General features: G+C 40.1%; 4 protein-coding genes and 1 pseudogene across 4 annotated transcripts; 2 read left to right on the forward strand and 3 right to left on the reverse strand.

Annotated features, from left to right (window-relative positions):
- The first annotated feature begins 13,417 nt into the window (after positions 1-13,417).
- LOC137284964 (high-affinity choline transporter 1-like) lies at positions 13,418-19,933 on the forward strand. The gene is made up of 8 exons (XM_067817049.1): positions 13,418-13,583; positions 14,448-14,555; positions 15,117-15,272; positions 15,708-15,856; positions 17,255-17,401; positions 18,083-18,212; positions 18,688-18,905; positions 19,400-19,933. Exons 1-8 carry the CDS (start codon positions 13,418-13,420, stop codon positions 19,931-19,933), a joined length of 1,608 nt encoding a protein of 535 aa, XP_067673150.1.
- A 9,186-nt stretch (positions 19,934-29,119) lies between these two features.
- LOC137284691 (high affinity choline transporter 1-like) lies at positions 29,120-55,519 on the forward strand. Its single transcript, XM_067816604.1, has 8 exons — positions 29,120-29,352; positions 44,941-45,048; positions 45,725-45,880; positions 46,743-46,891; positions 48,513-48,659; positions 50,990-51,119; positions 51,718-51,935; positions 52,737-55,519. The coding sequence occupies exons 1-8, from the start codon at positions 29,187-29,189 to the stop codon at positions 53,490-53,492; spliced, it is 1,830 nt and encodes a 609-aa protein (XP_067672705.1). The 5' UTR covers positions 29,120-29,186; the 3' UTR covers positions 53,493-55,519.
- A 1,587-nt stretch (positions 55,520-57,106) lies between these two features.
- LOC137284405 (cadherin-related family member 1-like) lies at positions 57,107-87,650 on the reverse strand. The gene is made up of 25 exons (XM_067816198.1): positions 87,533-87,650; positions 86,623-86,700; positions 78,323-78,391; positions 77,636-77,799; positions 74,675-74,725; positions 73,583-73,678; positions 73,309-73,395; positions 72,957-73,076; positions 70,488-70,607; positions 69,898-69,976; positions 69,675-69,796; positions 69,119-69,313; positions 68,458-68,613; positions 66,582-66,746; positions 65,893-65,957; positions 64,958-65,003; positions 64,529-64,721; positions 63,656-63,879; positions 61,875-61,902; positions 61,019-61,138; positions 60,103-60,213; positions 58,773-58,883; positions 57,871-57,987; positions 57,502-57,612; positions 57,107-57,285 (listed from the first exon to the last, which is right to left on the reverse strand). Exons 2-25 carry the CDS (start codon positions 86,675-86,677, stop codon positions 57,107-57,109), a joined length of 2,784 nt encoding a protein of 927 aa, XP_067672299.1. The 5' UTR covers positions 86,678-86,700; positions 87,533-87,650.
- LOC137285052 (uncharacterized) lies at positions 79,828-81,858 on the reverse strand. Its single transcript, XM_067817242.1, has 4 exons — positions 81,655-81,858; positions 80,726-80,794; positions 80,457-80,558; positions 79,828-79,870 (listed from the first exon to the last, which is right to left on the reverse strand). Exons 1-4 carry the CDS (start codon positions 81,759-81,761, stop codon positions 79,846-79,848), a joined length of 303 nt encoding a protein of 100 aa, XP_067673343.1. The 5' UTR covers positions 81,762-81,858; the 3' UTR covers positions 79,828-79,845.
- A 1,488-nt stretch (positions 87,651-89,138) lies between the features above and the next one.
- Positions 89,139-110,161, reverse strand: LOC137283418 (cadherin-related family member 1-like; annotated as a pseudogene).
- Between the last annotated feature and the right edge of the window lie 34,018 nt (positions 110,162-144,179).

The following is a 144,179-nucleotide window of genomic DNA, read 5'->3' on the forward strand; positions in this document are numbered from 1 at the left end:
GCTATTTTTTGCCACGATACTCTTCCCCTGAATATACTAAGCGTATTGAGCCATTGTAAGCAATGATTAGATGCTGGATGTTGGAAAATTTCCGAAAATGCTACGCAGTGTAAAATTGGAATTTTTCTTTGTTTACATTTCAGTCAAGCGCTGTCTTTCGAGCACAGCGTTCGTTTTCATACAAAGTATATTTCGTTTCGTTTTGTCTAGACAGTTGGTATTGGTGACAAAGACCATTTGTAATTTGATTCTAAGATGCTTGGGGAATTCAATGATGCATTTGTCGCAGCTAACTATGAAGTATACATGATGCAATAGGCTTCTCAATACCGGCCTTCTCGAAACGTGATTTTGTAAACACTATCCAATATGGCGGAAAGCGCACTTCGGCGTTCGTGTAAGTGTATTTTCGAAAACATCCCAACCGATTCTGGGTACATCGGTGACGTTTCAGAGTTATCATTCCTGGTTACATGAAAACTCGATATCAGTGATCATTAATATGCTATTTTCGAAATTCATTACTCCCAGTAATTATCCGATTTTCACATTTCAAAACATACTGCAAATAACGCTGTGAATCTCGATTTTGTACAGTTCGAAAAATGGCGACATTTACGATGAAGCCTATTTTGAAAGGCGATTTTAAGCACTTTAGCTTGGTCTGAGATAATAGTGGATGGTATCAAGAAACTGGGAATTTTCCGCAGAATTCAAAACTGTGAAGTATTTATGTATGCGTGGTATATTTAGAATTTTATTGGACTTCCAAGTGAGGTATGTAGAGGAAGGAGATATATGTCCCTGTGGCATCCAGGGGGTTAAGCGGTCACATCGACAAGTGAGCAACAGTAAAGGAAATAAAGTTTAAAATATTCCCTTTTCACAGGATGAACACTGCTGATGCCATGCTGCGTAAAGCTAAAGAAAACGTTTTCATTGAAGAATTCTGTCCATCATTAAATCAGTAACACAATGTATTGGAATTATACTTGTTTTTCTTATGCTTCTACTGTATTACTGTCAGTGTTAAAGCTGCCAATGTGACGTCATGGCAACGCCACGTCACAACATTTGTATACAGTTGTATTAGGACGTCGAGACAAAAGTGACGTCATAATCTGTTTAACTGAAATCACTTCTCCCTGAAGATACACAATTGTTGAAAAATGTCTATAGAAGATCCGAGTTGTGTTATTATTTCGGAAACTACTTCTTATTCTCAATTTATCATTGAACACTCAAAAAGAACTATCCTAGTTATCGGTTACCCTTAACACATAGAGGTAACTCATAGTGGTATATCTACGGTAACGAATAAAAGTTGTTTAATCCGGATTTTGTTTTTAATCCGAATAGATGTGTTGGTTCCAGGTCAGTCCATAACAGACAGATTCCACTGTATTTCCTATGGAAACGAATATCAACTAAGTTGAGACGCAGATCATTAAAACTAACAGGCAGAATGTAAAATCTACAGCTTACCATACAGTTTAATTCTCTTCAAATATCACAAAATTAACGGATTAGAAACGGTATTGTAAAGTTCAGAAGTAGTTTGAACAGTTCAAATTGTTTGCGAAAAGGCGAAGAATTCGCACAGTTTACTCCATCATCTAGATTACTGACTGAACCCCGGTAAAATTGTTCTCAATTTATCATTAAACACACAAAAAGAACTATTCAAGTTATAGGTTGCCCTTAACAAATTTTGACTGAACGAAAACGGCTTGACAGTGCTTGTTTGTGGCACGGAATACACTGGGGAATAAATAGGAATAAAAAGGAATGAATATTATAAGCATTTGGATCAGAAAGGACATGATACTCTAGCAAGGGGTGTGTGGTTTGACATGAGGCATACCAGATCCTTGCCGGTTTCATTTTTGCTGCTACACGGTATTGACGTATTGCAGACTTTGGGTCAGAATCTGGAAAGTGTTGCTTGACATCGAGAGTCTATTTAGAATCTGCCCTACAGAGCGCACAGCTGTAACACTGCTCTGAAACAAACATACTCGTGGAAACAAATACGAGAACATATAAAGTAAATTTCCTTTATTCTTTTCCAGGTTTCTTCACAAGGTATGTATAGCACTGTAGGTGAAACTTGGGACATAAATAAAGAAACCCTTGCACGTTCATGTGTACCAATATTTGTTTCCATGAGCATATGTACTCACAATGTAGTCATGATTGTACAGTCGACTCTTATGGAGATTTCTTATGGACATGGATTTGTCGCTTCTACTGGAAGTTAACCAAGTACCATCGTGACTCGGCATCCAACAAAACCAGGTGTCAGTTTTAGCCATGACAAATCAAGTGGCATTTGTCTTTGGTGGCAATTGTCCGGTTGAAACTGTACGGGTGGCAATTGTTCTAGACCCAAGGGAGGCTACTCCCAAAACAAGTTGGGGATCTGGCCAAGGCCTGGTCGACAAAGACGCACGAGAGAACAATGTTAACATTCTAACGTGGAACACTGAAGGTTTGTGGAAACACGGCAGTTTTATATGAAATGTTTATTTAGTCTTATACTTTATGAATAGTTATGACATTGTCGGGTTCAGTGGACGTTTTATTCGTTCTGATCACTAATTCAGTAATTTTCTAACAGGCCACCGTATTTTTGATAGTGTACGTCAAAACGTTTGCAACGTTATAATGCAAGTATGACTGTGTTTGTAAAGGGTTTGTTCATGGTGTCGTTAACGTTCTTTAGAACGTGGAACAAGTATGCATGGATGACATCTTCTTCAGTTCAAGAGCACAGCGTTTCGACAGAGGTTCTTATATCGTTTTCACAATGTGAATTGACTACGATACAAAAATTTACGAAAATACGAAACGTCCTGCTCTTGAATTAAATAAGTGGCCATCCATATATAGTTGTTCTGTCTTACTTCCAACTTCTAGATATGCCTCTGAAACACGTATGTCAGAACATTTTCAGAACTGTGTTTTAAGTTTTCATGAAATACGTTTTATGTACGACAGGGACATATTGCTACTATAGCCATACATATCACCAGTCGTATTAAGACAGTGGCAGTGATGGTATGTTTACACAGTAGGATTAGTTTAACAGAATGAAATCAGACTTTGGTTTGCCACCATCTTGAATGTTGCTTATGGTATAAGCATTAATTAATTATTATTAATTGCAAGGAGTATTGTAACTATATTTGAAACAATGTTTGAGCGCCAGAGCACACCCACGGTTTTGACGCACTGCTGTCACAGCAGGATATGCACCTGAAATTGCTGACGTAAAATTGACATAACCCTGGTAGCTTCTACTTTCGTGTATGTATTCAAATTCGAGTATTGCCAAAGAGCAAAAAATAGTAAATGTTAGAAAAATCTAGTCAGTCGTTAACCGTGGGATATAAGTCAAATAGTAACTCATCCCAAGAACATGAGGGTGGTGGCAAAAATGAGACGACTCGGTGATATCTGCGTATTGTTTGCCGACTGAATACCCAGTCTTCACGGAGTGATCCACTATGGCATGATATCGATATGCTGTCTTGATAAAGCGCCATTTCTTGTGTCACTGTGCTCCGACGCACGTTGATAAAGCCTCGGTTACTTGCAGAAGATTCCATATGTTTGGAATACGACGTCCAGCATAATACCGTAAACAAGTAAGTCTTAATTTCGGGCTCAAAGCTTATACTGGCGTTGATGTTTAGTAAACTACCTTTATAACGAACTCACATAATTTCGTTATAACCGCGAAGCATTTCCACAAGACAATAGCTAAGGGAATGGACAAATATGTGCATTTTATGCGTCAGTTCTTTGTAAGTATGCTGGTCGTAAGTCCTACGTTCCGGGGGCGGTAGTGTAGCCTAGTGGTTAAGGCGTTCGCTCGTCACGCCGAAGACCCGGCTTCGATTTCCCAGATGGGTACAATGTGTATAACCCATGTCGGGCGTACCCCGCCGTAATATTTTTGGCATATTGCATATAACCAAACCCAGTCACTCCTACGTTTAGGCTTAAATAAGGCTACGCTGATATGAACCTTGGTGTGTGATAAAATCGAGGGAGAAACTAATTTGAACTAATTTCCTTCTACACTTCGACTGAAAAAATAACCAATGGACTGTAAAAATGAACATTTTATCCGTTAGTTCGTTGTAAGCGTTTTCAAAATAAACGTAGTGTATTTTATTTGAAAGGATATTAAACCTTATGGTAAAAATAAATGTGGACAAAAGAAAAAACAACAACCCAGAAACATAAGATATCCCAGTAAACTTTATGATTAAGGTGTTATCGGTAGCATGGTGTCATTGAACCTAACGTCGTGCAAAGGTGAGTCTGCGTTTGTACTAACCCACAGATGACACATTTGTAAACTACGATAAAGACTCAGTGGCATTATGCTGCGAGACAAGTTGATAACATGCAGAATACATGCACATTTACTGACAAACAAGGATAAGTTGACCCGTATTAGCATGTATGAGTGCCCTCCCCTGACGCTAGCCTTGGCTATCTTATGTCTATGGGAGTGGAGTCAGACGACGACGTCTCAGCCCATGCAAAGTGTTCTTTTGTTCTTTACCAAGGTATTCCTGCGTTTCACCAGTCTAGCACCGGTCATCTTTTTTCGCGGGAAAAGGGGAAACCAGAATCATATTTCTCGTACGAGGACTTCGGCCACTTCTGGAGAGAATGTCCCTTCAATTCGGGTGTGTCAGCCGGGACATCAACTTCCAAACCCCAAAGATACCACTAGTGTTGGTGAAGACTTGTTAGTTGAGTATTTTACTCATGATGGTATTGTTGACGTATGTTCCCAAAAGCTCACTGGGGACAACTATGAACATGAACAGGGCACGTCTGGGTTGTTTTTGACACGACCCCTCATAGCAATGTTAAATTTTGGCTCCACAACGGTATTGCTGATCGCCGCTGTCGATCGTCTACTACCGGTAGTACATCATTGCTGTCATAGTTTGGAGCCTCGGTTGAAGTTGGGGCAAACGGCGTGGCATGGTCACTACAGGGCGGCGTGCTGACAGCAACAGACGGTGGAACACGCCTTCGGGTTGACCGCAGCTGGACAGGTGGAGGCTCGTAGCTGGAACGTGGTGCCTGTGCTTGCGAGGACTGCACGTCTTTATTTTAGTCCTGACACGCCTGTGTATAAGCCTTGTAGAGCTGCAGCCACCGCTTCCTACCCCACGACTGTGAAAGCTGAGCTCCCACGGCTGGCAATCATTGCCGAAGGGTATCTGTTGTAAGATATGGAAACCCACTTTTTGGCTTGTCCTTGTTGTGCGGTGGGGGTGCTTCTCTGTTAGTCTTCATCGTCTTTGGCGAGTCCAGCATACGAGCGAGAAGCCATGATGATCTTGGTAGTGGTAATGCGTATGAGTAAGACGAATTAGGACTTGGAAACTACAATCAACATGGCGCTAGGGCTGAACACGGTACTAGGTGACGTCATGAACATGGAAAACTAATCATGAGCTATTAAGAACAGTATATGTAGATGATTTTATATATGGATTTGTGGATGGATAAAAGAAAATACAATAGTTATAACGAGCTATATGTAAGTTGCGAAACTGTCTGTAGAAGTGAAGCTAATATTAGCAATAACAGAGCGGAGGCCAATGGATCTACGAAATTCGAGGTGATGTGTGTGGGTAACATACTATGAATCTCAGGTGCATGTTTAATGTTGTGTAATTAATACTTACATGTATATTATTTATACATATTTGACAGCTGTGCAAATGCTCACATCAACTTCGAAACATATTTACTGCTGGACTGCAGCTATGTCCATCAAACTGTGAACCCTCCAGCTGTTGTTGCCACTGCTGCATTCGTTGAAGGAACCCGGTTCCAGGGGCTTCTTCCTCTGTAGGAGTTACCTCTGGTTTACTTGTCAAGCTTCAGCGTGCACTTGCCTTTTACGTATGATGTTGTATGCAAGTTTTGTAATTAAGTAATGTAAATAAAACGGCCGCGGAACGCAGTCTGTTCCTATTGTTCAAGTATGTGTTTGTTGTGTTGTCATATAGACCCGAATGGGGGCGAGTAGGAGAAAGTCAGGTGCTTGCACATGCGGTTAATACTGGAACATGCTATTCTGCAAGGTATGGAATGGATAACACACATTAGTCCTAAAGATTACTGCAGTTTTCTACGTTCTTTGTTGAACATAGTTACCTCCTGGATAGAGCATTCACTCATAACACCGAGGACCTGGGTTCGATTCCCCTATGGGTAATAAATGTGAGAAGTACATTTCAGAACCGGAAGTGATGTTAGACGCGGCGTAAAACCATACTCACACACGCTTCGTAGTCTCCAACAGGGTTATTGTCATCCTTACAAAAATATATAAGATGTATTTTATTTCTTAGACTCCATGCAGCTATAAAAGAGGCTGTTTTAGACTTCGGTCTTTCACAATTGTCACGATAAATCCCTTTGTTATTACCATAGATAAATTGAGAGGTTGTACATTGCATGCATATATATTTATATTCAACACAACACTCTATCATATATCATTTTTAACTGGCTATAACTATTTACTGTCGAATTGTGTTGTCGACGCTATTCTATAAAACTCATATACATGTAAGAAGGAATACTACATGACGATACTTACATATAATGCAGGCTATAGGGAATGTAACGTACAACATCCATATGTGGGTGTGGGTGTGGGTGTTTGGGTGGGGCGGGGTGGTGGTGACAACATAGTGTCTTATCATGATACTGAAAGTCACTGTAATGAAATCACCTCCCTTTTGTGAAACATCCCAGCGGATTTTTTTCACTCTGAACTTTCTAAAGGGTATTACTGACTAAAAGAAATGTTAGAGTTTTTGTTAAACCTCCGCAGTAATCTACATCAGATTTAAACAACAACAACAACAACAAACCGGCTGCACGTGTAACAGGCTACAAAGAATGTATACGTGCATGTAATTCTATATTAGAAAATACGGGTTATGGCATTATTGAAACTGACTATACCTTACTACGGTTTAAGAAATCAAAACAGGCTATAAGTATAGGTTTACAGTTTTAGTCACAGGTTTCTACTTGATCTTCAGGGACGCCAAGGCTGATTTCATTCAATAAGGTCTGTAGAATTATTTATGAAGTACTTACTACTTTTTATATATTGAAAACGAGAAGGATGTTTTGTTAGATGAAAAAAGGAAGTGCGTAACTGATTATGATTTAAAAATCCATTTGGGTTGCACAGACCTGGTTGGGGTAGGGGGATTAGGGGGGTTGAGGGGTGGTCATATAAAACCATATACGCCAAAAACTCAACACACGTAGGCAGTGTATGAATTACTTGTCAAGAGTATCGGTATGGTTAGGTAAACATGTTGCTAACAAATATTATACTGCACTTGTCTTGCAAAATATCAACATCAATATTTATATGGCGATCATCGAGTGACAAGACATAATAAGCATCACGAACCTTTTACGGACAGACATTTAACGTCTTAATCATAGATTGCTACATATGTATAGATCTGCCTTAAATAAAGAGCAAATTATCCGAGATTTTCAGAGCAAGCCATTCGGGATAGCTTTAGCAATATATTACTGGGGCGATTCACAATCAGCTATCATTTGGTCAGTGGGCCTTTGACAGGTTTCAGTTTGAAATCTAGTGTCTAAAATTATCGTAGAATTGTATAACTTGACCAAGTCACAATATAGCTGAAATTCTGCCAACGTGACTTAAATAAAGCTCACTCACTCACTACATGTATTTTTCAAATATTCTCAAAAAGCAAACCGATACCTAGTTTTATATTGTGTAAGTGATCAATGTACATTTTTATGGATAACAGCTTTATTTTTGCTACTAGGGACCTTAAAGATAGTGCATGTAGAATTTAGAGAAGATAAGTAAACAGAACAGAGTGTATTGTCTGGTCATATGACCAGCTAACCAGACAAACATATTCTGATAGACCCTTTCAAGCCCTCTAATTGGTCAACGCATGTAAATCTGCACATTCTTTACAAATTAGCGGAAATTTATTTTCATCGCCTGCTTTGTTCCAAGGCAATCTCATCTGATCTGACATCTATTTTGAAAACATAGCAGCAAAGTTCTTTCGAACGAAGTTTAGAATTATCTTTTCCTTTATTTGAAATGCATCGACCAATCAGATGGCTTGCTTCGACCATACTCTTGTGTGCGGACCTATCGTCATCCATATGTGACTAGCACGTTCAATTGAGGGCTGTCCCTAATGTTATGATCTGCCTTCTGTTGTTGGCGATTTACAACCTGGTTTTACAGCCTGTCATTAGTTGTCATAAAATTAAATTTATGATAGTCCAGTTGTTTTTCTGTCCTTCTATGGCCAGCGTTTATTATTTACTTTTAATTATTATTAATCCACAACTTAGTCACGATATGGCTGAAATATTGCCCATGTGTCCTCACTCATTGAGCTGAGGCTCAAACTCGGCTTTCAATCCACATGCAAGGAATAACATTGGTAGGTCTCATGAGTGGTGATCGAAAGACAAATTAACCATGATGATATTTACATTAAACTATAGTGGATTGCACGCGATATCAGCGTCGCGATCGGCAAAGCAGCCCCCAGCCTTATCACGATTTATGGAACTGTGAAACATTTTTAGTCGGGGATCATCTGATTTTGTTAAAATCGTTAATTCTCGCAAAGACACGATGAATAGTACTTTGGATTACTACGTCATGAATGAACAACTTTTTTATTCAGATGATAGGATGTTTCGATACAGATCGTTGTCAAGCTAGTATCATCTTGTATCAGCTTGACAACGATGCATGAGTCTGTATCGCAACGTCGTATCATCTGAATAAAGAAGTTGTGTTAATCCATAAAGCTTGTCCAAACGTTTCTCTCCAACTTCTAAATAATACCACTTAACAAAACTTCAAGTTGAAGATTTAATTCGGTAACATGTTGGGCATGATATCCATCAAGGGTTGCATGACGTTAAACTCATTAGATCCGTGCTTGTTTTAACGTGTTGCCTACAGCAGTTTTAGATCGGAGTATGAAACTGCACGACATCGACCTTTCGCGAGCAGAATTAGCTACATAGTAACTCGGTATTGAAACAAACCCAGGATGTCAATCCCAACCACGGAAAACCAACCAATCTGAATTTAAAGCGATGACTGTCCGCTGGGGACGTAAGATTATTGCACGATTCTACAAGACCCGATTTTATCAAACAGCGACGTGTGACAAATTACCAAAAATCGCAAACCCGTAGACCGAAGGCGGCACTTTAAGGGCACCGCACGGTGATCATGCGGTAAACCCACGATTTTAGGTGCAAAAAATCATACGGCTACCGCATGATCACCGTGCGGTGCCCGTGCAGTATCTAAGAGGCCGCCTCCAAACCGCACGATCTACGTAAGATCTCCGTCCAGCCTCCATGTAGGTTTGCAGCCTACCTTCAAGGAAAACATACAATGTGAGTGCGAACATCGTAGCCCACTGAAACCCACTATGTCTCAAAATCGTACGGAAAATCGGAGGATGACTTTACCTTACGGCGCCCGTTGCAAATGTGATCGAGATCGTACTGTGCAGTCCATAGCATCAGTCCATCACCAGGACCAGATGGCGCAGCTTCAATGTTCTTGAAGGCTAGCTGACATTTCATTGTTCTTTATCGTTCTCGGGTAATTACTTCTAATTTTACAGCGATAGATTTCCCAACTGATGGGGTGATAGTACTGATAGTGGTAAAAATGATCCAAATAATCATTCAAGCATTTCATGTCAAAACATTGTTTACTCATCTGTCTCGTTTCCTGTTGACTGGTTTCCGTCCTTTTGCGCAACGTACAGCAATAACCAGTCCACACTAATTCATTTAACGGCATACATTAATATTAATCAGTGTGATCTGCCACATCTAAGCACTTGTATATTGCAACACTACGCTCCTTCTCCTTCAGCATGCTCTGAAGAACAGCGAGTTCTAACAAACGGAAATCGTGGAAATCTCAAAATGAGACTCTGTCGCTAGAAACGTTTTGCGACCTGGTATAGATTATATCAGTCTCATTGTGCGTCAAGAACCTACATTGAATAAGCGCGCAAAAAAAACTTATAGGTATATCTAGTGAGCCAGATGCATTGTGAATCATTATACGACCTCATCAAACAGGGACAGCCTGTGACGTCTCAAGTAAGGTCATGCTGCCTACACCTCGCTTTTGAATATAGAACTACAGTGTTATTAAAATTTAAAATTGCAATCCACTTGTACATACCCTGTACTTATGAAACAAGGTATTGGAATTTAGTGTAACAGGAACTGTTTTTGATTTGTGATCTTCCGTGAATCTCAGCCTCTTTTCTGAGCTGATTACTCTACCATTGATTACATATTTCCTTGCAGTCCTTAGTTCAGCAATGCATTAGCAAATGGGATGACATAATCAGTAGATTTCTCTTGGGATTTGATACTATATTTCTGCTCATTTCTGCAGTCAAAATGTTTTTATTGTGGCAAATTCAAATCTCTATCAAATGTTGAAGAATACCCAAAAATGCTCCCTTGTAAATCCACAGGTATTTTCCACTTGATGATGAATAACATGTATTCTATATTTGTGAAACATATTCTATGTAAAAAGGAAATACGTTAGGAAATATTTTAATATTGTTTAGTTTCAATAAAGTATTTTGAAATTTTAACACAAAGAATGGAAAAGACACAGATGGTACTAAAACGCTTCCCCGTATAAGGCACTGTTCCAGTGTTGTTTTTCAGAAAATGTTTACAGGGCGAGGAAATATATTTATAGGTATATCTGTTCAGCACAAATATGAAAATGAAGGTAAATATTTTATTTATATTTTATTTTTATTCGTCCCACAAAAAATAATGATGTAGTGTGTTGCATCTAACTATCAACTGTATATTACACAATACATTTTGCAACTGCATCGAACTATATACAGAGTCTCAGTATGGCGGGTTCACGCTGTGATGCTGTTTCAAAGATGAACCCCAAAATTGCCCTGGACAATATTTCTATGGAGAGTTTTGTTCAAATCAACAGAGACACGTGAAGGTCCGGGCTAGAATATAAGCCTTCGGTATCCCATGTCTGTCTTAAGAGGCAACTAACGGAATCGGGTAGTCAGGCTCGCTGACTTGGTTGACACATGTCATCAGTTAACTAGTTACACAGATCGATGTTCATGCTGTTGATCACTGGATTGTCCGTCCAGACTAGCTAATTTACAGACCGCCGCCATATAGATGGAATATTGCTGAGTGCGGTGTAAAACTAAAAACTTACTCACTCAAATCATCAGAGCAACAAGGAACAGAAAGGCAAGACTGGGCGTTACGAGTTCATGTAGATTCACATGTACAAGCGGGGATCATACCCTCAAAACAAGATGTGACAAAAGTGAGGAAAGAAATATTCTCAAACTTATTGCACTAATTTGTCTGCAGCTTACACAAATTCCCATTTCATGGCTTAAACATCTTAAATAATTTTTGTCTCAATATGAAAAAGGTAAGGGATGCTACGTTTGTTAGCTGACTGAAAACCATAGTGCATTGTAAGCAGATTCTAACAGTGTTTCCTGTTTTGCATTCATGAGACCTTCATGCTACGTCAATGCATCCTGCCGTCATCCCCTCAGGCGTGACTCGACGTTGACGTTGTCCGACATAAACAAACGCGAATGAGACATGACTTACACTAGCGATGATTTGCCACATCCGTCACGAGTTTCTGATTGTTTGATTCAAGTCACGTCTCGGGCACACTCGTTCCCATCAACCAAGACACGTGGGTCCCTTTCCACAAAACGCTCGTACATGTAGGGCTACGCAATTCGCAAGCCTACGATAAACAATAGAGTTACGTCAGGTTACGAACGCTGGTGCTTTCTGGTAAGGATGCAGATTCACGTGGTTCCACCTACACAATCTTTGCAGACATTTCTGTAGACGGATCATATTATTTAACGATATGTTTAGAAATGTTTTTGCATTGTGTTTGTTCATGAATAGTTAAAAAGACAGTGTGTGATTCAGTTAATCATTATTGGATGATGTAAGCATGTAAGGTACTGACGCATAGTTTCATTTTTTGTGTGTACGTCTTGTACCCACAAAAGACAAAAGTCTGAATATCCTTTTCACACTCATAATTTCTTCAATTCGAATTCTTTGGTGCAAGTTTCAGCTGGTGCGCGTCAAGAACTGACAGTTACGTGAATCATAGCAAAAACACTATTCAAAGGTTATTTTATGAAGTTGCTATTCTCATGACGTCGTCCTACCAAGAATTCCATTCAGGGTCATGTTCAATGGGTGTACAAACGTTACAGAGTGGCCCCTTCACTCACTTGAACTCGATGTCACACTCAGTGGAGGTAGAGCTGGAATGAAGCCCAGGCTCTGTAAATGTTGAAAATGGATAAATATGATTATTCAGTTAACTGTGCGAGTTCGGGTTACACGATGGCTAGATGAGATGCTAAGGACCGGTTTCAGTTGCCTCTGGAGATGCTAGTGTGAAGATGTGAGATTTGTTTTGGTACTTAGAACAATATCTGCAGCTAAAGTAATTATCTGTAATTTGAGTTCTAATGATATTTATGGGTACATGGTTTAGCGAGTAAGTCAGCAATATTAGTGAACAGAACGTGTGCAGATGATTTATCTGAAATCGTATGATTATACAGCCCATTTGAGTTCATGACTCATTAAATATTGGCATTTCTATAACTCTCCGGTCTATTGAGAACCTAATCATGCGCCAAGGTCTGTTGTTGGGAAATGTACCACCGCTAGTCTACCAAAGTTGACACTGATAACATACAGAATATTTATTACATAAACATCGAATTACGATCACAACAAGCTTCAAGTGATCTCAAAGGTTAGTTAGTTGTAGCCTTTGTTCATTGTTTCAAAACATTTCGACTAAAGCATTCTGCAAGTAACCCGGACAGCAGTTCGTTATAAGTGTGTTGGATATAAATGTAGCTAATTGAGACTCTAACCGTATGGGGGCAATTAGATAGCCATATAGTTAAACTCGAGTTGGATTCTTCTACCAACATGAATACCTGAAGCCCATTGTCGTGACATAGCTGGAGCATTGCTGAATGTGACACAAAGACGACTCAGTCACTGTTTTTCGTTACATTTTCCAGATGAAACTGATATCTACCTGAAGTAAGCGGCTATATTTACACTAGTCAGTGGATACGTTTGAAAGGAAGTATCTCATTGACATCTGTAATAAACAGCATTTCGGAAAGGTTTCCATGTTGTTCGATGTTTCGTACCATCATCAGTATAACTGCAACTTACCCGTTCACTTTGTTGAAGATTACTTTTCTCCATCATGGCCATCAACGTCCCTGGCATCGTCGTCGTCGTCATCTTCTACATCGTCATCCTCGCCATTGGCGTATATGCTGGAAGGAGAACCAAGCAAACAAAGAGTGCAGATGAAATATTTTTGGCCAATCGACAGATGGGATTCCTTGTATCCTTGTTTTCATTAACCGGTGAGCGGAAGGCCATTTCTAAGTTTGGTCTTCACGAATGCACGATAGACATCACGTTTACAGATCAAAACGAACTGTCCCCTACATTTTGAAGAGGATATATGGTCTAACTTTAAACATTATTACTGCAATAGTGTTTTGTTAATAAATATGCTTTTAGCATTTGTGAAAGATTTTTCATTTCACGACCTTAGCATTTAACATATCCACATAGGCGCTCGACTCTGATATGTTTATAAGTGTGACATAAATATATAAGATTTAAGAAAGGTGTGTCAGTAAATGGAAACAAAATGGCGGCCCGGCTCGCCTCAACTTGATTTGGGTGTGACAAATGCTTCCATCGCTTTGACCGTTGAATAAACGGCACGATTTATACTCAGTTGACCCCTGTGAACTACATTAGGTATCATTACCCTGCTGATGTTAGTCCCATTTAAAGCTTTCGATAACTTTACCGTCCATTCTCAAACGAAGTCAGGACATATGCTCGGAAGTAGGCAAATCTCAAGATACAGACCCTCACCGAATAGTAGAGCCAGTCTCTGATTGGATAGCGTCTTCTGTTATTCCCAACTCTCTTAACGTGCAGCTATATTATCCAATCAGAGACTCTCTGTACTAATCGATGCGGGTAAAGTCGAGCGACTTTGTGTGTCCACAATCTCCTGTGCAGATGTTGAGGATGCTATCTCACCAGCGTCCGAGTGATAACGCCTTCTCCAATCCCTCATAAGGACATCTGCCTCATGCCCCTGATAGTAAATGACTACACAGCCTCTCTTTGGGGGATACATTCACCCCAGAACCCAGAATAGTATCTTACTACATGTTTTATATGAAGAAATGGGTTGCTTTTTTCAGCAACCAACGTGGGCGGAGCTTATGTAAATGGCACGGCTGAAATAGTCGCCTCCAGTGGAATTGTATGGGCTCAAGCACCGATTGGCTACTGCATCGGTCTTTTCATAGGTATTGATAGCTTTCAGTTCCATAAGTGTGACTACTGCAGCAAGGTACTGATGCAATACAATGCTTTGTCTCCACGTGTTTTCCGGACGTATGAACTTTAATTTTTAAAAACAGTTTTTATGAGGGATGATGGAAGTTAGAAGCATCAACGAGAGAATAATGTAATTAGGTCTTGAACATCTGATAATGACGTGATAGTGATATAAATGGATGGATTCCAAAACAGATGACATGTCGACCATGTACTCACAAACAAGTACGGTTCTACAGTTAGATAAAAAATAGAAAATGTAAGTGTTTGTTGCCTTCAGCCGCATCTTCACACACATTATTCTTGTCGTAAAATTGTGGACTCAGATCCTTAACCAGGCAATCAACTGACTGATATTTATGAGACATAACGCTATTTATGTATCACTCAATCTGACCACTCCATCATTGAGTGAGGTGGAGTGGAATACATCAAAATGCAGCTCAAAACACAGAATTGCGTCAGTGCTCAATGCTCTATTCAGCAAATTTGCCACAGTAGAAAGCAATCCCTTATATTTACCGTTATAGGCGGATGGTTCTACGGTCCGAAGATGCGACGAGCTGGGTACGTCACCATGTATGACCCCTTCCAGGAGAAATATGGAGCCAAGACAGGAGCAATCATGTGTATCCCTGAATTCATTGGGGATATATTCTGGACGGCAGCAATTCTGTCGGCTCTGGGTATGGTTTAATGTGTGTTTGTTCACATATGACGATTTCCGTTGAATGAGTTTGTAAATCAGTGATGAATAGTTTACAGCTGTGCATCAGTTATCGGATTTCACCAGCGCGTTGAGTGAGTGAGTGAGTAAGTTTCGTTTTACACCGCACGCGGCAAGTTTCCAGCTATATATGGCAACTATGCTTGTCGGAAAAGGCGACTATCGGGATCGGGTGGTCAGGCTTGGTTGACACATGTCATCGGTTCCCAATGATGATCGATGCTCATGTTGTTGATCACTGGATTGTCTGGTCCAGACTCGAATATTTACAGACCGCCGCCATATAGATGGAATATTGCTGAGTGCGGCGTAAAACTAAACTCACTCACTCAAGATCAGGAGATCAGCGTTTTTCTACTTTGAAAGCTAACTGTTACCATCTGAATATTTCCAGGGTCAACGACGTCCATTATTATGGATCTGGACCAGACCACTTCTATTGTGGTGTCCGCTTGCATTGCGGTCATCTACACCTTCCTGGGTGGCCTTCGGTCAGTCGCATACACCGACGTTGTCCAACTCGCGTTTATTGGGATAGGTCTGGTGAGGATTATTCTGTAAACATCTTCGGTAGTACTTTAAGTATACAGATGATCCGGTGACATTATAAATATTTACTCGTTAGAGAGGAGATTAATACTGGTGAAGCAAGTCAAAAGTTCATTTTGCCGAAAGGCGGTGGAGAGTGAGTGAGTGTACTTCTACGCCTTAATACTCAATACTCCTGCTACAGTAGAACATGGATATAACAAACACGGATATAGCGAACAAATTTAAAAGTCCCGTCAATAGTCTTTTATAACATCATTAAAATTATACGCGAATAGCGAACTCACGAGTAGCGAAATAACGACTGTAGCGAACTGATTTACTACTTAAGGCTTCAAGACCCAATAAACGACATGATCTGCGAAATCACTCATTATCAGCTCAGTGTCATGGTGGCACGGTAAATCATCGAATCTCGATCGGACCATGCAGTGATCAACCATATGAACATTGATCTGCTCATTTGGGATACGATGACATGTGTCAACCAATTTAGCGAGTCTGACCACCTGATTGGGTTAGTCGCCTCTAAATACAGTCGATGATCTACTTTGTGTCAACTTACAGTGCTGAGATTCAGTGTTGTGCCTTTTAGTACGCACTTTCATATTTCTGTACAATGCACTATGATTTCAATTATTTCGGTTATGTAACAAGCGATGTTCTTTTAAACTGTTTTTCCTTCTGGTTTTGAACACTATATTGTTCTGTTGTCTATTGCCATTTGCCAAGGACAGATGATTGACTACAAGCGAAGGGTTCTTCAATATTATACGACGAATCTGTACGAAAGAATCTATATCCTTTAGAATTAAGTTAAAACATAAATGTTTCTTTCTTCATTCTGACGCTCCTTTTCAAAATTTAGAAACTAAATATCTTTACTTATGTAAACATGAAATGATCTACGAAAAGGAGACATGGCCAACGTTGTGCTGAAAGTTAAAACTCTTGTCAAAAATACTGCAAAAGTTTATGTGGCAAAAAACTATTGGAATTTTCCCAATTTATTCTTTGATAGAAAACAGATAGAAATTCTCATATTCTACAATAAACAATCTACAACGTTGATTGGATTTACTATAGATCTATGAAGTGTTATTATCACGTGCTACAAAATGTAATCACAATATTATTTATTAATGTATTTATTACTAATTCGCGATATAAATTACACGCTAAAATAAAAATAAAAAGCTGGTGTCATCACTGATTTTCAGTGATCACTTCATATGATTTTTACAGTAATTTGGACCTTTCTGCCCCAATGGCCGGCTATTCTCTTTTGACGTTTTAGTGTATTTTATATATTGATACAGAATGGAGATGTCTTTCGTAACAATGATAAAAACGACAGTTCTTTATTTATCACCCTTGTGGGGCTTTATACAGGTTATTGCGTTCCCGTTTGCCCTACGTCACAGTGCGGTGGATCTGGATGACCTCGGCAGTAAATGGGTGGGACAGGTGCCCGTCAATAACATTGCCAACTACCTTGACCTTTATGGCCTGCTCATAATGGGAGGGATACCATGGCAGGTGATGGTTGCTTCCCAAACAGTTCGTTAATAAGCTCAACAGATCAGTTCATTTGATCTTAATTTTGTTCAAAATAACACTCCTTGTAGGCAGGTAGTGAATTTACAACTAATTACGTATAATCCGCCGATCGGTGTTCAAAGGAATGTTCATTTCAAAATCCTATTAGAAAAGGTGTACATAGTCCGTAACTGTTCAACTCATCAGTTTATAACTTCATCAGACTAGTAGGTACCAATGTCAGCGAAACGTGTGAGCATACTTTCGTGTATGTAAAGTGACTCCGAAAACTGGTTTAAGCCAGGGCGACATTCTGTGACTCTTCCTATGTGCTTGGTCAGGGTTTTTTCGAAAAAAGGCTTCCAAAAGGTTCGATTGTAGACACGTGGGGGACAGTGTGAAAACATGTCTGATTCAATTCCTGATTTTAATTCAACAATCCTGTGTATTTTCAGTGAGTTGACCTTGTCCTTGGCAGGGTGTCATCAATAGGTCCGGACACACTGTTGGGTCACTATGTTGTATGGCTTTCGGCGATTCTTAACGCATAGTCATGGTATGACAGGAACCGTACTCTGCATTTAGCAGAGGTTATATAAGATAACGAAAAGGGTTTTGTCTCTTGTATTTCACGTCCTGAAGCAGACCTGATTTCAACATGTGTTCCACGTTTTGTTCCAGCCCTTCTATCAACGAGTGTTGGCGTGTAGGACTCCTGAGATCGCACGGAACTCCTTGATGATATCTGCCGTGTTCTGTTTATTGTTCGCAGTTCCCCCCGCCGTCATCGGCGTGGCAGGGGCAGCAGCAGGTCTCCACATTGACATTTATTTGTAAAGGAGCATTTTCATTCATTGTAAATCAGTTACCGCTCAAAAATTACTAGAGTTACACTTCCTTTATATGACAAAGGAGGCACATTCAGCATTAACTTTTGCTGAATACCTATTGATGATAACTTGGCTCCATCCAAGAACATTCATGAAACAAAGTCAATTGACAAAACTATTGCCGTGGTTCATCATGTGCTGCTGTTGTAAAATTGTTTGATGTATATGTGTACTATCTTACTGTATACAAAGCCAAGACGAAATTCTATACTTCAGTTCAATGCACACTAACCTGAATATAGTGGCTTTTTGTGACTTAACTTTTAAAGTATTGGTGAATTGACGTTTCGACACATGTAGTAGTGAAAGAATGATTTAGTACTACAGTTTAAGTTCACCATCACCAATTGTTTTCTCCTCTTTCAAACTTTTACCACAGTCTTTTGGATATTTCAGACTGGAATCAAACCTCTTACCCAAATGAGGTTCCCTTGGCCCAAGATCAGCTGCCGTTTATTCTGCCCCTGGTCCTTCAGTACATGTGCCCCCTCCCAGTGTCCGTCATTGGTCTGGCTGCCATTTCTGCTGCTGCCATGTCGTCTGCTGACTCCACCACTCTCTCAACTGCTTCGATCTTCACCAACAATTGGTACAAAGGACTGTTCAGGACCAAGGTAGGTCCTCACCATACCTAATCCGCATTATTTTCTGCAATGCTAAAAACTACATGAAACAAGTCTAGATTTCCTCAGGTTTTAACTCTTCCATCTCACTTTTCAGTTTGAAGGGAATTATATGTTATCTGGAATTAAATGTCTAGAACATACTCTCCTGAAAACTCTTGAAGTTGCAGGAGCAGTGAAAAGACTGTAAATACTGGAACGACATAGTGTAGCTAAATCCTGTGATGCTGTTTGACAGGCATTTCTAGAAGTTGTAAGGCATGCCAAAGTTTTATGTATGGTCAACTTTTTTATTGTGCAATAGCATTCTAGAAGTAATAAATCAATAGGAACAAGTCTTTATGAATGATCACCTTCTTTAGAGTGCAATATCATTCTAGGAGTTGTCAGTAATAGGAATGACATGTCAAGTATTTGCTATTGCACAATAAAGAAATTGATCATCCATAAAGAGTTGCCATTCCCACTATGGTGCTTTCCTTCAGGCATCTGACACGGAGCTCATCTGGGTTCTACGGGTGACAGTCGTAGTAGCCGGAGCCCTAGGGACGGTTCTTGCCATTACCTCCACCACAGTTTATGGCCCCTATATCATGTCCGGGGACCTCATGTACGTTATTCTCTTCCCCCAACTGACCTGCGTCCTGTTCGTGAAGATCTCCAACGCCTATGGAGGTCTCGTTGGTTTCTTCGTCTCCCTTATTCTTCGTCTCCTCTGTGGCGCATATCTGTTACATGTGCCACCCGTGATTAAGTTACCGCTTTACAGCGAGGAAGAAGGGCAATTGTTTCCTTTCAGAACTTGCATCATGGCTCTTTCCTTCCTGGCAATTGTCCTGGTTTCTTTACTGACCAACACAGCATTCAAGAGAGGATGGGTAGCAGAAAAGTATGATGTATTAAATAGCTTTTCAAGGAGGGATGTCACCACCAGGCTACAAGACCTAAACAGAAAAGATGTCATCCGCCAGAACGCAGCTTTAATAGCCAACAGCAAGTCGGACACGAATGTATTATGAAGAATTTAATATAAATATAACAGTGCTTTTGGCCTGTCACAGAGGATATAGGTAACGTCACTTTTCTAAACCCACATGGATACAATGTGGGAAACCCTTTTCTGGTGTTCCCCGACGTGATGTTGCTGGAATATTGCTGAAAGCGGAGTGAAACGAAACTCAATCAGTCTTTGTCCCTTGACACCCATTCTTAGTTGTCATTTGATAACAACAATTATCAAGGAAACTCTTCAATCATAGAAAGCTGGACCTAGTAGCAGATTTAGTAAAAATGTGACAAAACCTCTTTGTCTTGGTTAAATCGGTTGAGTGCGTATTTGAACTTGTTGTGTTTGTTTTATTTGTTTGTTTAACGCTTCAATCAGCAATATTCCAGGTGTATATCGATAGTCAGTAATTAATTGAGTCTGGACCACACCATCCACTGATCAACAGCATGAGCATCGATCAACGCAATAGGGGCATGATGACATATGTCAACAAAATCTGCGAGCCTGACCGCCCAAGCCCGTTAGTCGCCTCTAGACAAGCGTGGGACAAGCGTCTCGACCAGACAATCCAGTGAAAAGCATGCATGGGTTGCTGAAGATCAATTCTAACCCTGATCTCTACGAGGGAATATAATATACTGTATGATCGTGCAAGAACAATAAAATAAACTAATGAAATAACAAAGATGGAAAGCTGCAAAAGGTAGGTGAACAATTTATCAGTTCTGATTGGTGGTAGGCATTAGACGACTGGAACATGCGGTCAGGTTCGATCTCATACAAATTTGTATCTGAAATTAAATATGTCATCTTGGAAGACATTTTATGTTTGGTTTTCCAGTTCTAAAAGGTATCGATACGTTTACAGTTTATTCAGCAGTATACTATTTACGTGGACCCGAAATCGCATCACATTTGTCAGAAAGTTTGTTTGCACAATTTTCACGTGCATTTTATTGCACGCATGCAGCATTACCTAATTTCTGTCACATTGTTTTTGCATTAAATTCAGAAAACAAAGAAACACATTGCAGACTAGACGTTCAGTGACGTTCACCAACACATTCACCAAGAACCTGTCCCATGTGCTGCAGGTCCCCTTAAACATTAATCACACCGCCCTTGCAATATGTCTTGCACCTCCATGCGCAGATGAGGCTATAGGATAACTCAGTTTAATTATTTATACCGTGCTTCTGACAAAATCAAATAAAATGTTTTTACAGTAAACAATGCGGACAGAGCTTACGTAAGGGGTAAACACGAAACAGTTCCTCCAGTTTAAATTTATTTCTTCAATCGTTCAATGTACAGGACTAACTGGCATTCCCTGTGGATAATAAGAATAAGTACTTGAAGTGAAATGCATATGACGATGCCATGTGGTCACGCTTTAAATGTATGCTTATACTGACGCCATGCACATCAATGGGGCCCGTAAGTCTTTTAAGGCGCTACTTTCGGTACTAACCTGGTTCCCGGCCCCCAATGCGCGCACCAACTTGCGATATTACGAGACGGGGCCCAGCTTACTTGCGCACCAGGTTTGACACGCACATATTCAAGATCCAGTTCTGTTTCCAAACTTCATGATCATAATTTGGAGACTGAACAGAAATTTGTTATTTCTGCTAGGATTATCGATTCCTTACTGTCAACTGACAACCATTAGAAAGAGTATGAACTGTTGTTTGTCAGCGGGTGTACTAAGGTCTCGCGAAGTGCTGTGATCTACTTATGGTCCCTCTTGACAATGACGATGACGTTTTCTTTACAGAAAATTGTCTTTTATTTCGTTAATCCCGCTTCTGCTAGACGGATGCTTCTCAGGTCCAAGGATACGACAGCCTGTGTACGTTAATATGATCTCTTCTGGGAGAAATACGTCTTCGATCCATCGTACTTACCGATGGTGTCTTGTTCGCTTTTATTTAGATAGGACTGGTGTGAAGAGAATATCAAGTGAAATGCGAGTTTGTGCAAGGTTACAACTGCCACACAACTGCGCAAAATGGATATTGTCATTCATAGTTGCGAAGCCGTTGTGTTGTATGAGTGGCTGTTGAAGGTGTATTACGTTAAAATGTGTGCGTGTATGTTTTGAAGATGGCTAGAATTTATATGAAAAACATGAATTCATACCTACATGTGAAACCTCTGTGATGTACGAATAAATGTTGATGTTGTATTACATTATAATGCGTCTAATATTTCTAAGATGGCTTTTGATTATAGGTAGATCTCATCCATTTTAACCATGGGAGCTGGTACAGTGTAAATCATGATGACTCGACGCCACAGGGTCAAACTAAATGAAGATATGAGTCTTTTGTACGACACCGATCATGCCTTGAGTATGAGTCAGTGAATTCCCTCATTACCTCATTATGTTGAATTGTGTGTTTCCATTTGCCACACGACACAATGCAGTGGATCTGGATGACCTTGAGTCAGGTGCCCGTCAGCAATACAGCCAACGACCTTGACCTTTCTTGCTTGCTCATAATGGGAGGGATACCCTGGCAAGCAATGAAGCCGTTCAATACTTTATATATCACATGACATCTGACCTTCATGCTTGAATACGAAATTGATTTCCGGTCTCATCGTTACACATACAACTCTCCTAGCAGTACACAAACCACTTTCAATTAGCAATCGACAAACATATGACCTGCTTTCTGTAACGCAATGAGGTCCACAACTTTGTCAAAATATGAGTGAGTGAGTGAGTTTAGTTTTACGTCGCACTTAGCAATATTCCAGCTATATGGCGACGGTCTGTAAATAATCGAGTCTGGACCAGACAATCCAGTGATTAACAACATGAGCATCGATCTGCGCAATTGGGAACCGATGACATGTGTCAACCAAGTCAGCGAGCCTGACCACCCGATCCCGTTAGTCGCCTCTTACGACAAGCATAGTCGCCTTTTATGGCAAGCATGGGTTGCTGAAGGCCTGTTCTACCCCGGGACCTTCACGGGTCTGTCAAAATATGTATCTTAGTAAACACATATCCATATCAAAATATATTCGGAAACCTGACTGTTTGTGGGAATGGCGTTGCACAAATGATCGCGGAAAAAGCCTCAGGTCGATATTTCACCCACACCGTGACTAGACAGTTGAAGTCACAGTTGAATTCTGAAAAAAACATGACCACGAAGAACCAGCCAGAACATCAGAGATAGGAATGTTATTATGACAGTACAATATGAAAACAGGTCATAGCCCATTTGGACTTACTGTACATTTGCTTCTGGCATGGACTCCAGCTGGATTTATTCCATCTCTTCAGCTGTTTGCAAGTTTGGACAATCTTGCCATAAATTAAAATAACATAAATATATACAGTTGTACTATGGTTAAAGATGGTGGTATGTTTAAATTTGCTTTGAATGTCTCGGGATTTACGTATCCAATAATTATACAACATTTAACTCCTTTTAAGCATATAATCGCTAACAATCTGAATTTCATAATTTAAACGGATTATTATGTTAAAAAAGCCATCTACCTACAAAACATATGAAACTCATCAATCAGTTCTATTTGTTTTTAGAGTTCGGTAATAAAATGTGAATCAACATTATTAAAAAAGATAAAAGCGATCTTGACGATATCAGGCGTCTTCTGTTTGTTGTTGACATATTCCTCCTGCAATCATCAGGTCAGAGCAAGTCGCACACCGACAAACACAAACAACGGTAACCTTTTGTCAACAATGATCGATAAACAAACAGCTACTTGAATTACACCATTCTTTATTAGATGGATGATCCTTGTATAGGAAAGGCGTGGGACAAACTATTCTAGCATTAGCAAACACGAATACTAACTTTCAGTCAACAATGATCTAAAAACAAAGAGACCCCTGAAGGACAGGGGTAGAATAGGCCTTCAGCAACCCATGCTTGCCACAAAAGGCGACTACGCTTGTTGTAAGAGGCGACTGACGGGATTGGGTGGGCGGGCTCGCTGACGTGGTTGACACATGTCATCGGTTCCCAGTTGCGCAGATCGATGCTCATGTTGTTGATCACTGGATTTTCTGGTCCAGACTCGATTATTTACAGACCGCCGGCATATAGCTGGATTATTGCTGAGTGTGGCGTAAAACTAAACCCACTCACTTCAAACAAAGAATGGATGAGTATGGATTTACGGGGCTTTTAGCAATATTCCAGCAGTATCACAATTGGGCTTCCCTTACTCTACCCACGTGGGGAATCGAACCCGCGTCTTTTGCGTGTCCAGCGGACACTTTAACCGTTAGACAACCCTCACCGGGCGGTAACTCCCCTGTGGCACTTGTCTCTGTCGTTGAGAGGCCACAGAGGGAAACTGAGTAGTGCCACATAAGTACTAAACGCTTGAGACATGGAGCATGGACAGACGACGATGGCCTCTATATCAAGTCCGGCGATCTCATGTACGTTATTCTCTTCCCCCAACTCACCTGCGTCCTCTTCGTGAAGATCTCCAACTTTTATATGGCAGCACTTGCTATAGAAGATTAGACAACCTACGAAATTATCTACGGGGATTCTAATTCTACGTTTTGCCAAATATCTTCCTTTAACTGTACTGTAATGTATTGTAATGTTTGGTGCAATGTATAATACATTTCATACGATATGTTTCATTCTAAGTATGGAGAGACCAAATAAATTAATCTCATGAAATGTTGAACATCTCTTCAGACGTAATACCCTCCAAGCTCTCCCCTGGGGTTTCACAATTTATGGGAACTAACCCTTTAAAAAGAACTTCGTAAAGAAATCATTCAGTTCAAACTTTTAAAACCTTTGAAGCCGCCAAGCATGATCGCTACATAATTCGGAGATTCGCTTCACTCATTTGGCCCAAAGCCAACATTATCTGAGGTTTTCAGAGACCAGGAAGTGCGTGACATATCATAGTATTAGCATTCTTGTCTACGGCTGTAGTGCTCACATGTCCTTGTGTGGATGACATAAAATGGTCAGTTTGACCCTCTTTTACTGTAGCGGGGTCAGAGCAAATTTGGTCCAAAAAGCTTGATAATAGAGGTTGTTGCCGTACCCAGCTGTCTATTGTACTCGCCTCTCCGACTGTCTATAGTACTCACCTCTCCGCCGACTATGGTTTAGGATCAAAGAGAGTCTATGTTAATGCTAATTGCATATCTATAGATATTGCGTTTAATGGTAGGTAGTGACATCATGTTTTGTACAAACACCTGAGGTGATAACAGGAGATTTTAATATATCACTAGATACGACCATGGTCATCACTTAAGGGATTGCACTAGTTTACCTGCCGAATATCCTTATAACATAGGCCATTCTTTTTATTATATAGTTTAAATCTTGTCATTTATTAAAATATCGCGATAAAAAATACAGTATCTTAAAAATCTACTTTATTGAAATCGAGTTTCTATTACGAATATAGCATCGGTGCAAAACAAAATTTTAAGTATTGAAACAAATACATTATTCGAATCAATGTTACCAAGTGAAACTACTGTAAAACCCTATTGGTAAATGAAAACATCTGAAAAATTGATGCCATGTTCTATTTGTGAAGTTGCCTACTTGTGGTGGCAGCCACTTAGGGAGAAAAATCCGATTTTTTACCACCTACTGACAGGAACATTGCTGTAAAATCCGTGAAACAAGTAATGGAAAATGTGACCTTGGGATACTGAAGTCCCCCATCTTTGTGTGCACGTCTGCCTTGTGTTCTATTCCCTAAGATATTGTCTCGAAAGCATTTTTAAGATGTGCTTAACTGTATTTGTGAGAGTGGGTTTTTTACAAGCACACATACGCTGGCTTCAGCGAAGCACATAGTGGTTATGCCCAATATGATTTTTTTGTCATTCGATGTCAGGAATTCCATTGTTAGAATTGGTCGGCTAACTTTCATCTCCGAAAAGACGAGAGATTTGGTTTACACAATCATGTATTCGTATCCCCATTGCTTAGATCGAAGCTTATGCTGTTGATCACCGGATTCTCTGGCCCAGACTCGATTCCTTATAGGCCATATAGCTGGAATATTACTGCGTGTGGCACGAGATGGATAACCTTTACTGCTACGTGATAGAAGCTCTGGTAAAATACCGCCCGTAAAATATCCACGTATGTCACACGGAACAAGGGTGTCCACAATGTTGCATGATACAGAGCCCGCCAGGTGAAATCGTGGTTAAAAAGGTGAGTGACAACATATTTTGTACTTGCGATATGATGTATCATGAACTAATGAACGAATATAAGTCATTTATTACCACATTTAGCCAAATAGCCATAAAAAGTGTGCACACAGAGTTGACATGTTTTTTATGAAATTGACATGTCTATCAAAAATGAAATGCTACAGACTGTGAGTGACGTCAAATGTGATTAAGTTACTGTTAGTATACCATGTACCCTCGAGGTTTGTTTATGTTCCTCGAGCTCGGGGAACATAAACAAACCTCGAGGGTACATGAGCCCATGGACCCCGAGTTACCAGTGAACAACGTATTTATCTTACCGAACACCTGAATTTTAATTTTAAACTGTATGAAGCACTTCTGTTGAATGCGAGTCGAATGGCCATTTTGCAGGCGACACAAGGTAAATAGATTTAGAGTTATCTCCTTTCCATCGATTTTCAGTCTCAAAACATCGGTAATTTCCGTACTTCATGCGTGATTCAATGTTATTCGAGACAAAGAAGTACTACCATGAAGCACCAGAAGAGTTCGGAGTTCCCAGAGGTGTACATTGAGAATAATACATCGCCTGTGAGCGAGATACAAAATAACAGAATAGCGCTTAGCCAGTCAGAAAGCGACATTCATGTGTGAGGTAAGATAAACAAGTTTGTAACCTTTGACAGTTGACCATGACGACTTTTTACACTGTATTGTCTCTATTTTCGGTTGCATCTCATTTACAAAATCTCCTTAGATGTTATTATTAGATACTGTACATGTTGTTGGTGAAATATCAATAATAGATAAGTAATCATTTACTGCCTTAAGATTAAGATCAATAAATTATCAAGATCTAAATAGTGCCACATTGTTGATAAATTAATTTATATTTTCTATATTTTCAGGAACAGGGTTGACCACATGAAGAGAAGAAGAACAAGCCAGGCTACCTATGTTTTGCAAAGTGACACAGATTGGTGGCTAGTATTGTTTCACATTTGCATGGTAAACGTGCACCTTGACTTGTATGCTGTTGTTGGGATTTCTTTGAGACGTTTATACATACCACGGATTGACAGTTTGTGATATAGTTGAAAGAACAAGATACCACCCTTTCAAAGAATACAAATGTTTCCTCATACGATGTACATTAGCCTTGACCAAATGGATACACAAACCCCAGGATCATGAAATAACTTGCAACTGAAACTGTATTTGCTAGAAACTATTTGCTTAAGTATTTGTGATCACATCCAAAACAGACCTGGACCGTGACCTCTAAATATCAGATGTGGCATTTACATAATGATGTTACATTGTCGGTATTTGACGGCACACCATGTTAGCCCTGGGCCGTTACTGGTAGCATGACGCTTGAGTTTAACGCGTGCGGCATTGAAATACAACAATAAAACCACTTCTGAAGAGACGGCGAGGTAAGTGGATGAACTTCTTAATCAATGGGAGCGGTGAATGTTCTAGCACCGTCTTCAAGTAGGTCATGTCCGCATTGTGAAGGGAAGCATGTATTCAAGAAGTAATGTTCACACAGTTGGGTTGATACAACGAGTGGAGAAATCTGTTATATGCGGATCATATAAGTACACTGGAGGATTACGACAAGCTCCAGACAATTGTAATGTATTGTATTGTATTGTATTGCACAACTGTATAAACTGATCATCTGCTCGATCAATCCACATCACCTCTATCAATCCACATCGCCTCCACAAATCCACATCGCCTCTATCAAACCACATCGTATCCACAAATCCAGATCGCCTCCATCAGTCTACATCGCCTCCATCATTCCACATCGCTACCATCAATCCACATTGCCTCCATTAATTCACATCGCCAATATCAATCCACGTTGTCTCCATTAATCCACATCGTCTCTCCTCCTTCAGTCCACATCGTCTCGCATTCTTCAATCCACATCGCCTCCACAAATCCACATCGCCAACATCAATCCACATAACCTCCATCAATCCCCATCGCCAACACGAATACACATCGCCTCTATCAATCCACATCGCTTCCATCAATCCACATCGCCTCCACCAATCAACATCGCCTCAGTCAATTCACATCGCCAACTTCAATCCACATCACCTCCATTAATCCATATCGCAAACACCAACCCACTTTGCTTCAACCAATCCACATCGCCTCCATCAATCCATATCACCTCCACCAATCCACATCGCCTCCATCAATCCACATAACCTCCATCAATCCACATCACCAACACCAATGCACATCACCTCTACCAATCCACATAGCCTCCATCAATCCACATCGCCAACATCAATCCACGTTGCCTCCATCAATCCACATCACCTCCATCAACCCATCGTTAACATCAGTCTATATCGCATCGATCAATCCACATCACCTTCATGAATCTATATTGCCTCCATCAGCCCACTTTGCCTCCACCAATCCACATCTCCGCCATCATTCCACATCGTCTTCATCAATCTACATCGCCTCCATCAATCCAAATCGCCTCCATCAATCCACATCGCCTGCATCGATCAAGTTCGCCTCCACAATCCACATCGTCTCCATCAATCCACCTCGCCAAGAGCTCCAGTTTATGCCCATGATGTTGACTACCCGTTAAGATGCGGGTTACAGTCTGCAGCATCACATAATTGTCATAAGAGGCATGTAACTGATCCGGTGGTCAGGCTCGCTGACATGGTTGACACATGTCAGCGTATCCCAGTCACGTAGCTCGATGCTCATGCTGTTGATCACTGGATACTGTGGTCAAGACCCGATTACTTACACACCGTCGCCATATAGCTGGATCATTGTTGTTGTACTCGTTATAAGAATATGACACGTACTTGTGTCAGAACACCCATCGCACAGCAAACATAAGTAATCCCAGTACAAATATATCCCCATAAAGGATTCACTGCGTGCAACAGATATTGACAGTGTCACTGACACTGTGTTTAACACACCGTTAGGTGCGGTACGACCTCACACACAGTATCTGGGCATCACGGGGGATACATGTGTGACAACCTTCATCCCACAATAAACATTTACAGCGATGGCGATTAATGTTGCTGGTGTCGTGGTGGTCGTCGTTTTCTACATCATCATCCTCGGCGTGGGGATATTTGTTGGTAGAAAAAAGACCAAGACAAAAACAGCCAATGAAATGTTCGTGGCAAACAGACAGATGGGATTTATTGTTTCGTTGTTCTCACTAACAGGTAAGTGTCTAAATGAGATCAGAAAATGTACATACAGATCTGAAATGTCAAAACAGAAGAGATTTTTTTTTTGATGCTCAGGCCGGGATATTGTAAGCATCTATATTTATGAGGTAAAATACACAGAAAGAATACCTAGAACGTGTTATATGTTAGACTGCACAGTTACGTCACGGTATTACAGAATTTGCATATTTTTTTTTAAAACACTAATTTGTTTACAGTTACACAATGTTAACACATTGTATTTTTAACGAAACTTGGGATGTAAGTTTATCGGTGATGTTTGAAGAAATGGCTGAGACAAGTGTAAAGAAATTCATCGCCAATGTTCAACAAGTCGTGAGGTCAAATTCAATTTTAGTTTATATTTATTTAATTTCTCCGACTGATAGACAGGTTTTCGTGAGGTCAAACCAAAGGTCAGTGAGGTCAGTTGGTATTTTTTTCATTTTCTCTGGCTGTTTAGACTCGGGAATAACAGCAATCCAAGCAAATTTCAATATCGTGAATTGAAAGCAAATGATTCTGGTCTTTGAAATGATTATGTCATAAATTACACAAAACTATCAGTTTGCACAACGCTTAGACAGACACAGATGTATTTAATGGAAACCTGTGATTTAACTTTTTGACTGAAACATAAGCGGTGTGTTGATCTTGGAGAGTAAAATATACAATACTATATCACAAAAATAGATTTGATCATTTTTTTTTGTTTGAGTTTCAAATACATGGAACGATGTTCCCTGGTGGCAGTTTAGATGGTCTATATACAGGTATTTTAGTCGTATGTTTCGGGCATGCGGTGTTTGTTACTAGGCAATGTTTGTATTAATATATATAAAGCGTGGTCTATCTTAGATACAACTATGTAAAAAAAGATCAGTATGTTTTAGCCTCCCTCTTTTACTACTAAATGTTACGTCATAGATATTAGAGAGGCACTGCGATAGCCTAGAGGTTAAAGCGTTCTCTCGTCACGCGAAAAGGCCGGTTTCGACTCCCCACATGGGCACAATATATGACGTCCATTTCCCCGCCGTGATTTTGTTGGAATATTGCCAAAAGCGGTGTAATCGTAAAACCCATACTCACTCACTCCTGTGGGTTTAAAATACTGAAAATATATAATTCAATGCTACTACCATTGTTAATACGAGTATTTAAAGTTCCTGAGAAACTTATATTAAGGACACCGAAACAATTTAGATAGCTCGAGTACTCAGAGGGTTTCTGATATACTATCTTGTTTCGTATTTAAGCCACGTGATAGCTTATTACCAAAGCGGCAACTCTATGCAAATATTAGGACAAAATGTCAACACAAGTTGTATTTTTAAGACTCTGGTTTATTTTGGCTGGTGTGGGTATACCCTTCACCCTCTTACATGACCTAGATTCCCCTTGGGGTATCTGTGTGGACATAGACTGAGATATTCTTCTAACAATATGATCTTGGAGTAAAATGTTTGATCATGTCACGCTCCGTCTTCAAGTATTTCAATACAAATGTTAGTAATCTTCTCTTTTGGCAACTTACTACTAATATTTAACTTGTATAAAATCTGTACAATGATGTAGCGCCTTAGATAGCGCCTCAGATGCTGTTAAAAAAAATTAAAAGTTACTAAATATAAAATATAAGCATATGTTTATATGTCCAATCTCCTATGCGTCTTTTTTTGGACAGTATACATATATATACTTTCCCAAAAAAGAGACTCATAGGAGATTTGTATTTTTAAAATCTGTAAATTACTTTTTGTGTTCAAAGAATCGTCAAAATATGTAACAAAAGGTTGGATTACATGATTTCACACTGCGCAAATAAAAAATCGATTCTACCTGAAAATTTGATTTTAATGAGATTTCTTACCAGGATTAGAAAGGCATCGCGACAACGCAACAGAAATCACCTTTCAGCTGAAATTGTGCAGCAAAGAGCATTCACTGTCTGGCAATAAAAATCCAGAGTACTTTCAGAAACTGGCATTCGTTTTAAAGGAGTTTCAAGGTCAAACCACCACGTCATGTCTTGACTCTGCGACACGGAACATCTCCATTGGTGTCATGCATGCTGGAGAGTACCAATCCTCTGTTACCAGGAATCTGAATCTTAGTCTGAGCACGATATCATGGCTTACATCCAAACAGGTGTAACAAATGACCGTCCCCTTACATGCAAACCTCGAGTTACCACTGCAGTCCAAGATTGGTACATCTGGGTACTACAGTTGCGTGATCGTACTGCCACGGGTGAGAGCACAGCAGCCAGGGTACCTGGATTTCGGACGATATCCCGTCAAACTGTACGGGACAGATTAAAAGAGACTGGCCTGAGAGCCAGGAAACCCGACGTTGTGGTCGTGTTACGTCGTCACGATTGGGCTCAACATCTAAAAGTATTCATTTGGTTGCAAACACATTACCTATTTAACACTGGTACAATGTTTCATGGACTCAAGTCAGTTTGTGCACGGTTATACATGTTTCAAAATACAACATTTTTGCAACAGATTTCTCGTCGATCCGTTCCTAGTTTTGGAGAGTATTATTAAACTGTAGTGTAATTTCCCGGTCCTGAAATGCAATAAACATCGACCATTTTGTGCTGGCATCGTTAATCAAGTTATGGGCATAAACATGAAACAGAACTATGGAAACGACATTAAATTTAATTGAAATCATGTATCGTTATGTTTTATTTTAACTGGTTTTAGGCCTACTATACGACCTTAAATACAACTGGACTGCACACTTGTCGTGAATAACGAATTTACGGAACTCTTAAAAGTCAACTCTTAAAAGCTTCTTCAATTCCAACGTTTGCATTTAAATAATCGTGATGCGATGTGTACACTAGTGTGTTGTTTTAAGTACTTCTGAAATTTTATCCCATTTGAACAATACCTAATTTATTTGTTTGAAATGCCAATTAGTGCTAAAATGAAAGTATACATAGTGTTTGACCAAACTATATGAAAAGCGTAAATAAATGATCAACTGTTTAATTTCAACAGAGTATTCAATTCTAGAGCGAATGGACCTCGATAACACTTAAATGAAATATATGCATATAGTAAAAATCTGTCAACGAAGGACAGTAATCTGGCCACTAGAATATCACAACTTGAATTAAAACTAGCATGAAAAGTTAAGACTAATATCACTATTTAGACAGTACAATATAGAAACAGTCTATAGATCGCCAACAACAGAAGGTAGATCACCATACTAGGGACCATGGGGACTTACAGTACCTTTGCTACCTGCATGGATCCTAGCTGGATTTACACCATCCCTTCAGCCGCTGGCGAGTGTACAAAATGCTAGCCAAAGTTAAAACAACAAGAATACTACGATTAGAAACCTGGTAGACTTAAATTTACATCGTATATTTTGGGACTTACATACCCTCTCAGAAGGGCAATAATTTAACAGTACTTCAACCTCCTTTGAGGATACAGCCACTAACAATTCTAATTCCTAAACTACCAGTCATTAAATTCATCTATATACAGAACTCAACCAGGAGATCAATTTCTTTTTTCTTTTTTTTTTAAAAAAAAACAACAACAACAATAATTAAATGAGCACTGGCTGTGTTCAAAAGATCCTTAACGATTTCTACAGTAAAATATTTATCCCTTATGATGGAGAATTCAACACAGTCAAGCAGGATATGCTTGACCGTGACTCTCTCATCACAAGGGCTACAAAATGGAGGATTTTCACCATTTAAAAGGTATGCGTGAGTGTATCTTGTATGGCCAATACGACATCATCGCAAAATGACCTCGTCAAATCTGGACTGACAACCTAAGTGGGTATAACCAATGTAGGGTTTTATTTCATGTAGTTTATTTATACCTACTTGAGTGTCCCACTTCTGCATCAGATCGCGAGTGTAAGTACTAATGCTAGCTTTGTAGTCAGGATAAGGAATAAGAAGTGGTGCCACACATTTGGTGAGTACTGCCTTGGCAGCAGGATCGGCCATTGTATTCCCAGATATGCCAACGTGGCTTGGTAACCAACAAAAGACGATGTCGTATTGGCCAGTAGCAAGATCATTATAGTAATTAAAAGTGGATGTTTGCAAGACAAATCTTTAATAGCCTGAAAGCAAGAAAGAGAGTCGGAATAGATTATATACTGTTTATGTTTAGGGTGTTTTTTTAATATATTTAAGAGCTGCTGATATGGCATTTGCTTCTGCAGTAAACATGGTGCTGTTATCTGGAATTTTAGAAGATATTGTTCTCGATCAAATGACAGTGGCACAAGCTACTGCAGCTTCGTCTTTGGAACCATCTGTACATAAGGGTTTGTAATTGCAATATTTACTTTTTAATTGATTATATTGTTGTTTATAGTGTATTTTATTAGTTTCTGATTTTTTAAATGAAGTTAATGTTAGGTCGACGTGTGGCCTAACCAACTGCCAAAGAGCAGAAGAAAGAAGACGGGAGGGAGCTATGTTTTCCAGCTCAATGCCGGCCGAAGAAAGAAAGGGTTTAGTTTTGTGCCCTAGAAGTGAAACAAGAGAAGACTTCTTGTCGTACAAGTCATCATAAAGTGGCTTGAACACACAGTTGTATGCAGGGTTAGATTCATTAGAGAATAATATTGTGTTATCTACTAATGTACTGTAAGGATAATTTTATACGACGTTGTGTAAGAGATGGTTCATCGGCGTCAACGTAAAGACTGTCAATAGGTTCGGAAAGACCCGACACAAAGTCTTAAACCTTGGTGGCGGACAGAATCAAGGAGTTTAAGGTTGCTTTTGCGGGCTCCACCATATACGATGGAGCCGTAATCAAGTTTGGAACGGACCAATGATCGATAAAGTTGTAGGAGGGTAGCTTGGTCCCCTTCCCCACTTACAATTAGAAATGACTTTCAACAAGTCAAGTGCCTTCAGGCATATAGTTTTAAGGGATTTGATATGGGGGAGAAACGTTAAATGTGAGTCAAAAATCAATCCCAAGAACTTGGCCCCTTTTTACAACTTTAATAGCAGTGCCATTTAGAAACAATTCAGTACTTGACTTGTGTGGTTTATATCATCTACAGAAATGTATACAATTTAGAAAAATTGAAACCGTTCTCAAGACTCCATTTATTAATTTTGTTTAAACACATCTGCAGACGCTTCTCAATATTATGCACATTTTTACCACGACAAGAAATATTAAAATCATCCACAAAAAGTGATCCGTCAATCGAATCATTTAAAACTTTGGATAAACTGTTGATTTTAATGCTAAATAAAGTAACAGACAAATACCCCCTTGTGGAACACCCTGATCCTGATTATAATGATCAGACAGGGTAGAACCCACTCGGACTTGAAACTGCCTGTCATTTAAAAAGTTGGATATAAATTGAGGCGATCGGCCTCGCAATCCAAAGTCATATCAATCTTCTAATATGTCGTATTTCCATGTTTTTTATAAATCAAAAAAAGATAGACACTGCATGTTGTTTATTAATTATAACGTTTTTGACAAGAGCTTCTAACCGCACTAAGTGATCAGTGGTACTTCTGTTTTGAGGAAAGCCACCTTAAATATCTGTTATGAGGCTATTGGTTTCTAAGTACCAAACTAGTCTATTGTTTATCATGCGTTCCATGGTTTTGCAAACGCAGCTTGTGAGAGAAATTGTGCGATTATTTGAAGGATCGGTATGGTCACGTCCAGGTTTAGGTACTGGGACTACTATAGTATCTCGCCATGATGTCGGAAATTTCCCCGAAGTCGAAAGTACGATTTGACGTACAAAGTTGAAAGTACCATTTGATGTACAAAGTCGAAAGTACCATTTGACACTGACAGACACGTGGTATCTTAGCTTCAACATGGCGTTTATGGCTTTTTTTTCGACAGAATGTCATCAAATGTGGAATCAGTAGTGGGTGTGACCACCAATAGCTTCAACACGTCAACACATGTCGACGTTGTGTACTGTAAGATATATTATGTATTATGTTGTGATGTATAGTTTCTTTTGAGCTCTAGTTTATGTCCTGAAAGTTTACTGCCTGAGACGATCCGGGTTATAGTTGATCTTCAGCAACCCATACGTGTCATAAGAAGTAACTAACGGAATCCGGTGGTCAGGCTCGCTGACCTGGTTTGCACATGTCATCGTATTTCAAGTGCGTAGATCGATGTTCACCGGATTTTGTGGTCCAGACTTGATTATTTACACTGGAATATAGCTGGAACACCTCTGAGTGCAGCATTAAACAAAATCCAACCTAGACGCTAACAGCTCCAAAGACGATATAATCTGTGCAATTTTGCTTTAATTTATTGTGCAGCTTTAAATCACCTGGAAAAAAAGATTGAAAGTCAGGGAGTACACTTAACATAAATGCCCTCGGATAACTGTAGCTACTGTTGCAAGTAATAAGGCATAAAATACACAGTTTTTATTACCGTGAACGACGCATGCATACATATAATTACTCAACAGATAAACGTACACATGTACATATGATACATTATGATGAACGGTGTTTGAATGTATGCATGTGTTCATTGTAATTCAGTATGAATACAGTAATGACGCAAGACGGTATTAAACCCCACCCCCTTTCCAACTTACAATAAATGAACACTGTATACTATGTTGTCAAGCATAGGCGGTATTTGTAGGTTCATTTCAGTTCTAAAGCGGTTGATCATTGGACTAAGGCTATGTACTGCATAAAGTCATCACAATGTGAAACAGACTGACTTTCACAGCAGCTTAATAACAAACCGGGACAGCTGTTACAAGCAATAAACATCCATGACACTGTGGGACGTTAAACATGTCCGTAACAACATGCATCTCTGGTAGGTTTGTTGTCTAAACGATGTTCCAGTTATATCGCTGTAAGTAATCAAGTATAGACCAGACAATCCAGTGATCAGCATCATGTGCATTGATCTCTTGACTCAATGTGCGCTTTTGAATGTAAAGACAGAGCCGAGCTCATGCGTTTCCTTGCTGTACCGCCATTGGCAAATGTGTTTAACTGACATTCGGCGACTCTTATTTAGGTTAGAACATGATTGTTCGTTTAAGTCCCATACGAACTGACAGGATTGGAGACAACGGGAAAAACGCAATCCAAAACTTGACACAGTCACTGCATTTCCTGCTTCTGAACACGAGGTAGCGTAAACCCCTGGTAATACAGTGTGATATGAAGTTATGAAAGTCACTTTATATATCAGCCCTTATTTCCAACGTCAGTTCTTCAACTTTCGTTCAAATCTAACAAATTGTTATCATACTACATGTCATTTTATAGATATTCTTAATTTTCAAAAAAAGAAATTGGCAATATATATATACATAATGTATCTATCTATACAACCATTTTATAGTCCGTAAACATTTATACACAGAGGCCAATTAAGCAACCAAACGTGTCTTTTCCCAAAAAATGAAATTGATTCGCTTAATGAAATTATCTCTCTGAACCTTTCTGCGGACTGTTCGTTACATGTAGTAAATTGCTGTGTTTATGCTGCCGTTTGAACATTGGATGAACTTCACACAGTTTCCAAAGACAAAACATCTAATGACAAAAGACAAAAGAAAACACGGTTTCTTGTAAAACCTACTGAAACTAGAAGAAATATTTCCTGGATAGAGCTATGCCTTAAGTTAAGATCACCAGGGAGTCCCATGTCCCATTTGGAGAAAATCGAAATTACAGTATAAGACAACAAAAGAAAATTTAAGGTGCTTCTCCAAATTGATGATTCCCTCAAGGCAAAAATAAAAGTTTGGACAGTAAGAAAGAAATAATGGGTAAAGAAAAACAAATTTATCAAACAAAATAAACTTTTTAGAAGTAATGAAAAACAATTCTATGGGCAACTTAAAACAAGTGGTGACGGTGAGCATGATAAACGGCCTCTCATGGCTGCCAATGAAAGGTTCTGGAAACGGTTGTGGTCTGTACCCGGCAACTGTAACCTGGAGGCACCATGGGTCAGTGATTATTACCATGTAATGCAGGAGAAAGTAACTAGATCGTTTGCCTGTTATATCTCACCAGATTGCCTGTGGACACAGGTGATGTTCCTCTATGGTTCTGCAATGGTCGCACAATACCCCTTCCCAAAAAGGAGACTTGTATCTTATGGAAGATCAGGCATACACCTATCTTGAAATGCAAGTTTGAGACAAGCTCCAGAATGCCCAGATTCAAGATAAACTTCGGGTCGAGTATAAATCTCGTTTGAAGAAAATCTGGAGTTCAGTGCTAAATGTTCGAAATAAGGTCAAAACCACCAACACTTTTGCTGTGCCAGTCCTTTTCCTATTCCTTGTAAAGGTAATTGATTGCACAAAACAAGTCATCCAGAGTCTTGACCGCCTGACCAGAAGGATCATGTCTGATAAATGAGCACACCACCCCCGTTCCTCTCTTAATCGTTTATTTGTGCCCGTCAGTTCAGGAGATCGGGGTTTGATTAATGTGGAGGCTCTTCATGATAGAATCGGATGATTTGTTTATCGGATGATCCTCTGGTGATGCACGTCAAGACTCATGATGAAAGCAAGGAATTCCACAGCTATTTTAAGCGTTCCAAGGTTGTTGGACACAATCTGAAATTTGACGTTGATTTTTTTTATGGCGATGTACTGCTGGACGGTACAGTGATGGGAGTAAACCAGGTGAAGTCCTTTACCAAGTCTGCTCATAGTCGGTCCTTTGTGGAGAAGCTGTCTGAGAAGCCATTGCATCGTGTGTACATGCAGTGTGTGGAACAGGAAAGCAATCCGACCGACTCCTTCTCCTGGATGAAGTCGGCAGGTCTCAAATGTGAAACCGAGGGCTTCCTTTTCGCTGCTCAGAGCAAGTCACTTCCCACTCGCAATCGTCAAAATGTGATTCTTAATCAAAATGTGAATATGAAGTGTCGTCTTTGTGTTGAATTTACATACACTGTCCAACACCTTGTCAGTTTATGCCCTTCCTTGGCACAAACAACATATCTTAAAAGACATGGTGGCATGGCTCACTGCTTTTATTATCGTCTCCGCCATGCATGTTGCTTTGACCCCGAGGTCCATCCATGGTACGACCCTGAACATGTCCAGGCCGTCATGGAAAATGATGCTTTTAAACTTCTCTGGAATAGGCCAATATACAGCCTGAGACGAATTCCAGCCAACAAACCAGATCTTGTCCTTTTTGATAAAGCCAATGAAATTGTTTATGTCATTGAATTTCAGAAGCTCTCTTAGCGCTTAGATAGTCTTAAATTAATGTTAATCTATGTCATTTACGACTATCTTAGCGCTAAGAGCTTCGGAAAGTTTATGCCCAGACCTGTACGATCAGCCGATTCTAAACGACCATCTTTTGTTTTATTATTACAATGTAAGTAATCGTCGTCATCGATGAGATATCTAGGAATCATTGAATGAATATTTCAAGACACAACACGTCATATACCATCGTTTCAGGGAAAGGGATGCTGCCCACTCACTAGTGTGATCGTTATCGACAGAGATGAAGGCCATGCAGGTTAGCTGTCTCCATGCTAAATAATAACATGTACAGGTCGCGTCTTGCTTACAAACATGCGCTGTCAGTTTAAAGGTTGGACTGTTCGGATCAGCGTGCCGAGGCGGCTAATGAAGAGAAGATTGATAAACATTGTACATTCGGCAATAATTATCTACCTGAGTCAGGTTTCTTTTTGAAGCAGTATTACCTATATATCCATATATACCTATGTATCCAAGTATCTTGCCTTAAAACTAACATCGTGTTCATCAAATAAGAACTTGTATTTTACTAGGGTGTTATACCTGACAACATTGTTTCAGTATATATTGGACTGAGTGTCATTTAACGCCTATAGATCCTTTCTATATTTTAATAGTTTTCTGATTTTTGATGGCCATCGACAGCTATGTGAATTATGTATTGCCAGGTAAGATACGTACATTATTCTCTGAATCATCAAACAGGTCGTATGGGAAGATAACAAATAATACTGGACCTAGAAGCGATCCCTGTCGAATACCTGTCATGATTAATTCTATGTATGATTCTTTACTGTTTCAAACCACTGTTTTGTTTGGAGTTTTTTATTAACAAAAAGAGGAAGTGGAAAAACACGACGAGTGGAAGCTAATTCATGTGTTCGTCGTAATGACAAGGTTTTTGCCTTACTTTTTGAGGTATAAATTCCCTACAATATGCTAACAATAATCAATACTGTGTAAAAATGCCCAAGGGTGTAAAAGCAGCTCTTAAACGCATTATACTGTGGAAATGTGGAGGCGACAACTCGATTTACTAATTCAGTCAAGCTAGATACAATTCCACTCATGACATAATTGAGTAACCTGCCACAGATTGGTGAAATAGCTACTGTGATATTAATGTTGAAATGAAACGTATTTGCATTGATATTGATGTGTTTTTTATAAGTGATCCATGGGCATCAATATTTTGAATGGTTATGACGAAAATAGTATAAAAAAAATAATGATTTTTCACTTTCCGCCCAAAACTGTGAGGCCTGTCGATCTTTATTTAATAAGAATGGTATGAGCTACAATCATACCAAATGGCATGCTTGTAACACGAAGTGCACAAATTGATCAGTAATCTGCTGGGCTATAAGGAGTCCTTTATGCCAAGCCTTTATAAATGCGATGTTAATGTCACACATACGCCGCCTTTCTCATTGTCCAGGGACTTTGAAATTTATATCTACACATTTAGTATGTAAAGTGATAACCGTGTAATCATGAGGTACAAAGTCTGACAGGCGATAAGTTAAAAGTCACATGCAACGTAAAACCCAACTTTGCAGATTCTGGTACCTTTCGGTATGCATTTACCGAAACAAGTCATAAAAAAGCCAATTCAACCTATAAAGTTGAAAAAAACGCGATGATAAAAAAGCCCGCGAAATCGGAGTTCAAACGTTTCTCTAAATTCCCCCCAGCGCTGGAGGGAAAACTGGTTTCAACAGCTGTGCTACGCTGCGTCCATAACGCATGCGCAGTGAATAGGTTCGCGGAGCTTGAAATATGCATGCCGAGCGTCTGAGGTCGTGAGCAGTAGTCTAACCTTCTTTGTGTACACAAACAAGACTAGTAAATAATCTACTCGTTACGTAAAAAAACTTGTTGATTGTAGTAAGCAGTCTCTGTCACAGAGAAAGCTCAGTGTCTGGTTTATTCACACCTATATGTCTGTCTGCCTGTCTGCCTGTCTGCCTGTCTGCTATAGACAACATGCAATACACAGCTTCAATCATTGACCACGTGCAATTTGAACTTACATCTATCAGACTATATGACATAAAGAAAATAAGTTGATTTATGACTCGTGCACCCGAGTCCCGTGTCTGCCACATTATGTAATTAGGCACATGTGATACACATGACATGTTTTATGTCTGTGGGTTGCAAACAAACTACATTCATTTTTTTCGGATGACTGGATCTGACGGAAACTGGTGCAAACTCTTGTCAGTTTCAAGTACTGCTTTGTACTTGGACGAACGACAGATTCCATCCACGCAGTAGTTTACCATCTCTACTGACATGAGTTTTGATTGGATCGAGCGCAAATTCAGAGAACATGTATTTTCCAAACCCAACATCTCTATATACATTCTTCTTGGATTACGACTTCTTTTAGTGTATATGATTTTGTTTGACAACAGTATATGAATGCATACTGAAACGACGCATCCAGTACACAAAAAGAAGTTGTTATCCATAAAGAATCTTACTTTCTTGTGACTGGCTATACTTCTAAAATGCCCATCAAACAGATCATCTTTCTGCACACACAATGAACCCTCAGCATATCAGCAAATGAAACAGCCAATCGGAAGCCGTCGTTACACTTGAGTGCATATCCACCCGCTATGTTCGGTCTCGCGAGGGCTTCGTTTCGGGGGAAGTAAGCCCAAGTACAAAATATTGCACTTTTGAATCGCGATTGTACGCTTATAATTTTGTTTATTTGTTTTTTTAAAAGCAGCAATGTATATTATATGTCATGAATAAGTGATAAATGTGTTTTAATTATGTTTGATTTTTTGGTTGCATGTGACCCTTAACATACTTTAGTCATGGTAGTACTTTCCTTTGAACAAGTAACACACATATTTACGGGTACATTTTTCAAATACGTAGTCTGTAGTTACTGCCGTCATATACATTTGCTATGTGTGTAAACTGGTAGTGTGATTGATAATGTCCATATCAATGGACAGACCAAATACTTCATGTAGACGATTAAATACAATGTTGTATGGACCATAGAGCGTATCAGAAGGTATCAATACACGTAGTCAATGCTTTTGTAGCCCATTGTCCACAGAAACAGGCGTTTAAAATAATACTTAAAACATCATCGTCGTCGTCGTCGTTGTCAACATCATCATCATCGCCGTCGTCGTCGTCGTCGTCATCATCATCATCATCATCATCAACATGTCATAACGATAAAATATACGGATTCTTTCGCGGCTCCATTTCTCATCAGTCTATAACGAACCATGAATATGCTAAAGGCAATGAATCTGTTAGTGTAAACACTTAAACTAAAAGTAGATCAGATCTGATATAAGTATTTACATCACAAACATTTGTCTTGTATCAAACACTGTGTCCACAGCTGACCTGATGGCATACAAAGACCGCGAAATCTAAATCGTCAGAGAATATCAAATGAAAGAATGGAAATGAAACGAAATGAAATTAAAAAAATAAGATCTATGATGTTGTTATAGTGTTATATTCTTCTTAAAATGCACCTGTCAGTTGTGTGTATCAAACGGACATAATATTCCATGGCCACATGGTCCTTTCCACGTCTGTGACAATGGCAAGTCAGTTGTTCCTGCAAATAAGCAAGAGAACACATTATAGGAGCCACAATGGATACCATATTGGTCACTGTAGCGACCCATTTACAAAAGTGTACCAAGTGTCTGCCACAAACATTTTAAAAGATGTAATATTGAATTTTATTTTTTAATAGGACACTATCAAAACATAGTGCACATGTGCTGGTCAACGAATATGCGAACTCGTCTACCATTTTATGATTATTAAGTTTTATGCGTTTAAAAGATGGTCGTTTAACTGTTAATGTAGGGCAGCTATGCTTTTTAATGTCGAGCAAATTGTGAATGTGTTTGTTTGTAGTTTACATAGATATATAGACAGACAGACAGACAGATAGATAGATAGATAGATAGATAGATTGATAGATAGACAGACAGACAGACAGACAGACAGACAGACAGATAGATAGATAGATAGATAGATAGATAGATAGATAGATAGATAGGTAGAGACAGACAGACAGACAACAGGCAGGCAGGTAGACAGATAAATAAATTAGATAAGCAGATAAAATGACACATTGATAGGCAGACATAGACAGATAGACAGACAGACGGACAGTCAGACAGATAGATAGATATATATGCAGACAGATAGCCAGATAGATATGAAGATAGATAGGTCTCAGTAACGTAAGTTCACACTTTTTGATGTGTGCTTACCTCATCATTTAATCTGGTTTATACGCACCATTGCGGATTCAGTCATATGTTATACGACCACTTGAAACCAGATGACACACGAATAAGAATATCAAATAAGATATAATTATACATGTAATGTTTCTGTCTCTTGAATTCATGATGACCAGGGAGCGGTGGGGTAGCGAAGTGGTTAAAGCGTTCGCCCGTCTGGTAGACAATCCAGTGATCAACAGTATGAGCACCGATCTGCGCAACTGGGAACCGATGACATGTGTCAACTAAGTCACCCGACCACCCGATTCCGTTAGTTGAGTGTCACAACAAGCATAGTCGTCTTTTAATGGCAAACGTGGGTTGTTGACGGCCTATTCTACCCTTCACGGGTCTTCAAAAACCTTCACGGGGCTTTGGGTCTGACATAAAGGAGAGATTACAGGGATTTCATTTATTTCAAATACCTGAGATGAATTATTCTAGTTCTGTGTAGCTTCCGGATGTACGTAGTGAGTAGAAAGATTATACAAATGGTAACATTATCAGTTGTGATACTGTTGGAAAGAGGAAACAGAAACTGAGATAAATATTTTGAGATGATTTGGGGTGAAATAAAGATGATGGGAAAAAACTAATACGACAAAAATATAGATTGGTCTTCTCAATATTTAGTTTATTTTAGGGTTATCGTCACACAGAGATGTCGTGTCACAGACGATGTCGACGATGAGACACAGACAATGCCATCCTTCCCCACCATGAGCTATTTAATATGTTATGATATTTAATGAAGCTAATAAAAATCATGTCTATGTACATAGCATACAATTCAATATATACATACAGCGCGGTGGTGGCATGAGTGAGTCAGTATGGTTTTATGCCGCTTTAGCAACAATACAGCAACATCATGGTGGTATGACAGTTGAGATATAGGGTATACCATCATACCAGTGAGGGACGTATAGATACAGTTTCTTGGGCATATTTGGAATATTCAATTAAGGTCAATGAATGTTAAGGATCGGAGGGTGTATACTTTCGTAATTTGCGTAAATATTCAGAAATATAGATACACAACAATTGATTTAAATAAATATAAGTGTCGGTGTGAAAAACGTATATTTAATATATATGTCGTTCAAATAATGTTTCATACTATTCTCCCTATCCATATTCAAGTACCACAGGCGTGTGCCATTGGGCTTGTCAGTATTATTTCTCATAGATCATTAGGTGTTTAGTTGAGCGTGGCCATGATCAAGCAGCACACTTTGTTCGGAAACCTGCATGCATACGAACATTCGTTCCTTTTTGTGGAGCATATTTTCTCTGTTTCACAAACTGCACTTCATTAATGCGCTTCTTGCGTGCATTAATTATGGGTGTAAAATGATCTTAATTAATATACATATTACATTACCACATGTTTTACTAGCATCTACCCAAAGCATCAGTAGAAGTAATAACATACACAGATCCGATGATATTGGCTCTGCGATAACAAGGCCGTTCATAGTTTCGTATAATTAAATATGTATTTGAAATTTGAGATAAAATTTAATTTTATTGATGAATTATCATTTAAATTGTATTTCATGTTCTGTTAGCGATTGCTTCATATGTAGAGATTAAGAATGTCGCTTGATAATTGAGCCAGAAGCAAACAAGACGTTTGCCCTTTAGCTGCATGCTTCATATTTCACCCAGACCTAAGTGGTTAAGAAAAAATATGTAAAACGTAATATAAACTTTAACTTTATTTTCGTTGCCATTTACTGAACTTAACCCAGAGACGCGATATAGTGAGTGGTAATGGGTTTCTGTTATACGCTGAAAAACCCCAATAAAACCCAATGTACAATTAAAACTGAAGCCTTGAATAACAGCATGTAATCAAAAGGAGCGAACACACAAATACATGCGTTGTAAACATCATGTGCATTTTTTGTGAAGTAACACCGTCATAAATGGATGGATTTACGTCTTTTTTGTTTTTGTTTTTTGTTTGTTTTGTTTTTGTTTTGTTTTTTCAACTTAGCAACGAATGTTGGTGGAGCATATGTTAACGGCACGGCGGAAATAATCGCCTCCAGGGGACTTATCTGGACACAGGCTCCAATAGGCTACTGCATTGGTCTCTTCATAGGTACGTTATTTGCTCTTACCGTATTGTGCTATGTATCATCAAAGAAAGTCACAGTTGGTTTCTCAAAGCAACATGTGATGGCAGTTTCACGACCTTATTTCTCGAAACAAACTTACGTTTTTACTCAAATTTCAAAGTGAGTTTGACAATTTGAAACAGCCGACTTCCTAACGCAGTCGCAATTCTAAAACAAAAGCAACATAACAAGTTATGTAACCTATCTACCTTACTCAAACTGTCTACAAGGTTGGAGTTTAATATCCTTTCCAGTATTTTCTGGGAAATGCATGTTTCTGCTTTTTCTTAGATTCGTTTAAAATCTGTAACTTAAGTCAGAACTCACACTTTGTTTCGAGAAATCGGGACCAGAAACGTGTGTCATCATATGGAAATATTTCATTTATATTTTTCTGTATTTACGTGATTTCCTCATGGTTACAATGGAGCATTCCAAATGCAAGCGTATGCATTTCTCTTGGCAAGGGTATTCCATATAAACATTCCATATACATATTCCATATGCAAGAGGGGTATTACTCATGCAAGTGTTAAGCATTCCTCACAGTCAGTTTCCGTCTGATCACAGGATTCTCTGGTACATTTGCGATTATTTACGCCATGTTGTAACTGAACTTTTGCTGATTGCAAAATTGGTTAAATTTATTTTTATACGCAGGCGGCTGGTTCTACGGTCCAAAGATGCGTAGGGCCAACTACGTGACAATGTACGATCCGTTCCAGAAGAAATACGGCGCCAGGGTTGGCGCGCTCATGTGTGTGCCAGAGTTTGTAGGAGACCTCTTCTGGACAGCCGCCATCTTGTCAGCACTGGGTAAAACACTACCCCATTAGTTCACTACAGCTCGGTTTGAATCACAAACCTTTACTGGTTACATGAGGCAGTTGAACCATTCACTTCTCAGGCGTGTTTGATTCCGAACGGTTTCTGACATTTCTAATAGTGAGTGAGTGAGGTTTCACGCCGTTACATGCCACTGTGACCATTGCTTACATGCCACTGTAAGGTTGACTTAGAGTCTTCGTGTTCCTAATAACACAAATAAAAGGTTGGCATGGTCTTGGCACTATTGCTACTAGAAGGTTAGAGTTCGACCCCTCGTGTTTCTAACATTTCTAATAACAAGTGAGTTTTACGTCGTTTCATGCCACTGTGACTTAGGGCCTTCGTGTTTCTAATAACACCAATAAGAGGTTGGCATGTTCTTGGCACCATTGCTTACATGCCACTGTAAGGTTGACCTCGAGTCCTTCTATTTCTAATAACACCAATAAGAGGTTGGCAGAGTCTTGGCACTTTTGCTTACATGCCACTGTGACTTCTAGCCTTCGTGTTGCTAATAACACCAATAAGAGGTTGGCATGACTCTGTTGCCTACATACATATGTCACTGTTAGTTGGTATTTTGAACTAAAGCTGTTTTATTCTGTTTAAAAAGGAGGGTTGCATTATAACATACCAAAATCAGATAAACAGAAAGTAAGAATTTTTCAGGTTTGGGAGTCGACTCGAATAAATCTGAATGTTTACTCCATTTTTGAGTCACTGATGTTCAAAAAATATCTATCAGAAGTATCGCGCTACTGAGGACTGACATGTTTCTCATATTAGACTGACATGTTTCACATATTACTTAGACATGTTTTACATATTAGTATTGGCTGACATATTCTAGGATCGACCGTCGCCATCATCCTCGACGTGGACAATACAACATCCATCATCGTATCGGCCGCCATTGCAGTCTTCTATACCCTGCTTGGAGGACTGTGGTCAGTGGCGTACACTGACCTCGTTCAGCTGTTCTTCATTGCTGTTGGGCTGGTAGGTCAGTCATAGGGGACCAACAACCCAAGAACATATGCTTGTAATTGATGTTTGGTTCAATATTTGACATACTGATATTTCATAAGATATGAGGCAAGCATGTTAGCCACTGCACCACTGTGCTCCACGAATAGCTTGAGGATCATCATGCAGCATACTGCTGACAAACACGTGTAAATATCGTGCTGTGTCTTCGTGTAAAATTTTGTAGAATTCGTCACATTTTCACTGATTTTATCATTTGTTAAACTCATGACAAAAATCCTGTCAAAGTTACGAATTTTTTTAAAATACATCAATTCTCGTGTTTCAAGTACATTCAAACTGTATGGAATATTTTCAAAAAATTAGTTTGAAACAGTTGTCTGGAGTGACTATATTTAACACTAACCTTTTGATAGGAAGTATATATCCTTAGTCATCTACTGGACATCTTACAGTGTTATACCAGTACTATGTAAATAATCCATTCAAAAAGTACGGCATGTATATTAGAGGCGATTAAGATTGTTAATTAAATTCCATATTCATGGAATATCACCCTGAAATGCAAGTCCACAGATGACATCGAAAAACTGATTATTTGGCATGAAATCAAACACACGATATGCAAATATGAAATAGATAACATTGCGAACGACTATCGGTATTACCGAGCTAACACATCTGGCTCTCCCTTCGGCAAAACTACATTTTAATAAATGTATCGTATATATCACATTGATATTGAGTTGGATATTTGATATCAAAAGTCACGACATGCTTGTGTATTGTATTAATTTATATAGATATATCCAAGAACCATTTGACAACACGTTTGTTACGTGTTTGTGAGTGAGTCAGTGCTCAATGTGAGGTATTTCAGTTGTATATTTTGTTATTAATATGTTATATGATAGTAGCGCATACATAATACAGTGTGTAATAATCAGCAAACATGTTAACATGTCGATATTTGGAGGTTGCATATTTAGTTAATGTTAATTTCAGTTACATGTATATAGATTATATATACAAGCATGTCAGTTTCACTGGCTGGGGGTGTGGTGGGAGAGGCAGCCCCGGGACCCTATGAGATTTTGACATCAATGTTACCTTTCACCCAGATGTGCTATGTATGGAAGTCTAATGATGCCACTTTTGTAGCATAAAATATTTCTCGTTGCTTCGGATATTTTGTCGTTGGAGTTTATTTCAATTATTTTCTCGTTGTGTATGTTTCTCTCAAGTTGTCTTTTTTTATTAAAAAAGTAACGTGAAAGTAAAATAATAACCAGACATTAATCGAAATTTCACGAAAATATTTGAAACGAAGTGATAATAATTGATATGGAGAGAGTATAACTGAAGTGAAGAGAAACTAATCGAAGCAACTAGAAATTCGCTGAGAAATTATCTTTGGTTCAAAAGTGGCAGGATTAGTCTTTCGTAATAATGTGTAAGCTCCACACTGAAGGGAAGTACACACACAACTGAAATAACGTTACATTTAATCAAAATATATTTCAATACAGCTCAATTATTCTGTCGTAGAGAGTTGATCTGTGTACGCTTTCTTTTATAACTGATAGCCATACTGCTTAATGTCTTTTCTAAGATTTTGTGGCTTGAATTTTAGGTTGTTTCCTTCCCGTTCGCTCTCCATCACCCGTCTGTTGACAAGGAGAAGATGAAAACACTGTGGTCAGGCACTCTACCGACTAACGAGATCGGGTCATTCCTAGACATCTACGGTTTGCTTATTTTTGGCGGGATACCGTGGCAGGTAAAGGAACAGGTTGTCTATTGTAAAGAGATGGTCTTGGTATAATACCTTAAGAAAATCAAAGATTACGGTTAATCAAGAGTTTGATTTTCAGACAAACAAAGCCAAACTCTATTCTGCCTCGTCACCAAGTTGTTCACTTAAACATACCAATAATTGATATTAATGTGTGTTTATGAGATGGCTAATGTCTGAACAGATCTTTATGTATGTTATCTAACACAACTGTAAGTTTAAAGGGTCATTTATGAGTTTTTAGGGTGCATTTCGCCACCCCGTCCCCAGCTGTCATGGAGTGAGTGAGTTTAGTTTTACGCCGCACATAGCAATATTCCAGCTACATGGCGACCATCTGTAAATAATCGAGTCTGGACCAGACAATCCAGTGACCAACGACATGAGCATCGATCTGCGCAAATGGTAACAGATGAGCCAGCTCTGCGAGCCTTACCACCCGTTAGTCGCCTCTTACGACAAGCTGAGTCGCCTTGCTGTCATGGAATAGATGGGACAAAGGTCGGAACATATGACATATGCATTGTTTCCACCTTAACAAATGAACCAAATTCGTTTCAATCCATCCATGGGATAGAGCCTGACAAGATAATACCCTGCGTGAACTGTTGCAATCCTCGAAATTCTCACAAAAATAGATTGCTGCAAAATGCTTCGAAACATTAATCTGTCAGCTTCAGCTAAGGAAATGATGGGTAGTGGATAGAAGTGGGCATATGTAATATTCACAGATATTATTGAGATGGCTGTTTCAGCAAATATCTCATTATACGTCTATATAATCTAAGGAGGTTTTATCTACATGAATATGTTGAGATATGATTCTCTCACAGCCAGAGTCTCTTTTCAGTACTTATGTGACACCACCTTGCCCTGCATATCACGGCTGAATGCGCCTAGGTACACCACCGATCAAAGGTTGTAGGAAGTCATGTGACAGCGTATCCCAATTCTCGACCACCTTTTTCTTCATATCCTCAATATGTCTAAATCCTTCTTGATTTATTCTGTCATTCAATAGTCCCGACACACTCTCAAGAAGGTTAAGATCTGGGCTTTAGCTGGACCAGTCTAAAATATTTTCGTGTGAGAATCACTGTTTTGTATAGTGTGTGCTTGTGGTCGATATCATGCTGGAAAATCCTATTATCATACCGTGTCTGGGCCGTGGGAAGGAGGCGATCATTTAAGATGTCAACAGATTGTTCCGTCCTGAAAATACACCACACCGCCACTACACGTGATGATATACCACCCCACATGTGAAATTTCGGGCTATATTTTGGGCGTTGGGAGAAAGGTTTAACAGTACTGTCGTCCATATTGTCGCACAGTTGATAGGGTCCATGCAGGTAGCAAAGGCAATGTAAGTCCCCATGGTTCCTAATATGGTGATCTACTTCCAATCGTTAGAGATCTATAGTCTGTTTTTATATTGTTTTGTCCAGATAGTGATATTAGTTTTAACTTTCCACACTAGTTTTAAATTGTAACTGTGCTACTCTCGTTGTTTTACTGTCCTTTGACAACAGGTTTATTTATGATATACATATCTTCCATTTCAGTATTAAATGTTCTCGTCACGATATGGCTGAAATATTGCCGATGTGACGTTAAATAATAACTCACTCACTCACTCACTCACTCGCACAGTTGAAAAGCCAAACAGAACTTTCATCTTTGAATCGCACTGCCCATGGCGCTGTCGTTATTAAAAACGTCACATGAGGCAATGGAATTCTGATAGCTACGTTCCTTGTGCTTTCAATATGACGATTTATATTTTTCATGATTTTCTAAACAATGGCTTAATGTCATAACCGATTTGAGATCTAGGGATTATTTTTATCAAAGCACGCGTTCTGATTGGTTTTTCGTATTTTCGCACTTAAGCGTCGAGACGGAGACGAGTCATCTTGGAGGTTACGTAAAGGGCGATTTGTAGGGGAGATAACTCTTTGTGTAGCGAGGTTCATACCTAAGCCAAAAAGAGTTGCCTCCCATATTGAGTGCCTTACTACATATTGTAACACCTATTTTAAAATTCTGTTATCAGTATTAGGAAACAGAGATTTTCTCAATAATTCATGGGGAAACTATACCTTGTTATTTCAATACTAACCATGTTCATTTCATCATAGCTCAAAGCATCACTTCCACATCATAAAAAGACGAAAGGGTATCAGAGTCGAACAAAAAGTAACAAATGCAAGTCACACCAACAGTGCCATGCAGAGAGAATACACTAGAAAAGGTCATCAGACAAATCTTTGGTGCTTTGCGAGTTGATAATGATCTTGTTTTTCTTTCTATAGCCATTCTATCAACGAGTGCTCGCATGTAAGACGCCGAGAAGCGCCCGTATATCTCTCATGTTATCTTCTGTTCTGTGTCTCTTGTTCGCGGTGCCGCCCGCCGTAATGGGAGTTATAGGAGCATCAGCAGGTGAGTGAGCGAGTGAGTTTATACGCCGCTCCTAGCAATATTCCATCATTAGCAAGGCAAGGGACACCAAGACTGGGGTTTACACAATTTATTCATATGAGGAATCGAACCTGGATCCTCGGCGTGACAAGCGAACGCTTTAACCACTAGGCTACCCAACGCCGCGATATCAGCAGGTTATGTTGTAAGCAGTGACGTTTCTGGCCCATATTTTTCGTACTATTTAGATTAGACCTACGAGCAGTGAACTGTAGCGTATTCACAATTTTCCAGTGAGAGCGAGGCGGTTGGGTAGTCCAGTGGTTAAAGCGTTCGCTTGTCACGCCGAGGATCCAGGTTCGATTCCCCATATCGGTACCATGTGTGTCTCCCACCGTGATATTGCTGGAAGTTTGCTAAAAGAGGCGTAAGACCATACTCACTCGCTGAAATAATTCAACCCGAAGAGAAAATCAGTGAGATGATTTTGATCACTTTGACCAAAAGGATGCAACTCTGCAGAATAGATTGAGACGACGGAGGGATCCATATTAACTCCTTGAAAACAGTCATGATTGAATAAATAATTCATTTGACACATTGCGGTATCATTCTGTAGACTGGAATCAAACCTCGTACCCAAATGAGGTTCCTCTGGCTCAAGATCAGCTGCCGTTTATTCTCCCACTGGTTTTGGAATACATGTGTCCACTCCCAGTGTCTGTCATTGGTCTGGCTGCCATTTCTGCTGCCGCCATGTCGTCTGCCGACTCCACCACTCTCTCCACTGCTTCCATCTTCGCCAACAACTGGTATCGAGGTGTTTTCAGAACCAAGGTAAGACTGGTGACCGTGAATCTGGGAACAAACCAGTTGTTCTTGACTCTATGTCATTCTTCACCAGGTGCTTACCATGAGCACACTAGATGTCTACTGTATATGGCCTCTCTGTATCCTTGCAGCACACTATGTGCCTTCTGTACATGGCTTCTCCATAAACCTGCAACACAATAAATGCCTACTGTACATGGTCTCTCTGCAACCCTGCAGCACACTAGATGCCTACTGTATATGGCGTCTCCATAACCCTGCATCACACTAGATGCCTATTGCATATGGCTTCTCTGTAACAGCGCATCGCACTAGATGCCTACTGTATATGGCTTCTCCATAACTCTGCAACGCACTGGATGCCTACTGTATATGGCTTCCGTGCAACCATGCAGCACACTAAATCCCTTTTGTATCCCTTATCACAAAGTCTTACTGCTTTGGGTCCATATGTCCTACTTTACCAAAACACTTACTGCTTATTTCTTAGTGAATCCGACCTGCACCTTAACACTCAGTGTTTGTTTACTGGTGAATTTGTTATACTTAACCGTAGTAGCGTATGTTTACCTTTAGGCCTCTCTCGTTACGTCGCCATCAACTGCACATGTATAAACGAATATGTCCTTGCATGGCTGGGAATCAGTAAATTCCTTGTGTCAATCATCAACATGTTGGCAATATCAAAGATATGGTTGTGTTAGCGTGTGTGTGTGCATAAATGTGGGCGCGCGTGCGTGTGTGTACTGGCGTAAATGTATATGTACATATACGTACCTCTGATTTAGCCTCACAACCTCTTCGCAGGTGTCCGACCGCGAGCTGATATGGGTTGTAAGAATCACTGTCCTGGCAGTTGGATCTGTAGGAGCCGCCATCGCTATCACCTCCAACACCGTTTACGGCCTCTACGTCATGTCCGGTGACCTCATGTACGTCATCCTTTTTCCTCAACTCACCTGCGTCCTCTTTGTCAAAGTTTCAAACGCCTACGGTAGTATATGTGGCTTTTTTCTGTCCGTCATTTTGCGAATGATCAGTGGAGAGCCTCTTATTGGCCTCCCTACGCTGATCACCTATCCTTTCTTCTCTGAGAAGGACGGACAACTCTTCCCGTTCAGGACATTCATCATGCTTCTCGCATTCGTTACAATAATCACAGTGTCTTTTCTTGTCGAGACGCTCTTCACAAGAAACGTCATTCCCATGAAGTATGATTTTCTAAAAAATTTCCATGACAACGCGCATATCGTGGACACTGTTGCACTGGGTGCGTCGACAACTGGGGATCTGGCTGTGCAGGAGGTGCACGAGAAAGAGGTGTTAGATCGTGAGTTTGACGACAACGAGGTCAACGAGGGTGAAAACGATGCAAAGAAGCGAGAGTTTAGCGAGAATGATTTAAATCAGCGAGAGTTGAGCGACAACGAGGTTAACGAGGGTGAAATCGATGCAAAGAAGCGAGAGTTTAGCGAGAATGATTTAAATCAGCGAGAGTTGAGCGACAACGAGGTAAAACAGCGGAAAGCATACAGTCAAGTGACTTACACTTCACCCTTGTAGCTTTATCACTGTTATGAAAAGTTACCATCCATAAATGCAGCTGTACATTTAATGTGTTAAACATGCATCATTCAGTTTGTGGTTCTCAATGTTAAACAACTCTCCGTCTCGGATTTAAAATATAGATGGCTTCGTTTGTCACGACTTGTAGTCGGCTGTAAATGTCAATGACTGGTGACATTTGCATCAGAAACTCCCTTCTGCCATTTACTACAGGAACAAGAGAAGGGAATAAATACATCACTTTCTCTGCATCACCTTCATCACTAGAAGACCACATGAATGCACAAGTGTTCTTTTATGTTTTCCCAGATTTCTTCCCAAGCTTTACATTGTACAGCGTATGATAAAGCCTAGAAAAAGTAAAGTAACACGTATGATTTCGTATGATACCGAAATTTTTTTCCCTCAGTATATTTGTTTCAGGATCTGTATGGCAAATTAGACCGCTTGCTGTCAACAGTGCGACATGCGACAGTGCAGCTGTTAACTAAGCCCTCTGTACCTCCTCTCCCCACTCCCCCGGCATCCCCGAGCACACACGCCCATCCCTCCCCCGCCCCAATGATTGCAGAGTGTGTCATTGGGGAGAGTGATTAAAGGAATCACACATTCCTGTAACACACTAATAATGGCATGTCAGTGGTGGGTGATAAGAATCTTTTCTTCTGAAATTCCCGGCAGTCATACTGCTGCAGATTTGTTTCGTCACTGAACAAGAAGTCTCTTGGCTCCATTTTATCAAACTTTAACCCGTGAAGGTCCTGGATAGAATAGGCCTTCAGCAACCCATGCTTGCCATAAAAGGCCTGTCGTAAGAGGCGACTAAAGGGATCGGGTGGTCAGACTCGTTGACTTGGTTTACACATGTCATTGGTTCCCAGTTGCGCAGATCGATGCTCATTGATCACTGGATTGTTTGGTCCAGACTCGATTATTTAGAGACCGCAGCCACATAGCTGGAATATTGCTGAGTGCGGCGTAAAACTAAACTCACTCACTCACTCATTGGTGAGGGTTTTGTGAAAAAATAAAATATTCTTGTCACACACTCTAACAATGCCACGTCAGTGATGGGTGATAGGAATCTTTACTTGTGTTGTGAAATTCGCGGCAGTTCTAGCGCTGCAGATTTGTCTCTGAACGAGAAGTCTCTGAAGTCCATTTTATATCATTTTATGAATTTAATCTGGGACCCTTTTGTGTTTGTGTGTATTTGCAAGTATGAGATAATAATCACTTATGCAAGTCTGTATGATACAAGTCTGTAATCACAGCCTGAAACTATTATCGAGAGCACAGCAGCGAGTGAGAGAATGGGTTTAGTTTTACGCCGCTCTCAGCAATAAGCCAACTATATGACTGTGGTCTGTCCAGTGATGAGTATCATGACTATCAATAGACGCAAATGGGATACGGTGACATGTGTCAATGGCATGTCTCAAACATGCTCTGGTCGCCTCTCACGACAACCATGGGTTACTAAAAACCAGTTTTAACCCAGATCGTCACGAGTGTGCACAGAAGTGTGATAGAAGTGCACAATGCACGAAAATAATGTCAACTGATATGTATCAGCATTCTGTATTCTTGGTTTGAAAATATCGAAATCAGTTTCTAAAGCTTAATCACAGATGTTAAGTGTTCCTTCACCCCCTAAGGATGCTAGAACAACCAATAACCATCATCGGGCTGGTAGTTTTGCAGAATCCGTATATCTGAGCAAGAGCCCATGTAACTGGTACCAGAGAGACAAGGTATTGGTTAGATAGAACAGCTTCTACGTCAGAAACTGTGCATCTGGCATGCAGAGAGGCCTAAGAGAACTGGACGAGATGCTTTCAGTGACGCCATTTTTCACATGACACCGTCTCTGATAGTGTATGTGTTTTATATATGTTTCACAGAGTGGATGTGTCACGCGTGAATCGAACACTCGCTGTTTTTATTTATTGCTACGTATTACATCCACAACTCCTGTATGTTATAAATATAGACGTTTCCAATGTAATAAAATATTAACAATACGTCATTGTGTACACTTTCTTTTTCTTGTAAATTTGCAAACATAATTAAAGTCTGGTTCTTCAGAAAACAAAACAAAAAAACAACAAAAAACACTGCGGTCATATGAACCGATAACTCCAAAAGAGGTCACTACTGTGGAGGGGTTGAGGTTAGTTTTACACCGCACTCAGCAATATTCCAGCTATATGGCAGCCACTACAGGGGAATAGTATAGGAATAACGTGTACATATTGGAACGTCAATGTTTGGCAAAGCTTCAAAGTCAAACCATGACATCACTTTCCAAGTCCAGTGAAGATCAACAGTCATCAGTTACTTCAAGGACGTTATGATTCCATCAAAATATTGACATATACCCGTGAAAAAAAGAGAAGCAAAATGGAAACCTTTAATGTTTTGAAAATATGAAACAGAAGAATATTCCCTGCAGGAGGGAAACGTAGCAGCTCAATAAATATATTTCAGTATCGGCTGTGTCCACCATGTTTCTTGCAGGTGGCTCAGGGATTACAGTTAATTGAAACGTCGCGGGGTGGGATGTATTATTGCAAATATCAATCACAGACCAAACTGACAATGTTACCGCTTAATTCTGGTTCTGGCGTTGGCATCGTTCCGTCTATTCCCAGACAGATTCGATTGGTAGACATATGATGAAACAGCCGACCATATCAATTCATCATATGTACTTTGCTCCAAAGTCTTTTACTTTACAACTCAACAAAATGTTGGCGGCGTCATACTGCTGCAGCGTGAAGACACGTCCCCGAGTTTCAAATGACGATTACGTACAGCATTTGGGGATTTTACGTTCGCTTTCCGACATCATGCATATTTCACACACAGCCGCCTTTGTACAAAGAGATACCTTTCTCAGTGCTGAGATCGTGGTGTCATCCATTGTATTAAGCTTCCACTCCCAATCTGATCCCAGGTAAACTCTTGCACAATCACATGAGCAGTCAATATGGAACTAGTATACAGTCCAAATGTTGCCAGGTTCATTTGCTGTTGTTTCTGGTTTTCAAAGAACTTGTTTTCTTATTTACGTACTGGGAAACCAGTAGGTTCAAGATATGCTGACCAGTGCAAATGATCATGCTTCATGGCACAGTATAACAAGGGCCTCCAGTGACGTTCTTACGCTCATGTGTAAGTCATGTATGTGACGATGGAAACTGTTGTCCATGTTTGTAGCATTTACCCTTTATATGAAAAGATATTTACTATTGGATATACTATTCCATGTTTTGAGATACAGTACACATGTGTTCCCTCCATGTTATAATGTACGCTCACCATTTCGCGAACACGTGTTCTCGCCAGCATCTAGTTTTGGTTTGTATGGACAGAATTGCATATGCACTCTGCATGTGGTCAGATAATGATCGTCTGTGTGGGAAGGGCTATTTTACTGACGCATACACACGCACATACGCATCCCATACCGGATATCTAAGATGAAACGATAAAAAAGTGAAGAGTACATGCCATTGGGTATTTACTTTGGCTTTATTAGTTTCTGTCACAAGTGTTCACTCAATTTGTAGTAGTAAGTAAAACGTTATATCCTGCTTCAGATAACGTCAGCCAATGATGGGCATGCCTTGGGTGCACGTGTCACACATTTTACAGTACCGAGGGCAGTAGTGACAGGCCGTAGTCGGTTCTGAGCAGACATTGAGCGATGCCTGTAGAGAGGCACAGTCGGCTTTGGGATGATCCGCACACTGACTTGGGGTTGATACTACTCCGGGCACATGATCTGTCGAAAGGCGTTTATATTATGATATCAGCAAAATCAAGGCTAGTTCAAATAGTGTTTGTCTTTGAAAATAAAAGTTTTCGTAATATCAGTAGGTAATATGTTACGCTACCTTTAGCAACATTCAAACAATATGTAGCTATGTGAAGAATCAAACCCAGATCTTCAGCCTGACCACAGAGTGAATAAAGGAACAATGGCAAAAGCTATACATACGACACAATCCTCCTTGTAGATGGTAACCTTGGAAACAGCGTACACAATGTGAAGATGAGGAGGAGGCGTTACACTCTGCTACCTGACATCCCGCATCGGGAAGAGGACAGACTGACAGAGAAGAATACATTTCTGATGAACCCCGGTTTGATTCGTTTCTAAATTCTTATCTTTTTGAAAGACTAACGAGAGTCAAGAACTGAATACCCTGTCGGGTCTTGCTCTTTACTGGACTTCAATAAGGACGTCACTTTGAATTCCGTGTCATTTGTCCCTTAGCAACACACATGAACGCAATGTAAAGCTTAATGTTTTCCTTCATTTGACACACTTATGAGCATCAACCCTAGAGATTGAGAAACAGTTTACCATCACAAGCTGTTCCGCTGATGAAGAAGCCAGGGGCACACTTCCGGCACCAATGTTTGAAGCAGCCGTCTCTGGCAACGTCTACACAGTCAGGGATCAGGATCGTGGACGGACAGGCTGACAGATAAGAAGTACTGTCATGATGAACATCCAAATATTTCAGAACTGAACTGGTTTTATCATGCTGATCGGGGACGGCGGAAACGCTAGTAAACGTTGCAGGATCATATTCACCAATCTTATCTGATACCTATTTCCGAAAATGTTTGTTATATTAAAAAACGGTGTGGGCGAATTTCTCCAAGGAGATATTGCAAAAGAATTTGATTTTCTCAATACATTCAATTCCCTTCACGGCTATTTTCCCATTTGCCTTAAACGGAAAATGTTTCTCAGGAGGGTCAAGACTATTTATTCTTTTGCACTGTCGGTCTGTATCTATATATTCCATTACCACCCTTTACCAAAACCAATAACCCAGCCCATAAACCAATTCAATTTCAAATTGACTGGATCCGAAATCACCTGTTTTATTGTCCCCTTTAAAGACTCAAACTACGAGGTGGTGAGAGAAGACTGTTTAGCATTAGCATTAGCATTAATTGCAATAATTGAAATAATTGTATTGAAGCACGGTCAAACTGCGGGAGTATACTTTGACACTCATAAGGTAGTCAAATGTATCGTCATCTAATTAGTGTACCGCATGAATGGATTAACGAGATTCCCACAGTCCCTGTCTACTGTAATATATATATATATATATATATATATATATATATATATATATATATATATATATATATATATATATATATATATATATATATATATCCCAGTATACTATGGCATAATTTTTCACTCATTAATAATAATATGAACGCAAGAAAAACGTGTCTGACCTGTACATTCGTTGTTAAAGAAGAAGAACCCGTTTTTACATTTCGTGCAGGTCACTTGCTGAGGATCTGTACACTCGAATTGTTGGCAGTCAGGTCCTGTTTGAGGGCATTCTGGAAGATGGACGTAAAATATGTCAAAGGAATTATGCAATGTACTTGTGTTGTTAGTATGGCATGGCACTGGTGGAAACAGGAAGAAACACATATATAGCAAACCTTTATAGCATTATCAATTGTACAAAAAGGTAATGCTCTGAAATGCTCTGGTTTGGTTAGATAGCTCCGACGGAATTCTTATTACTGAACCCTGTTATGCTGCAAATCAAACCTAGCTATTTCGCAAACAGATTTAGTTTTGACCATCGTAATTTCTGTAGTTCCAAATACATGTATCTGTAGTTCCAAATACATGTAGCATCAGCAAAACCATCAGACTGGATGTTTCGGTCCGTTGATGTCTTGATTCTCTGGTTTGAATACAACCGGAAGTATTCATTTCACTTTAACTATGTGATGGAGCGAATCTTCTATCCTTGCTGCCACCTACTGCAAACATGGTGCTTGTTTAATGCCACAAGCAGCAACTCCATTATAAGCGCGGCGGTCTGTAAATAACCAAGTTTGGACCAGACAAACCAGTAGTCAACAACATCATTATCGACCTGCGGAACTGGGATACCATGACAAGTTCAGTTTGCTTAAGACCAATTTCGTCTTCACGGATCTTCACTTCAAATTGATTCAGGTGGTAACAATAAAGCAAGACATGCCTACATTTACCGTGAACACACTGTGTCATCACTGCATTTCAGCAGCCCGTTCACATTTCTTCCACAGCTATTTCACCCTTTTATGCCAGATGGAATAAGTAACTACTGGGTTATCCTTTGCACTGACGTTACAACCAAACACCCTTGTGTCGAAGTGATCTAAGTAAAGTATTCGTGTAATCTCTTTTTCGACACAACAGAAAAGAACGAGGAATAAGGAAAATATTTACTCAGGTAACAAACAATTCCGTCGATTCAACAGAATGTTGGGCTCATGAAAGACGCAATGGGTGTATGACTATACGCATTTACAAGTTGAGGGACGTTGTATGGGTTGTATGTGTGTGTGTGAGAGAGAGAGAGAGAGAGAGAGTGTGTGTGTGTGTGTGTGTGAGAGAGAGAGAGAGAGGGAGAGAACGAGAGTTTTGATATATTGAGAGAAAGAGGTGGAAACTTGTCACACATAAATACCTTCTGTTCATGGTTCATTAACATTCTGATGTGCAAACCCCTGGCGTTTCATTGAACAAAACTATCACTTCATATGACGATGCCCTCACCTGTGCAGGTGTTCCCTGTGAGGTAGAAGCCCGGATAACAGCTGGTGCAGCGCACGTCGTTGAAGGAAGAGCAGATCAGATCACGGCATCCAGCATGGGGGCGCGGGCATACTGTTTCATAATATGAAAGTCCTCAAGAACGGACGGAAATGTATCTCAGATGTTTGATTACATGTCCAATAATATAATGATATGTAAATTCTGTTTTGACCATTCAAACAAGATGGGAAGATTTGCCCTTTACACTCATAAAATGTGAAACAGATACATGCGTCCTGTCAACATTAGCCAACACATCAAACAGAAACCACCTGGGAACCACGAATCAGGGACCCGAACCACCGAACACTTTGTGGATCGAGACCTTGATTCGTATCTTGCACACCGAACGTCTACCACATTCGATGTGTTTACCTACTGCCCGGAAGTGTTCGGTGAATCCAGCAATGCTTCCGTCCAGTTTGTAAATGCACTGTTTCAAACATTCTGCTGTGATGTTATGTGGATCTTATGTACACTGTTCCGCCATTCTGCTGTGGAGGTATCTGATGTTATCTACACTTTTGCAACCAGGCCACTGTGTATTTATTTAGATGTTGTAGTATTTTCTCATGCTACCTACACTGTTTCACCCACTTTAGTGTGGTGTTACCTGATGTTACCTACACAATTGCAACAAGTCTACTGTGGTGTTATCTGATGTTACCTGCGCTGTTATATCCAGTCCACTGTGGTGTTATCTGATGTTAAGTACACTGTTTCAACCAGTCTACTGTGGTGTTATCTGATTTTACTTACGCAAACAAAAATATATAGACGCCTCATTCGTTTGAATTCCATCAACCACTACGACTGATTTATTGATGTTACGGTATCCTGGATCTAATAATAACACATCGGTGTATTCTTAACCTACCCTCACAAGCAGCATCTTCTTGGAAAAATCCCTGCTCGCACCTGACGCATCTCCTGAAGAGGCAGCTGGCTGAGGTATCCTCCTCTTCACAGTGTAGAATAGGAGTGTGTGGTGGACATGCTGAATCAAAAATCTCTTTCAGACACAAATCGAGCGACGGGATAACCTAGTGCTCCAGTTCGATTCTCTACATGGTTACAATACTTCAGGCTATTTCTGATGTCCCCCGCCATCATATTGCTGGAGCATTGGTCAAAGCAGGATAAAACTAAAGTCGCTGACTCATCTATTTTCGTCTACAATGACTTTTATCGAAGCTACAATCTGTTTAAACTGACCCCTGCACTGTCCATGGTCGAGAGTATGGCCTCCCCGACACAGCACGCAGGTAGGGTGAGCAGGATTGTCACATCTGGCCAACTCGCAGTCTGTGATGTTGTGACGGCAATCTGGAAATAGAAAGAAACAAAAAGAATGATATCAAGAAACGGACATATTCTATCAACCCACATACGTTCATCATAGTTTAATGACTTTGTGCTATGTGAAAATAACGTCAATGTCTGAGAATAACCAGTCTCGGTTACACATGCACACCGAGCAGATTCCACTTGACGTGACAGAGCCATATAGAGCTATATATAAAACAACATGAAATCAACAGACATATTCCTTCTTGAAAGGAGAAAGTGGTGCAGCGTCGTGTTTAAGCTGTCGCTCGTTACACCAAAGAACCTAGTTCGAACTCAATCGGAATTAGTTTTTAGCAATATCACATTCAGTTCTATCTATCTACCAGTTGAAATTCTGTCTCTTTACCCAATCCATGACAATTTGCATTTCCAGAATAATTTACCTGTTTCTCTACACGTTCGCCCAGCTGTCTGTAAGAAAAAGACTGCATATTATAATGTGGCAGTGTTGTTTCGTCGGTTTTTATCTGTTTGTTTTGTTTTTTGGGGGTGTTTATATGTTTTGTTTTGTTGTTTTGTTTGTTTTTTTTTGTTTTTTGGTTTTTGTTTGTTTTTTGTTATATTTTTCATTGTTTTGTTTTTTTGCTTGTTTGTTTTTTATTTTTCTTGTCAGGATTTTTAATAGTAGACTTGAACCAGAAGGCTTACATTTATGTGATTTCTTTTTTCCGAAACTTGCGTTTCTTTTACTGTTCAGTATACACCTTTCGTTACAATCCAGGTGTGATCATTCGCTTGTTTTTACTATATTTAGATTGGGAGTCAAAAGTAATATAGAAGTTTCTAGAACCTATGAACTAATACAACATGGAGTTCCTTGACGGCATTTAGACACGCGCATCTACGTCTCATCTCATCTCATCTCATCTCATCTCAAGACCAGTAGTCTGGAAAGACCGTTATTGGTCAGTACGCATACCGCTATTGTTGCCTTGAGCATATTATTGTCACCTATACCATTACAGAAAAAGTAAGTCATATTCCATTCTGAGAGGATACCACTCGCCAATGACAATTCACATGAGAAAAAGTTATGTATTACCATACAGATGAGACATTTCCAAAGGAAGAGAATAAATTGTCACAATTTCCCTTAATTTCTCCTCACCATTTGTTCCCCCGTGGCTTCATCATTTACAAGGTGTTGTAAATTCAGTATTAATTTTCAGTGGTAAACTTCATCACATTCGCCACTGCTATTTTACATCCCATTGCCTTTGTAAATGGCTTTGAATTATGTACAGTCAGTCTGTTGTGTATCGCCATCACCAGTAATCTGTATCAGTATGAATTAATTTGTATACCCAGGTAAGTTTAAAATACGATAGATGATTCATGCACTTTTCTTGATTGTAATTGGTTTGACATCTACTTCTTTTACGTACATATTTCTGGAAAAATGGCATATAAATAATCTATACACATTCTTGAAATCATGTAGGGGAACCTGAACATTCAATGTATATACAAAGTATAAGCTTAAAAAACTTTCAAAGACAGAGATTTTATGAACTCGTCAATATATCAACGCTGTAGCCTAATACACGTGCATGGAGTGTTATTCTTCATTCTAACGGTTTTCAAGAAGGTCGATGAATCACCGTGGACCATTAATTTTGAAAATCATCTTGCATCACACAGCTGCTAGTATTTGTTTCAAGGGCGATTACCGTCCATCAGACTCTCAAAGCATTCATTACCATCATATCAACATTAATTGACGCCGATATAACTCCCATATTTTCATGCAGATATGAAATATGATATACAGGATATTATATGGGTGCCCATGTAATACTATGTTCACGGCACGAGTGCCTAACGGTTGGCATTTCCCGTGCTAGAGTGAGGAATATATCGATAATCAGGCACGAGTGTCGTTTACATGGTATGACATGAGCACGAATATCATGTTCCGTTTATTAGATAAACCGTCAAATCAACCGAAATCTACTTTCAAATATAGGCTGGCTACCCGTCGTTGTCATATGCACAACGTAAGGTCACAATGGAAACGTGGCATTGTACATGACGTCACGTCACCGTGACAAAAGCACAATTGTGTCCTAGGGCATCGTGTGATAACCCGATATCTTCGCCCTCATAGGTAATAAATAAGGATATGACATATGATATATATCCAGATATGACACATGATACCCACCAGGAGACTAATTGTAACGTTAACGTCTGAGTAGAGTGGAGGTGTACCAGCGTCCGTGGCTCGAACCAATACAGCAACCTGGCTAGTGTCGCTGTTCATGAAAGGAGACACCACAGAGAAGACACCGGTCACACCATCCACGGCGAAGTGGTAGTCGAGGCCCATGGGGTATGTCCGGCTGATGTTGTACCTCACCAGGGCATTGACACCTATATCAGCGTCTGGCCTGAAGTGGATAAGGTTAATATGTGTATACTACTAGCATTGGTGTTAGTCTGTTTACATTGTAATTGAAAATGGACATGGTTTTTAAACGTTAACTTTGAGAAAAACATTTTGAATGAAAAACATTTTTTTTCAAATTTGTTATATCATATAGATGGTATTTCTTTGCAGATATATCTTTTTGAATAAGTTTAAATTTTTTTGTTATCGCCGGACAGAAATAGGCTTAGTACCTTACAGAGTACTGCTATACCAGTTTCGTGAAGAAACTAATGTGATAATGTCATCACGCAGGTAATGTCATCATGGTTAAGGTATAAAAACGTAATCAGCGTGAAATTTCTATTGAGAAAAATGTTCCTTTTGCATCCAAGTATTCACGTTTAGTACAGACGTATGTTGGCAGGAACTAAAAAGGTGTCTTGGGTGCCGTTGTTCAGAGCGATTTTAACATTAAGGTGACCGTACCTCCCATACGGTTACATAGGCTTAAGGTAGTCTTAGCGCTAAGGTTGTTTTGTTCACACAGGTTAACGTTACTACAGTCGGTTACTGGAAGATGTATCAACAAGTACATGTGAAAACAAAATAGTGTTTGTTTCAAACTTTTTGAACGAACAGCTAACGTGAGCCTCGCATTTGTTAAACTCACCGACACAGTGATGGGCCTGCTAAAGGAGGTTTCATTTGCTTTCAAATACCCGTCGTAATCTCTTTGAAATACCGGTGCATTGTCGTTGACGTCCGTGATATTGATAGTGAGCTGAGCGGTGTCCTTCAACCCCCCGGAGTCTGTTGCCTCCACGGATATGTAGTACACAGACCTTCTCTCTCTGTCCAGCTGATAAGAGTGAGGGAGTGAGTTAAATTCGCAGTGGCAGTATTCCAGTCATTTCGTGACTTAAATAGTTATAAATTCATAAGAAATGCACAAAATTTAACAACCTGTCAACGGAGAACAGTAAAACGAACCAGTATATCACAGTATCAAGAAAATAGTAGATATATCTACAATAGGATTTCAAATACAAGGACAACATGAAATAAAAAAGAGCTAAATCGCCAACAACTGACCACATGATAAGGGGCCAAAGTCACCACGCCAGAGGAATTTATGGAGAACCTGGAACAGAGATGTCACAGAAACGAACATGTTCAGATGGTATTTGTAGAATACTATGATGCTTATGTGTACTCCAAATAAGAAAAAGAAATGTATGGGCGTTTTCGGCATTTCATTTCGATATATTTTGACAGCAGCCGTCATTCGTCATATGTATGAATCCCCTTGATCATGCATGTCGTGGTTGTTTGTGCACTGCGCGCAAACGCATCTCTAAATGTGTTTCTAAGCGTTTGTCATAGAAAATGAAAACGATATTTGACTAGTGCACGTAGATTTTTTTCCACGTAATACAGGTGAAATGTGTCGTATTTCATTACTCAATTTCCGACGTAAACGAAGTAAAATAAATGGCAAGGTTGAATGCCAATGATCGAAATATCACCATTCGACGTTTAAACATTCCACACATCACAATCCCAGTCTGCCGTTGCAAGACACTTCAACGTCCACCACAGCAGTACCCACGCAAAATCGTCAAGGAAGTAGATCGCTAAGAGTGGCCACTCCTGCTCAGGACCAATTCAACCGGATGTTTTACTCAAGTGACCGATTTGCTACAGCAACTGACACTGCAGGGCACGTGCCTGATCTTCGAAGAATTCGAAGGAGGAACAGCGAAAAATTCCCCGTCCGAATTCTTGTGTAAACCCTTCCATTGTATAACAGTGTACACACCTGAACGTTCCTTCACACATGTGCGTGGACTGAATTAATACTGACAGTGACAACAATACATATGTTCGTCAGTGTGCTGAAGACACAAGAGATCAGGAGACACAAATATCAAGACGAGCAAGAGATTAGGAGACACAACATTTTGGGGAGTAACAATGAAGGTATGTGTTCAACACTCTGTGTTCAAACACACAATTACATGTATACTTACATTCCGCTGGCATCCCGTAGTGCATAAGTTACAGTTCCGAAGTTTGGCAGATCGTTGTCTATAGCCTGCAAAGAGTAACTTTTAAAGAAGCAACTCAGATATTTATCACAGTATTTATATTCTTCAGCGTTTCGCGTTACAGAACATAACCCAGAATCCACAACCTGACAGGTTCCTGGCGGTAGTTTTCGAATTTGCACGTGTCTTTCGTGCACTTAAGAAGTCCGTGGAAAAAAGCGGCATCAAACGAGCCCTTTAGAAAGTATGGGTCTAAAGCGAGAATGATCACCAAAGTCATTGTTTAGACTTCGACGGACCCGAAAAACACAAATTTGGAAGAACGTGCTTGCAGTATGTGCTATACGTCCTGCCAGACGAAAATTCTGACTTTACGTCACCAACATGTTTCATTGTTACAAATACTTTGACGGTGATGACAGATGTGGAGTCGATGCTGCAGGCAGTGTGTCTGAAGTTACATGTAACATGGTTACAAATACCTTGACGGTGATGACAGGTGTGGACGCTGCTATCCTCCCGGACAGATGCTGTAGACAGTGTGTGTGAAGTTAAATGTTACGTTGTTATAAATACTTGACGGTGATGACAGATGTTGAGACGATGCTACCCTCCTGGACAGATGCTGTAGGCAGTGTGTGTGAAGTTAAATGTTACGTTGTTACAAGTACCTTGATGGTGATGATAGGTGTGGCAACGCTGCTATCCTCCCGGACAGAAGCGCTGTATTCCGACATGTTAAACTTGGGACTGTTGTCATTCTGATTTGTTATATCCAGTAGAATGGTGGTTGTGGCACTGTATCTCTCTGGTGTGGAGGTTTCTTTGGCCCAAATCTGGATAATTACAAGGTAAAGATGAAGTGCTCAAAGAATAACGCTATTTTAGAATCATAATATTGTATTGGAGCTTCATAATATCCTGGACGAATGCAACACAGCAATAAACAGATTTTCACCCACTCCACTATCATGTCAAGGAAGCAACGTACATCTCTAAGCGATACTTCTAAATATCAAGTCTATTATATTGTCTAGGAAAGAACGAAGCGCCAGTCAACACTCATCATAATGTTTAATAATGAATAATAATTAAAACCCGTTAGAAACATCAATACGTTATCTCTGTATAAAGTACAATAATCCGAGGCCTATCTATCATGAAGCGGTAGATAATGCATTGTCTTACATGGTTCTCCGCCCTTAACTGTTTCAATGTTTCATCACCATCCCAATGCTGAGCGTGAGAGCTAATTTATTGTTCCTTCACAAGATTTGAATACTAATGTAGTGTGGCCAGGAATAACTGAGAATTTTAGGAATATGTTTAATTGGATTTCTAGTATCAACAGCCTTGACCAGCTATCAAGTGAATGATTTCATTCATGAGAGACAACTCCGTTAATCCGTTTGCATTAGTTTGTGATGAGTTATCCCCCTTTGTTTACTTGCTAGCAGATGACCTTTCCAGTGATCCTCAGTATGGATGATTTAGAGAAGTTTATTTTAGAGCATTATAACAAGGACATCAGATCAGCTAAAGTGATTTCAAGTAGAACAGGCATCCCTTTGTCCACTGTTTATCGTGTTTTGACAAAATATTGCAAATGGATATGACACTGAGCACCAGGGAGGCACAGGCAGACCCAGAAAATTGACTATACGTGCCAGGAGGTGGCTTGGTATTCTTGTTTCTATAAAACAATCAAACTTAAGGCCGGATATGATTGATAGAGGATCTCTGCCTCTGTCACGAGACAAGTAGAACTGAGCTGTGTAAGGCAGAAAAGTCGAGGGATTCCAATCACCGATCATGAAACCTGTACAAGAGGAGAAAAAGTTGAATTGGTGCTTACAGCATAGAAATTTTAACTTGGACAATGTGATTTTCTCAAATGAAAGTTCTGTGTGGCTGTTTCCTAATATACTGAAATTCTGGACTAAACAAATCGAAAAACCTTTGTATCAGCGCCCAAAGTAGAGTCCACAATTTAACATTTGAGGTGGCATATCGGTGTTAGGGACAATGCCCCCTTGTGTATTAGAACGGAATATGAACAATGAACGGTACACATATTCTCGAGGGACATTTACGTCTATCTGCTCAGGTGTTCTATTTTTATTTTTCCAGCAGGATAGCGACCCAAAAACTTGTTCACAGGCCTGGTCTCGGACCCAAAATATGACTTTTTTAAATTGACCAAGCTATAGCCCTGACCTAAATTCAAAAGAAAATGTTTGGGGACTTATGACGGAAAGTGTCAACAAGAAACATCTGACAAATATTGCTGAAATGAAAGAATAAGTGGTCCGATATTGGGACCGCATGGACCAGGATTTTCAATCTTCTTTGATGAGTAGTATGCCCATCCGCATTGAAGCCTGTGCATTGCTGCCCATGGTGACTTAACGAAATACCAACTGTTCACCTGTCTTTGAATCTGGAGTTATGCTCTTAGTGCAAAAGTTACAATCTTTAAATTCTCAATAATTTCTGGTCATACTATAAAGACACCTAAGGTTTATATGACTAGCTGATGTGATTTACCGCCAGTGTAATATTCTGTCTCTGCTCATAATCCAAGGCGGCGTTATCCTTCACTCTGATCAGCAGATTTGCTGACCCCTGGACAGTGGGCGGGACAATCTCAAAGTACATCGATGAATATGAATCCAGTGTCAGCGATAGCTTGGCGTTGTCTCCCTTAACGAAAAGAAATATGCTTGACAATATTAAGATCCAGCAGCGATCATACATTTACGGTCTACTGGTGTGAATTCTCTGCAACTGGAACCTGTTAACTCCAATGTTCTTGATTCATTAATGCAACCATTGTTTATATATAATTAAGAAAAAGAAAACGTCCAGTTTGTGTCAGTTATGGCATTTCATGTTTCTTTGAGTATTGTTTAACGCCGTTGTTTTACACACGGTCACAGGCGGGCTCTATCTCGGCACCTCAGACTCTGTGATCACAACATACCACCGTCCACCATCACCCACAGATTTTCTGCTCTGTGATCATTACAGGGTTTCATACTACTTCGTTCTGAAAGTTTGTCAAGACATTTGTAGCTTACGACTTCACATAATGAAACACTGACACTGATGTGGACGATCGAACGAGCTATTGAGGATGTTTCATGTCCAGTCCAGTTCACTATACGTAGAACACATATAGGCATTGTGACTCATAATGTCTCCAAACCTGGTCCAAATCCTCCACGTGTACAGGTTGTGTCGTGAAGGTGATGGGTATCCCTGCCGGCATGTTTTCCTGGATGGTAGCCTCATAGTAAGTTCTGTTGAACGTAGGAGAGTTGTCGTTCCTGTCCTGGATGGTCACGGTCACCGTGTCGTTGGCAGTAGCACCGAATGTACCCGAGGACGTAATCTCCACAGCCTTGAACACAGAGATACATGTTTTTTCCACGTTGTCTCATTAAGTCGGTACAGGTGAAGACATAAAACATGTCCCCGAATATACCGAAACAGAGACTCGAAACCAGTTTCCCGGTGTAAATGCTACTTACCATCCCCGAGGCTGTGTGAGACAACGCAATAGAGTAGTAAAATATACATATACCAAGCCCAAGTATATGGGCTTCTTTTTGCCATAGTGACGTGGACTCAAAGGAAGGCAACCTCAATGCAAATATCACGTCTTTTCCTGTTGGCCGCTAAAGATCAGACCGAAGCATCTGTTCCATGCAGGCATTATAATTACCAAATACGATATAATTATTTATGACTTAGGTTATCACCTGGACATTGATAACACATATCCCGTTGTTCTGGACGGCTGTCCCGCTGTCTCTGTCCGCATCCTTGACCAGGTCAATGGTTCCACTTGTTTGATTGATGTTGAAATAACCAGGACATGTCCCTACAATATATAGGGAACATCACTACATCTACACTGCACGAGGATACCTTTATTAACAAGTGCCTTTACCTCATCTACTGCGAAGTATGAAACATAAGTACCAGCTGTGATCCTGTAGTTGATGTTGTTGGGATTGCCTCTGTCCCCGTCAAGAGCCGAGATGGTCATGACTGCGCTGTTCTGAAAACAGTATTCATTGATAACGTTATTTCTTATACCGTTTAGGGCTGGGACGGGTCCCATTCGTCACCACTCGCCCGTTTCCGTAACCTACAAGAAGATTCGGCTTGTCCAGGAATAACACGACTTGGTCACGAATGGGACGGGTCAATATTTTCTACCCGAGTACTCCGCCCCTATTATCCTACCCTACACAGATACCCGATACGTTAATTCCTGACATCATATTTGTAACAGCTGACTGTACGTAAAGTATAAATATTCAGAGAAAATGTAACCTTGTAATTATAAAAGAATAACATATTACATTGTTTAATCTATAAGTCACATGATCATAACGGGTCGGGGTATTGAGATGGACACCCGGGTCTAACTCAATATCCAGCCGTTCCGGGCATCCAGGTTACCCATCGCACCCCTAATACCGTTCTCTGATATTTGACAATGGTGTTCTCGTCTGGTTATGACAAGCTGTTTAGGAATTACTGACGTACAATACAAACAGGCTCACCATAACATGGTCCTCCCAGATATGAGGTAAGTAAGGTCCTCCAGTAAAGTATGGTGGTCTATCCTGGACATCTGTTACTGTCACACGTAGATCGGCCTCGCTGGTCAGGCCACCCCCGTCCTGGCACGGGAGGAGTGGGTAAGGTACCGTAAGTGTATTATGGTTATAACGTACGTGGGCGCGCGCACGCGCACGCACACAAACATTTTCTAACGGAAAAATGTAACTGCACAAGATAACATTACATAAAATCATTTTTTTTTGAAAAGGTATAAAATACTAAATAAACATGTAGCAATGCTTTTTGCATGAAATTTGATATCACGTATCGCGCTTGAAAATTCGGAAAAAGTAAACGAATTTTAAAAGAACATTACTTCATGATACTTTTAAACCAATGTGAGACCATTAAAAACTCCAGAACGTTGTCCCTGTTATAACGCAACAATATATGTTTATTACTTCAGTCTCTCTGGCGAGTAAATAATGAAACATGTTGGGGGAAAAGGCATTCTGTTTTTATTAGAACTAACTGATATTTATGACTGAACATCTGCAGTGTTTTGGACATCATACATGACGCGTTTTATCGATAACAACAGGTACTTCTTTTGTATGTTCACATGACCTGTCAGAGTTAATTCTTGCTACTTCATCAGATGAAGAAGCAAGTCAAAACAAAGGGTGAATGTATATGTACGCATGAATATTAATTAAGCACCACCCATTTTAGTGCTATACGATTGTGTTTAACACAACACACTCGTCATTTATGATATGGAAACCAAACACACGGTTATGAATTCGTTAACTGAACTGATCAATTGGGTCGAGATCAGGGCTTCTCGCAGGCCAAGGTAGTCTGTCAACTGCGTTGTTCTGCAAGTATGTGATAACAGCTCTGGAACGATGAGGCCTAGCATTATCGTCCATAAATACTGGCCGACTGGCGAGGAGGTGGTTATCAAAATGCGGGACAACAGCAGCTTCCAGTACTTCCTGTTGGTATCTCTGACCATTGAGTGTCCCTTGAATGGGAATAAGATTCAGCTTGCAGTCATAGGAGATTCACCCCCGCACTATTACATAGCATGGATTATCCGCTGTTGATAAGTTTCATTACTCCTTCTCCAAGCTCAGTAACACGAAGAAGAAATACGGCTTTCAACGGACCAAATGGATCCTGCGTCATGTTCTCAGATTGTGGTTTTGCCGTTGATTACACCACGCCAAACGTTGAGCTTTGATCAGTGAGTAAGGGACGTCTGACTGGACGACGTGCAGGGACCTGAGCCTCCTTCGAATGATGAGAGACGAACACCAACTCTCCATTGTTCTTTGAGATCTTTGGCATTGGTCATCAACCTGCGTCTCACTAGGCGAACTAGGGCACGGTCATCATGGGGAGTGGTCTTTCTAGGTCTTCCTGATCGTAGACGATCCTTGACGTAACCTGTGGCCGCATGTATCCTTACAAGGCGACTAATATTGATATTCAATCTGGACCCAATGCTGCGATAGGACAAACCAGCTTCATGCATACCAATAATCTGCCATCTGGTATTTTCAGAAAGCCTACGCCTCGGCATGTCCCAAAAAGTTCAATTTCAGCACTATTCACTTATTGATGCGTCGATAAGAAAGCAATGTGAATACTTCATTTCACCTTTTATACAGTCCCTTGTACCATGACAGAACTTCAGCATGAAAAACACGCATTGGAGTCAGCACATGAATTTCATGCTAACTGCATGTGTAAATAAATGTGACTGGTTGACTTCTCCGTTTTGATCCATTTTTGTTACAATCGACAATTATTTTTGGGGGTGCTTAATTAATGCACATGTGGATAGATTAAAATTTGTATACACAATGCAAGGAGGAAGAATGTACAAAAAATAACAAAATAATTACGAAGCGAATGTATTCGGTTTAATGTATAGTAATGACAAAGCCAAGAGTGGAGATGGGGTGTGTTGATGTAATAGATAAGACGCTGTACAGGTTGTCCATAAAACGTGTCATGCATTCTTGTTCGCCCAGCTGTTCGATGTCAAATAACTAATGCGGGAGAAGTGTTCGCAAAGACCATGATAATTCCCTTGGTATCCTTCGTCAAGCGACCTGTGAACAAACGTGTTAGAATTGATCTTCAGCAACACACGCGAGGTCAGGCTCACTAACTTGGTTGAAGCATGTCATTGTTTCCCAGCTGCGTAGATCGATGCTCATGCTGTTGATGATGACGTTAACCATAACAAACATCCAATCATTCGCCATGCGCCATTCTCAGAATCCAGAAACGCTCCTGGCGTTGAGGGTTAACAAACGGTTCTGTCTCGGTGTAATAAACTACTTTCAGAATACACTTGTGGGTGCATCATACAGGTTGTTTGTAGCTCTCAAGACCTGTAAAAAGAAGGGTAAAACACAAGCAAAACCAAACGTTTGATATTAGCACATACTTACGGTGGCAACAAGTGTAACCTTATAGAAACTGAGAGTTTCGTAGTCTAGGCCTCCAATCAGCGTCACGTTCCCAGTTCTTGATACGTTAAACCTCCTAGCTGTGTAAGCCGGAAATGATGTCTGAACATGTGACAAAAAGTAGCTTTGTTATGCAAGTAGAACACGTGTATGAGAAATGAAATGCTGAATTCATTCATTCATTCATTCATTCATTCATTCATTCCAATGACCTGATTCCATTACTCTACAGCGCGAACTTAGGAAGGTTTCATCTGAATGTATCATAATGATGTCATAATACGTTTCTGAAACAATACTGTTTGATATTATTAATAGCTGGACAATCATGTACCTTCATTGAGTAGATAACCAAACCTCCTCTCCCTGTGTCAGGGTCAGTACTATAGGCTGTAAAGAGGACACTGTTGGTTGTTACATTCTGAAATGAGCAAGGTATCTAAGTGTATAATTCTCAAAAATACATATAGGTGTGGGAACAGGTGGACTGTATGCATTCTAGCACAAATTATTTTGAAGAATCGTTTGTAAAAATAGTGACTATTGATCAATCCAAGTAATATCATTTTTACCTGGTAAATGCAGATAAATATTACAAATAATACTACCTCTGGGACAGAGACGGAGTAGGGCAGACCCAGGAACTGTGGGTGAACATCATTGACATCTCTGATGATGACTGTCACGTTCTGACGAACTCCATCCTAAACATCATTATTTACATGTGTGTTATTGCTGTACCACTTTTATTGTTCGAAATTAGACACTAGATGTTTTTTTGTTCGAGTAAAATGGCGGAAGTTCTGAGTGAAAATCTGGCAGTTGAAATTACCAGTATGCAAATTAAATAGCATTCTCTTCCCACAGTGGTTACTTGTCATATCTTCCTACGTAACCTCTGATCTCATGGTGCGAGGGTTCAAGACTCGTGATTGGAGGTAACCAGATTTAGTAGTGCAATCAGCAAACTTGTTTCAAAAGTGATCGTTCGCAAGTTCTCGGTAATTTCCGGATGCATCGTGAAAACTAGAACCTCTTCCCTAGTGCGATACTCAAATGTTTCTTCTAGACAGAACTCAGTCATGTCGTGTTTGTTTCTCCTCATTGCTTGCATTTGTCAAGTTGAATCTAGGCCGATGTAACACGTGTTCTGATTGGACAGAAAAAAAGGAGATAAATCTGATGCCATTTTTCACCGCTAGGGTATTTTATCAGAACCGCGAAATATGGCATTAGAACAGAGGTTCGTAGGAAGATATGACAAGTAACCTCTGTGGGAAGAGAATGATGAAATAGCTGTTTGTATAGACACGCTCCTCAAAGATGATTGGCGTTTGACGTGAAATTTTCATTTTCAAACAAAAAAAAGCTACAAACAATCACTTCTAACTGTGTGATGTAAGACTAATGTAAAAAAAAGTGACTTATCGACTTTCATGAAACCGTCAGAAGAATAGCACCCACGGACGTGCACGGAGCTACTGCTATGTGCACATGCATCCCATGTTTGAACTTCGTTAAAGCTTATGGGTTCTATCCAAATTGAAAGGTCGGCTTTCCCTACTTTTTAAGGGTGTATCGTTAAAAGGAATCCTACCGGAAAGAATCATCAGTGTATTTGTTTATGTCATGCATTTTACCTACTCATTGGTTACATTATCCGAAGTGGTATCAAATATCGCGTTATCGCGTCTACATACCGGAGTTGATGGATTGGTGGCTGTGAAGAGCAATTTCAGAGAGCTGCCATTCTGAATATAAGAATAAAAATATATCAGCAGAAGAAAGATTGTTCTCTATTGCCATCAAAGGCCCGTGAAGGTTCCGGGGTAAAACAGGCCTTCAGCAACCCATGCTTGCCATAAACAGCGACTGTGCTTGTCGTAAGAGGCGTCTAACGGGATCGGGTGGTCAGGCTCGCTGATTTGGTTGACACATGTTATCGGTTCTCAATGCGCAAAAAGATGCTCATGTTGTTGATCACTGAATTGTCTGGTCCAGACTCGATTATTTACAGACTGCAGCCATATTGCTGACTGCAACGTAAAACTAAACTCACTCACTCACTCACCCCTTGCCATATAAAAGAAAATCAGTAGGTGTACAAGTGTACAAGTGTACATGAAACTCACTCAGTTTAGCGCCAGGTACAAGTATTTTAGCCCTTTTAACTAACTTCAAATACACCTTGTACTTCAACGAAATTCAATTGTCACTTCCGATTCCGTTAAGAATTAAAGTGGAAATAGTAAATGAGTGGATCATCTAAAACAGAGATAGCACACGGTCTTCGCGAAAAGCCAAACGTGTATGTGATTGCTCTATGACTTCTACAATGTGTACGGATAAGTCAATGTTTGTTATCTAACATTGCAAAGAAAATGTTCTGCCACGACACATGTGAAGAATCCAACATATACAATAACATATACATTCTAAAACCCTCACTCCAATATATTATGTTAAGAATGTTAAAAATGTTATACGTTCTTCTCTCTCCATGTGAGTGAGTGATTTTAGATTTACGTCCCTTTCAGCAATATTCTAGCAATAACACGGGAGGGAACACCAGTAATGGGTTTCACACATTGTACAAAAATGGGGAATCAAACTTGCGCCTTCGGCGTGACAAGCCATTGCTTTAACCACTAGGTTACTCCACCGCACCATGTTCGTGATAGCAAACCGTGCTGTGTTTCTTATATGGATTAGTTAAAACACTGGTTGTCAGGATGAACTTGATTGTAATAATTCTGTGATTCTATAAACCAGGCCAGGGAGCACTGACATATCGCTCTGCTAATGCTACATTATCTATATAGTGTGTAAAAGACGTGCAGGTAAAACCTGCTGTTTCGTAGTCCACGACCCACTTGCACAAAGCGTTCTTAGCGCTACAATGATAGTAACTCCCATTCTCCATTATAGGCTTAAGATAGTCGTAGCGCTAAGATAGCTTTGTGCAAGTGGGCCCAGGTGCCTGTTTAGGGCCCACTTGCACAGAGCAATCTTAGTTACAGTCAGTCTTAGTCCCCTACAATCAACTAGGGCCCACTTGCACACAGCAATCTTAGTTACAGTCAGTCTTAGTCCCCTACAATCAACTAGGGCCCACTTGCACACAGCAATCTTAGTTACAGTCAGTCTTAGTCCCCTACAATCAACTAGGGCCCACTTGCACACAGCAATCTTAGTTACAGTCAGTCTTAGTCCCCTACAATCAACTTTACAATCACCATACAACTGCCCTAATCCACTTGCACAAAACCGATCTAAGCACGATTGTACGACAGCATTGATCTAAGATCGCGATCTTAGCTAAGAACTCTTCAACAGTGGACGTACGAATTTCTTAAACTAGACACCTGTGTAAAGTTGTCTACAAATGCATAACATGCTGTTCAAATAAAACGTGGAACTGGTCACTGCTCGCAACACACACCTCCCTCAGTAGCACTTTGGAGAATATTCATGAAAAAATATGAAGACCCGGGTTAGAATATTTGGCCGTCAGTAACCCCGTGCTTGTCGTAAAAAGGCGGGATCAGGTGGTCAGGCTCGCTGATTTGGTTGACACGTCATCGGTTCCCAATTGTGCAGATCCATGCTCACGCTGTTAAAATCCCTCGTGTCTTAGAACTCAGTTTTCAGATTTTAGGATGAGAAAGAAATCTGACTTGGCACGTTATGTAATTGTAGATTGTTTTGATAATAAACGAAGACAAAATCACTGACACTGATGTGACCAAAAGAAATTATATCGCGGCGCTCTTCGATGTCACAACATTAAATACATTTGGCATGTCAGACTGTACGGCAACGGCAAACATTTGTGCATAAATTAAGATTAGCTCCCCCTGAGTTATTGAACAGGTCACGGCCATTGTTAATCGCTTGGAGAAACCGCAGTAACTATCCTTTCCTTTATTATCCAAAAGGTATGCTTGCTGTTTCATGCTTCTTCCAACACTGAATCGGGTGAGAATAGTACATTATAATATCCACTCGGTAGTTATGTGGTTCTCACTACCACAAGTAACAATGTTCCTGGCGTTAAATCAGTGGAGCATTCTCCGCGTTGTTGAAGTGTCGAGGCGAAGCATACAAGTTTATGTAATTTAAAAGCAATTTCCAAACGTGAAGCTGCATGAGACAGGCACTGACGTGAACGCCATTTTGTCACAGACTACAATGATCTTAGCTCCTTACAACTGATCCAGACAAACTGTAAGTTTCGATTGTAGGTTAAATGATGGGTGGCGATTGTAGTCGAAGCCTAGGATTGTGATCTTAATTATTCACAATAATTGTGCAAGTTTGCTCGGAAATACACTGGCGTTATAGAAACCGCTGATGCTGGCATGCTGGTCTAAATTAGCTAAGATACACAGCGTTCACTAACATGAACGCTATTAAGCACCTACATAGGCCGCAATGCTGGAAATCCTTTGTCACACACGTTACGCTTACTGCGCACGAAAATTTGCCCACGAGTGAATATTCACCGAAATATTCATGTTATTGAACGCTATGTATCGTTGCTAGATCTATATGCACCAGAAACAATAGAGAAACCTTGTCATCAAAACAATGAGAACGCATTGGGAAATTAATTACACTGATTCAATGTAATATACTACAGATATACATGTAGTCCTTACCGTTTCGTAGTCCAACTTTCTTGCCAGTACTATACTGGCGTTATAGTAGCCATTGATGCTGGTATGCTGATCTAAATACACGTATTGAAGTGTTGTCGTTGACAGTGTCACTGTGATGTGGGAAGAGGTTGAGTCTGTGACACTCAGAACACCGATAGCAGTACCTGGAATAGATTGGCAAATTGAAATTACTTTTGATGATGCTGTCGCCGAATTTCAGTTGCCCGTGAAGGTCTGGGTTAGAACAGGCCTTCAGAAACCCAGGCTTGTCGTAAAAGGCGACTAACGGGATCGAGTGGTCAGGCTCGCTGACGAGGTTGACATAATCATGTGATCGGTACCCATTTGGAATATTTCGGCGGCGTAAAATTAAACTATTTTCAGTGAAATGTCAAATGCATCTATACACCTTAAACAATCGGGTATCATATTCTGAAATTATATTTATGGTTAAAATTTGCTGTATCTACAACAGGTGTGAAGACCTCATCAACATGACTTTCATACGCTGCTCCGATCATATAATTTGAAGTCATCAAAAATATTCATAACATATTCGTCTTTGCTCAAGATGACTAATACATGTGTGTTGACAAGGACTATGATGGTATTGTATTCCAATTATAGCTGCATCCAATGACTGTGACAAAATGACCAGCAGCTATGGTCATCTCTGTGTCAGCTTACCTACAGGTGTGTTCTCTGGTACTTGTATTGGATTCATCCGATCAAATCTTGGCGGCACACAAACAATGCCTGTAAACAAGGGAAACAGATCCTAAACAGCTATACAATATATATGTTACAGGGAATGTGTGAGACCTGGAATTTCACCTAATCCATAAAAGAGCAAGTGTTTACGTGAAAACACCGTGATCCCCAGAGTTTTCATGTGTTCCCTAAAATGTGAAGGGATTTCATTAAATAACTTTAATGTGTGTTCCATTACACACGTTCCCTGTTAGGATGTCAGTGAATGTGTGAAATGCAGGTTAAAGGGACACTGGTCTAAAGCAATTCCCCTGGTGATACATGGTGTCCATGTATGTCCTCACCAGTGTAAACTGAGACACTGTAAATGTTTTAAAGCGGGACTGAAGTGTAATAGCCAGTGTCATAACAGTCTATGTTGTCCCAATAAATGAATGTTACCAGCCTCGCTTTATAGATATGGTGTTTCAGTGAAGGCTTACTGCCTTCATTTCATTAAATCCCAGAGCTATTATTTCAGAAATCCCTTTGAGGTAAACAAACTGGCAACATCACTGACAAAAGAAAAAGAACTTAGACATCGATACACTACATTGAATACCATTCACGCAAAATGAAGCTGCAAGTATTCACAGCAAAAATAAGCTGGTTTCCGGAACACTGAAACCGAGAGGAAACGTCATGGAAACCAACATTTCCAGTTGGTTTCCAGGGAGTTTCCTATAGTTTCATTGTGGTTTCCATGCAACTGAAACTGCACCATTTCAGGATGGTTTCCAGTTCGTTTCATTACCCACTCCTCCAAGCGGGATCCAGTTGGTTTCCAGGTATGAGTTTATTGTAGGTTTCAACCTGGTTTCCATGTATGAGTTTATTGTAGGTTTCAACCTGGTTTCCAGGTATGAGTTTATTGTAGATTTCAACCTGGTTTCCAGGTATGAGTTTATTGCAGGTTTCAACCTGGTTTCCACGTATGAGTTTATTGTAGGTTTCAACCTGGTTTCCAGGTATGAGTTTATTGCAGGTTTCAACCTGGTTTCCATGTATGAGTTTATTGTAGGTTTCAACCTGGTTTCCGTGTTGCAGTTTCCAACCTAGTTTAATACCTAGTTTCCATGAACTGAAACTTGCTCGTGTCGGCCCTTTACCCGGTCCTCCGGAAAAGATGTTGTTTCATGTCTCACATGTAGCAAATCAGGTATTTTATACAATTGCATAATGGTAAAAGGCTTCAGGAGGACAAACAACAGAATAAAACATAAATTCATTAAAAGTTTATTTATATTCAACAATATGTTTGTAAACAAATAATATGGGGACTATTCAAGTTAGTAAATGAAATAAAAGCAAGGGAATAATTAGCATTGAGTACAGAATATTTTTCTTAAACACACTGTAGACCAGCCCATATCACTTGGCTTCCTAGTTTGAAAAATGTTAGCTCTTTCCCCAAGAGAGGAATAACTGTGTGCTTCTTCTCCTCTGGTCAGTCAATCGTTTCACAGCCTTCCTCCTTTCCAGCTTCTGAAATTTAGAAAACAAACTATCAGTACAAACAAGCATTCGTCTACGATATCCATGGCTAGAGAAAAGAAAACGGTCAAACATTGCTTGAGGTGAAATACACTGAACCCCATGTCCGATAAGCGAAGAGATCAAAAAGTATAAACTGAGCATTTGACATCAAAAGTTTCAATCGCAAAACAGCTTATTGATATATGATAGAGTGCAGAGACATGAAGATATTCGCCTTTGAAAGCCATAATTTATTTTCTGAATGTTACTTACAATGCACATTATGAGTATTGAACTACGATTTATCCGTCATTGTGAAAAGACATGTTTTCTTAACCAATAACGTGGAGTCATTCATCCAGACAAGCTATGAATATGGGGTCACAAGCAAACGCTGCAGCATAATGTGCTGCATAATATTTAAAACCTTTTAAGCTGTATTTTTCAAAGGATAAATTGCACTTTTTAAACAGTGTTCATTTTGAAATTCCTTTAATGTACATAGAAAGAATCCAAATTAACTTGATATTTTAAAGGTTTCCATAAAATGTTTAATCTCTGCAAGATGTAAAATGACTAGAATACGTTTACTTACTCTGAACTTTTTGCCTTTCTTTGCGTACAAGCCGTGGGCCTCCGCTTTCCCCACACCTTCTTAAGTGATCCATCTTGTTCATCCAAACCCATCAAAAAGCTTCTGAAAGGAGACATGTGCATGATGCATAGCTATAAGTGAAACATGTTTCCAGTTGGAGGTTACAAGAATAGTGACATGCGCCATGCATTCTTACTGATTCCTAAGATTTACATTATTTGGTTATGTTGTATGTACATTATGTACTGGACGGTTCAGGTTATACATACCTTTTGTATGTCAAAATGAGTTGGTCCTGACTGCCTTCTTCAGTTTTTCCAACACTGCCCTCCATTATGCTGGAAACGTAGAAATGCATCGATTAAAAAAAGTCAGGAACTTGTCATATTGCACTCTTGAGAACAATAAAGTGTCGAATAAAAAGAATAAATATGAATTTGCAAAGTGTAGAATATGCTAGATGAAAAGAATCCAGGTCAGCAAATTCATATACTATTTTGGGTTGGCAATCCATCATTGTATACCCATATATTCTTTTTATCAAAAACTCTTCGTAACCTTTTCTGTGGGACTAACACAATCCACATTTCTTCATTCAGAGTTCGTTAAATCTTGATATGATAAGCATAACACTACTTACAACAGATGGCAAATCTAAATTATCTCATAAATCAACAATATAAAAATATTCAATATTAGTTTCAAAACAATGCACAATGCACCAAATCTGGTCATAGAATCCCTAACCTACAAATGCAAAATGACACACTATCGGCGACTACATTGTGTTCAAACGTGCAAATATCAAAAGCAATATGAAAAGGATTTCTTAAATAAATATTCGCATTTATAAATACGTTTGAAGTTATTTTGAGTCTTAACAAGCACATAAGCAATAATATACTAGAGATATTTGTGATTTATTTTTTTCTTGCAAAGGTGATTTTTCATTCATTAACACATTGAACCATTTTAATCGTGTGTGAGCTGATCCAAATCACAGTAATATTGAGTTTTTGAATTAACCGAGTGCTGAGTGAAGGAAGCCATACATTTCTCTTGCTAAGAATTCGACACGCCTTTGTTTACCGAGGTCCATCAAGTCTAAAATTTCATATGTATTGTAGTAGTTACTTATTTACGTTAAACATTACGAATAACATGTGCTACTGCTTATTTCAAGAAAATAACACTGTACCTGACCAGATCGTGGAATGTTCCTTTTCTCCCGCTGCGATCGACGACTGCTGCTGTTCTCAATTTTTCACGTATCCGAATCTCCAAAGCTTCTATTGTAAATCTCATTGCCAGTCTCTTGAATCAGATAACACGGGCAAACGTAGGAATACTGCACTGTGTTGACTTCCTTGTCGTCGTTACTGGACATACCGGGTGAGAACTGCTTTCAAAATAGTCGTCTCAAAACAAGAGACAAAATGGCGGCAACCGTGCGTAGGGGCATTGTGGGTAAAAAGAAATGCATGATCCTTTTTCGATTGGCAGGCACGAAATCCTTCTCTGACCCAATTTGGATGTGATTTTAAGACAAAGACTGAAAACCACCACTTCAGTACATAAAACTGTTGCTTTTATAAAATGTCACGAGTTCGCGTGCCCATGGATTACCGGTTCATTACTTCCGGTTTTGTCTGTCAACACCTGACTCAGGTAAGTTCTATTGTTTTTACAGCTTAGCTTATTTTGATAATAGGAGCCTGTTAAGTGGGGACTGCCCCAATGAAGCCGACACACGAACCCCGACACACTAATGACCTGACACTGATTAGTTGTCAAGTATTTGAACTCAGTGTCAAAGTATGCCAACTATAAATGCTTTTAACGCAAAACTTTACGCACTGCCTCAGTTTATTGTATAATTCACGTATATTCTGCATAAATAGCATCATGTAAGTACCGAACTGACAACTGTTTTAATGACTTATACTAATCATCCTAAATGCTTATACTCTTTCACATTCCAAGGAGTTGGCAGTCTATAGCCTGTTTTATATATATTGCATCATTTACCTTTTAATTATTAATATATATCTGAACTATTGCTATTGCTAAAGTAGCTTTAATTTTATTTATTTTATACAATATATTTACCGAAAGGAATACAAGCCCGTACACAACTCAATGATCCAATAAGTTATAATTAATATATAATAAAAGTTTGAGCAATGTTTCTATGCAGAGTCAACTCACCTTTTATTCTTGTATATAGATATCACTGTTTTATTATTTCTTTTCAGATAAAGAAAGCGTATGATTCTCAATTTGACAAAGCAGACAACAGAAACCTGGACTTGCCCCATTCATCCCAATCTAGAGAAACAGAACTAAGTGTGCCTCGCGCACATAGCTGGGCAAAGGCCATTTATAGCCATTCGTCCTTTCACCTCCTTTCACCATTTGCATGTTTAGTACGGTTATTGTGAAGTTTGTGTTGTGTGCATGGTAGTTGGAATATGATGCTTCATTACATTACGAATAAACAAGAATGTGAAGGAAAAAAGTGTATAGTTTGTTCTTGTATCATCAGTTTGAAGCCACATTTAATATTGTGATATCCAAAGAATGATGCGTCAACAATTTACTTTTGTTGTCTTGTTCATCTAAGCAATGATACGAATCTACTATTCCTTCCCCAGGCACATTCAGATTGAATTATAACACCTCGTGAAAGCTAAGTCAGGAATGGAAACCAACACATGACCATAGCTTCTTGTCAGTTTCCATCACTGGAGCTTAGAGTATCCATTATGGATTCTATTTGGAAACTAGGTCACCCAGTTTTACTGAATGGATACCAACTGGATGTCAGGATGGTAAACAATTACACATTTTATGTTACTTAGTTCAAAACAGCAATGGAAACCAACATGAAACTACATTTTCTACTTTTATGTTGGTTTCCATTTAGTGAGATCTGAGAGTTGCAAATTCCAGGTATGGAAACCAACAAGAAACCCCCGAACTTAGTTTCATTTTGGTTTCCATTTACAGGAATACCAAAATCACATTTCCAAAATGGAATCTAGTTGGAAACTCAGTTAGTGAGTTTCAGGGAATGGAAACCAACTGGATTCCGCAATTACCCACATTACGGATGGTTTCCAGGTTTCTGGAAACCAAGTCATTTTTGTAGTGATTTTAAGTGTATTATCTTCAATAATCTCGATAGCGATTTTTGTCAACATATTACTGAAAGGTAAATTTTCAAAGAATATCGAAGCTTTAGTCACTGAACTGATTTATCTGATCACATTGACAACATCACCCGATCAAAACCCTCTGGAACAACACGCAACATGTGTGGCATGAATGTGCCCCACTCTTCACAAGTGCAGTCTTCTTCGGTGCAAAACTAATCACTCGTCTTGTTGTACAACTAGTGGGTACTAACTTCATTTTTATTTATAATGCTACTCAATGGTTTATATTGCCCGAGAAAGAGTGTTAATGGCGTTGTTTAGATCAACAAAATCACTCATATTGACAGGCCTGCAAGGTCAGTTGATCTTAATCCTATTGAACATGCTTGGGGCATCACTGGAAGTCGTGTCGCCTCCATATTCGTGTTACAGGGAGAATGGCAGAACATTCTAAAACAGCAATTTTAAAGGTTCATTTGAATGCAAAGAACTGTAGAAGCTTGCATTTGTCTTCATGTTGGCCATACACATTACTGAACACTGCTTCAATCCACAACTGACTTGAACCTTAAACGTCAAATGCAACCCCACCAAGAAACAAGCATAATTAAAAGAAAATTATCACGTAATCATGACATATAATATACATTGCTGATTGTGAAAAAACATACAACATACAAAATCATAAGCGCACAATAAAACAAACAAAATTATAAGCGCACAATAACACAAAACAAACAAAATTATTTGCGTAAAATAACGAATCAAAAGTGCAATATTTTGTCTTTGGGTTTACTTTCCTCGAAACCAAGCATCCGTGAGACCGAACCCGGTCAGAGTTGGTGGGTGTGCACTCAAGTGTAACGAAGACTTGTCATTAGCACGTTTATTTGCCGATGCTCAGTCTCATTGTCTGTATAAATAGGTGATCTGTTTGATCATTTCAGACGTATAGTGAGTAATAAGAAAGTACGACTGTTTAATGGATACAACGTGTTTTATGGTAGATGATGCGACGTTTCAGTATGGATTCATATACCGTTGTCAAGTAAGAGTGATAACGGTATAAGACTCCATACCGGAACGTCGCATCATATCCAATAGAAGAAGTTTTTATCCATAAATAATGTATTATAGATATGGTGGGTGTTGTAAATACTGCTCTCTGCATTTCCGTTCACTTCAATCAACAAATACTGAGATGGTGAACTACTGCGCGGCTGGAAACTGTCGTTCGTCAAAGTACAAAACAGAACTTGAAACTGACAATGTAAGTTTGCATCGGTTTCCGTCCGATCAAGTTATCTGGGGAAAATGGATGCAGTTTGTTCGTGATCGACAGATTAATAACATGCCATGTGTACAAGTATCACACATGCTTGTGTGTGTAATTACATCGTGACAGAATCCAGGTGCGCGGGCCATAAATCAGCGTGGGACCATCAATGTACTCTGTTTATGGTGTCTAGCCTAATAGGTGTTAAGTTCAAATTGTATGTAGTTCTAATCCTACACTTCTTGAAAACTCGGTTTGCAAATCTGCATGTATGGGACCAGTGCATATTTATTACTGCTGACCCAAGCCCAGCACAGATGGTGAAACCAATTGTCTCCCCAGCGCTGGGAGCAAATTAGTGAATCGTTTAAACTGCGATTTCTCGGGCTTTTTTTCATCGCGTTATTTTTCAACTTTAAAGGTTCAATTAGCATTTTTAATTATTTGTTTCTGTAAGTCCACACCGAAAGGTATCAGACATTGCGTTGCATGTGACCTTTAATGTAAACATTTTGCTCCATCAGTGCAACATATTTTGCACGACTGTTTCACGGATATATGCTTTTGATGACCTGTAAGTCTATTATTGCTCAATACCATTTCATTTCAGTTTGTTACTCGTGTGTACATATGTTTCATCTGTATCTGAAGCATCATTCCATCATTTGCAATTTCATTGAGTGAAAATGTAACGAGACTAAAAGTTTGTGTTGCTTAACTTTTTATGCGGAGTATAGCTTTAAAAACAGGAAACGCTTACATATTATATCTAGTTTACCTAACAATATTTTGCATTAAGGTATTATACATATCCCAAGAACGTTTCTTGATGTTTTATTTGTTGTTGATAGGTATTGGACCTGATGCGATTTATGTGACTGTTTCCCTGCATGAAGGTATATGGCGCTAAAACTGCTCTCAGAGTTTCCACCCTTGTTTGACCTTAACACATGACCATGCAGGAACCAGTGGCAAGATAGTTTAGTTATAACGCATGTGCTTTGTATTTATAATGCACTGTCGGTGATAGATCCCAGTGTTGGGCAAGTTAAGTCTTTGTGAGACACGCGGTTCGGTGGACCTGAAAGGGATTTTTCGAAGAGGAATAATGACATTATCTCTTCTTTCCATTTTAACTTTTATATCGAAATAAACAGGAGCTTGGCTTCTAGGCATCAAAAGTAACATTTCCCATTACAAGCTTCGCATTTTCAATACATGAATGATGGAGGAAAATAGCTCTTGTATCATTATGAGTGTTTAATTATCACAATGACCACAAACAACTACGTGCATAATTGTACCACAATATGAATCATTCAGTGAAATCTGACAATGCTAAAACATCAAAACATTCAAAAGCGAACCTCAAACTTGAAAGCTGCTGAAACTGGATGGCGAAAGACAAAGACCCAAAGGCTTTGGCAAGTGTACTTCTACTGAATATCAATGAGACAAACACAATCATGTGCCTATTCAAACAGCCACGATTGAGACATATGTGTCCTACATGTATTGTTTTCACATATGTAAATTGTAAACCTTCTCCGAGGCTGCGGTCACACACGTACAATTCTCAGCTTCTCAATGTACGGACATTCTTTTCTCAATAAAGACGTGCGTCTTGCAGTGTTCCTCGGTAATACTGGCATTTTGTCAGCCGTGTTCTTGAAACATCAAACGACACATCCCTTCATAACTCCAATTACAAAATACACACTAAGTGACTTACCCTGGCAGAGACAGAAAAGAAGGACAACTAGATGCGTCCACTTTGAACCCGGCATCTTTGTACAGCCTTGAAGAACAACTGGAACGAAAAGGAGTTGTCTTTCAGACCAATACACTATATCAGTCCAACGAAGTACCTTGTTGCCAGAACACATGCACATTGCCTTTTAACATAACCTTGGCAGAATAACTTGCAGCAGACAAATCGGTGCCAATACTGCGGGTACCTAGCCTTCCTTAAATTGAAGTAAATTATGTCCTGGAACATTAATTTTCTAATTAATGGAAGATGGAAGATGGAAACAAAAACATTGCTTTGTTTAATGGCCAAGTTTCCAGGTGTCATTTAATTGATAATGAAAACTTAGTCAACCACAAATTAGTGTGGTGTTCATCAAGTTTGACTGAAAATATCTTCACAAATATCTATGGCATCATTGACTGTTCGGCCTTCAGTGATGTGTTCTTCTTCTGAACAAGTGTTATGAGTGTTCCAACAGATGAAATATCTGAGAACACCGATGGAGATTATTACAGTGTTGTGCACCTAGGGCAGACCCGACATCACTTCATGATGACACCATGAAGTCATAAGCAGAGTCAATATGTGTTATCGGCCTGACTATTGTTTGGACATAATCCAACATCTCGACAGTTAATGGACTATACACTTTGTGAGGATATCACAAAAGAAGGCGTTAATGAAAAACATTCCCGGTTTACAAATAATGTATGTTATGTAATATTTGGCAATATTTCAGTCATATTTTGACGAGGCAGAGAGCAAATGGCTTGGCACTTTATATTCATGTACGTAACTCAAACCGGACTGATACAATACGACAAACACGTGACCACACGTTTCCTTCTCAGCTCTGTTTATAGTAACTGTTTATAGAATTGATACATACCTTTATTGCTTCCTTCTCCTGTGATAAGTACCTGTGTATGAGTATCTGCAGTAATGGATTCTTGGTCACATGCCCACTTTGATGCATGGAACACAGTGGTGCATCCTACATGCGGTCGTTGTGTAGATAGGCGTCGTTATCTCATCCCTCTGATTACATGTGAATATATGACGAGGTCCATCTTGTACTATCTGTCTTACAGCTACACACTTGTACTGCCATTTCTCAATATGCCTGTTATTAGCACTCCTTTAATTCTTCTCATATTTTTGTATATAAAAATAACGTAGTCAAGGTGTAACATTTTATTGATTATCTATCAGACATGATGACATTATCTAAAATGTTATTCATTGTTGTGTTTGTCCACCTGTCAATGTTTCAGAAATCAACGTAAGCTTTTGTGATAGCATACATGTCGCAGAAGTATTCAGGATAGTCAGTGACATTTATCGTTCTTGTTATATCTGCAGAGGCCTGCTTCAGAGTTCAAATATGTCAAGACGAGTTGATTAAAGTTTTGAAAGTATATTTTAATGTTTGTGTCATTTCCCAACGTTTTCAATATGTAAATGATAATAACCAGTGTCTGATAGTGTTAATAATACGGTCGATCAGATTCCGTGGCAGGGAGACAGTTATTATTTAGACGTTGTGGTAAACGAAGGTGTCACGATGTTTTGTGTAATGGTATATCTGTTGATCTCAGTCAAGTGATATCTCTTCCTGAAGCCTCGTTTGAACCAATTCCAGATGAATGTCACTGAGTGACCTCGATTATTTACAGATTATAGTATATCACTTAAACATTGCTGAGTTTGGCGTTACACATCAACCAAATAGAGTATTAAAGATTTGGAACCTTAGAGTCTGAACAATACGTATGTAATAAATCAGAGGCACGGTAGTGGTGAATGTCCAAAGGAATGTGCAGCAGCTGATTAAAGTTTTAGTCAAACAGATACCCAAGGGCTCAGTACAAGGGAATATGCTCCCGTTGAAAAGACACACCGAGTTAACAGGTTAAAGAGAAGTCAGTCTCTGGTGATAAGTGATAAAGTAGATGTCTGGACATTAAGGGGTAGCACAGCTATTTTGTGGATTTGGATATCAGTAATGAGCCAGTACCCAGTCATTCATTTTCGCAGCTTGACTGCATTCCAAGTCTAATCTCATCAGGTGCGTGCGTAGATATATTGTGCTGTACATCTGCTAATATCTCCCGTCAGAATACTTCGTCACTGTTATCATAGTGTAATCATAACTATCCACCTGAGTCTGATAACTTCCTGGTTGTGAAGTTGATACGTGATATCAAGGTTGCTTTGTCCCGTGCACAGGCGAAGACAGTTACACAGAAGGATACGTATTCTCAGGTGTTCGTCCAAAAACGTTTGACTTAATACACTTTACATAAATATGATTATTACATAAATATGAACATAACTGATGAGCACGGGGAAGTTGTTAAAAACCTTCTTAAAATCGTCCATATTCATGATCAGTTTGCACTGGCACAGTCATAGGTGATGTTACATTAATCTGTGTCCGTGTTCTCTGTTGCACTGGAGAGGACTGTGGCTTCTTTGTTCTAAGTCCTGTTCAGTTAATCCACAGTGCCAGTCTGTGTACCACCCCTAGTGTTGACGTACCGCATCTCTATTTTACTATAATGGTTATCTATGTCCTCGTAGTGGGAGGCCGAGGTGTACATGTTTGTGTTGTTAGCGGTGTCCTCTGGAAATTAAAGTGGCATTGTAAATAGACCAGGAAACCTGTATTTTAGTTCTAAACCTTGTGGGAATCGGGTCACAAATACCAACACGCTACTGCTTTGGAGTGTCACAAGACCCTGGGATGGATCAGCTTGTCAGGTCACAGCTGTTGCTCATGATATCAACCACTAGGGTATGACTTTAAACGTAAGTGTTATTTACAGATTAAACTGGAGACCCACGTGCACACTGTGTAATTTTTTCTTCCAGTTTGATAATACGTAATGCATGGATATTGATAATTAATGCTACATCAGCTGTGCGTTACTTGTCTGAGAATTTGATATTAAAACAGACGAGTGAAACATTCAACACAATTAACTGCTAAAACATATAACCAATGGGAACAAAGAATGTTAATGCAACTAACCGGTCACAGGTAGAATTAATGAACCCATAAATAAAGGTAACTGACCCTAAATGGAACAATGAACCCATAAATACAAGTAACTAGCCAGAGAAAGAAGCAATGGGAGTACAGTATGTTAATACAACTTGTCACAGGTAGAACTAATGGGAGTACTATACGTCAACACAATCAACAAGTCACCAATAGACCTAATGGAAGTAGATTAGCTTAATGCAATTAACTGGAACCAATGATCCCATAAATACAGGTAACTAGTCACTTCAAGAATTGAAAGTACAGTATATTAAGACAATTTACAATTAAGAGTATTTTAACACAGTAAACTGGTAACAGGTAGAACCAAAGAGAGCAGAGCATGATCATAGAATAAACTGGTCACAGGTATAACAGCTAGTTCCTTGCTCACCTCTAGGTTTGGTTCTCCTCTTCATCCACATGATGACGATGACGGCGGTAACGAAGCAGCCAGCGGCTGCACCACCTACAGCTCCCACTACGATGTAGATGACGTTTGATGATACCTCTGCAATAACGAATGACGAAAACAATGCATGAGTAAGTATGTGAGTTCAGCTCTTTCAACACCAGTCACCTGCAAGCTTTTACTGCTATGACACCGAGTTCCCAGAGACTGTAATATTATAAATGAAGCCTATGTTTTTCAAAGAAAATAGTTTTTAATTTTTTTTACAATTACGTCTCATACACTATTTCAAAGGTCTAATACTACAGTTGATATATATGAAATGTAGTTTTATCACATTATTCAAATTCAACTACAAATTAAATATGTTCATTTTTAATTAAATTGCAAGCTTTAAAATATATTTAGAATGTCCAAATAGACCTCGAAAGAAGTGACTTTTTCCCTTTGTGACATGTCATAATATCCCCATGTTTTTTCTCTTTTATTTTCATCTTTACGCAATCGGAAAATTATTACCAAATGATTTCTTAAACAACATGTATGGTCACCCATTTCCCGATATCAGTGGCTTTCCGGCCGGTAACATAGCAGCATGAAATACCTCCATTTTCGATGCATTTTATGTTCAACATGCGAGGCAATTCGTTTGATAGTGGCTATCGTTCGAAAGCTCTGAACATCAACAACAGCACTGTGCCCTTGTCGAGAGTTGTACCCTTACTGTACCCTTTTCACAGTTGTAAGAAGCGATTCTCTTGGATAAAGATTGGTTTCTAATGACGCTTTTTGTCCACAGTCTTCTATAAGGATCGTGATTGATCAAAATCAAACTAGTGACCTAAGGCAGCCAATAAAATTTAAGCAACAGATACCGTTATCGTAAACGGAAACTTTTTGATTTTCACAAAGGTGTGGGGTAAATTGAAGCTATTCTGAACGTATGAAGCAAACGCCCGTCACGTATACGTAGCATGTGGAACTTATTGGACGTGTTGTGCAAGGCTATGACCTATGACAAATATACTTTGATTAAACATCGTGTCCGAGCGGGAAGATTGAGACGTGTTATTCAGGGACAAGCCGAAATCGTTTTGGAGGTAACGACCCATGAAGGTCTAGGGTAGAATAGGCCTTTAGCAACCCATGCTTGCTATAAAAGGCGACTATGCTTGTCGTAAGAGGCATGTAACTGATCCGGTCGTCAGACTCGCTGACTTGGTTGACACATGTCATCGGTTCCCAATTGCGCAGATAGATGTTCATGTTGTTGATCACTGGATTGTCTGGTCCAGACTCATTATTTACAGACCGACGCCATATAGCTGGGATACTGCTGGGTGCGGCGTAAAACTAAACTCACTCGCGCACTCACTCTTGGAGGTTACGGGGAAGAGCGAGTGGTGGTGAATGATATTTCATGATCGCACAAAGAGATTGACATAATAATGTATATGCACGTTTGGCAACGTTTATGAACAGATTGGTGTTGTTGATTTTATTCATTGGTTTATTCGATGTATTTACTGATTTCCGCGAAACATCATTACTTTACTCTTTGACAATTTTATTATGAACTCGTCGCGGAAGCACGAGTCCGAGAATCGTATTTTTACATAACATTATAGTTTATCATTTTATTTCTGTCGATAATATATGGACAACTGTAACGAAATCAGTGTTTCCAAACACTGTGAAAAGTGATAGATTTAATATATGAATTAGTTTGGTTCCAAATATCATATCTTATTTTGACGTGACTACTGCTTGGTCGACTGGGGACTCATGACATCGTGAATGATAATTCGGTCTGTGTTGTTGAATTAGTTAACTCCCTGTTTGGAGCAGGGTAAGTGTTTAAAATACGAGTCTAAGCTTAAAAAGAACGGAAAACGCAGAGAATAGATGCCTCGTAGCCTCGTAGCCACCTGCAAAACTGGTGTTGACTAACCAAAAATCATAAAGATTGTGGGGTCCAATGTGGGCTCTGAACCCATAACGTCTAGGCCTGACTTAACGTAGGATATCAGTTACCCAGTACTAATTCTACTGAACTGGCTCACCTGGGTCAGCAGTATCCCCTGCTACACTGCCCTCTGAAACAAATTCGTATAATAGTGAGAAGAACCTCCCTTAAGTGAACAAACACTGAACATGAATATGGTGATGATCCTACTTTCATTCAACAACATAATCATCACTGGTGCCTTGCCACTCTGCAGTCGACTAACTATAGTTTGTCTGAGGATATAACTATACGCTACTGCGGATATCTTACTGAGATCATATATATAATTCTGGAAATGAATAGAGGAACGCCTGTACTTTCATATGTTCCCTTATTTGTTTCGATCAGTATATACTAGTATATCTATCTATATATATATGAGTATATATTTATATTTATAGTTTCAGTATACACACACACACATACATATATATATACTCATAGAAACAAATAAGGGAACATATGAAAGTACAGGCGTACAGGCGTTCCTTTATTCATTTCCAGAATTCCACCCACTGTGGAACACATACCTTGTGAAGAAACCTGGAAAAGACTAAAGGAACACTATTACTTTCATGCGTTCCTTTATTTGTTTAAATTAGTATATTTGACGACTTTAGAACTGTCCTTTGAATATATTCCTACAAAATCATTTATGACAGCCCTCAGGTACTTTAAGTTTTACAATGATGATGATCTCACCCAAACAAGTGTTGTCCTTGAGGTAGAAGCCCGGATGACAGCTGGTACAACTGACGTTGCTGGGGGATATGCAGACCACGTCACTGCATCCGGCATGTGGGCGAGGGCATGCTGTTTTGGAATATCATCATGGCAATAATAAAAGATATTATCCTGAGAGTCTTTATTGTCAAATGAAAATGTAACTGAAACTTTATGACAAGGGCGTTATAAATATTATATCAAACTCGTTAAATACACCGTTCAGTATGTTGGCGACCCGTGCCGATCCACGTTAGAGCTGATTTTCAATGATCCATGCCCATCGGAAGAGGGCTGGCACATGGCGTCGTATTCCAAATGCATGCATCGGTGTTCATGCTGTTGATCATTCATTTGTCCTATCCAGTATCGTTTACAGACGGCAGCCATTTCGAAAGATTATTACTGAGTGCGGTGTTAAACGACAAACAGGTATTATGTTTGCAACTGTCGACAGCAAGGATAGCAGATTTGCTCCTTGACAAACTTAATGCGGACGGAGTCCACAACATGTGTCTAGACAGTGCAGTGCGTCATTGTAAGCAGGAATAATTCGTGGTGAAACAGCTACTGCCCCAAAGATGATTTTTAAAAAGCACCATACTTATTTACATTTGCAAAAGTTCTTTGAACAGACAGATGTTGAGATTTTTCCCGTTTTAATTTATTTTTTTATCTCAGACCTCCAACATATCCAAAGCTAAAAGACTTTCAAGGTAAGATTTCCGTCATGTTAAAAGGAAACAGGGTGCGTTTCCCATACATAGAAGGGGGCTTTTCATGTGAAGTAGTACGTCTTGATATTCAGAACCATTTGAACTTTGTATTTTTGTGTTCCAATGAGCAAATCATGTGAAAATTGAGAAAGGATTCAGACATGGAGAAAAAAATCATACGCCATGCATTACTTATTGTGAAACTCTCTGTTTCCAAGCATTTGTTCAAATTTGATTAGAATTCTGTTGTCGAGTGTAATTACAGGAATAAATGTAATTGCGTTAATCGCTGTTCTATGTCGATGTGAAACAGTATAAAAAAACACTTTATATCTGAACATAGATTACATTTGTAAATTGGTGATTTTGCTTTTCCTGTCCCCCAAAACTAACGGTTCATTATTGTGTGAAAGCGATTAGTAGATAACTACTTTGACCATGAAAGGCCTGATTAAAATTTTAGAATTTGAGGCTTCAATAAAAAATATTATGAAACTTTTAATTCTCCACTACAACTTGCATCATATTTTCCCATGTTTTGAGCTGCCATTATATGTGTTTGTGATGGGGGATACAAGTTATGTCAGGTACGTACCTTTTCGCTTACACCTGAAATAATTTCTTCGCAACAGATTCAGTAGCCCAGTGTTGTATTCGGAAGAGTGCAGTGGACACGGCGGAGATTTCATCTAGTGTAAAAAGGGTTTGGCCACTTGAACTTCTATTGAACGTCCCGAACCTACCTTCACAAGCAGCAGCACCCCAGTAGAATCCTTCCTCGCACCTGTTACAGCAGGATGATGACTCCTCTACACAGTGAAGAATCGGCACTACAATAGGACAGCCATAATGAAGAAAAGATTCCATACTTCAAACACAAGTTAAGGAAATAAACGAAACTGATGTAATTCAAATATTCATTGTGCCAGCTGTTCATTTTCTTATTGACCGCTTACCGCTGAGATCCAGGTTAGAATTGATCACGCATATCGTCAGAGGAGACTAACGGGATTGGGTGATCAGGCTCACTGATTTGGTTGACACATGTCATCGTATACAAGTTGCGAAATCGATGTTCATGCTGTTGATCACTTAATTGTGTGGCCCGGACTTGATTATTCCCAGATCACTTCCATATAAAAGGAATATTGCTGAGTACGGCTTTAGCTAACCAGCCTAATGACATCTTTACTATGCGTGAATGAAGTTATGTCATGACACTCTGGCTCTGCGTGATTCGCACATCTGGGAGGGAAAGAAAGTGAACATACCTGTATCCCTACACGTGCTTCCTGGTGTCTGAAAAAAATAAGGCACATACCTCAAGCTCATGCAAACTGGGCGTGCAACTGAATTGAATTATTATGTTTGGACAGAGACTAGTTGAATCTATTTACCCTATTGATATTGTGTGGAATTCCCAATTTGGAAAAATGTGCAATTTACTCTGTTCAGTATGGTTTTTATACAATTAATTATTTGGCCTTTGTTCACAAAGAGAATCATAACTTTTGATTTTTATACTATTTTGGCAGTCCAAAGTGTAGATTTCCTTGTCCCTTATCTGGTAGGATCTGAATTTAGATTAGAGGCCACTTATTACCAAAACTGGCACTCCTCTCTGGGATATAGATCTAAGACGTGTTCGTATTCTCAATTTAAGACTGTTTTCACTGGAGAACTAGATATTATCTCTAATTCTTTACATTCTTTGCCTCGTTTTTCATTCTTTGAACATGGAAATGTATCATAATATTCCTGGAAATCAAAGTCTGTAATAGCTGGAAGTTCGAAAATGAATGGTATTTTCTACTTGAATGCAAAGCTGACATTAATCTTAGGAAAAGTTAATACCACTCGTGTATTTGGTAAATCCTTCGATTCGTAGGTTTATCTCTTATCGCCCAATACTAATGTTGAAATAATGAATGTAGACTAACATCTAGTCTCTGAAATGAACATATTGTACTGAAAAAAGGTTCATAGTAAAAAAAAATAATATAATGAAATGGAGCCTTGAGACTTTCTAGGAAATCTAGGCTTGCCACATTTCCTAGACTTGCGTAGACTTTCTTGGATATATTTGCTTCAGTGTCTGTACGAAAGACTTTAATGAATGTTCCAATGATTGTAGTCTGTGGATCACTAATATGTATGCATCATGGTCCGATGGCCTACATGCACCCGTTGTTAAATACACATAAACAATACAAAGAGGAGCTCATATCATGTTATTGCATTTTACTTTAATTAGTGGTACCAGATATTTCAGTAGCCTGCCACAACAAATTTGAGAAACAGGAACTCGTCTGAAGACCTGTCTATGTAAGAAGGTTGCTGGCTGGATCAATCATGGTCCCAGCGCATTTGAATAAGTCAGATGTTTGTACACCATCTTAGGTTAATTAAAACTAATACATTTAATTTATTATGCGAATGTACATCTCCTAATATGATACACACCAGGAGGCTAACAGTAACGTTAACATCTGAGTGGAATGAAGGTGTGCCAGCGTCAGTTGCCCGCACAGATACCGCAACCTGGCTAATGTCGCCGTTCTTGAGAGGAGCCGCCACAGACAGGAAACCGGTCACGCCATCCACGGCGAAGTGGGAGTCGAGGCCGATGGGGTAGGTCCGGCTGATGCTGTACGTCACCTGGGCATTGATCCCCATATCAGCGTCTGTGGCCTGTGGAGGATAAGACTAGCATGTGTGTATCATTGTCATTGCTGTTCAGCCGTTAAATGTTCCTTGTAATGTCACCTATAGAACATATACTCAAATAACAAATTGCTCAATAGCTATATTATAAGTCAGTCACGCAAACATTTATAAAAACAATTAATAGTGCGGTTACCAATAGTGTTTTTGCAATTATTAACGAGGTTTACGTAAAATGATATTTAAGTTTATGTAAAATGTGATATATTGCTATTGACGACAGTGTTCCTTTGCATCATTTTATACTCAACCAAAAAGTTTAGCACGCTCGTATACAAAATGACATAAATCATATTATACCAAATATAATTTGTATTTGCAAATCATACTATTGTCGCATTTCATTTATCGGCTAGAAAATCACCGAAAGCTGCGTTCAGTGTTCCCAACAACGTCTCCACACTCTCAAACTCGAGAAGGGGTTCTGAGGCCATAAATATCCATATCGGCCATGTTCAATGACGTTATTCACATCATAACGTTCACCTGCTCGACGCCATACCCGACCTCTACCATCAGCAAAATCGACGCAGAATCGAAATTCGTCCGTGAATAATGTCCTGTTCCACTGTGAACAACGCCATCGTTGATGAATGAGTGCCCATTATAAACGTGCCTGTCTGTGACGTCGAGTCAAGGATACCGCAACCACTGGGCGTCGGGCATGCAGTCTGGCGGCGTGTACGCTATTCATGACAGTTTGAGGGTGAACAATAGTGCCTGTAGCGTGTTGCAATTCGCGGGGCATCTGTGGTCTACTGGTAAACCTGTGACGTCCAGACGACGTCACTAAATATCGATCTTCCCTGGACGTTGTTTTACGGGCCCTACCTGAGCGTGGACGATCTCTGACTTGGCCAGTTGCTTGCAAACGTGCCCAGAGAAATGAAATCGTGGTCCTGTGCACATTGAAATGACGTGCTACTGACGCTCCTGCAGTCTCCCAATGGCTTCGTGTCGCTGATTTTCAGGCATGCCACTTCTACGGCCCATACTGAATGCTTGAAAAATTTAAACGTTTTTGACGTTCTGGTGAAAGTCTTGATGTGTGTGTATTAAAGCTTCGACCACTGGATGGTTGTGTTCTGTGTGGCACGGGAAAAATGCGTTTCCCATGATTATCATCAACATCTGAAAGAAATGCACGTGCATTTCGATTTTTCGTCATGCATGAATGCCAAGAGATTTGACAGTGTAAACTTTTGAATTTCAGACATGTTGGAGTAGGATTATCATTTCAAAGACTCATTTACACCAGGGTGCCGAGCGTTTTTGGTTTAGTATAAATGGAGGTTCATTCTTGACATTGCCAGTACGTTTATTGACAATAGTGAAGAATTTGATAAGGCGAAGCGTTCAACGTTGCTCGAACATTATATTCATGCTATGTTAACGCTGAAATCATTTCTGTTTCAAATAATGCAAGCACACCAAACGTGACCTTGAACAAAATGAACTACCCTAAAAGGAAACGCATGTAAGTTTTCGAATTTGAATCATGAGTGTCTATGTAATCACATGTAATGATAACGCTCGGCCGCATACAGCGAGAATAACCAGGGGTTTCCATGCCCAATACAGCGTTCTTGAATGGCCCTCACGATCACCGGATCTTAACCCTATTGAACATTTGTGGGACGAATTGGATCGATGTGTGCGACAGCGTGACCCTCAGCCACAGACGTCACCTGCTCTGTTTGTGGCCTTGAGGAAAGAGTACGTACTCATTCCCAGGTACTTCATCCAGAATCTGGTCCAGTCTATGGGACGCCGATGCCAAGCAACCGTTGATGCTAATGGTTGCCACACAAGATACTGACTACGCTGCGACCTTGACCTTGGAACACTTGTCATTTGTGACGTACAGTTTCTTGCAGCATTGGACCGTTAATGTTCATTCGGGTTTTCTTCTTCATGACTGTCATGTATTACTGAACCTTATGTGCATAAATTGATAACAATTTTCAGCTATGCGTTTCTTTTTTGAGTAGTATTGCTTCCATTTCGTTGACTCACCGATACAATAATGGACCCACTAAAGCTGTTTCCATTTTCTTCCAAATACCCGACGTAGTTTCCTCTGAATACCGGTGCATTGTCGTTGGTGTCCGTGATGTTGACAGTGAGCTGAGCTGTGTCCTTCAGCCCTCCGGGGTCTGTGGCCTCCATCGATATGTAGTACACAGACCTGGTCTCTCTGTCCAGCTGATCAGACGCCACAGTCACCAGGCCAGATGAATTGATGGAGAACCTTGAACAGAGAACACTCGGCTGTGGGCGAATTGCCCCAAATAAATACAAGATTTCACTTACTTTTCTCAAGAGGTGTAAAATGGTTAAATACTTCGGCAGTGTAAGAAACATCTTAGTAACTTTGTAATCAATATTTAAAACATTCAGCATTCAAAATTTCAAATTCTGAAGGCCATTTTCACTAGATTTCTTAACAATTTATGGTGAAAGGTACTCCACAAGAATCCACTCATTTTTCATATTCCCAGAGAGTATGTGAGACAAGTGGAAGGATGTCCTAAGGATTGTAGACACGTTTCTCAACTCCAGGGATTAGTTTGATCTTTTAGTTGCAAAAACGTTGCACACCATTATCCGATGGAAACACCCATCAAATAGGCCACGGGGCAAGTGTCCACAGCTATAGAGAGAGAGAAATTATATGAGGTTATTAAGTTATTGTATGAGTATGCATTCTGTAATTTATGATGTTACGTTAATTAGCTTTTAATTATATGAGTCACAAACATTTTAAGCGGTGAAAGAGGATTGAACTCACACCTTGAAGAAAGGCTATATAAATTCATTTGTTAAAAGTGGGGAGTTGTTTCTTTTTTTCCACAGGATGATGTAGGCTATGAGAATATGGTGGTATGGCATCGCTTTTGCTAGAATTCTCCACACATGTATTTCAGATATATAAGGGATGGCGGTTGAGATGTATGAGGAGGAAACTTGGGATTTACGCTCATCTGTGCGCTAACATCGACGTTCCAATACTGACCAAGAGGCCTCGTCTACATTAAGCTTCCAACAGTTGTCAACAATATTCAATCGGCATTTCCTCGAACTATTTCTCTTTGTGCAAATGATAAGGAGTTTGTTCTTGTGTTGTGGTGTGGGTCATCAGCCATGAGTACAATATCGTCCACATCTAGTGACACATTACAAAGTACTTATGCAAGTATAGCAAGGCGTTGATTTGAGGCAAGGAAGATATAACAGGTTAGGTTTCAAACATCACAGTAAACCAGTATTTTCATGATGTCTCAGTCCAATGTTTGGTGCACGTCTTGACACTTTGGTCAAACACACAGACAGGGTACAGAGTAAACACATGTGATCGAATCCAGTCGGGAGTCGAACCCATGATAATGAGTTGCATCTGGCGTGCGCAATGTACAGCAGAAAGTATATGATAAAGAACACCATACACTTACATTCCGTTGTCACCTCGTAGATCATAGGAGACAGTTCGGAAGAAGGGCAAATCGTTGTCTATAGCCTGCAAAACCATTCACAAATGAATGACAATGAATCTGGTTGTTCTTCATTAGTTCCAGTAGAAGTCCAACTAATGAGTGATCTTCATTGTGAGTGACAATTATTTTTTATGTCAACTGATTGTGAACATTTTTATTTCTTCTCCCCTTGCGATTCTTGGTCTGCTAGACTTTGTTAAACCTGTCTGGTCTCTACCCAGGTAAAGACAGTAAAGGCAGTATTGAGTTAGCTACACACACACACCAGCTGATTATGTGGCCTCTGTGGTGTGATTTTGTGATTTTCAGCGCCTTCGACTTGTCCTAGTTGCGCGAATATGTGCGTTACATAAGTATACCAAAACAGGTTACAAAAATCCAGGTTACAAATACTTTGGCGGTGATGACAGATGTGGAGGCAACGTTGTCCCCTGGCAGACATTGTAGGTAGTATGTATGAAGTTACATGTTACAATTTTACAAATACCTTGACGGTGATGACAGATGTGGAGACAATGCTTCTCCCTGGCAGCCACTGTAGGTAGTATGTCTGAAGTTACATATTTCATTTTTATAAATACCTTGACGGTGATGACAGACGTGGAGATGATGCTACCCTCCTGGACAGCTGCGCTGTATTTTGACATGGTGAAGGTGGGACTGTTGTCATTCTGATTTGTTATATTCAGTTGAATGGTGGTAGATGCACTGTTTCTTTCTGGTGTGGACGTTTCGTTGGCCCAAACCTACAGAAAAGGAAAATTGCGTTCATGTGCTTGCGTGGAGGAAAAATGGTGTTCAGTTTCGATTGTGGCAACAAACATCAACGGTATTGATCAAAGGACGGAGAAAAGCATTTGGGGGGTTTGAGAAACATATGGATTGTTACACTTGCTAGATTTTATTTCACGTTGTTTACTGATTATATGTAGATTGGTTGCTGATTGTTTTAACGCCACAAGCAGCAATATTCCATCTTTATGGCGGATTAGATTTAGAGCATTATAGACGCTTGACTGAGAAGATATATTTTCGTCAACACTATACTGGAATAATTCATAATATACACTGAAAAGGAGGGGAACCTGAACTTACAAACTGGATAGTAAGTTTTTAAGCGTAAGCACACTTTTCAAAGTTAAACGTCTTATGAACGCACCAATATGTCTCTTTATCACCACCCCTAAATACAAGGCATGGGATGCACGTACAAAGAGCCCAAACCCCATTCGCGTGTTATTCTTGACTTTGACGGCAACAATTTCACGCGAGACGAAATACTAATGTTGGAGATATCAGAAGCAACGTTGTGTTACCGCCAGTGTAATGCTCTGTCTCTGCTCATAATCCAGGGCGGTGTTATCCTTCACTCTGATCAGCAGATTTGCTGACCCCTGGACAGTGGGCGGGACAATCTCAAAGTACGTCGATGAATATGAATCCAGTGTCAGCGATAGCTTGGCGTTGTCTCCCTATAAACAGAACTGTGCTCTAAACAGTCAAATACAGGGAGATATGTCATAAAAAACCCTGGGAAACAATTGTCCATTCTCCTGAGATATGATACAGAAATTATATTAGACCTTGGAGGCATTGTTTTGTTCCTCTTTACATTCAAAATGAGAGGAATGTCTTAAATCGCCGGCTGCCAACGTCTAGGGATTTTATACAAATAACTCTGACACCCAGCGTCCCAAATGACAAAACCTGGTCTAAATCCTGCACATGTACAGGTTGTGTCGTGAAGGTGATGGGTATCCCTGCCGGCATGTTTTCCTCGATGGTAGCTTCGTAGTAGGTGGTACTGAACGTAGGAGAGTTGTCGTTCCTGTCAAGGATGGTCACGGTCACCGTGTCGTTGGCGGTGGCACCGTCTGTACCCGAGGACGTCACCTCCACAGCCTTTGAACACACAAACACGACAGACAGAGTGAGTGCACATTAAGTCGTAGATGTAGTTGGGACACCAACTTTTTACATACACCTATACACGACGTTAACGAAATGTTTACATATTTACCCCGAGCCAGTATCATAATCTAAACAAGCAAACACACACCACAAATAACGAAATGATCTTATTCCTTAGTATTCACAACAATGTCCTGATTATGGTGGTACTTCTTGTTAGTCAAAACACATGAACGAAAGTGGACTTCTTGGAACATTGTTTGCTTTTGGCCAGGATTGTTAAAAAGCAATTAGTAAAACAGATATTTGCGTACCAGTCCCTAAATAGGATATAATTATTCATTACTTAAGTTTTCACCTGGACATTGATAACACATATCCCGTTATTCTGGAGGACTGTTACGCTGTCTCTGTCCGCATCCTTGACCAGGTCAATGGTGCCACTTGTAGAAATGTAGAAGGGAACATCACTACATCTACACTGTGCGAGCATACCTTTATAAAGAACTTCATTTATGAAACATAAATACCAGCTGTGATCCTGTAGTTGATGTTGTTGGGATTGCCTCTGTCGCCGTCAAGTGCCGAGATGGTCACGATGTTGCTGTTCTGAAAAACAGTATTTTTGTAATGTTTTAAAATACTGTTCCTAGATTTTCAAAGTTCTCTTAGCGCTAAGACTATCGTAAGTTATATTTTATCAATTAGGTTTTAAGCATGGCACTTACGACTATCTTACGGCAAAGAGAGCTTCGAAAAGCTAGGCCCTGTTCTCTAACACTGGCAAAAATGTTTCATCTAGTTGTGTATTTGTCAAAACAGCCACTGATGTAAAACGCAATCATCCTCACCACAATAAGGTCCTCCCAGATATGAGGTAAATACGGGCCGCTAGTAAAGTATGGTGGCATGTCCTGGACATCTGTTACTGTCACAGACAGCTGGGCCTCGCTGGTCAAACCACCTCCATCCTGGAAAGGGACACACATGATGAGTGAATAAGGTACCGTAACTGATTAAAGGTTTTAAATGACCACGGAATTAAGCTGTTGAACATCAATGAACTGCCGGTCAAACGGAATTTGCTATAGCTTTAAATCGATATAGTTTTAAAAATAACAAACAAGGAAACCTGGAGTAAAAATACCAAAGGAACATTGCTCGAATTGAGGCGCTGTTGTAAACGCTATGGGCAATGATGACAAATATCTAAAATTGTACAATGACGTGTATGAGCACCGTTGTGCTGCAAAACACTCAAAACCTCAAAACAGATTCGGAATTCGGGATTGAATAATGGTTTTTTTTCAGATTCGGGACTCTAATCCCCGATCTGAATATTTTTTTTCAGATTCCTGATTCTCATCCCCAATCTGAACGTCTGTATTGGAATAAGTCGTCATTTGTCTTGGCGGTCTTGGTTAAGTTCTTGTTGGCTGACTGGAGAATGTGGTCGCTATCGAACACGGCGATCCATGTCTGGAGACCGTGCAAACTCCGGCACGACGTTGACGTTGTGAGCTGCAAGGAACTTCTTTACAGCTCAGTCTGAGCTGAGTTCGACCTTGTCATGCCGATAAAGTTAGCCGCGTGGCATCTGTTGTAGAAATTGGTGGGACATTCGGACGAAGAACGTGATCCATGTAGCCTTTATACTAGCATTCTCTTAAGCCTCCATTTCCTTTTCGTAACATTATGGAAACAACGCTACTTTACGGCACGTCCTGTGTTGACAGGACGTCAAATATGAAATGCCATGGTACCATTTCCTATGAAGTAGAAACCCAGAAATAATACTACCGTTTATATTCTGGAAACAGTACTCCCTCGAGTCTAAGTAATGCAGTATTATTATTCATGTGTACTTTGGCAGGTATATCATTAATAGTTCTAAAAGCCAGTAATAAAGACACCGTAAATATGGGACTGATTAGAGGTTTCCAACGGCATCGGGTGTTCAGGATCGAGTGACTTGGGTGACAAATGTTATCTTCTCATAATTGTGTTGCGTAGCGATAGATTGATTCTTATGATATTGATCACGGGATTGTCATGTAACTGGAATATTGCCGAGTGCGGTGTTAAACAACTAACTGCCTGTAAATAAATAGGGTATATGAACAGGCCCAAAATCCAATTATTATCAAATACATGTACGCACTGTAGCCACAATTCCGATCTCATAGAAACTGAGAGTTTCGTAGTCCAGGGTGCCAATCAGAGTCACGTCCCCAGTCCTGGACACTTTAAACTTGCTTGTGTAAACTGGATGTGATGACGTCTGAATATGGACAAAATTACAGTCCTTTTCATAAACGTACAATAGATGTTATCAAATTCATGAAATACAAATCTTCATAAAACTCATTCACCCTTGCGTTTCTGAATCGAAATTATTTGATAGTGTATGAAGGCTACAGAAGCACATACCTTCATTGAGTAGCTAACTAAACCCCCTCTGCCTGTGTCAGGATCACTACTATTGACGGTAAAGACGACAGTGTTGTTTGTTTCGTTCTGAAATGAGCAAGTCATTTAAATGTATACTCAGAAGCAAATAAACTTTGAAGTGTCATCTAAATATAGATGCAAATGACTGAAAATATCTAACAACATGAGTACATATTTAATTTACTGTAGAGTGTGTAAATATTCTATCAAGATAAAAGTTCTTTGATACCAGGTTGTATTATTTGGTCATCTCGTTAAAATGTCGTTGGTATGTTAGATATACTTTGTATAGTATAATAGAATTCATAGCCTCTAGTATCCACTCATGTTGCATGTATACTATCCAAAAAAGAAACTATACATAGGGAAACTGAATTTAAAATTTGAAATTATTTGACACAAACAGGTCCATGCTGAATCCCAACATGTGGGGGAATGGTTGCCGACTACGAAACGCTTGAAAAAAAGTAAGAAACGTTGAACAAAAATGTAACGTTACACTCAGGTCTGTAGGGAATCTCTAAAATGCACCCTACATGAAATGCACGCGCATCATGAAATTGTTTATCACATTGACCTGAAGCCTATGACAGTAGGCTTTACAAATCCTTTTCAGTGGTATTCCACGTGTATTGCATTCAGCCACTATAGATAACAAGAGAAAAATGAAAAGACTGGCAGAAGCTCAACGACACAACGCCATCGACCGTTTACAGGTACGGTATCGCAACATGAGGTGGCAAGTAAGTTCAGACAGACCATCTCAAACCAATGGACTCTATACGACCACAATAGGAGACACAACCATGTCAGGACGAGATAGAGTAACCACCGGCTTCAAGCATTGCCTCACCGGTTAAGACATATTCGTTCAAACACCACGACCGCCTTATCCACAACAATCTAAATCTCTGGACTGCGCCGAATCTGCGACCAGACAATGCACAGTCGCCCCGACGTTTTTAACCAGGATAAATGTTCAACGTCACGTCGTTCCTTTCAAGGTCAACGGTTGATCTTTGAAACATGACACGTGTTTGGCAGGACCGCAAAACAATCTTCAGGTGTTATATCGGACTTCTCGATTACAGGATTTGTCGCCCATTGAACATCCATGGGATAGTCTGTATCGACGCTTGTGCCAGTGAAATACACAACTTCAGACACAAGAACTGTACGAGGCACACAAGATAGCATTTGGCATCTCCTTTCGTCTGCCGGTCACCGCTGCCAAGCGAGTATCTATGCTCGTGGTGGTCACACCAGATGCAGACTCTTCTCTCTGACCAAGTGGATTTAACGGCCCTCTGTGGTTTCACCAAACACTTTCAGGATAATCATTTTTGCGGAAATTTGTAAAGTGGTGACTTTTTCAGAATATTGTTGAAATCCAAAATCCTTTTGTGGGGGGATGTAATGAAGGTATTGGGAGCATATGGTACTGAAAACATAATTGAAGATGATAACATACATGAAATCTTATCCTACCCAAAATTGCCAATCATAACTTTAAAAACAGAAAACCACTTAATCAGTCAGTGGGCCAACAAAGAACTTGCATGATGAACACGGTCTGGTCTCTCATGAAGATGTGCGAAATACCTATGGGATAAGGGGTACATGTGTAGATCTTGAATGTATTCTGTACATTTTACCTGAATCATGGAAAAAAGCCTTAAAAGGCAACAAATATATGTATATTAATGGTCTCAGTATAAACTGTTTGCAAAACGATTTCATGATTTCAGCTAAAGGTTCAAGAACATTTTATGATAAACTGCTATCTGCCACATATCTGCCACAAATGGGAAAAAGTATTCAAAGATATTGATTTTGAATGGCCATTGATCTTTAATGTTTATAGAAAAAAATTATAAACTTTAATCTTCTAGATTTTAAATATAAATTTTTATACCGAAAGAGAAATTTTAAAGACGTACGTGGTTGAGAACACAAACAAATTGGAATGAACTTCAGATTTGGATCAATACAGGAATTGCAACTGACAAAATTTCACATTTGGTTTGGTGCTTTAAGTATTAATCCACCCGTTTATCATGCAATACTATCTGCTAAAAGACACATCTTATGTGCACCCTGAAAAAAGATAATTCACAACTTTGATTTTTAAAAGACTGTTCGTGAAAAATGTACATACAAAGGAAAAAATGTTTTCGCCAAATTCTCCAAAAGATCGTTTCCTCTATTCCCACTGTTTGATACAGGATGACCATTGTTAACTTCTGAACTGTCATGTGCAGTATATACATACATGTTTAATATGTCATGTATGCTCACATGTTACAACATATTATACTTATACTTACACTTATACTTATCCTCGAACTTTGTATTGATTGGAACAATAAAAAGATTTTTTTTTTAAATATCGGAGAGAGTGATATATTTACAAAATGACCCTATGAAAATTCACTAGTCAGTCGGGCCAGAGACAATGGAGATTCACTTGCCCGACTGGACTTTTACTAGCCCCATACTGACATTAATGATACCCACCTCCACACCTCCGCCAAATCATCACACACACCCATCACCCACCACACCCAACACCATTCCACACCATCTCTCACCTCCACCACCATCACACTCATCTTTAATTTTGGAAAGTCTTTCGAATCTTGTTGAAGCCGTTCTGGAGAGGAATCTGGAGAGGGTGAGATAATACGGTGTAAATATTGGTTAATAGTATATATGAATTTATGAAAAAGATCACCATTCAAGGAATGACATACAACCTCTGGGACAGAGACGGCGTAGGGTAGGCCCAGGAACTTTGGGTGAACATCATTGACATCACTGATGATGACAGTCACTCTTTGACGGACTCCATCCTACACAGAATTAAACATACATCTATTCCATCTATGAACCACTTGTCTTGAATTTCATGAAACATTTGAATTTGAATACTTGAAATATTAAGTGAAACTACATGTGTTAAGAGTAACACTACTTGTGCTCTTACAGTAACCGAACGGATTTGCTTACAGTAAACAAGTACATTATCAGTTTGGAAACAGGTTTTCATGCAGCTGACAAGCCTTTCTACTGGAGGCGGGTTAGTGTTAGGAAACAGGTTGTCACATCTATTGTCTGTTAATCCAAATTTTGTGACACCCTCTGTGACGAATATCTTCCAAATAACACCAACTGACCACATATCATTTGCGTATATCCTACCTGTCCTTTTTGACGTAATAGGAAAAGATAGTTATATATCCATACCTACCGGTGTTGATGGATTTGTGGCTGTAAAGAGCAGTTTCAGCGAGCTGCCATCCTGAATGTGAGAATAAAAATCTTTACAAGAAGCCTTTCTTATTCATGAAGGAGGACTTGTTAAGAATTATTCTCCATCAATATCTATTAAGAGGGCAGTTCTGCTGATGAAAATCTAACATTAAGCTCGTGTTCGAGTGAGAATGCGAATTGAACGTTTTAATAAATACCTAATATACGTACACGCCTCGTACTCCCTCAAAAATTACTATTTCACTTGCTGTAATTGTCTCATAATTTTAAAAAATGTCAGTCTGCAAGAAAATCCTTCACAACCATCAGGATGAGACATTCAGTGTGAGAGAATGGGTGAGCTCGGTTTTACGCCGCATTCAGCAATATTCCACCTATATGGCGGCAGTCTGCATCTAATCGAGTCAGGACCAGAAAAGCCAAAAATCAACAGCATGAGCAACGAACTACACAACTGAAACACGATGACACATGTCACCAAGCCTGACCACCTAATCCCTTCAGTCACCTCCGAAGACCAATTCTAATCCGGACCTTCACGGATCTGCATTTGAAAAGCCCACAAAATATGCTTGATGGCGAACACCTCATTGCAACACACACACACATAGGAGGTCCGTCTCGATCCTTATCATCTGTCTGTGATGAACTTCACTTCCTATTATACTGCAGAGCACTTAAAGCCCTCAGACATAAATTTCTTCCTCAATATTTCTGTAAACACCCCACTATTGAAAAATGTGTGTATCTAATGAAATTTGACTATTCACCGCTTAATTCAAAAATTGCCAGATTCATCAAAACTGGATTTTGCTTGTTTTAATATACTTCAAATTGCTGTATGTTCTCTGTGTCACCTTATGTGATTTTTTAGAATAGAATTTGTTCTGTTCTGTTCTGTTCTGTTCTGCTCCATCCGTTTTTAGCAGATAGTCATGAGTAAACCGACTGTGGCCAATATGGCGCCTTCGTAAAGTTACCTCTTAACGTCTTGACTGACAGGCCAAGTAGATATAACCGATTTTTCGTTTCAGTTCATGAAGTTTATATCTTCCAAACTGTGTGTCCCTTTTGTGCTCATGGTCCCTAGAATTACTTTTGATGTGGGTTTAAGGATAGCAGCGATGATAGCGGTTTGTCAAGACATGATGTAGCTGCATCATCGGCTTCTGTATCACCGGCTATGCCTACGTGATCCATTTTCCAGCAGGAACATAGGCAACAGTGACGGAAACACTAGAGGAACTTTACTCTCAAAACAATAAAAAATACTTTGGGAATACACTGAATCAGTGTAACATACTTTAGATACACATGGAAGCCTTACCGTTTCGTAGTCCAACTTTCTCGCCAGTACTATACTGGCGTTATAGAAGCCATTGATGCTGGTATGCTGATCTAAATACACGTATTGAAGTGTTGTCGTTGACAGTGTCACTGTGATGTGGGAAGGTGTTGCATCTATGACAGTCAGAACACCGATGGCAGTACCTGGAATAGATTGGCAGATGGTGCTGATGAATTAAGTTACGTTGACGTTATGCCCAAATTGTTGTATGTCATTATTTCATTCCGATATAATATTTGCAGAGATCAAATTGCGGTGACTGCAAACATATTATATAAAGAGAAGTTGTTGTAAGTGTATCATATGCTATTTAGACATGCAGATTCTGCTTTATTAAAGGTGGCACATATGAAGATATGTGTGTGCTGACATAAGATTTGGCGCAAGTGTATTCCGCCTATATATGTAGCTATGTCTCATGGCTAACATGTGACCACATGTGACCACATCAACTATGGTCACCTCTATGGTCAGCTTACCTACAGTTGTGTTTTTTGGTACTTGTATTGGAGTTATCCGATCAAATCTTGGCGGCACACAAACCACAGCTGGAAAGAGGAACAAAAACACATTAATCATACACATGTACATGAGTATACAGGTTACAGATTAATATTTTAACACTTAATGATATCGGTATTCAAATAGCGCATTTGTTTGTCCATCCCATCTACATGCGTGCTCCCTGGAACACTAGCCTGGCAGCTTAGACAGCTCGCTCATAGCGCAGCACTTTCTCAAAATTGTCTACAAAACGAGTCGACGTTTGAATCTGCTGTGACTCATCTATCCGAAACTGGTATGTTTTGGGAGTATTTACCTGTCGTCAAGGTTTGCGATATCTGAAACTGCTTACAAAGCATGCTCCTTTCATAGACCTAATTTGTGACCGCAGAAGACCAAAACCCCGGTATTTCAATTCTGGAAAATCAATACACCAAGATTTCCTTATCTCAGAAAGTTGTTACTTCCGTCAAAAAAAGTAGCGTTTCAACATTATGATTACGTCAAGTTTTTGTTGAACTAACCGGTCAGGTGACGTGCTTTGGGTTTTACACGACAAAAAACACTGATTATATTATTGAACATCAAAAGAAATTCAACTCTGACTTTCTTCAAAATAGTAGACATAGATGTGAACGCTTACCTTTATGAGATCATTTCATGTTTTCGAAACCTTTCTTTTGCTGTTCAGTATACATACTTCATGACCAATGTTACTATAAATCATTTTCGCTACGAGAGGCCGCAAAAACGCAAAAAGCAACGACCTTAAGACACAGTATCACTGCACATGTACTCGTACGCATAGTTAAATAGTTAAGAGCAATAATAAATGGTATACTTTGTGACTCACCCTTGCTAAGATTGATCAGCATAACAACCACGTGTGTCCATTTCGAGCCCGACATACCGGCACAGATTTGCAGAACACCTGGAATTGAAAATAAGAGGTGTCTTTAGAAGGGGGTAGGGGCCGAGATGCCATGCCGCAGCCATGCAGGGCTGTAGTCGTCACTACTCGGACCTTTCAGTAACCTCGAAACTTGTCCCGGAAAAACACATCAAGAACAGAACGACTGTAGATCTCAGTATCACAGTATACATTTGTGAAGATGTGTCCTATCATGATAACCAATCATCCCCCATATCATAACGCTTCCACCGTTCAGTGGGAGGCAAAAAGCGCGGGCGCTCGAGATTCTGAACGCCTCAGTAAAGAGAACACATACGTTCACGCAGTCAGTGCCTGTTCTGGACGCTGTTGCTTAAAGGACGAATAAATGTTTGTTTTGTTGTGCCGTGGTTTTTAAACAGTACATATGAAAGACTTATGGTTAGTCTTAAGCGGAACGCCATATTCATGCTTCATCAAGTTGTAGTTAATTCAAACCGGGCCATTAAAGGTTGCCACAAGCTGTCTGCTTCACTCTTGACCGCCAGATAGGTTATATAACTCGCGAGCTTTTCCTCTCTCGACAACTGACAAAAGTGGCATAATGTAAAGTCAATAATTTCTGTGTAAGTTTGGTGCACAGTTTAAGGGATTGTCAGTGTGTTGTGGAAGAGAGCCTTTTTATGCATGTTCACACGATTTGGGATAATTTTTAGCAAATGGGGAGTCACGTAATCACACAGGGATGCACAAAAGTCATGCTTCTCGGTGCGCATCACGGTTTATCTGCCACAGTCACTTCAAGCAGTTAGGGTTCAAAATCACGTGATTCGGTAAGGATAACGGTCAGCTAGTTAGATCTTCATCACGTTACTTGTTTCATACTAACAAACCTTTAAACATATTGTCAGTTATGATTTCATCAACATTTTAGTTTCTGCTAATGCTTATTTCGACTGAACTATGATGCCGTATTATATCATATGTATTAGTCTTACATCGATGAAATATGGCTGGATTATATCAATGATATTTGCGTCACTCGACACTGTAGAGTGATCAATGTTGTTTTGTTTGTATCACGCATATTTTGAAATGTGATATCCTTTTATATTTGACATTGCTTATTACGCCCTATGTTACCGTAAAACCTCTGCTGTGAACCACACGGTCGTGTTTTTTAACTTATGTCATATTACATTTAAGGCGAATTTAAATGGGAGGCTACAGTCTGTCGAAGACAATAACTAAGAAAAGGTTTTGTTGCTGTTTAACACCGCAAGAATATTCCAAATACGTGGCGACGGTCTGTCAGTTATCTAGCCTGGACCAGACAATAAGTGCTCAACTTCATGAGCATCGATCTACACAAATGGGATGTGATGAAATGTGCCATCCAAGTCAGCGAGTCTGACAACCCGTTAGTTGTCTCTAACCATATCTTCTCTGGTAACGGGTAAAGAAAGAAAGCAACAAACGATATATCATTATAAATATGCGTCCGAAATATTTTTTTAACATAAGATAATGTTTAACAGTTTGATGATGACGATGATGATGATGATGATGATGATGATGATGATGATGATGAAGTTTTGTGTGGATAGGGTGAAAGCTCTACCTGAGTAAATAAAAAATAACAATGTGAGGTATCGTCATAGCATTCGTCGTGAATTCATTAACAGTTTTACAAAGGGAAATCAACAGTTAGACTAAGGGTTGATAACGAAAGAATGCAGAAGATAACAGGTGCACAATATATTTACAATATACACAGTGACTATCATCGCAGATGTTATTCTTTATCACGCATAGAAGAGAAACACAACAACCTTCTAATTGCCGGCTGCAGGACGATGTCAACTAGCACAAAAAGGTAGTAATGCGGATTGGAACGTTTGTACTGAAGTTCATAAATTAAACTTATGTTATGCATAAATATATAATTTCATTATAATGAAATTATTATCAAATGAACCATTAATATTTGTAGCTTTTGTAATGTGTACATGTCCACCCAATTGCCACGGGCATCAATTCACAATCTGACTCGTATATCATATTTGTCCACTCTCCGTTCACCAGTTTAAACTCACCCACCCAAGAGTTTGTCGTCGCTAAACACTATAACACTGTTTTCAAACATCAAAATGTTGATCATGTTATTACCATACGAACCTGTCAAAGCCGTGTACATCTTGATAAAGGATATCCCAGCGTCAAGACAATGACATTCCTATGCGGAAACCCTCTAACTCTCTTTACACCATGTATCAGGTTATGAATATTATCACTCACCCGTTTGATATATCACTGTTCAATTACCATACAACTGTTTGACAGATTGTGAAATATTATGTTGGCGAGCGATACTAGGTTTTCTGCAGATGACCTCATTATCACTTAACTAAACAGACTTAGCCAGGATTAGCTAGTCAGATGACTGTAACGCCCTTTTCTAGAGTGCATGTGAGGTGTGTGCATATGATGTATTTTGTTACAGTGAATGAGTGAGTTTAGTTTTACGCCGCACTCAGCAGTATTCCAGCTATATGGTCGCGGTCTGTAAATAATCGAGTCTAGACCAGACAATCCAGTGATCAGCTACATGAGCATCGGTCTGAGCAATTGGGAACCGATGACATGTGTCAACCAAGTCTGACCACCAGAACCCTTTTATGGCCAGCATGGGTTACTGATAACATACTCAACCCCGGACCTTCACGGGACCTGTTACAACGATGATACATGAAATGAGTGTAACTGGAGCACTACATCATAAGCCTGTTATGACGTAAATTGTAATAAATTGTAATACTTGCAGCAAATCCTAATAACCCTCGACGTACATTGTAATAAAAACGTAAATTGTAAAAACAATAACGTAAATTGCAATAACTTTACTTACGTAACCATGTGTAAATACGCGTGTGTTAGTTTTTCGTTACATTTCATGCCAATGTAATAATTGGTAACGCCCAAACAAAACAAGACAGAATTGATAGATTTTGAGGCAATGTTATATCAAGGTGAACTAGTGGGATCATTGCAGGTTGGCGCAGAGGATTATTGTAACAGTTAGATATGGCGGAAGCAGCATCTGTGTTTGTGACACAGACCTTTACATTACTGATTTTCAAAATTTTTCTGCCTATTGATTTCTATATTTTCATGTTAACTGTACCAGCTGTGAAATTACTTGTGACACTTCTTAAAACTAAACTACCAGAAAGTATTTGCGTTTGTTTCGATTATTAAATTTAATTGGTTTTCATTATGGAGTTATTTTCACTGTTGACGCAATGAAATATCATTCGAGCAGTACCTTTCAATATTTTAATGTTAACTACATGTTGAAGTTCTTCATGGCATATCCAAAGTATCAGAACATTGTTTGTTAACGCTTTGAAAAGTACATTTATTCTTCTTCATTTTGGAATTATTTTAAATGTTAACGCAAGGAGATATTTGAATTCTTTTTGTGCTCATGGTCCCTAGAATTACTTTTGATGTGGGTTTAAGGATAGCAGCGATGATAGCGGTTTGTCAAGACATGATGTAGCTGCATCATCGGCTTCTGTATCACCGGCTATGCCTACGTGACCCATTTTCCAGCAGGAACATAGGCAACAGTGACGGAAACACTAGAGGAACTTTACTCTCAAAACAATAAAAAATACTTTGGGAATACACTGAATCAGTGTAACATACTTTAGATACACATGGAAGCCTTACCGTTTCGTAGTCCAACTTTCTCGCCAGTACTATACTGGCGTTATAGAAGCCATTGATGCTGGTATGCTGATCTAAATACACGTATTGAAGTGTTGTCGTTGACAGTGTCACTGTGATGTGGGAAGGTGTTGCATCTATGACAGTCAGAACACCGATGGCAGTACCTGGAATAGATTGGCAGATGGTGCTGATGAATTAAGTTACGTTGACGTTATGCCCAAATTGTTGTATGTCATTATTTCATTCCGATATAATATTTGCAGAGATCAAATTGCGGTGACTGCAAACATATTATATAAAGAGAAGTTGTTGTAAGTGTATCATATGCTATTTAGACATGCAGATTCTGCTTTATTAAAGGTGGCACATATGAAGATATGTGTGTGCTGACATAAGATTTGGCGCAAGTGTATTCCGCCTATATATGTAGCTATGTCTCATGGCTAACATGTGACCACATGTGACCACATCAACTATGGTCACCTCTATGGTCAGCTTACCTACAGTTGTGTTTTTTGGTACTTGTATTGGAGTTATCCGATCAAATCTTGGCGGCACACAAACCACAGCTGGAAAGAGGAACAAAAACACATTAATCATACACATGTACATGAGTATACAGGTTACAGATTAATATTTTAACACTTAATGATATCGGTATTCAAATAGCGCATTTGTTTGTCCATCCCATCTACATGCGTGCTCCCTGGAACACTAGCCTGGCAGCTTAGACAGCTCGCTCATAGCGCAGCACTTTCTCAAAATTGTCTACAAAACGAGTCGACGTTTGAATCTGCTGTGACTCATCTATCCGAAACTGGTATGTTTTGGGAGTATTTACCTGTCGTCAAGGTTTGCGATATCTGAAACTGCTTACAAAGCATGCTCCTTTCATAGACCTAATTTGTGACCGCAGAAGACCAAAACCCCGGTATTTCAATTCTGGAAAATCAATACACCAAGATTTCCTTATCTCAGAAAGTTGTTACTTCCGTCAAAAAAAGTAGCGTTTCAACATTATGATTACGTCAAGTTTTTGTTGAACTAACCGGTCAGGTGACGTGCTTTGGGTTTTACACGACAAAAAACACTGATTATATTATTGAACATCAAAAGAAATTCAACTCTGACTTTCTTCAAAATAGTAGACATAGATGTGAACGCTTACCTTTATGAGATCATTTCATGTTTTCGAAACCTTTCTTTTGCTGTTCAGTATACATACTTCATGACCAATGTTACTATAAATCATTTTCGCTACGAGAGGCCGCAAAAACGCAAAAAGCAACGACCTTAAGACACAGTATCACTGCACATGTACTCGTACGCATAGTTAAATAGTTAAGAGCAATAATAAATGGTATACTTTGTGACTCACCCTTGCTAAGATTGATCAGCATAACAACCACGTGTGTCCATTTCGAGCCCGACATACCGGCACAGATTTGCAGAACACCTGGAATTGAAAATAAGAGGTGTCTTTAGAAGGGGGTAGGGGCCGAGATGCCATGCCGCAGCCATGCAGGGCTGTAGTCGTCACTACTCGGACCTTTCAGTAACCTCGAAACTTGTCCCGGAAAAACACATCAAGAACAGAACGACTGTAGATCTCAGTATCACAGTATACATTTGTGAAGATGTGTCCTATCATGATAACCAATCATCCCCCATATCATAACGCTTCCACCGTTCAGTGGGAGGCAAAAAGCGCGGGCGCTCGAGATTCTGAACGCCTCAGTAAAGAGAACACATACGTTCACGCAGTCAGTGCCTGTTCTGGACGCTGTTGCTTAAAGGACGAATAAATGTTTGTTTTGTTGTGCCGTGGTTTTTAAACAGTACATATGAAAGACTTATGGTTAGTCTTAAGCGGAACGCCATATTCATGCTTCATCAAGTTGTAGTTAATTCAAACCGGGCCATTAAAGGTTGCCACAAGCTGTCTGCTTCACTCTTGACCGCCAGATAGGTTATATAACTCGCGAGCTTTTCCTCTCTCGACAACTGACAAAAGTGGCATAATGTAAAGTCAATAATTTCTGTGTAAGTTTGGTGCACAGTTTAAGGGATTGTCAGTGTGTTGTGGAAGAGAGCCTTTTTATGCATGTTCACACGATTTGGGATAATTTTTAGCAAATGGGGAGTCACGTAATCACACAGGGATGCACAAAAGTCATGCTTCTCGGTGCGCATCACGGTTTATCTGCCACAGTCACTTCAAGCAGTTAGGGTTCAAAATCACGTGATTCGGTAAGGATAACGGTCAGCTAGTTAGATCTTCATCACGTTACTTGTTTCATACTAACAAACCTTTAAACATATTGTCAGTTATGATTTCATCAACATTTTAGTTTCTGCTAATGCTTATTTCGACTGAACTATGATGCCGTATTATATCATATGTATTAGTCTTACATCGATGAAATATGGCTGGATTATATCAATGATATTTGCGTCACTCGACACTGTAGAGTGATCAATGTTGTTTTGTTTGTATCACGCATATTTTGAAATGTGATATCCTTTTATATTTGACATTGCTTATTACGCCCTATGTTACCGTAAAACCTCTGCTGTGAACCACACGGTCGTGTTTTTTAACTTATGTCATATTACATTTAAGGCGAATTTAAATGGGAGGCTACAGTCTGTCGAAGACAATAACTAAGAAAAGGTTTTGTTGCTGTTTAACACCGCAAGAATATTCCAAATACGTGGCGACGGTCTGTCAGTTATCTAGCCTGGACCAGACAATAAGTGCTCAACTTCATGAGCATCGATCTACACAAATGGGATGTGATGAAATGTGCCATCCAAGTCAGCGAGTCTGACAACCCGTTAGTTGTCTCTAACCATATCTTCTCTGGTAACGGGTAAAGAAAGAAAGCAACAAACGATATATCATTATAAATATGCGTCCGAAATATTTTTTTAACATAAGATAATGTTTAACAGTTTGATGATGACGATGATGATGATGATGATGATGATGATGATGATGATGAAGTTTTGTGTGGATAGGGTGAAAGCTCTACCTGAGTAAATAAAAAATAACAATGTGAGGTATCGTCATAGCATTCGTCGTGAATTCATTAACAGTTTTACAAAGGGAAATCAACAGTTAGACTAAGGGTTGATAACGAAAGAATGCAGAAGATAACAGGTGCACAATATATTTACAATATACACAGTGACTATCATCGCAGATGTTATTCTTTATCACGCATAGAAGAGAAACACAACAACCTTCTAATTGCCGGCTGCAGGACGATGTCAACTAGCACAAAAAGGTAGTAATGCGGATTGGAACGTTTGTACTGAAGTTCATAAATTAAACTTATGTTATGCATAAATATATAATTTCATTATAATGAAATTATTATCAAATGAACCATTAATATTTGTAGCTTTTGTAATGTGTACATGTCCACCCAATTGCCACGGGCATCAATTCACAATCTGACTCGTATATCATATTTGTCCACTCTCCGTTCACCAGTTTAAACTCACCCACCCAAGAGTTTGTCGTCGCTAAACACTATAACACTGTTTTCAAACATCAAAATGTTGATCATGTTATTACCATACGAACCTGTCAAAGCCGTGTACATCTTGATAAAGGATATCCCAGCGTCAAGACAATGACATTCCTATGCGGAAACCCTCTAACTCTCTTTACACCATGTATCAGGTTATGAATATTATCACTCACCCGTTTGATATATCACTGTTCAATTACCATACAACTGTTTGACAGATTGTGAAATATTATGTTGGCGAGCGATACTAGGTTTTCTGCAGATGACCTCATTATCACTTAACTAAACAGACTTAGCCAGGATTAGCTAGTCAGATGACTGTAACGCCCTTTTCTAGAGTGCATGTGAGGTGTGTGCATATGATGTATTTTGTTACAGTGAATGAGTGAGTTTAGTTTTACGCCGCACTCAGCAGTATTCCAGCTATATGGTCGCGGTCTGTAAATAATCGAGTCTAGACCAGACAATCCAGTGATCAGCTACATGAGCATCGGTCTGAGCAATTGGGAACCGATGACATGTGTCAACCAAGTCTGACCACCAGAACCCTTTTATGGCCAGCATGGGTTACTGATAACATACTCAACCCCGGACCTTCACGGGACCTGTTACAACGATGATACATGAAATGAGTGTAACTGGAGCACTACATCATAAGCCTGTTATGACGTAAATTGTAATAAATTGTAATACTTGCAGCAAATCCTAATAACCCTCGACGTACATTGTAATAAAAACGTAAATTGTAAAAACAATAACGTAAATTGCAATAACTTTACTTACGTAACCATGTGTAAATACGCGTGTGTTAGTTTTTCGTTACATTTCATGCCAATGTAATAATTGGTAACGCCCAAACAAAACAAGACAGAATTGATAGATTTTGAGGCAATGTTATATCAAGGTGAACTAGTGGGATCATTGCAGGTTGGCGCAGAGGATTATTGTAACAGTTAGATATGGCGGAAGCAGCATCTGTGTTTGTGACACAGACCTTTACATTACTGATTTTCAAAATTTTTCTGCCTATTGATTTCTATATTTTCATGTTAACTGTACCAGCTGTGAAATTACTTGTGACACTTCTTAAAACTAAACTACCAGAAAGTATTTGCGTTTGTTTCGATTATTAAATTTAATTGGTTTTCATTATGGAGTTATTTTCACTGTTGACGCAATGAAATATCATTCGAGCAGTACCTTTCAATATTTTAATGTTAACTACATGTTGAAGTTCTTCATGGCATATCCAAAGTATCAGAACATTGTTTGTTAACGCTTTGAAAAGTACATTTATTCTTCTTCATTTTGGAATTATTTTAAATGTTAACGCAAGGAGATATTTGAATTCTTTTTGTGCTCATGGTCCCTAGAATTACTTTTGATGTGGGTTTAAGGATAGCAGCGATGATAGCGGTTTGTCAAGACATGATGTAGCTGCATCATCGGCTTCTGTATCACCGGCTATGCCTACGTGACCCATTTTCCAGCAGGAACATAGGCAACAGTGACGGAAACACTAGAGGAACTTTACTCTCAAAACAATAAAAAATACTTTGGGAATACACTGAATCAGTGTAACATACTTTAGATACACATGGAAGCCTTACCGTTTCGTAGTCCAACTTTCTCGCCAGTACTATACTGGCGTTATAGAAGCCATTGATGCTGGTATGCTGATCTAAATACACGTATTGAAGTGTTGTCGTTGACAGTGTCACTGTGATGTGGGAAGGTGTTGCATCTATGACAGTCAGAACACCGATGGCAGTACCTGGAATAGATTGGCAGATGGTGCTGATGAATTAAGTTACGTTGACGTTATGCCCAAATTGTTGTATGTCATTATTTCATTCCGATATAATATTTGCAGAGATCAAATTGCGGTGACTGCAAACATATTATATAAAGAGAAGTTGTTGTAAGTGTATCATATGCTATTTAGACATGCAGATTCTGCTTTATTAAAGGTGGCACATATGAAGATATGTGTGTGCTGACATAAGATTTGGCGCAAGTGTATTCCGCCTATATATGTAGCTATGTCTCATGGCTAACATGTGACCACATGTGACCACATCAACTATGGTCACCTCTATGGTCAGCTTACCTACAGTTGTGTTTTTTGGTACTTGTATTGGAGTTATCCGATCAAATCTTGGCGGCACACAAACCACAGCTGGAAAGAGGAACAAAAACACATTAATCATACACATGTACATGAGTATACAGGTTACAGATTAATATTTTAACACTTAATGATATCGGTATTCAAATAGCGCATTTGTTTGTCCATCCCATCTACATGCGTGCTCCCTGGAACACTAGCCTGGCAGCTTAGACAGCTCGCTCATAGCGCAGCACTTTCTCAAAATTGTCTACAAAACGAGTCGACGTTTGAATCTGCTGTGACTCATCTATCCGAAACTGGTATGTTTTGGGAGTATTTACCTGTCGTCAAGGTTTGCGATATCTGAAACTGCTTACAAAGCATGCTCCTTTCATAGACCTAATTTGTGACCGCAGAAGACCAAAACCCCGGTATTTCAATTCTGGAAAATCAATACACCAAGATTTCCTTATCTCAGAAAGTTGTTACTTCCGTCAAAAAAAGTAGCGTTTCAACATTATGATTACGTCAAGTTTTTGTTGAACTAACCGGTCAGGTGACGTGCTTTGGGTTTTACACGACAAAAAACACTGATTATATTATTGAACATCAAAAGAAATTCAACTCTGACTTTCTTCAAAATAGTAGACATAGATGTGAACGCTTACCTTTATGAGATCATTTCATGTTTTCGAAACCTTTCTTTTGCTGTTCAGTATACATACTTCATGACCAATGTTACTATAAATCATTTTCGCTACGAGAGGCCGCAAAAACGCAAAAAGCAACGACCTTAAGACACAGTATCACTGCACATGTACTCGTACGCATAGTTAAATAGTTAAGAGCAATAATAAATGGTATACTTTGTGACTCACCCTTGCTAAGATTGATCAGCATAACAACCACGTGTGTCCATTTCGAGCCCGACATACCGGCACAGATTTGCAGAACACCTGGAATTGAAAATAAGAGGTGTCTTTAGAAGGGGGTAGGGGCCGAGATGCCATGCCGCAGCCATGCAGGGCTGTAGTCGTCACTACTCGGACCTTTCAGTAACCTCGAAACTTGTCCCGGAAAAACACATCAAGAACAGAACGACTGTAGATCTCAGTATCACAGTATACATTTGTGAAGATGTGTCCTATCATGATAACCAATCATCCCCCATATCATAACGCTTCCACCGTTCAGTGGGAGGCAAAAAGCGCGGGCGCTCGAGATTCTGAACGCCTCAGTAAAGAGAACACATACGTTCACGCAGTCAGTGCCTGTTCTGGACGCTGTTGCTTAAAGGACGAATAAATGTTTGTTTTGTTGTGCCGTGGTTTTTAAACAGTACATATGAAAGACTTATGGTTAGTCTTAAGCGGAACGCCATATTCATGCTTCATCAAGTTGTAGTTAATTCAAACCGGGCCATTAAAGGTTGCCACAAGCTGTCTGCTTCACTCTTGACCGCCAGATAGGTTATATAACTCGCGAGCTTTTCCTCTCTCGACAACTGACAAAAGTGGCATAATGTAAAGTCAATAATTTCTGTGTAAGTTTGGTGCACAGTTTAAGGGATTGTCAGTGTGTTGTGGAAGAGAGCCTTTTTATGCATGTTCACACGATTTGGGATAATTTTTAGCAAATGGGGAGTCACGTAATCACACAGGGATGCACAAAAGTCATGCTTCTCGGTGCGCATCACGGTTTATCTGCCACAGTCACTTCAAGCAGTTAGGGTTCAAAATCACGTGATTCGGTAAGGATAACGGTCAGCTAGTTAGATCTTCATCACGTTACTTGTTTCATACTAACAAACCTTTAAACATATTGTCAGTTATGATTTCATCAACATTTTAGTTTCTGCTAATGCTTATTTCGACTGAACTATGATGCCGTATTATATCATATGTATTAGTCTTACATCGATGAAATATGGCTGGATTATATCAATGATATTTGCGTCACTCGACACTGTAGAGTGATCAATGTTGTTTTGTTTGTATCACGCATATTTTGAAATGTGATATCCTTTTATATTTGACATTGCTTATTACGCCCTATGTTACCGTAAAACCTCTGCTGTGAACCACACGGTCGTGTTTTTTAACTTATGTCATATTACATTTAAGGCGAATTTAAATGGGAGGCTACAGTCTGTCGAAGCCAATAACTAAGAAAAGGTTTTGTTGCTGTTTAACACCGCAAGAATATTCCAAATACGTGGCGACGGTCTGTCAGTTATCTAGCCTGGACCAGACAATAAGTGCTCAACTTCATGAGCATCGATCTACACAAATGGGATGTGATGAAATGTGCCATCCAAGTCAGCGAGTCTGACAACCCGTTAGTTGTCTCTAACCATATCTTCTCTGGTAACGGGTAAAGAAAGAAAGCAACAAACGATATATCATTATAAATATGCGTCCGAAATATTTTTTTAACATAAGATAATGTTTAACAGTTTGATGATGACGATGATGATGATGATGATGATGATGATGATGATGATGATGATGATGATGAAGTTTTGTGTGGATAGGGTGAAAGCTCTACCTGAGTAAATAAAAAATAACAATGTGAGGTATCGTCATAGCATTCGTCGTGAATTCATTAACAGTTTTACAAAGGGAAATCAACAGTTAGACTAAGGGTTGATAACGAAAGAATGCAGAAGATAACAGGTGCACAATATATTTACAATATACACAGTGACTATCATCGCAGATGTTATTCTTTATCACGCATAGAAGAGAAACACAACAACCTTCTAATTGCCGGCTGCAGGACGATGTCAACTAGCACAAAAAGGTAGTAATGCGGATTGGAACGTTTGTACTGAAGTTCATAAATTAAACTTATGTTATGCATAAATATATAATTTCATTATAATGAAATTATTATCAAATGAACCATTAATATTTGTAGCTTTTGTAATGTGTACATGTCCACCCAATTGCCACGGGCATCAATTCACAATCTGACTCGTATATCATATTTGTCCACTCTCACCAGTTTAAACTCACCCACCCAAGAGTTTGTCGTCGCTAAACACTATAACACTGTTTTCAAACATCAAAATGTTGATCATGTTATTACCATACGAACCTGTCAAAGCCGTGTACATCTTGATAAAGGATATCCCAGCGTCAAGACAATGACATTCCTATGCGGAAACCCTCTAACTCTCTTTACACCATGTATCAGGTTATGAATATTATCACTCACCCGTTTGATATATCACTGTTCAATTACCATACAACTGTTTGACAGATTGTGAAATATTATGTTGGCGAGCGATACTAGGTTTTCTGCAGATGACCTCATTATCACTTAACTAAACAGACTTAGCCAGGATTAGCTAGTCAGATGACTGTAACGCCCTTTTCTAGAGTGCATGTGAGGTGTGTGCATATGATGTATTTTGTTACAGTGAATGAGTGAGTTTAGTTTTACGCCGCACTCAGCAGTATTCCAGCTATATGGTCGCGGTCTGTAAATAATCGAGTCTAGACCAGACAATCCAGTGATCAGCTACATGAGCATCGGTCTGAGCAATTGGGAACCGATGACATGTGTCAACCAAGTCTGACCACCAGAACCCTTTTATGGCCAGCATGGGTTACTGATAACATACTCAACCCCGGACCTTCACGGGACCTGTTACAACGATGATACATGAAATGAGTGTAACTGGAGCACTACATCATAAGCCTGTTATGACGTAAATTGTAATAAATTGTAATACTTGCAGCAAATCCTAATAACCCTCGACGTACATTGTAATAAAAACGTAAATTGTAAAAACAATAACGTAAATTGCAATAACTTTACTTACATAACTATGTGTAAATACGTGTGTGTTAGTTTTTCGTTACATTTCATGCCAATGTAATAATTGGTAACGCCCAAACAAAACAAGACAGAATTGATAGATTTTGAGGCAATGTTATATCAAGGTGAACTAGTGGGATCATTGCAGGTTGGCGCAGAGGATTATTGTAACATTTAGATATGGCGGAAGCAGCATCTGTGTTTGTGACACAGACCTTTACATTACTGATTTTCAAAATTTTTCTGCCTATTGATTTCTATATTTTCATGTTAACTGTACCAGCTGTGAAATTACTTGTGACACTTCTTAAAACTACCAGAAAGTATTTGCGTTTGTTTCGATTATTAAATTTAATTGGTTTTCATTATGGAGTTATTTTCACTGTTGACGCAATGAAATATCATTCGAGCAGTACCTTTCAATATTTTAATGTTAACTACATGTTGAAGTTCTTCATGGCATATCCAAAGTATCAGAACATTGTTTGTTAACGCTTTGAAAAGTACATTTATTCTTCTTCATTTTGGAATTATTTTAAATGTTAACGCAAGGAGATATTTGAATTCTATTACGATTAACGTTTCGATCATACATTCAAATATTGCGTTGTCACTCGTTAACTTAACCTGGTTCGTATTATTTTCATATGCATGTAACTACACATTATGCATTTTTCTGAGAGGGAATTTGATGTTAAATTTGCTAAGGATGTCATGAATTGCTAGCACCTGGTTATTCCTTGCCACATAACAGTCAACCTCTCTTCTAATTTGTTGTATTTGATTGATGTATGTAAAATTACGAGTACAAATGCTATTCGATCACATGTGCTCATTATCAAAGTACAACCAAACTTTATACAATGTTAGTTGACCCTTAATTGTCATGGGTCTACAAAAGAAAACATTTATAATTTAGTTGAACAGCCCAAAATGTAAGAAAGGAATAAACGAGTGACATTAACCCCAAAGAATGAGAATAACAATGCTTAGATGCTACCAGGGGTAAAGTGTTTTCATACGATACACACCAGTTAAAATGTCCCTTTCTCGCAATGAAATGACATCAAGAATAATGTTTTGACGTCACGTTGCTTCTAAGAAGCCGGCATCTAAATATAATAATGGTGGGAAGTCTGCCTCTTTTGGAAAGTAAATTATTACGTAATTTCCTTACGTAAAGACTTCGGTAGTAAACTGAAGCTTATATTCGTTACCATGTCATACTATGTAAACGACCTAAATGTCGGCATATACTTTGTTCTGGAAATACCAGAATATGGGCAGTTGTGTTGTAAACACGATAAGACAAGGGCACGCTATCTTCTATGAAGTCGGCTATATTCCATCCATGAGAAATGTCAGCAAGTAATGTCTGATAAAAGTTACCAAAGTCCCAATAGTGCCCATAGATTTTAGAATCTATAATACAAATGCACAACATCACTATTTGTTTGATAAATGACAAATGTTCATTAAACCGTGTTAAAAGGAGCTCTTTTAAAATCCACTGTCATCTTTTTAGGGGCTGATAAAAGGTTTGAAAACGTGGGTCATAAATACATGATAATTTTTATTGTTGCATGTTAGATATACCCGTTAGGCCCAGCCCCTCTACAAGTATTTGAGATGTACCCGTTACAACCACCGCCACACCCCGTTTAAGTATGTTACATAACCGTTACAACACACCAACAACAACCCGTTTCACCTTCACCCTCTACATGTATTTAAGTTTGATTGTTTGAACATACATGTCTTTTGTTCAGTACTGAAACGGACTTGGCTCAAGTTATTCAACTAATTAAAACCAGCTTCCGACAATTACATGAGAAATTACAAGTGATGGACAATGAACAGAGAAAGAACATATTACACTTTAGCTGAAACGTTTACGACATACAATGGATTTGTGGAGTAGTATAGGGAATGACAGTTCTGGACCACTTTCAAGAAATGTCTCTACAAAGCCTTATTTACTAAATAAGGCTTTGGTTGGGACCTTAGATCTTGCTACTATTACCCCTACTACAAAAAGGTTGGGTGTCTATGTCACGTTTATATCGATGAAACAGTTTAACGTGAACCGCCTACGATCTCTTTGGTGTTCATAATAAAGGCTTGCTGGGCTTTTTGTATCCCCTGTGCTATGTACTTTTTTTTCTCGTCCTCGCTGATAGCAGACTTACGAGACTTGGATCGAATATCTTGTTTCATTCCGTTATATTTTTTGAGTTCAGAGAGGATTGAACGAAACTCCTCTTCTGAGATCTTACTATCAGAGAGTGCCGTGGAAATACGCTCACTCACTGTGTTCAGCTTTGCTTCGGCCAGAACCCTGATCTCGTCATGTTTCAATGCCTTACGATGCAGTCTGCGTGATACCAACTTAAGCGCCAACCCTAACACCCCCGCTATCCCAGCTGTTATTTCAAAACCTAGCACTATAGGTGCAGCCACGATGGTGGTTAACAACCCAACGCCTGCCACCCCTAGTCCCATGCTGGTTGCTATAAGGGTAGTGTCAGCCCCGTCCACGATATTGAAAGCTCTATTGTACTTCTTACATAGTGCTTTCCGCGTGTCACGGTCATGTTGTAGTTGACGTTTCACATCACATAACTGCCTCAAGCGGAACCCATCTACGGTTTCCAATGTCTTCGCTACTTCCTCTACGACTGTGTACAGACCCATCCTATAATATATATTTTGAAAGATATTTTAATTGGGTTTCAGTTAATACTCTATCAATGTATTTGAAACCTACAAGTTCTAGACTACAACTCAGGGTAATAGGTGAGAGGCTAATAGACCTTCCTGTTGAAATAAAAGCCCCACTGAGGCTTATTAAGCTGGTTATAGGACCCGTGGGGGTATCCTGTTGTATAACAATACGGCAATATTGATCTAAGTGATCGATAAACCAGTGTATAAACATCCCGGGTAATAATTGGTGTAAGCTTGAGAGTTTTAACTGATCAGCATACGTAAAGATGACTTCTATGATGAGTGTGTAGGGGGAGGATATTCTATCAAGAGACTCCGGGATTAAATAATTACTGATAAATGTTAATTTATTGTTTGGCCCAGCACTTAACCCATTTGTTTCGGGATCCAAACCTATCGGAGATTCTAAGTAATTCTCCGGGGGGATGAAATCCCCGGCCCAGATGCCATTATTACTAATCTTAGTGACAACCCCATTTTTGTCCATTGTGACATAAGGTGAGGCGAGTGTTAAGTTGATCAACCATTTGGGCTCTTTTAAATCTGATAACGACACCAGTCTGTACACGTTGTCTTTAAAGTGTAGGATATATAAGGCGTCTTCCTCACCAGGCTGATCGAATCCCTCCGTATCTCCTAGGTCGTTAAGTGTAGTGTTGGGATGATGACTGGCCATTATTATACTATTACGATATAATTTCCAACTGGTTTTTTGATAATAGTTCAGGGGTGAACTTCATACCCATGAAGTGTATGTTGGCAGGCAGCAAGATATTGGTTAGTGATATCGTGTTTTCCACGATCACGTTGACCCCCTGCAGACTGGTGTTGGAGTCGGCACCCACCCGCACGTAAACGTTGCAAACTTGATACTGGTGTCGTTTCCCCCACCCGAGTTTGATCCCCTTCACGATCTCGACATCATTCCCAGATGGTTCCCCTAGGTAGACTTTGATGATCAGTGTTGAGTTTGCCGGTAGACTCTCTAGTATAGTGACCACACCTTCGAATTCAGACACCAACTGCAATTTCACGTTTTGTATGGTCAGTTTACTCGATAGTATGTGGGCTGCCATAGTGTCGAGTGGGCTGACGACTATGCTACGTCTCTGAGTTGGGACGTAAGCCACGAGCAGGGTTCCATTGTTCACGACTTTGTTTAGGTGGTTGTCTTTGTTATCCGTGAACACGTAGGGAGAGACGAGTCTAATATTGAGAAACCAGTCATCGTTATCGGGTAACAACACCCACTTGTCATCTTCGGTGAAGACGAGCATATATGGTTTGTTTTGGACGACGGTAGTGCTCTCAACATCGTCTAAGTCGAACAGTTTACCCCCGAACGATGGGTATATTATCCAGTTATTATCACCGGTGTTGACAAGGGCGTACTTAGTGTTGACTTTTGCTCTTGTGGTATCTATTATATCACTTAGGGCTCCACCGGAGGGGATTTCAACGCGTTTGTAAATGGTGTTTTTCAATTGCAAGGCGTACGATGTACCATCTACTCCGGGAGCGTCGAAACCGCGCGTGTCTCTGAGGTCGGAGATCCCGATATTGACGCATTTTTTAACTCCGGGCCCTTGTGCGCTGGTCATTTTACATGAAGCGTTAAGCTGAGGTATCCTATATTTACAGGATTATGATTTATATCTAACACCGATATTGTCAGCTCAGGTATGTTGCCCTGGGTTAATCTCTTATACTGCCGTGGTGAAAACGACTCGGTTCTACCGTAGTTGAATTTCTCAGTTTTCACCGGCACTGCTCTCAGTATAGTGGAAGGGTGACCTCCTTGAATGTTGTACGTTGTGCTCACCTGACTGAGATGAATGTACAGCTCTCGGTACGGTACTAGATCGGGTAACTTCGTGCCTGTGACGGTTGTTGTTGGTTTTATCTCGTCAGGAGACATACCGAGTATCCTCGCTAATGGTCGGCCGAGCCTCAAGGGGTTTCTTCCGTTGTTGATTAACACAACTGTACCGTTTGAGTCGTTCATCTTGAGTTCGGCTCCAAGGGGTTTGAAGACCTCGTCGTTTAGAGAGCACACGCTGTAGTAGCCGTCAGTTATCTGGCTGCGAGTTCCACTGACGAACAGTTTATTGTTGCTGGCGTTGATGTTAGTCCATTGCGGTAGGTAGGTGATATCGCAGAGTGCGACTTCGAGTTGGCCTGACGTGTTATCGATCGCGTGCGTCAGCTGAACGGCCTCACCGCTCGTTATTCCTGGAAGTGTTATGTACATATTATAATATATGAATTATATATTATAATATGGATTTAGCACACTTGAAAATCGTGGTGAATGCAGATGGCACGGGGTTTAAAACAACCTTTATTAATATCTTTGAAAACTATATCGTGTCCGTTAATAACACGCAGGCGGTGGTAAACTGGAATCAAAACCCAATGCAGTTTTGGCAGAACCAACTCAACTTTGCTGTGTGGTGTGCGACGACAGGGTCGGGTGTGACACCAGACTACGGTATAGACGAACTGAGTAAGGCGGTTATTTTGTTTCATATTTATTATCAAACGAGACGAATATTGAAGGAAATAAAGGCTCCTCTTCCCCAAGATATAGGGTGGAATATGACGAATAACGGCTATGATAGACGCGCTTATGAACGTATTTGTGGGGAGTTTGAGATTCCAACGAATAAAGACTTTCGCCTTCCTGGTGTGAACCATGGTCTCGGTATAGTTCTCGTGTACTTCTACAGGTCTGGAACATATCAGGCCGGTTCTAAAGATGGTTCATACAACCCACACCGTCACACATTTACAGGCCCCACAACGAATGAACAGATCCATGTCAGCTGTATAAAGCAAACCAATCCTGATGCAGCCACAGCCTGGACTAAAATGATCTCAAAAACATCGAAAGAATTCACTCGTGCTGGTACAATACGCTTGAACGACTCGATTCGAACGTACGTGTGGGCGCTGTTGGGTGCGCAGTCTATGACGCGTTCCAACATCCTCGGTAAGGGAACTGCTTACGACGCTCAGAAACAGTTCGTTTCTAACGTTGAGGATGCTATCAATTCTCCAGTTGATCTCCCGCGGGCCATCGAACGCTACCAAAACGTGTTAGAATACGCCAGATCGAAAGTCAATTACGTGTTCGGCGTGGGGCTGTACATGGCTCCGAGTGATATGCAACTGAGAATAAAAAAAGTGGTGGGTTATAACAACAAAATAGTCATAGCCACGAAGGATCAAAAGTTGGGTATCAACCCCGATATTAACACCACCTATATCCCACACATCCCACCACGTGAAAAGTGGGTATAGTGGCGCCACCCCCGGAGCCTAAAGTTCATGTGCCCCCCACACACCCCCATATTCAGGCCTCCTATCAGCAGCATATTGATAGTAAAACGGCCCTGGTGGTTGGTGGGGTAGCTTTGGGACTTATTTGGTTAAAGATTTTTTAGCCGCTACGTACACCAGACCCGCCACGGCGACGATGGCTGCCCACAGGTTTTGACTGAGCCACATGGCAGTTTTAGACAGAGCGCTCAACAACCACGAGACGATGCTACCCAGGATGCCGGGAAGGGCTTCGGCGGCTTTACCAGCCAGTTTAGCTAGGCCTTCCCCGAGTTTTTTTATCCAGTCTTTAACACCACCGCCTGTGGGAGTGGGAGTTCCCCCGCCGGCAGGTGTGGGGGTTCCCCCTGTCAGTGACACCACCAAGGTTGATATGATGAAACCCAATGCAGTCAGAATGCTGGCGATGGTGATCCCTTGCTCCCGGAACAATATCCGAATCCTGTCTGCTAACGTGGTGTCTCGGTAGAGGACTTGATTGATGGTTTCCCGCACACGGTTGACCTGGGATCGAAGCTTTTCTTTGTAGCCGGACGCTGTCTCCAACCAGACCTGCCTTTCATCTTCCAAATTACGTATTCGTTGCTCGATGGTGGTTTTCATAGACTCGTCCTCAGTTTCACCGAGTTTTTCCTTTTCACGGGCGATGTGGTCGTCTATCTCACTCACTTTGGCCGTGCTTTTCCAGAGCTGACCACGAATGGTTTGCATCAACAAGTCCAACCCCTTCAGTTCCCGAAAGGTAATTTCGAGGCCCGGGAAGGGCTTGTTCTCGTAGTCGGCCAACACCTTTTCAATATCATAAGTCATGTTTTGAACCGATGTGGCGTCCCTGATGACTTCCAGATCTTGACGGGCCTTCGGGGGAATCTTACGTCGCTTGTCAACGTACTCTGTGAAACCTAGTTCATTTTGGACAAAGCCAGGTCCATGTCGACCGCTCAGTGTTGATAAAGCAAGCGGTTCTCTCGTGCGTTGATTCGCGAGATCGATCCCCTTAAAACGCAGCGTACCATCTCTATCGAGGGTAAACTTGGAATAGTCCCTTCCCAACGGTTTGATTTTGTCTCTCTTTTCAACTGCGTTGTAATAATCGTCGACGGCGCCCTTCACGAGTGAGCCACCTTGTGAGAATGAGGTCTCCTGCTCGACAGCCGGATTACTGAATGAGGTCTCCTGATCGGTCCCTGTATCATCCATAGTATCATCCCACATCTCCCTCATAGGTATGTCTTCATCCATTATTTAGTATTAAAAATATATTTCGTTTATATATAATAATGTACGGCAGAAAATTAGATCCTTTCAGAAGATTGAGAGAGCCATTAGGAGCCAGAGCCGTGCGCCAGTCGGTGACCATCACCAACAATCACAGCAAGATAGACCAGAATCAAACTCTGCTGGTTAGATTTCCAAACCTTGGTGAGAATGACCTCATTGTACCAGGCACTGTTCGACTGGCGTTCAATATCACGTTGACCTCCGACAACGATAAACGCGAGCTAGTGCGGAACGTGGGGTGAGCCATCATCAAGAAAACGACCGTCAAGATCAGCGGTAACGAGGTGCTGAGCATCGACGACAGCGACATGTTTCACTGCTACAGGGATCTCTGGAAAAGCGAGGGAGAACGAGTCAATGATGTGTACCAGGGTATCAGCAAATCAACCCGGGCGCGCATAGGATACGTCTTCACGCAAGAACAGCAAGACAAGCTATCGGACGGTGAAAAGGCCATCACTCGAGCATACGGGAATCGATTCTGCGTGCCGCTAGACTTCGAGTTGCTCACGGGACACGCGCCGTTTTACCAGGCCGCGCTGGGTGATAGGCTCGAATACGAGCTCACGTTTAACGACTATAGCAAAGTAGTGCGTACGCCGAACGGTGATGAGGCCAGTTATGCCATAGACAACATCTCTCTGGAGTTCGACATGGTCACTAGCCCGGAGCTGGCCAGGCAGGTTCGAAGTCAGTACTCTGGGAAGATGGCTATACTGTACGATCGCGTATTGAGGCATAGATCAGTCGTGCGAGATAAGAGCGACACTGTGTGGAATATCAACCTGAACGTGCTGGCGCGATCGAATACCTGACCACCAAGTACGCCCTATGGTTGGACATGCGATCCACGGATGATGATAAACTGCACGGTAGCGGGCGCCGTACGGCAGCGAAGGGATAACCATCCAGATTACTAAGAAGGCTCAACCCGCTGGTAAGTTGAAATTATATCTGTATGTTATTATGGACGCGCAACTTAATATAGACAATGGGAGATTCGTGCAAGCCATCTACTGATGGGGGAGACCCCCACAACCCCCAGGGGTACCCACAACTACCCACTGACCCACACTGCGCCATAGTGTGCGGGCAGACTGGCTGTGGGAAGACCGTTTTCGTGTTGGATATGTTGGAGGGTTACTACAAGGATGTGTTCGATAACATCGTTATCATGTGCCCTACTCTGAGCATGAATAAAACGTACGCGCGACCTTGGGTGATGACGGACCCGGACGTACACAAAATCGACCCTGGAACACGCCTGCAGGACTGGTTGAAAGCTCTTCACGAGAAATTTAAAGGGGAACCGACGCTGTTCATACTGGACGACTGCAGCGCTAATCGCGAGATAACAAAAAAGAGAGACATGCTATCGTACCTGGCCTTCTCCGGCCGGCATGCAAATCACAGCGTCTGGGTGCTAACGCAGAAGTTCAACTCGGTGTTGAAAGACCTCAGGGAGCAGACGCGATGGGTGGCCTTATTTCACTGCAAGGACAGGGATTCGTTCGAGGAGTGTTTGAGAGAGAACGATGTGATGAGCGAATTAGAACGGGAACGGGTGAAGAAACAGCTCGCTGAAACTAAACACGCTAAGCTCGTACTAAAGACCGACCAACCAGTAGCATATACAGTATGCTAAAGCTAAGCAAAGCTAAGCAAAGCTAAGCAAAGCTAAGCAAAGCTAAGCAAAGCTAAGCAAAGCTAAGCATATAGCTATGATATTTGAAGTATTTGTCGTGTGCAACTTAACCTTCATTTCTCTGTGTTTTGTCTGCATCGGGTATTATATAGTTAAAACTAAATCTTACTTGTTATATTATAAGATGGAGTGTGAGGAATTGCTCGAACAGTTGGGGGTCTCCCCCACGCCGCCGGCAGGCCCCACTGTGGGGTGTACCCCCACTGATGACAAGCGAGAGAAACTGGTGGCGTTGGCTGTTGGTGGCAAAGCCAAACATTACTTTGGAGACTACACTCCGGATAAAATTCACAAAATGTCAGCCGAAGAAATCGATAAGCTGTACGCTAGATACGAGTCCCGACTCGGAGCAGAAATGACAAAGACAATAGGATCGGCTATGACCCAGATATACACCGGTATTGTGTCATACTTCCTTCCCATTCCACCAGAGCGCCGACTTTACCTGTGGGAGGACCTAGATAAAGACCCTTTTATCGAACACGCCGTGAGCTCTATCAGCTGCGAGCTGTACCACAAATATGGTATGTTGTTGGCTCCAGTGACGGCGGCGATTATCACAGCAAAACATTGTCAATTTGAGAGAAAGAATAATAATAATAGTATAGATGGATGCTGCACAGGAGACCCCAGTGGGGGTACCCCCCACAGCCCCAACAGTGAGGGAAACCCCAGTGGTGGTACCCCCAACAGTAACCAGGCAGAAGAATCCTAAGAGAGTACCTGCCGGTAAAAAACGGTGGTGTAACCAACATAAAGTGGCCAACCCAACCCGACTGTTGTTGGCTGTAGGCGTAACTGCTGCCTTGGCTATCTCGTGGTTATACGTGGGGGTACCCTCCCACAGTGAGCCACCACCCAACAGTGAGCCCCCCACCCCCACGGTAGACCCGCATATCATGTTATAATTTTAATATTTTATATCATATACATAATGTCTGAGGGGAAAACGTTCGTCAACGACGCATACCACGCCACAGTGGTCGCCAGTCTAGCCATAGGGTACACTCGGTTGACTAAAATGGTGCTTAAACAACCAACTATCAAGCTAGATTTCAACCTGCAGGATATGGGTATGCTCATAATGAACCTTGGTATGGCGATGGCCACAAAAGACATCCTAGTAAAACAAGGAATAATACCTGATAATATAATGAAATAAATATAGGATGGCCACGATAGCTATGATGGTTGGTGGGGCGTTAGTGAATGCCCTGGCATTTTCCGGGAGTAATTTCCTCTTCTCGAAACTACAAGATGATCACGCGGCTGAAATACAGGAAGAAAGGAAGCGGCACGATCTCGCTACTGAGAAATTACAGAGGGCACAGGCCGAGTACGTTAAAAAACGCCTCCAGAGGATCGATTTTATTAACGAACAACTCACGCGTGAAAACCATGCCGTTCAAACATTCAGCGATGTTGATGAAGCAATGAAAGAATACTACCTACTAACTGGTAAACTATTGGAACCGCTCAATAAACCCACACTCGCTAAGTACTACACACCATCCAAGGGACAAATGAATCGTGAACTGGGCTTCATAGTGTTGGGTATAGCAGCTACTGCGTTGGTTGCGAAGCAATTAAATTAAAATACCTATATAAGTAAACATGAGACCCGCTCCATACCGATGCGAATACATACTTATGGGGAAGACCGAGGCCTGTGGTAGGAAATGCAGGAATCAGGGGTTCTGTTGTTTCCATATGGGAAGTCCTAACTACACGTGTTCTGTGTGTGGTATCGGGGTTAAAGGGCACTACTGTCTATGTAAAGCTCACGGAGCGAACATAGTCAGACATCAACTCATCTACGAGAATAAAAAAGGCTACATAAAAGAACGTAGGCGACTGCTCAAGATAGACTCCAATTACAGTGCGTGAAACAGCCACTTAAGGGTTACCTCCCTTTACTGTGAACCAATTAGACATTGGTTCTCTTAGGTGTAAACACTATGGCTACTGTACGCGAGCTGAAGCGGGTCGCAAAACAGAGAGGTGTGATCGGGTATTCTCGAATGCGGAAGTCAGCATTGTTGAGATTACTAGGTTTAGAAGCCCCTCCTACGGTAACACAATTAAAAGCTCAAGCAAAACAGCTTGGATACACGGGTTATTCAAACCTGGGGAGAGCCGGGTTAACCGCATTGTTATCACATGCCCCCGTAGCAAAACCTCCCACTGTAAAACAACTGAAAGCCGAGGCACACGATTTGGGTTTAGGCGGGTATTCCCGTATGAGAAAACCACAGCTTGTAGAATTATTACGACAGAATAGAGCTATTGACCTACAGTTCGTGCACACTGAGCGCGCTGTAGGCAACTATTTGAGAGGTTGGCGCATGCACGTTGATAGAAACATAGACATTACAGATATCAAGCCTCTGATAGCTGATAAGGTCAACCAGGAACTAAATAACCTAGGAAGTATCAAGTTTCAGATCACAGTGAAAATGTCGCTCGATAAGCAGGTTGGGAGTACCACTGAATATGTTCAGCCTTACTTCCGAGGTCAACAAGAGGTCGTCACACATACAGAGACCATTGACACATCAATCGATACCAGTTTTCAGCAGATACGAGAATACCTAGAACGCTACACACACTTGGGGTCCGGGTGGGCTGTAGATAAAATCGATAATGTCTATCTAGACATAGCTAACTACGTGCCGTTCAGAGGCGGGTCATACCTAGCCTTGCCTCCCTACTATAAGAACAAACATGCCATAGTAAACGTTAAGAATAGAGGAAACGATTGCCTGAGGTTAGCTATCAGGTCAGCCTTATTTCCAGCTGGCACTCATTCAGATAGGCTTTCTAGCTATCCCCAAGACGATGGGCTCAACTGGGATGGTATAGATGAACCCACCCCCATATCCCAGATCACTAAAGTAGAAAAACAGAATAATCTGGCTATAAATGTCTTTGGGCACGAAGGTAACAAAACAATAGTACACAGGGCCAGCCCGGTGAAGGATCGCCAAGTTATCAATATATTCATGATCCAACGAGGTGAAAAGTATCACTACACGTGGATAAAACATCTCAGCCGGTTGTTGCACGACCAGTCGAAACACGATGGGGAAAAACACTTTTGTGTACGATGCCTACACGGTTTCAGTCGAGCTGATTTATTAGAATCCCACCGGGATGATTGTCAAGGTGTGGGGCAGACGGCCATACGAGTCGACATGCCTAAGGAAGATAACAAAATCCTAAAATTCAGTAACCACAAGAACCAAATGTCTGTGCCTTATATCATATACGCCGACTTCGAAGCCTTAGTTGTGGGTGGGGATTCCCCCCACACTCCCTAGTGGTGAGAGCTTCACCCACAAGACACAAGAGCATAAAGCCTGTTCGTTTGGATACATTGTCGTCCGTTGTGACGGGGAAACGAAAGCTCCGGTAGTGTATAGGGGCCCTGACGCGGCTGAAAGGTTTCTAAAGTGTTTGCAGGAGGAAGAAAAAATTATTAGGAATGCATTGTATAGAATCGCTCCCATGCGTATGACCCGAGTCGACAGGCTAGCTCACGCTAGTAGCACTAACTGTCACGTGTGTGACTCACCACTTAACGGTGATTCGGTGAGAGATCACTGCCACATAACTGGTAAGTATAGAGGCGTCGCTCACAGCGTGTGCAACCTCAAGCTTAAAATCAACCCTAAGACAATAAACATCCCCGTTGTCTTTCACAACTTGAGAGGGTACGACTCACACTTGATCATGCAGGCCATCGCGAAAATCGATGGTAATATAACGTGCATCCCCAACAACATGGAGAGATACATCTCCTTCAGCTTAAACGGACTTAGGTTCATTGACTCGTTTCAGTTCCTCCTGTCGTCACTCGACAGTCTGGTCAAGGCCAACAATACCTTCCCTATCACCGATCGATACACAGACGCCGAGACTAGACCCCTGCTTATGAGGAAGGGTGTGTACCCCTATGAGTACATGGATAGTTGGGCCAAGTTCACCGAGACCAGACTACCCCCTATTGACTGTTTTTATAGCAAGCTGAATGAGGCGTCCGTCTCACGAGATGATTACTCGCACGTGACTAACGTATGGAATAAACTGGGTTGTAAGAACCTGGGTGATTATCACGACCTGTACTTGAGGACAGATGTACTGCTGTTAGCCGACGTGTTTGAAACGTTTAGGCGGACGTGTTTCAAGCAGTATAAACTCGACCCCGCATGGTATTACACCAGCCCAGGTCTGTCGTGGGACGCCTTGCTTAAAAAGACCGGAGTTAATTTGGAATTGCTCACAGATTACGACATGCACCTATTCATTGAGAAAGGCTTGCGAGGTGGGATTTCCATGGCATCCAAACGATACGCTAAAGCAAATAATTAATACGTGAAAGGTTACGATCCTAACAAGCCAACCAATCACATTCTCTACCTCGACGCAAACAACCTGTACGGCTGGGCCATGAGCCAGTATCTACCTACAGGGGGATTCGAATGGGTACCCCACGTTGATGTTATGGGGGTTGCACCAGATTCGAACAAAGGGTATATCCTCGCGGTTGACTTAGAGTATACCAAGGAATTACACACATCACACAACAGCTACCCCCTGGCCCCCGAACGTATGAGGGTTAACCCAGACTGGATGTCTGAGTACCAACATAACTTGTCAGGTGGTCGTGTGACAGACGTTGAAAAACCCGTGCCTAACTTAATGAATAAGACCAAGTACATCGTTCACTATCGCAACCTACAGCTGTACCTGTCGTTGGGTATGAGGCTGACCAAAATACACAGGGTGCTCATGTTCGACCAGAGCCCATGGATGGAGCCCTACATCAGAATGAACACAGACCTACGAAAAAAAGCCACCAGTGATTTTGAGAAAAATCTCTACAAGCTCATGAACAACTCGGTGTTTGGTAAGACTATGGAGAACCTGAGGAAGCGCGTGACCGTGAAGCTGGTTCGGTCGAGTGAGGAAGACAAGCTCAGGAGATTGATAGCCAGTCCGGCATTCAACCGTAGTAAGATATTCACAGACAACCTGGTTGCCCTACACATGAAGAAAAGCCACATAAAATTCAACCGGCCTGTTTACGTGGGGATGAGCATCCTCGATTTATCCAAACACCTGATGTACGACTTTTACTACAACGAGCTCAAGAAACAGTACGGCAACAGGTGTGAAGTGCTGTACACTGACACGGATTCCCTGCTGATGGAGATTCGAACCGAGGACGTGTATGAGGACATGAAAAAACACCTCGATTTATACGACACCAGCGACTACCCTAAGACCCATGCCATACACAGTACGGTAAATAAAAAGGTCCTAGGTAAGATGAAGGACGAGTGTGCTGGCACGCCCATAGCCGAGTACGTAGGTTTGAGACCTAAGATGTACTCCATACTGAAAGCCGACAATAGTGAGATCCGGAAGGCTAAGGGGGTTAAGAAGTATGTGGTGAAACAGCACATCAAACACGCCAGATTCAAGGAAGCCCTGTTCAAGACCCGTACCTTTAGGCATAAAATGAACACACTTAGAAGTGATGGACATAAGATATACGGACTGACTATAAACAAGACGTCCCTGTCGCCTATGGACACGAAACGTTGGATAGCTATTGATGGGATAAACACATACGCGTATGGACATGAAAAAATTTGAGGCTATTTACTACAGCCCGCGTGGGTACTGGAAAGGAGCTAGCGCAGTAGATAAGCTAGCTAAAATAGCGCGAGTACCCCCGGAGGAAGCCAAAGCGTGGCTTGAAAAACAAGCCCTGTGGCAGCTCTATTTGCCGGCACCACGCTACGTGCCTAAAAGGAGGTTCGGTATTAACATACCTAATAGCATTCACCAGGCAGACCTACTATTCCTACCCCACGACAAGAGGTACAAGTATGCCTTAACCGTAGTGGACGTAGCCAGTCGTTACAAGGAAGCCGAACCCTTGACCACGAAAGATTCGGCCCAGGTAGCCAGAGGATTCGAACGCATATACGAACGCAGCCCGCTGACGTGGCCAACAGAGCTGCAAGTTGACCCCGGACGGGAGTTCATGGGTGCCGTGTCACAACTGCTAGCCAAACACGATACAAAGGTCAGGCGTGGCACGGCCGGAGCCCATCGCAGCCAAGCCATAGTTGAGAGATTTAATAGGACTTTGGCTGAGCGCTTGTTCGGCCATCAGTATGCTAGGGAGATGGTCACCCCTGGAAAACGATCGACTGAATGGGTCACGAGGTTACCCAAGGTGGTGTCGGCAATCAACCATGAAGTCACCCGTCTCACCGGTAAGAAACCGGCAGACGCTATCAAACTAAAATCAATAGTTGCAGAGTCGGCCGCTCCATTACGTGGGAAGGAGAAACAGATACCAGATAGGGCCCTAGTGAGGTATCTATACCAGCCTGGGGAACACGAGGGTGATAGCCGTAAGCGGGCCACCGATCCTATATGGTCAGTCAAAACTTACAACATAGATAAAGTGGATATGAAAGCCGACGAACCTAACTTATACTACTTGAGGGATGGGCCGGGTAGGGGGTTTGTAAGAGAAGAATTATTGATCGTACCGTACGGCACAGTGTTACCTCCTACCAACACAAAGTAGGCACGCCAACTTTTTTGTAGTAGGGGTAATAGTAGCAAGAGCTAAGGTCCCAACCAAAGCCTTATTTAGTAAATAAGGCTTTGTAGAGACATTTCTTGAAAGTGGTCCAGAACTGTCATTCCCTATACTACTTGTGGACTTGACGAAAGATATTTTCATTAATAGTTAGTGACACTAAGACTCCCGTACAGATTGGTGTTTATATCGAAGCTAACTTTTAGGATTTCAAAACATGTATCCGATCAAAACGGCAGCGGACATACTTTGGGCTTTTCAGAAAGATACAATAGACACCTTCCACAAAAGCACTATAATGGCAAGCTTTATTCTCAGGTAAATTGACACGAAAATAATCAGCATTTAACGAACTATATGAATGCCTTAGTGTGTTGACTATTCATATTATTTTCAGTAAATAGGAAATCCTTTGGAATTTCATCATTTGTTTCGGATGATTTCAATTTAAATGAACCTTTAAGGATAATTATACTATTGTAAACTTATTCACTTAGTTTGGGTTTTTTCCAAGAAATAGAATCGTTGCATAAATTCTCATATGTTTTGAAAACAGATAACTGTTTTATACTTGATAGTTTAGATTATCAAGTGGGATTGTTCAGAGTTATATATTCCAATGAGTACTGTAAAAAAACTGTTCTCCCAAAAGGGTATGCAAGTCCTAAAGCGTTCAAATTAAATTTAAACTTACAGTATATTTGTCATTCTAAATTATTGCTAGATTGCTCCAAATTGCTAACACATGAAGGGATGGTGTAAACCCAGCGTGGGTCAACGCAGGAAGCCAAATGGACCTTAAGTCCCCATGGTCCCTGCTTTACATCCCTTTGCAGACAGGTAAGTATATTCTCAATTTTGTTTTTATTATTATTCATTTATTAATGTACATTTATAAATGTACTCCTAATCACGATATGACTGAAATATTGACGATATGACATTACAGCAGAATCTGTCTAAACCGGCACTCATCGGGACTGAACAAATAATCCGGTTTAAACAATGTGCTGGATTGTAGAGCTGATGATAAATGTACAAGCCATGGATGGGCCTGAGATTTTATGCCAGTGTTGCCAAGTTGCCGGGCTGGACAGATGCCGGTTTGGACAGCTTTCACTGTAAATGTTAATTCACTCACCTACTCCTAGTTAATCACTGAGGACGGCGAACAGGAAAAAACACTTACTTTAAACATTATTCTAGGTTATGAAAATGTATGCACGGCTGTGTAATCGTAAACGTCGGGCATTTGAGACAAAAGTTAGGTATGCCCGTGTGGCTTTTGTGAGGCTGAACCGTAATGGATCGACACAATAGTTCCGGCCGGGAAACAGTTCCATTCTGACGTGTAGGTTAACATGACAGGTATCGTATTGGGACAATAGTAAAATGGTAAAAGTAGTAAAATGACAAGGTGAAGTCTTTAATTTGAAACTGGTAGATTCATCTGCCGAGACACATAAATAACTTGGAAGCATGTGACATATTTTTTAGGAATCAAAACAGACACTGTTTAGGCCCAAACAGTAAAACAGCACCTCGAACTAGTTTGCAATTAGGATGCTGCGAGTTAAGATTGCACGGGGTGGTGAGGTAGCCTATTGGATAAAGCGTTGGCACATCACGCCCAAGACCCGGGTTCGATTCCCCACATGGGTACAATGCGCGAAGCTCATTCCTGGTGTCCCCCGCTGTCATATTGCTGGAATACTGACAAGCAGTATTCACTTACTCACTTAGAATGCCAGAATATTTCTACCTACCATCGAGGAATAAATTATGGCAAATTTACTTTTAAAACTGGGGATTAATATATTTTCACAGAGTGACATGTAGCAGTGCATGCGCTGTACCTGTAGGATGCTCTTGTAGTGATAGAATGAACCCCCAACTGAAATTATCATAAATACAGCATTACATTGGTTTATTTCTGTGCTATGCTCCAGCAATGAGACATCCAAAATCTCATATGACCATGACCATATGACTGGTAGCCATCTCACCAGTTGTTCTCTGGACTCTCTGCTCTCTGTAATCAGAATCTGAGCTTTATCACCTCGGATAACCCAAGCTTCCTGCAAGGCGTTAGAGGGTAAATAGGCACGTAGCCTATATCACCGGGTACCCATTTTCTGCTGGGTGAACAGAGGCAATTTTGAATAAACTTACTTTGCCAAAGGTGAGACCACGTGTATCACATTCTTCGTTGTGGAGCAGGATTTACGTCCTAAGAAGCCTCAAGAGTCAACCTACAAAACACGGCCACTCATCCAAAGACTCCGCGCTAAGCGTTGCTTAACTTCAACTGACTTGTGACCCAAGTTCTATAGATAAATGTATGCACAGGACCAGACACCTCCACAGGATGGGACGGATTATTGTCATGCAACCTGTCGGGGGTTTTCCACTTCCCCTAGTATTCCATTGCCACAATAATTGAATATTTCAATTCTATCTCAAATAGATAGGTGTTGCTAGGAGTAAAGAGGGTTCAGGGTATCCCTTGACAGTGTTAGCTGGGTGGCGTTCGTCATCTGAGGTACACCAGTTTGCTGTGTTTGTAGGCTCGAATCCATGATTCGTCTTGATTATGATTCAAGGTTTATTTGCACCATACACATTAATGTGAACATACCTCCATCATGGTGAATCCTCAGAAATGCAAAATGTCTGGCTTTACTCACACTGTCACATGGAGAGATGACAGATAGTCCAAGTGAAATAATGTGGAACTCTTTCTATACTACTTAAACAATATTCTGTCCCATCCTGCCCTTTGTCAGGGCCATATATGTTTCAGACAATTTTGTGTATGACATGCCACGGAATGGTAGCCTAGTGGTTAAGGTGTTCGCCCGCCTGGTGTCCCCCCTCCGTGATATTGCTGGAATATAGGTAACATTGGCGTAAAACTACACTCACTCACTATTTATAACATATGTTGTTTCTCGGTTCTTTCACTCCTGCGTGTCCATTTAAAGGTCAATGTCACGACGTGGACGTTTGTTGGTACCGACTGCAACGGCTACCAATGCAGCATCGGCCATGACGTCGCCTATACTAAATAGTGCTGCCTTCTCAATAGGTATAGGAAATATCCTGCAGCCTTGCATCAAGACTACATGCTTTTGTCCTTGGATGTGTAATTTTCTGAAGTCCGTGTCTGATGTGACACCTCCTATTCTTATATGTTATGAGACAGTGTTATTCATTGTGAACGATACTGTAATATTATGGTACATTGTTGTGACACGTTGATTATCTTTTTTATTGTTATACAAGAAGGATCTAGAGCATGCGAATATTCCAAGTCTTTCCGACCAAGAAAGTTTTAGAAAATTACAAAGCAGAAAATTCTAGAAGCTTTTCATATTTGTGGAGATACGTTTGCATTTTGCCATTTCAAATTATGGCCCTTCGTTTCACTTGGATCTAGTTTCCCGCCGGGTACTCAGCCTTGGCCTGCTGTTCAGCGAGGTGAATATTCTCATCACAGTCTTCACTCCTACGATCGCAGTTTCACATTATACAGAATTTGTACTGCCATTAATCTTGAGCTGCAATTCTATTGCGTTTAGTCATAAAGATGGTGATTCTTTTGAAGTGATGTGTAAAGGCAAATTAATTGGAGCATATATATTATTACATTATATTACATTTCTTTGATGTTTGGTGTTTCTACATTCTGTCACGTATAGATTTCGTTTTAACTTTTCGTTTCAACTTGGCAATCAACATGCAACAGGTTTTCGAGTTCATTAAGTACGTAATATGAATATGAATTTTCCTTGGGATGACAAGATCCTATCTTAGTGTACATTAAGTTTTCAAAACATTGACTCTGTGCATTTAATTATTAATCCTTGATATCATATATATATATATATATATATATATATATATATATATATATATATATATATATATATATATATATATATATATATATATATATATATATATATATATGATATCAAGGATTAATAATTAAATTATATATATATATATATATATATATATATATATATATATATATATATATATATATATATATATATATATATATATATATATATATATATATATATATATATATATATATATATATATATATATGAATATATAAATATGAATTTTCCTTGGGATGACAAGATCCTATCTTAGTGTACATTAAGTTTTCATATATATATGATATCAAGGATTAATAATTAAATGCACAGAGTCAATGTTTTGAAAACTTAATGTACACTAAGATAGGATCTTGTCATCCCAAGGAAAATTCATATTTATATATTCACTAATCTTCATTAGAAGACTAAATAATGATGGCAATTATGTCAAGACCACAGAACACTAGAGATGACATCAAGGCCAGATATTTGTGAAAACGTCATCAAAGAGTTGCGAAGCAAATAGCAATTATAGATATTTCCTATAGCCTATAATGATTTGATCTCCTGTCAGGAGGGCTATACATAATTAATCCAAAACGTTCCATGAAACAATATGTTTTAATAAATCATAGTAAATATCTGAAAATTAATCCACTGTATTACAATGTTTTATGTCTCTGTTATGTAATTAAATAATCATATTAGCAGTGCACTGTGAAACATTAAAGGAAACGCGCTAATATGTTCCTGTGGCGTTAGCGGTACTAATTACACCAATCAGAAATGACTAGTTGCAGAGGTTAGAGCAGTAATGAAACGTATTGCACCCTAAACACTAAAATGTACACGATAGGTCTTTCATTAAACATGAAGCACTGATCTAAAAAACGTGTCTTGTGTATAAATACACAGTGCCATGTGGGAGTCATACCAACTTGTCATAGAGGTAAAAAAGTGCATGTTCCCAACTACACACTGTCATATTGGAGCTATGCTAACTTGACAGAGAGGTAAACAAGGTACATTATCCAAACTACCAGTTGTCCGCGGAGGCTGAGTGGGTTAGACAGCTGATTTTTTTTGTTCCCATTCCCGGATGGGACTCAACTGAATATGTACTAGAATCTGTACTTTACTAAGAAAGTGTAATCTCAAATATACCATATGCCTCATGTCCACACATGCAAGCGTTTTGTACAGTACATAGCACTTGGCGTCGACATTACATTGTCACTGACATCTCGCATGG

Source organism: Haliotis asinina, chromosome 5 (genome assembly GCF_037392515.1).
Source record: "Haliotis asinina isolate JCU_RB_2024 chromosome 5, JCU_Hal_asi_v2, whole genome shotgun sequence".
Lineage (NCBI taxonomy): Eukaryota > Metazoa > Mollusca > Gastropoda > Lepetellida > Haliotidae > Haliotis > Haliotis asinina.

Coding starts and splice junctions, on each gene's coding strand:
- LOC137284405 (XM_067816198.1), bottom strand. CDS start 86,677: ATGCCGGGTTCAAAGTGGACGCATCTAGTTGTCCTTCTTTTCTGTCTC. Junction 77,800..78,322: donor ACCAGAGAACACACCTGTAG/GTAAGCTGACAC, acceptor AATCTATTCCAG/GTACTGCTATCGGTGTTCTG. Junction 61,903..63,655: donor ACGTTACAATTAGTCTCCTG/GTGGGTATCATG, acceptor TTTTTCTTACAG/ACAGCTGGGCGAACGTGTAG.
- LOC137284691 (XM_067816604.1), top strand. CDS start 29,187: ATGGCGATTAATGTTGCTGGTGTCGTGGTGGTCGTCGTTTTCTACATC. Junction 45,049..45,724: donor CTGCATTGGTCTCTTCATAG/GTACGTTATTTG, acceptor TTTTATACGCAG/GCGGCTGGTTCTACGGTCCA. Junction 51,120..51,717: donor AGTTATAGGAGCATCAGCAG/GTGAGTGAGCGA, acceptor ATCATTCTGTAG/ACTGGAATCAAACCTCGTAC.
- LOC137284964 (XM_067817049.1), top strand. CDS start 13,418: ATGGCCATCAACGTCCCTGGCATCGTCGTCGTCGTCATCTTCTACATC. Junction 14,556..15,116: donor CTGCATCGGTCTTTTCATAG/GTATTGATAGCT, acceptor TTACCGTTATAG/GCGGATGGTTCTACGGTCCG. Junction 15,273..15,707: donor AGCAATTCTGTCGGCTCTGG/GTATGGTTTAAT, acceptor GAATATTTCCAG/GGTCAACGACGTCCATTATT.
- LOC137285052 (XM_067817242.1), bottom strand. CDS start 81,761: ATGAGATTTACAATAGAAGCTTTGGAGATTCGGATACGTGAAAAATTG. Junction 80,795..81,654: donor ACATTCCACGATCTGGTCAG/GTACAGTGTTAT, acceptor CTACGTTTCCAG/CATAATGGAGGGCAGTGTTG. Junction 80,559..80,725: donor CTCATTTTGACATACAAAAG/GTATGTATAACC, acceptor GTCTCCTTTCAG/AAGCTTTTTGATGGGTTTGG.